Here is a 144179-nt window from a genome sequence, read left to right on the forward strand (position 1 = left end):
AGTGATTTTTAGCGCAAGAGCAGTAAAATATTGAGGTGACAGATTCATTCATACTAAAATTAAACCATGGTTTCAGTGAGGTCTGCCCATTTTAGAGGTGGGAGTCGACCTGTTCTGTAAAGTAACAAGTGATAGAACAAGAGGAAATGGCTTCAAGTTGTGCCAGGGGAAGTTTAGATTGGATATTAGGAAGAATTTCTTTACTGAAAGGGTCATCAGGCACTGGAACGTGTTATCCAGGGCAGTGGTGGAGTCCCCATCCCTGGAGGTATTTAAGGGTCGTGTAGACATAGTGCTTAGGGACATGGTTTAGTGGTGGGTTGTCAGTGTTAGGTTAATGATTGGACTAGATGATCTAACAGGTCTTTTCCAATCTAGGAGATTTTTTGATTTTATAGTTTGCCAGGATAACCAGCACATTCACAAACTGCATATGAGAGAGAGAGAGAGAGAGAGAGGGAGAGGGAGAGGTAGCAAGCAAAGGACTTACCACCCTCCCTGGATGCCAAAACATAAACCTACCAGTGACCACTTCTCCCCCTGCCTGGTTACTGCCGCATTCTCTTAAATTCCTTCCAGCGATATTTTTTCAGAGCTGAGAGACATTTCATCCAAGTTTTCCCATTGCTCATTACTCAAAGGCCACCACTTGCCTACCCTTTCCAGCCAGCATCCTCGGTACATTTTGGTCACGTACAGTCTTTCCCCTGTATCATGGGCAGGGAAGATGCAGGGAGAAGAGACCCAAGCACATGCAGAGTGGGGCTGGAGACCAGCTGAATTCGGTCGCACCTGCAGGTCCTAAACACAGATTCCTCCCTTTTCTGTGCTGGTCCTTTGCATTCCTCCCTCACTGCTACCCCTCGGAGATAATACCAGTTTCCTTGGCTTACCACAGCCTCCTTACCAGCACTTACCACCCTCCTTTTCCTGGGGTTTCCTCATCAGTGGGTCCTACGGTGCCACTGTGGTGGCCCTGGCCCCTTCTCCATGAAGTGGGGGACACCTAGCCCTTTGGCCCTGAAGCTTGCTCTGAGCCAGGGCCATCACTCCTGAGCAGCGAGGAGGAAGATGAGGAACACCAGCTCCCTGACGTAGAGTGTGTAAACACCAGCCTCATTTCTACCTTGCAGGGGTATAATAGTCCCTTTTTCCCGGGGACACGGGCTAGGCTCTGGCAGTAACTTCGCCGCTGGACCCTTAAGGTTGAATTAGGGATCCCTAGCAATTAAAAAATAAAAATCCAACCTTGGCACCACTAGCATCTTTGTTTTCCCTATATTTTTGTGTTTACTGGAGTGCCCCCGTAGGAAAGCTGCAGGTTAAGGTCACTTTCTCCCTGGTCCCAGAGGTGCCTCTGCGAACAGCATCCACTTCGACTGCTCTCAACTACCAGCTCCCAGATCAACACTGGCCCTGTTTCGAGGTCTTCCCCTCAAAACGTTTTAGTACTTCTGTCTATATTGCTCCAGGATGTCCACACACCCCTCACTGACCAGACCCCCCACCTAAGTGTTGGCTTTAATCACGGAAGGGATTGCTTTGGCTACACAGAAGCAGATCAAGATCTTCCAAGTCTGTAATGGCAGTAGCTGCTTTTTTCTGAATCTGTAAAACCCCAGATTCAGTCAAGGAAGAGATAAAAATGAAGTAAAACTTCTTCCCAAAAGCAAACTTCACTGTTTTTTAAGAACACCTGTTTATCTCCATTAACACCCCACACTTGCTTAATTCAGCCTTTCCATCTGACCCTCTCTGTCAGTCACCCAGATGAATCCTCTATTTATCACTGGAGGATCTTTCTCCTTCACATCCCAGGTTTTATATATCTAGGAATGAATGATATAAACATAATTAAAAGGGTTTTTTTATTAAAAAATCAACATATCTATACATTTGTACATTCCACATACTGCTGTATATGTTCACCAACATAACCATTAAGTCAGAAAGCATTAACAGTACAGATTTCCATCTGAACAAATTTACTGCAGGGGAACTTCCGTTTTGTCATCAATCAGACATTACAGAATGTCATTAACTTCTTTTCTTCTTTTCCCTTTAAAAGTAGCAGCACATTTAATTATCAGTGTTCACAAGGCATAAGCCCCAAAGTGTTGTACAGCAAGAGAAAAATTAATTAGTAAGTACAGACAATAGGAGGAAAGCTCACAATGAAAATGTATTAGTTGCTGTCTATTCTAAACAGCAGGACATTAATAAAAACACTTGGAGCTATGCTGAATAGAGACTGCAGCAAAATGGGAAGAGCAATAAACTGAAAAGGTACTTCTTGATAGAGTACAAAATATTATAAATGTATAAAATAAAATATTTTTTAAAGTCATTCAGGATAGGAGTCCTGCAAAGAACAGATGTTGTTATAAAGATTCAGCAGAGTCAGGATAATGCTCGTGTGTTCACATGTAATAAACATACACATACTCCATCCCTACCACCACCTTTCCACAATTGACATTATTGGGGTTTCATGTAGTTGATATAAGAAAGCGACATTTTGTTGAACAAAGACAGATGTGCTCAGGAATCCACCCAGAACTCAAGATTTACACCCATGTCAATTAAGTGCTAGAAGAGCGATGTTATCCAGGTAACAAAGGCTGGAAATTTTTTGGAGATTGGGGGGGGGGAAGGGGGGGAGCAAAGAGAGAAGTTCTCATTGTAGCCCAAACTCTCGTGCACACCTGAGCCACCACAGATTGGGCTGCCCGAAGAAGTCAGTTCTCAGGTAGCCGTGGTGTGCTCTGTGCAACAAAAAACAATTGCTTGTTTTCGCCAGACTTTTGAGATCAGGATTCTTGTAATATTATCAGTGTGATAACTTAACCCTTTAAAGCACAGACATGAAGTCTAACTGCATTCTTTCTCATAAATGTACAGCTGCAATTTTTTCTTTTTTTTTTTTTTTTTTTTTTTAACTTAGTGAGGAGAAAAATGCATATGATGATATATACACGATGGGTATTTTTTATGTGAGGAAGCGTGGAGATACTTAAAAGGGTAGTAGTAGAAAAGGGTTTAAATGAGTGTTTTTTGTATGTATCAGTGACTGTAACAGAGGATGGCTGTCGTGGTTTAGGCCTCAAACGAGGACATTGGCTAACAAAAGCAGCAGGGCTGCAATATTTCTGTAATTAGAAGCTACATGTTAAGCAAACGTGTCTCAATATCTGCAAAAGCATCTGTGTGAGAGACTCATCTCATTTATTACATCCTGAATCACAAACACAGTCACATTAAAAAAAAAAAAAAAATCTTCATTACTGTTTCGGTTTTCCCACATACAAGGTTGGAGGACAGTCATTGGAAAAAATAAGTGAGAGAGACGAATTACACAAATAATTTAGCATGAGCTAAATTAAGAAGAAATATTCTGACAGAACCTCCTCTCTCCAAGGGCAGGTCTAAGACACCACATTCCCCAACTGTAGAGAAAAAGATTGCATCAAGCTTGAACTCCCAGAACCCACTTATCTTCCAAACTAGAAGGACCGTCGAAGAAATATTCCTCTTTCCTGCCTCTCCTCCTTCACCTATCCAGTCAGCAATTAATAACCACATTACCATTCATTCCCTCCTTGCTGCTGCAGCCATTCCAGAAGAACTCGGCACAGTAGCAATGCTGTCCCGGGACTTCTGGTACACACAACAAGAATGAGCAAACTGACAGTGCCAAAATAGAAGGAGGAATGAACTCAAGTTCTCCAACGTGCAGTTCCCTCACCCAAGGGGTGCCGTAGTTGTCCTACCTATGAGAATTTGAATGCCAACCTTTCACAAATTTCCTGGTGATAAAGTACAGAATACCATGCACCATTCTGATGTAGGCTGTCATCTCCTCTGGTCCAGTATTATCCTAATTGCTCAAGCGCTTTACGCACACTGGAAGAGCATCCTCCACCTGCCACCTCCCTGATGAGTTCTTGGTCTACCTCAGCTTCGTATTTTTTTTTTGTTTTGTTTTTTTTTTTTTTTTTTTAGAATTAGAACACCCAACTTGAATATTCATCACCCTTATGGTCACCTATATGCTACTTTGCATTACTCTGATTTCTTTATTTGTTCTGTATGTACAATTACTATTACTGCTGCATTTTAGCCAAAGCACGAATCTGAAAAAATATCAAACATTAGTAAAGAATTGTTTAATCTTTTACAGCCATACCTTTTCATGCAGTAACAATTAAAAGCTTTCTTGTGTTCCGGAATGATATGATCTCTGTTCCAGTGCAACACTAGTTGAGGAGACTAAGTTCATCACTACCTAGTGCTAGAATTAGTCTTAATCATGGAGCGTGGTATTTGTTTTAGTACCTCCATGTTAGATAGGAACAAAGCACACCGAGGCTGCTTGCAGCAAAAGAAAGTATTTCTTATTAATCACATGCTACTGTATTCAAAAGGCTTATCAGATCTTTGTAAAAATTTCCTCTCTATCAGCAAGTATTTTGAGGACAGGGGACTACAAATTTGTCTATGTCATCATTGCCAGTTGTACACATAGTTTGAAACCCCTGAATACAAGACACAGAAGAATCTGGTCACACCTGTGCAACACAGAAGAATCATTCATGCCAGAATTAAGTCAGAAATGCCCACATTGTCTTTTTTGAAGGTGCCTCTCATTAAACATGGCTTACATGTCTTAGTAGAAAGCGCTACAAAATTCCTCACTTGGATTATATTTATTTTTTGAAACCCAACAAAACAGCTATACTTTTCTAATTTCCAACTCAGGAAACAGAAAAAGATCCAAAGGTCTTTTGCTGCAAAGACAAAGAAATGGATAATTCCCCCCCCCCCCCCCCCCCCGAGATGTAGTCTGGGTGCCCCTTCCTGGAGGCAGCACTATGCTTATGAGGCTGTTTCATAAGCCAGCCTTTCTGTAACGGAAGATCTCTTCCGAGATCACATCTAGAAGATACCATGCAGATATCCCATTTTTGCTGAAAGTCTCCACCCTGATTTGGAAGGCTGAAAGAGCAAGCGGTCGTACTAACTCAACTGCATGCTGGTCAGTAAGCTTGGTATTTATTAGTGCTTTACAGAATTAAAAGAAATGCTTTGACTTTGAAATACTTTTATTTAAAGTCAGCCTTTTTTAACATCTCTTGTGGAAAGCTGCTTCTTTTAAACTGATTGCTTTAAAATGGTTAAATAGCAATGTGAATACTTCTCAGGGCAGTTCAGTAAAGGGTTTCCGTTGTTATTTGAAAAACCTTAGTTTACAGAACGTTTTGTGGCATGTAACAAATCCAGTACCCCTGTAGTGCACCTTTGTAGATTTCTAGCCAATTACACCTTCTTTCCATGATTTTGACTGCACAAAGTCATCTACGAGTACTAAAACTGATTCTTACGGAGTTCCAATCTGCCTAAGTTATGTTATAGCAAACATTTAGCACATAACCTGTACACTTATGTATCAGCTACATCTTTATCCTCCAAAGAAACTCTAGAATGATATAAGATCAATTTATTCAACTGTATGTACAGTGTATCTGCATATTAATAAATAAATCAATATTAAAGTTAAGGTCTCTTCCCCCATATAAAAGTGACTACAGACTGACCAGGCAATCTGACTTCCATGTTTTTTTTTTTTCTTCCAAGCACAGTTTTGTGTCTGAGGCTATCAGTTTGCACTCAGTTTATTACAGTAACTGTAGGCGTAAAAACCTAGCTGGCCAGTGCTTACATTAAATTCTATATAGCAGAGGAGGGGGGGGAAGTACTAAAAAGTGCATCAAAAGCCAACAATTTGTAGAGCAAAAATCAAGTTCATAATGTGATCCTAGGGAAGAGAATCCAGCCCAAAAGAGGACATGCTGCAGCAAACATTATAACAAACACACATTTTTGTCTTGATAGTAAGCTGCATGATGCCAGTCTTGTCACGTGATGTTTGAAGAATTCCAACTCCAACAGATGCCATCTCCACCTCTACAAATTTATCAACACCACATTCAGTGCAAAGTGACATTTCTTAAAATAACTGTTTGCCTTGTCTCCATAACATTCATCCTTACTGTGAAGAAAAGGCTCATTTTCTTTAACTGTTTATTACTATATACAGAAGAGCCTATATTTGCACCTCTCCACTTCTGGTAGTGATTTTTCTTTTCTATATACATTCATTAGAAATCAGGAAGATAAGTGGTGATATTACATATTTACTGGAAGTCTTCCCATTAACCCAAAGACTAGCTCTTCATCTTGATTCACACCTAAAGTAGCTGTGCTTTGTTCTTTTTTCCAGTCCACTTTCAATGGGGTATAAGTCATGGGAACCTGCGGGACCGGAACATATTTCAAGTCTGATTGCTGGAGCTGGAAGAGTGATGAGTCATGTTTGAATTCAGATGTCTGTTTGCAGCACAGTGTGTGTGGACCATACCCCCATTTGGGTATCTTACAAATACAGGCTCGCAGAAAGGATTTTGGCACACCTGACAGACCTTTTTGTCCGAAAGAAGAATTGGCGTTCCTTTTTGTTTAACCTAAACAGAGGGGAAAAAATCCAAACATGAATCCAGCAAGAAAGGAAGTGAAATTACAAGGCATACAATTTTAACTCTACCAAATGGACAAACCTGGGCAATGATAGAGCTAGTAGGAAAAGACTGCTTGAACTATCTAACTTGAATTCAATTTCCACATCCATACTCATTCATTTTCATGCTTCCTCTTAAGTACTGCTTTTTTCTTTTCTTTGTTTGTTTAATAAAGAAAAGCACTCACACACTTAATGCAACTGAAAACCTGATGCAGCTTCCTAAAGAAGGTCACAGGACAACTCCACAGAAACTGAGCACTGATGCATTTTTATTCCAGACAGATTCTGCTGGATATACCGTCACTAGAACCGAACAGATTTAAGAATCTGCTGGGAGCTTTAAGCAACACAGCTCTACCTGGGAATAGAAGAAAGCTTCACAGGTGAATTTACCACTAAGAAATCTACTAATGAGCTTCAATTAATACTAAGCGCTGGGTAAATTTTTTTTGCAAATTCTAACAGGTCTCAATATTAGTGAAAAAACGCTAACTCATATTTGTTAAAGTTTCTGCAAGAGCCTCGCTAATCTATAAATCCCAGATTCACTTTTGTTCAGCCCAGAAGTTCACCAAAGTTGTTCCTATTTCAAGGCGCCACCTTCCCTTTTGTTTTACAGAGAAAGTGTAAAATTAAGTTTGAATGCAGTAGTTATGGCAAAAAAGCTAATAAATGCAGCAAGTAAAATTGCCAAGGACACGAAGGTGACTTTGTCCTAATTCCTCAAACTTCTTTTCATTATTGTATATCAAAAGACTTAATCGTAAAGCTTCAAAGTGCCTCTATTTAAAAGAACACAACACAACCTACCTTCTCATACTTGTAGATTAAGTTTTCAGCTTGTGCTAACCCAAGTGCAGCCTGAGTCATTCTTTTTGTATGAATGCTTTGCCTCACTGCTCCAGCCAGGAACGGGGAGAGGAGCTGCACTGACCAGCTGTCAGGCACCAGCTGCAAAACTAGAGCCGCATCAAATTCAGCAGCGTGGTTATTCAAGAGATCCACAGCAGCCACGACGAGTGCACAATCCGAAGCGCCTGGATTTAGATACACTGACAGCAGCATATGGAAAAGCCTCCGTCTGTACTGCAGGTCTCTGTTCTCAGAGTTCCATATACAGTATTCTTCAGCAGCATGGAAGTCCTTTAACTCATGGACAAGGATATGCAAAGCCTTCTCATGTTCTTCTAGTTTTCCATATAAAATTGCACTTTCCATATGAAGGTCTGTGCCCTGGATTTTGTCTGTTAAATGAGAAACAATGTAAAATTTGCTCAGTGGAGAAGACAACTACTTTCTCTCCTAGACTCAATGCAAACAAGCCCAAAAGAACTCTTTCTATTTTTGCAGGGGTGATGGCAGCTATAAAGAGGGCAGATGTTTGTAAGCACAAGAATGCCTAGATGTACAAAAACACATCTCTAGCAAAAGTGCACCACAAAATAAAGGAAAAAGAAAGTACTAAATAACAGGGGATAAAACCAGTGTCACTGACATCTTTTAAATTCTAGCATGTCTGTCTTGCACATTTCTGTGCACACTGCTACCATGTATGATAAACTGTAAGATGAAGCCGAGATATTTATAACCTCTGCTTCTCCCAGTATTACAGAAAATTACAGAATAAAGTCCATAAAAGACAATAAAGATCAAATAGTACTTCCCTTTTAGAAAAGGTCCAATCTGACCGTTTAAAGTGTCAGCAACAGGCAGAGGGAATGGCAAGTTCATTTATCATTTCAAGATAAAATATAAAATGATCTACTTATTGTAAAGGTGATGAAGATTCAGCATAGGCCTCTGTAAAAGGTATGGAAATACAATGTTCTTCTTCCCCAAATATTTTGATTATCAAGGAGGAACACACTAGCATGCACTGATCTCACCTTCATGTAAAATAAGAATTGTCATGTAAGAAATCCTGTGTTTCGGAGTACACGGATTTCAAGAGAATAATCCATCTTGTAACTCTTGCCCTTAAAAATTTGGTTAAAAATTAAAAGATTAGAAAGAGCAAGAGTTTCAATGACTCTGTTATACTTGTACGTTATCTGTCATACAATGTTTTGCTGACTGGAAAGGCAAGGAGACAGTAAACATCAGTTAATTTTTTTAGTTGCTATTCAGCTATTTTTATTTCCACATCCACTGGATTTTTCCAATGAATTTTAGAAAAACAGTTCACGTCTTTCAGTGCAATAACAAGTCATTTCCCTTTCACCACTGGAAGGTATGTTAAAACATAGCCTTTATAAGCACCGGCCAAGGAAAAAATTTAGCTCAATTGTTGCTTGCCTTATAAGAACAGTAAGACGTATGCTGCGCTTTTCACTCAAAAAGATGCTTGTATTTTTGCTTCGTGTGAACCCCATCTTTTGGGGTGAGAGTGTGTTATGGACAACAAACAAGTCCTTGGTACTCAGATTGCTCAAAGCTTTGCTTCAGTTCACTGAGAAACAGACTGCTTAACAAATAAACTTGGAACTCTCCCATTTGCAGAAGACTGTCACAAGTTACATGCTCATCATTAAAAAGAAGCTGACTATAAATTAAGAAGATAATCATATGAAGATACTTTTTCTAGCTAGTTATGGTATTCTGTTTTTGCTGCAGTGGCAAACCTACCATTGCACCTCACAAGCAAAGACAACACTAACAGATATGCTTTCTCAATTAACTTGTGTCTGTTAGAAATACAGATGGCAAGCCTATCAACCAAATACGCCTAGAAACCACGGATCTTTTAGTTTTCTATCCTTATGAGGACTTCTCTTTTTTTGTTGTTTCCTGCTGGAACTGACATACAGCATTTACAACAGACAACATGCCTCTTACCCAAAATAAAGTGAATTCTGTAAAGATCCGATTTCTGAAGAAGACTGCGTAGTTTAAACAGCAGTTCAGTTGTTTCTGTACAATTATCTGTGGTTATAGATTTTAGCTGAAGTATTGCCTCCAAGTACAAGACAGCTAGATGAGTATGGTACTTTTCTTTCTACAGATGAAAACAACAGTGTTAGCTCGGTTTACAAAGACAACCCCTTCTGCCCACCAACAGCAGTGATTAACATTTACATAATTACATAGAAATGTGTTTTAATTCATTTATTTAATTCAAATTAATCAGGAAGTCTCTTGTTTATGCAGATCGACAACTTATTTAGACCAGCTTCATGAGATATACTATACCTATGGTACAGGATTCTCCGTTTCATTAATACAGATATTTCCAAAACGTAGATACGAAACATCTTATTCCTAAACCCCTCTTCACCTTACATAAACAATATTTATTAACAGCTTTTCTTATGGAAAAGTTATTTCCTTTGGGAAGTTCACCTAACGAAAGTCAATGCAGTAAAGGAGATCTTGTACAAGTATGATCTCCACTGTCTTCTCCTTTTGTTTCCCTTGTAAAATTAGTCATTTTGATCTACTGCATTCTTCTTCATATCCAGGTATGTTCTTTGACTTTTTCTATTTCTGCAATAAAATTTGAGAAAGCTACCAGAGGTAGACAGGCACTCTGAAGGCACAGTGCTTTGTGTTATCCACTACCCAATATTCATCAAAACAAGCTGATGATTTGACTGTTTGAAACATTCTCACTAAAACATTTACAATAATCTAGTACCTTCTAAAAAGCAAATCAATTTATAACCCAGCCTTTACTAGGAGGTAGAGTAGATTTAACTATAAGTTATTTTTTGTTACAAATATTCTACAAGGCACTATGTTCAACTCAAAGTTTTTTTTGAAAGTATTAATGACATCAGAAACTAGAATACTTGTCTGTCATAGTGTCACACACCTTGATGTATTTGCAATAGCAACAGAAATCTAGCATGTGTATTTGAAGAATGTGAATTAGTGAACTGGTCATCAGATCTGCTGAGTTCTTTCCATGTTCATTTCTTTGCTTTACTTGCAGGTTAAAGTAACTTCTCCTGTGCTTAAAATGTCTCGTATCCAAGTACCATAATGTTTGGCTGCTTCTGTATTGTGCTTGAAAACCCAAGGATACACTTTCATTTATGACTTGTGAACACATCTTTTGGGCATTTAACATCTAGAGTGGTTTAGAATTCTACAGTGAGAGATGCATGGTTTATTTCTATCATTAATTGCTCAAATCTCTCCAGAGGGACAGAATAAAACATACCTATTTGTAAAACATCAGATTATGAATTTCAGTATATTGCTGCCACAGTGCAATAGGATTAGCAGATGCTCAACCATTTTTCTATGATCTTACCAGATGAAGATTTGAGCCATATCAGTGAAACAGAAAAATATGCAATCATCAGATGTAAAAAAACCAAACAAAACACTCTGAGGGGACATAAGCAAAGTCTTGCAATCATGAGGGTTGAAAAGTTAAAAATAACGCAGATATCTGCTCCTCATCTTCTACTTTAATCTTAAAACTCACACTTCTCTACTCTTGTGTACATCTGAAAGCCTTCAAGTTACGTATATTCTAGACTTTGGCTTTTTTCAGAGTTGTTCATCATAGTCTGCATTCTGAATCCTATGCCTATTTTTAGTATTCTTGTAGGACTCACCTGTATTTTTCTTTCCAATACCAGATGTTCTAGATATTTAACACGTGCTTTGGGATATTTGTTAAGGCAACTGACGATATCATCTGCATTAATGTTGTTTTTCTCCTGTTCTTCCAAAGGCCTTTTAGTGAAAATCTGTACACCAACCTAGAAAGAGTTAATTGCATTTAGGAACTCAGTGGCAACCATTTTATTACCTTTTTATTTTAAATACTATCAGACTAGTTACTACAGTATTCAGAAAGATAAACAACATAAAACCTTGCTCAACTCCACCAAGATTACACTACTTGGTGCTTACTGTGATCTCACTCACTCCATTACTTCAATTCATAGTCTATACATTGTCCAGGCTATAAACCGTGTGTTGGGCACAACCTTCACCAGCCACAAAAAGTATTGAATGTATCTGCATAACAGCAGAACAAGAGACTTCAGCCCTTTGCAGCAAGAAAGTGCAAGTTAGAGACCAGAATGTTTACAGCCTTAACGCTGTGTATATCATGCCATTTAAGAGAGTTCTCTAATGACCAAAACAAAAGCTTAGAAGTCTGTCATTGCATATAATAACTAAGCTTTAAATTCATACAAATTAGGCAGCAACAATTTCCAATTGCACAGACTGTCTGATACAGCATAAAGCATCGTATTTAACAACGCACCACACTAATGGATATTACAAAAATATTTTTTGAATTCTGGTCGATTCGGTTAACTCTCATAGCAATGAGGTTTTGTCTTGAATGACGGCTACTTATTCCACATCCTTATGTACCTGCCCATGGAATCCTTTTAAAAAAGAAACAGCAGCAACAGTTAACCTGTTAGATTTTTTTTAATTTTTTTAAATTTTTGTTTAACACCTGAACATTATCTTGTTTAACATGAAGAAAAACAGAAGACACACTGTATCTTTCACTGTACAGAATGACCTAAACTTTGTTTTCAGCAGAAAAAGAGGCAATTACTGCTAGCACTTGTTAACAGAGGGACTTAAAATAATTTAGAAACCTGGAAGTTTTCTTCTGTTGATCACTATCAAATGGCACTAATACATTCTGCAAAAACAGCCCAATTAGCTATCAAAATAGAACATTAACGAACACCCAAACACCACTGCAGAGAAATACTTTATATTTATCATGTTCTTGGAAAAGTACACTGATCACAAACCTCTTCATTTTTTTGTAAAACCCATTCAGAGTATTTCCACACTAGATCTTGGTCTGAGCAGAATGTGAGAAAGTCTACTATATATTCATAGAGATCTGAACGTGTAGAATCTTGAATGTCTCCATCAACTATTTTCACCCATAACTGCAACAAAAACACACAAAGATTAAAGTGCTTAAAACATGTACTAGCTCTTCCAACTCGAATTTTATGTGAGCTACTACAACGCTTAGTATTAGTCATTTGTACTTGTGGAATTAGAAATAGCTCCTAGGAACAGCAATCGCAAGGGACCTCACTGGTCACTAAATTCATGCCTCCTCTCCATCATAGGCTTTTCTTTCACCTGCTGTATTCAACTAATTCAGACTCTGTATCACGTGGGTTCCCACATTCTGAGTGACTGGCTCCAGGAGGAGGTACACAAATCACAAAGAAAGCTTTTGATAAGAGTCCTTTTCTCCAATGCATGGTGTAATTTTCATGTGTTCTGTGTGTGCAATTAAAAGCAAATGATATAAACAAGTTAGAAGAAAACCTGATTATTTTGCTGCTATTTCATTTTGAATGAAGAACTTTAAGTGCAGCATGAGATTATTTTTATGTAAATTATAACTGGAATTAAAGGTGCCAGATCTAGTAGACCAGTTTAGCAATAAACCTTGTTCCTTGAAACAAAGAAAAATATCTTGCACATGACAAAGGTACATATTGGTTTTGTTGTCCTTATTGGTTTTCTGCTCGGGAAATTACTTTTTACATAACTGACTTGAATGCATTCAACAGTGTTACTATAATTAACATACTCAAAAACCCACAGTAAAGCAAACTACTTAAAGTACTGGATATGGTCTGAGACATACATGATACTTATTGATCAAGAACATATTCATTTTTCTAGATGAAGCTTTGCAGACAAGAATAACAAAATTAATTAGCCTGCAGCCTACAGACCGCTGCTAGTCTTAGTGACATCACAAGGGGGAGTCCTCAAAGGGATTATTAACCCAGCTGAAACCCGCAGATCTTGCAGAATGTGTTCACTGCCCATCATCAGGTAAGGAAACAAACTCTCAGTTGCTGTCAGTGTCTGCCTTGAAATTACAATACTCTCTTGCTGTGTTTATATAGACCAATTAGCACAGGATATGTTCCCGAAGTCCCTCAAACACCTTTTTAAGTGATCTCTTTTTAGCACTTCTGTCTATCTTTTAAGAGTACAAACATATGTTCTTGTGTGCAGAGTTTTGCTTAAAAAATAGCATACAAGCATCTAAATACCTGTCATCTTCAGTTAAGTTCTTCAGGTTTTTCACATCTAAGCATATTAATTTATTCAAAGAAGTCTTAGCATCAATTTTTCTTATATATTCACATCACTACTGTTCAAACAAATTAGCACCTCAGATTTTTATCTCAGAGGTAAACTGGTATTTTGGAAGGGTTTGCAGGTGACACTAAAAGCTTTATTCTGACCTGAAGTGCTGCAGCATCCTGACCATTGTAGTGATACAGGAGACCAAGAGCAAAATACCTGTATAGAAAGAGAAAATAATATTAAAATCACCAGATCTTTCCTACCAATTTCATTATGGTTTGATTAGCACAGAATATACCAAATAACTGCTTACAGTGACATGTACGTGGCCATACCTACACTTGAAGAAGTGTCTGTAGCCTCTTTTTCAGAATCAAAGTAGTTCTGTCCTAGAAATGTGTCTGTCTCTTTCCTGTCTCGAAGGTAGTTTCTAGTTACTAGCTCCAACTTAAACAAAGTATGTGTCACATTAGAGATGATTTTGATCATCTCTAATGATCTATTCTTTGATTTTTATAAACACACTTAACACACAGCTCCAAATAATAAATATCCCTCCAATAGTTAATCGGGTGTTATTAAATCAAATTTTTATGATGCTTTCACTTAAAATTCTATTTTACTATCAGAAACATTTTTTTCTTTACTGCAGCATGAAATCAAGTCAGGCAAGGAAGAGCTTTGTACAATGCTGTAATAGAGGGGGTTTTTATGTACTGTAATAAAACTACAGCTAAAGTTCTGTAATGGCTGTTCTCATGGAACGATATACCGTTCACATTTGCAAGTTTGCCACGCAAACCATTCCTACCAAGAGGATTTAACAAAACACCTGAAATAAATGAAACTACCCTAAATCTAACCACAATTAAAGACTCCTCCTCACCACTGTAGTTGCTACTACTACACTGCACAGTTTAAAGATTAAAGAAATTAAATCCAAGACAGAAACACTACCTATGACTAAAGTCTGTATTTTACTCATTTACTATCTAGTGTTTCCTGCTTAATGACAGTCAATTTTCCACCTGCTGGCATTTCCAATTTTAAGTCATTTGCAGTCACCTTAAGCAACCTCTTCTTGGTGAATCAGTGGGAGCACAGAAAGTATGCAATTCAAAAGTAAGATCTCTTTCCCTGAGTAAGCAACTACAATTTTAAAGCCACTAGCTGGTTAATAGCTTCTACCTAAGGCAGTGCACGCTTTAAGGTATCTTTTCATTCTGTCCAGGTACCACTACTGAATCCATTCAACTCTCACATTGCCACAAGGAGGGGAAGAAAAAAAAAAAAAAAAAAAAAAAAAAATCACCCCCCCTCCCCCAATTTGTACCAATCCTTTATTTTTGTGTTGGACACAGAAGCTTTCAGGGAGAACTCTGTATTTGCCAGCATATGACAGAATGCATTTCCTTTACCTCAGACTGTCAATTAATACCATTTCACCAACACTTTTAAATGCTGACAAGTCAGGCCAAGTTGTCTTTTGGACCTGAAAGCACAGAAATTATGAGGATTTGAACATACTGCTCTAGAAGCCAACAGCATTTAAGACAATTTTCCCCTCTGGTCTCAAAGGTGCAATACTCAAAAAATCCACTCACTTTTTGTGTTTTTCCAGCCAGGCAGCACTATCTGTCAATAGACAAAAGTTCTCCGAAACTAGCAGATCCAGCAGGCTTTCATGATTTGCCTCTGCATATAGCTTGAGTAAAGCCGTGTCAATATCTTCCTTGTAGCCATTTGCAACCTCAGTGCTGCGGACTTCATTCAAGTAACTCATGAGGAATCGTTTGCATTTTGTCATCTTCTCCTGGTCCCCTTGGGTCAGCTGGTTTAAGTCCGCGTACTCATGCAGAGGGGGATGAGACCGTATAAATGAAGAGGAAGTAGGCAACAGGAAGGGGTAGAGAGAGATCAGCTCCCGGACATCAAGCTGGCCGCTTCTGCAATTACAGTGTCAAACTAGATGAAGCAAAAAGAAAGAAAAAGTATACATAGGCACAAAAAAATAACATACTGGGAATGTATGCTCACATATGCTTAGAGTCAGGATACTAACAGGTTGTCAGTTTCTGAAAGTTATTGCCTTCTACACTGGAGAAAATATGTTCAGCACCAATTTAAAGGTTGTTTTGGCTATTTCTATCCAAACTTGTTTATCATTTCTTTTTCGTCTTCTAGACATTGAAAACTCTGAGATTTCAGAGACTGGCCAGCCTTTTGCTTTTGACATGCCTCAGCTGTTCTGTGGCATATGCAAAAATCAGCTGAATAGCCTTAGTGCAGTTCCTAGGACTGTCCTAGATTTCATCCATACATTATGGGAGCCAGTCTTCTGATGATGGTAAAAAAAAAAAAAAAAAAATAATGGAGAGAGTGAACCCTTTCAGGCAAGCCACCAAGACTGTGCAAGTGTAATACTGTAGTAAACAGCAACTTCCTGTAGAAAACTAAAGAACACTTATTTGGATGATGAAAACGTTTTCCCCAACCCTGAAATGCACCAAATTCCTTCTTTGGCTCACTTCTTAAGGAGGTTTGTTTTCAGAACCATGGATACTGATTATGCATCCATCTAACCATTAAGTAGCAGTAGCAGTCTCTTGTACAGGCATAGGTCTTGGGTGTACATCTATGTCAGATACTATGGAGTGGCTTTTCTACTTTGTATGTGAAGGACATCTATACTTTATGCAGCAGCAAGTTGTAACACAAAACATTTTTCTTTCAGCCTAGATTGTATAAATTTCTCAAACATTTGAAGAATATATGTTGTGACAGAAGAATAAAAGGAGAAGTTTTTTCCGCACATGGCAAACAACTCCAATTTTCACAGCTAGAACCACTCCTCCTCTTAAGCCTTGCTTTAGAAGAACAGCAAGAAATCAGGACTTGCATTTTATTTCACTGTCAAAGTCATTCAGAATTATCTTTAAAGATGAGCATTCCTGAAATGCAGGAGATACTGTTGCTGAAAAAATCAAAATGAACTGACAGTTCTCTAAAAGAAACCCTATTAGTTACTACTTCATGCAAATAAAACTTTTAAAAAAATAGTTCTTATCTATCCAGTGATCAGCAACCTCAAAAAGACCTTCCCTTCACAACTTTGATTGGAAAGAATTCCAAAAAGAAACAAGTTATAACCATAGAAGTAGACAAAGCAGCACATTTCTGCAGGCAATAAATTGTGAAAGACTTTCACAATCAGGCTCATACCTTCCCTACTGTTGTAAAGTAACTGAAGCAGTAGGGCATGCCTTGAGTTGTTCACTTCTTGCCAGAGACACAATGCCAAAACCATCCAGGAAGTATGAACTAGTAGGAAGCATCACCATAGCAACACCTATTTAGAACTTTTTAAAAAAGTGAATACCATATATATATAAAAAAAAAAATCTATAGCTGAGGAACAAAATTCTGGGAAACTGCAGCAACATCAAATTTAAAGGCAGCAAGTATCCTGTTCCAGAACCTAGTGACTGCAATTAACGGGAACAGCAACACAAACGATAGAGGACCACAACAGAGAAGAATATGGAAAGCCTTCCCATTAGAAAAGGTTTGAATAGCAAGTTTTTCTGATTCATACACAGAGCTCCTATTGCCTAGAAACCACCTCTACAGTAGAAAGGCCAGCCTCCAACCAAGAGTCATGTGTTCATGTCCACTTTGCAGATTTCTGCAGTTGAAATTTCCTCTTAATCCCTCTTTTCAGACTTCATATTTGGTTTTGAAATTCTTAGATCTACATTATCATGGAACTCACAGGTAGATGAGTACTTTTTTTTTTTTTTTTTTCAAGAGGCAGAATAACCAAGAAGTAGCAAGTTCTGTCAGTGGTGTGACCTGATGGTTCAAAGAGCATTTGGGCTTTCGGTATGAACTCATTACAGTAATCTAACGGCAGCTTTGGGTAGTCCAACTACTTGTGAAAGTTTAAGACCTGAGGACCACCAGATAAAATATATATTACATGAGATGTATTACACTAGAAAATTAACCCTATTAAAAGATAGATTTTTTTTTTTTTCCCCCTCCAAGGTTCTTCGCTGATTTGTTCTGGAACAAAAGCTAACCCATAAGTTGAATAACATCAACAGTATACTCAAAATTAGTGTAGAAACAAGGAGTTGATAAATATGCAGAAGTTCAAGTATAAACATTGGTTCCCTTGCTGGCTATGCTGTCAAGTATTTGGAGATGGCCTAAGCTGAGATGGAGACTACAACTATGGAGACAGATAAAGAAGTTTAAAATGCTATATTTATTGTGCCACTTCTAATAAGTTTTAAAACAATTTCCAACTTCTACAGTAGCTTCTCCATCCTTTCATCTTAACAATCCAACTTTTCCTAGATGAGGAAGTAGTCAGATACTTCACCTCTGAACTTCACAAATTCTGGCCTTAATGGCCATCTGTTTCCAAACGAAGAATCAAGATCAGCTTCTAACTCAGGCTAGCCCAAAGCCTGGGCTGTGAATCACCAGAGGTTCTCTCAGCAGGTCTGACTCAAGCTCACGTTGTACAGTTTTGCTCTCCCCACAGCAATGGTAATCGGCAATCAAGCAGCCTCCTTAAAAGCACAGTAACATCCAGAACAAACTTCATAAGAACACCAAATACTAAACAATGATCCCATCTACATGAATGGTTAACATTCATCTCAAAGCTTATGGCTCCTGGGATCTGTTGATGCCTTTTGGCTTTAGCTCTTTCCACCACATTTGCAGGAAACAGTTTAGGAGCAGCTACAAAGGACCTCATCTCCCTTGAAAAACACATTTGAGTCATCAGCTTCTAGTATCTCACATTTAGCAAAATACAGTTAGCAACTTCCCACAAAGTAGAAAACAGGCTCTTAAAACAAGTCAAGTCGTCAATGATAAGAGGCAACTTCCCTTTGAGTAATTCTGCTTTAGGTCTTTTCAGGCTTCATATACAGAAACAACGCAAAAGGCAGAAACTACAAGTTTTCAGGAAACTTAGGTCTAAATTCATGTAGAGATATCAGAGATGTCAAAGAAGCCTACATGATTTAGCTGTGTTGCCTAGATCCCACTGGCTGTAAAAGAAGCTGATATTCTTGAATCACATTTAAGATGCAAATCTCATGCTGAGTCCTACTTCTTATGTCTCCAGATATAAGTACCAGCAATTTTTTTTAACCTCCCAGTGTAGGAGAGACTTCAGCTATAAGTTTCTCTATAGCCTTTCTCAGGTGAGACAACACTGTGGAAAGAGTTAACACTTTGATTTGTTAAAGAGTGCAACAAAGTTTAGAAAAGTTCCAGTATCTTGCCTGTCAGATTGGAAGCAACATCTAACCAGTGAAAGGACATAACCAAACACACTGGAGAGAAATGGTTTCAATGTGACAGCTACCAACATCTCAGCAGGACATCCAGAATTCAGCAAATGGCCTGCTAAACATCCCTGTTTGGTCTAACTGCATGCAAGCCTCCAATGGTAGCAATATGAAATAGCAAAGGTATAAAATATAAATCACAACTGTGCTATTGCTTACAACAGAATTTGTCAGACCAAAGAAGGCTCACTGTGACAGCTCACTCGGTTTAAGGTGAACGGATCCAGCTGAAGAAAGTTATCCTCCCTTTGTTGAACTATTTGAGTTTCAATAAAACTACCACTCCCTTCCTTTTTGCCAACCTTCTTCAGTGTTCAGAAATACCAGTGTAACCAAGAGGAACTTATCAGGAAAGTATTCCTCTTAAAAGTTTCAGTATTTAAGAAATACAAAGTTAAGCATAAGATATAACTGTATCTTGACAAGGTTATCTGAGAAGCATTATTGATGCAAGAAAACAACATCTTTAGTCCAATATAATAACTTCCCCTGCTATCATGTAACCGACAGATATTTTCTGAGGAGTGAGACAATCTCACTTCATATTTGGCCTGGAGTAGGCCCACGTCACACCGAGTTCTTGGAGGTACTGCTGCCACTCAGCTTCACTGCTAAATCCATTTCTCAGATAGGTACCAAGTTTCCCCTTGGCATTTTAAGACTGAAGTTATTTCTGACTAACATTAGCTTGAAACACTTGCAGAGCAACACATGAGGATGGGAAGGAAGCATATGCATAGACTGCCATTCTCTTTCCCATTTTTCCTCTGAGCATGAGTAAGTCTAAAATGACCAAGTGTACATTGGGACATAACCAGATATTACTCAAACTGGGTGTGCTCACCAGGGCTGAAAATCAGGGAACCTGGATTCCATAAGGAGTTTTTCAGAGTCACCAAAATACTCTGAATAGCTTATGTATAACTGGCCAGAAGAAAAGCACAGAAAACTTATCTTTGCTTTCTCCCCCCAGCAGACTTCAGCAATTCACGAATGGTTGTTCTGCTTTGGAGTTGCAATTTTAGAGGAAGGGAACAACCTGAGATGCCGACTCAGCTCCAAAATTCATGTCTGGACAGCACGTTTTCTCGAGAAGCATGTTTCCTTCTATAGAGAAGCTCCTACAATACTGTTGATTAAAGCTCTTTTGTCAGGTAGACTGCTAGTTGGATGGAGGCTGGCTGCATAACTGATCTTGGCTCCTTCTACAATGTGCTGCAGCTCCCTGCAGGATACATTTTCCCCTTTTTACTGCCTTTAAAAGACTCTTGGGCCACTACCAGCAAGGTGGGGTCTCCAGATTAGACCCCACAGGGAATTATTGCCAGGCAGGGTAGAATGGAATGATAGAAAAAGAGTTGGAAGTGTCAGCAGAGGGGAGCATCTGTTGGTCCCATCTGGGGTGCCCCACATCCCCAGTGACCAATTCGGCCTAAACCATGACACAGCCATAGTCAAGACAGCTGTGGAGCTATACAAGTCTGGCCACCTAACCGCACTTAGACAATCGAGACACTTTATAGTCAGTTCTACCTCAACAAGCTATTTTACCAAAGCTGGCCACACTGAAAAAACTGAAAAGTCCACTGGAAAGCCACACGGAAGGGCTTTGTGGGAATGTTGTAAAGGATTCCTAACTATGTACAGCTGGTGCTTCTACTTCACATAGACAACAAAGCAGTCCAGTGTTTGGAAGATTACAGAGAGGTGGAAGATTGCAAGTTGCTCACTAATGCCAAAAATTACAAGGTGGTATGGAAAGTGGTTGCGGCCAAAACAAAATGCCACTAAATGCTGTTCAGGCCTTTCCTGTCATTCCCTAATCTTCACTCAGTGTACACTGCCCATTCAAGCCCAGTGTCTCCCATTATCCTGGTGAGCAGGAGGCAAAATGGCAAAGACCCTTATCAGTTGTAACATTCCCCAAAGCTTTACTTCCCTTGACACATTTCTGTAAACCCAAGGACAACTTTTTTCCTATACTGTACACATTTAAAATATACAGCAAATTGTCTAACATTAATCCTGTTCCATGGACTCTAAACTGATTTACAGTGAATTTCAGCAGATAACAAGTAGAGTTATTTTATGTGGTCACCACAGATTATACTAACTCTGGAGAGTGCTCCATTGCAGTACAGGGCATGGCTAGCAGAAATGAAACTATCAGGTAAAATAAGGATAACTAGTAGCATTTTTTGAATGCAAGTGAAATGCCAAAGTCAATTTGTAAACAAGACTGCTGAAACAACTAATCTGGGAAGGTCAGTGCAGACTTCAAGAACAAATAATCTGCCTTCTGGAAAAGACCTAGCAGAAGTGTTAAAACAAATTCAGTATCGGCATCCTCTAAAAAATAGTAATATTTAAATTGAAACTAACATTTAAATTGTAACTTTTTGTTAAAAATGTTTTTATTTTTCTTAATAAAAAATAGAACGAGGCAATGTTCATGCTGCATATCACAGCACAGGCTCAATAATAAAGCCTTGACCTTCATGGGCACAAAGTAAAAAAGTCTTCCACACGTACAACACTCAGATTATACGATTACAGCCTTAATACTACTGTATGTTAGCATACCAAAAAATCAGTTGCATTAACTCTTCAGTTATAAAGTTGTTCCAGTGTTACTGTTTTTACTCCCAACAAAACCATTGTATCACAGTGAACTCACATCTGTACCAAAACCCATTCAAGCAACTAAGTTTTTAAAACCATGAGCACTAACTCCTTATTTAGAGAAGATAAATTAATAAATTTCTTGTCACACAATTACCTGAAGAGTTCTTTTGCTTCAAGGAACTGAAGCTGTGCAAACTGTATAAAACCTGCTTGCTGCAGGATTCGTTTGTACATTACCTATGAAAGACAAGGGGGAGAAAAAAAGATTTATTATATTTGTAAGGAGTTATTTACATAGTGGTAGTAACTACTGCAGTAACTACCTGCCAAAAACATGGAACACATGATCTTCAACCAGACTTGTCAAGTTACATGCAAAATAAAGCCTCCATTCTCTACATTTTAAATTGTATGTACCTGAATATACTGAATCTGCTCCCCAGAGCCAGTTTCTTACACAAAAGTGTGTGAACACAACACTGTTTACAAGTACTTACTAAACTTGCTTACAAACAGCAAGTTTAAGTTTCCTTATTCAAACACTGATTTATCTGACATCAGTCTGACTTCCCTCAAGTTTTTGCTCATGGTATTTGCAAACGTAAAAGCCAATGGTCACCTTTGAAGTTCCCTGTGATTCAGCAGGCACAAAAAAAGATTTAAACTCAAGGGTGGTCTCACTTGACCACACAGAGACAACCTTCTCCCCATCTCACCTCACTTCTGTTGCAACCTTGTTGGTGATTCTCAGTCTCATCCCCAGCTGATGACCATATTTCTGACCTTCTGCCATTACTTTTTTTTTTCCTAAGGTGTGTGGTGGTAGTTTTTTTTTGTTCGTTCATTTTAAAGAAAAATACTTCAAAGCAGATCAGCTTATTCAAAATGCAGTACATTATGCAATGTACATAAAAATACAATTAAAAAGAGAAGGACAAGCAAACCATATGAGAAGCTACGTGTTATGAAGTTTTAGTGTTAAGGTCATGCCTAGACAGAAAAAACTGTACAAGAAGTTCATTAGAAAAACAACACAAAACTACTTTAAGTGCTAGGTATTTATCTCATCTGAATAGTAAACTAGTTACCACGAGATTAAACATTTGTGCCCAGAATATTTCCAATAAAGAATTACTAATAGCAAGGAACCTAAACTGTGCTCTGCAAAGCATTCATTTGTGAAAACACTGGTATTTTGCAAATACACTGAGCTACATCCACATGCCCTCAGTTTTTCCCTTCAACTTTCTCATGAATATACAGCTTTCTAACGCTTAACAGCGTACATGAATACTATCACTAATGACAAGACTCCCACTTTCAATGAAAATACCCAGAGAACCTGCAATACATTAGAAACGTATTCCAGGCAGGAGGCCTGACACTCTTTAGCAATTCAAGTAGAGTAGACTAATATTCTAATTGGTGATTTTTCACCTTGATTAAAGATTGTGGATTTACCGAGAGAAAAGCTTGGCTTAAGTCCAATAGTCTGTGAATGCTTTACTAATAGATTATCTTAAAGAACTACTTGATCTTGATCATTAGCAAGCCATTAAAACTTACTGATTTGTAAGGTTGTGGGACTTTTCTTGCCTCCCCAGTGTGGGGGAGAGAAAAGGAAAGAGAAGGAAATGCTATCTGGCCTACCTTTTCACACAAACATAACGATATAAAAATAAATCAACAATACTTCATGACATCTTTATATTAATGTTACTATGCTTTACATCCAAGTGTAGTATTTCAAAATACACTTATGTAAAGCTAAAAGGGAAACTAACTGCAGTAATAAAGTAAAACTACCTCAAGTGATTAAGTCACAAAATATCCAAAATATTTTGGATTTATGACTGTGTTATTAGATCAATAAATGGTCATCTGTGAACTGATGAATATCTATCTGGTCACATTCTTAAGGATGCTGGTAAAGGATTTCATTCTGCAACTATCTGCATCTTGAGGCACCAGAAAAACTTTAAAATCTGGCCTCAGACTTTCCATGGAGGGTTGAAGTACAAACATTTCTCACCCTGCCAACTAGTATCAAAAGTAGGTTGGGGGATTTTTTCTTGTTTTGGGGTTTTTTAAGTCTGTTTTCAATCTTTGCCATGGAGGGATCACTAATATTTACATATTTAGTGAATTAGGACATTGGAATTACATTTGAATTGATCTTTGACACTGAAAATACTGCTTTAATTGTAGAGCTTAGTCTGTACAGCAATCTTTTCAACTAGAAGTCGAAAAGAGCTTGTTGCTAGTGTAAGTATAGGCCCAAGGAATCAGTTTTAAATTTGAACTGATTAAGTGGTATTCACTTCCATTTAAATGTTGACTTGTCCCTTAAAGCCACACAACAAAAAAGCTGTAGAATGTTTACAGACAGATAGTTTCCCAACTTTTTCAAGATGCAGTGATGGAATTGGGAGTATCCAGGTTGATTTTTAGCTGCAAGATAAACACTAGACATTAAGATGTTCTGTGGTAAAGATTATGGAAGCAACAGACCAGGATGTCTACGGAGAAAAAAAAAAAAAAAAAAAAAAAAAAAATCAATAGTCTCTTTCTCACAGGGTTTCAAAAATGGGCCAGACTTATATGCCAACAACATACAATTAACTTTTGTTTATGATAAAAAAACAACTTGAGTTCCTCCATGCTCATTTGACAGAATACTGCAATAGACTTCTTTTTAAAAGGTACTAAGTTATGCCCAATCACAACTCAATGCATTGCACATTCCTCCATAATTTTTGAAGAACCACCATAGGACTTGAAGTGCTTTAGGTAAATTCTATATTGTTGACTGAATTAACATTAAAAAGCTAACTACAAAAACATGAAATAAGATTTGTATTAATTTGTATCTGAAAAAGTACCAAAGAACAGAAAGGTGACTGCTAAAGCTGTGACAGCTGTAGTAAAGCCTTAATTCTCTCAACTGCCAGAAAAATCCTTTATAAAATGGTCAGAATTAGCAACTACATAGCCGAAAAGATTTTCTTGTAGAAAGTCACTTCGGCTTTTGACCAGGTTTAGGTGCAGTTAATATGTTTTTTGAAACTAAAAAGAAATGAGGGGAAAAAAAAAAAAAAAAAAAGAAAAAAGAGAGATACCTATGCAAGATGTGTGTCAATCTAACCAAGGTCTTCACTACCATCAACCATGATTTCTGCAAACTTCAGCTGTCCTGAAAAATTAATAAGTAGTATTCAGTCATTTCATGGTAGCATGGTAGAAAGGCCTTTGTATTCTTCTACCAAAAATTATATCCAGCAAAGCCATCTCCTTGCAACACTTTTGCTTAGCGTTTTTTACCTAGCAGTAATTCTTGATGCTCAAAGACAAAGGAATTTTCATCTAATATGGCAGAGATAAATTTGCAGTCTGCAGTGACCATGGGTTAAATAACAGGTTAGAGCTACTAATGCATGACCTGCTTCTTTCCAATAACTTAATATTGGCTGTACTAATAATTATGAGTACTGTACTTTACTGTTTCAATCCCACTATCATTCTGCATTACCAGCATATATATATTTATGCTGATATAATACTGCTGATATACAAGAGAGATAGCATGCACCTCTATATACATGCAATGACAATGCAGTATGGAAGTGTAGGAAAAAAAAGGTGTCATCAAGAACTGTCCTACAATGCCATGACTGAGTTCACGTCACATGTGAGAAGGCAACACCCATTGCAAACTGCAGAAATTAAAGCACTGTGGCACTATACTACATGTACTACATGTACTAGACAATTACTATCACTCTTCTGCATGGACAAATTATAGTGGCTGGATCAGGTGTTTTAATGCCAAACCTATGCATTCCTGCCCCTGCTTATATAAAATGGCAAAATAAGGCCTTAAAAGTGTCAGCTATTCAGGAATCAGTAAAGTTTGCACAATAGATATCCAAAGATATCTATTAGAAGATACCTATTATCTATCTCATATCTATTACCTGAAGATATCTCTTAAATGGGAGTTAGAACAGAGCAACTATATGATCTGTTAAAGTATGCCAAAGAAATGTTGCAAAAGACACATGTAAGGCATGTAATTTGGTTGAATTCCATCTGATTTATATTACGCAAGACTGCAGGAAACATGTGCTTGTAACAAAGCTGTCATGACAGCATTAAGTATCAGAGGCACATTAGAAAGCAAGCTGAACATACTATGTTGTCAACTGCAGATAAGCTCTGAAAAATTGGAGCCAAGCTGAGTCATTTTAATACGAGTCAGTGGGAGACTCAACCAATTTAAGCTGGTTAATAATAGTTTGCAAATACAGCCCAGAACTAGAACAGCCTATGTTGCTTTCACATAATAAGTTTTTCGTTCTTCCACTGTAGCATGAACTGTAACTGAACACCCTTAAAAGCACATTAAGTTAGAAAGAACTTAAAATATTCTTGGAAACAGTAATTTCAGGAAGGCAGACACTGTGCACATAAGATACGCGTGAACAGAAACTAACTTATCCTAAAGCCAGAAAAATCCTAAATGCAGGAAAACAGGAGGAATGAGATTGTACATCATGTGTTTTAGATCATGAATTCCAGTTCATCCTATGGCAAAACACAGAAAGATATCTCCCACACTGAATCTACTTAAACTGGAAAGAAATAATTGGAGAATTAGAGGTCATCATACATAGAAGACATCGATTAGATCATGCATCCTTGTCCCCACAGCAGGATTTTAGTTTGCTTCTTTAAACAGATTGCAAAGGAAAAGTTGGAAGTGAAGATGCAAAGAAAAACATGCTGGAAACTGAATTCTGTATTTGCCTAAATACTTTTTAGCTTCAAGTACTTCCAGATAGTTGTACCTTAGCAAAAGGATGGAAAGATTTTTCTGGTCAAGCTTTTTACTTCCAGCAGCCTCACAGACGTTTGTTCAATGGAGGAGTTCAGGATCAAAATGAAAGCTGATACAAATTTCATTTAATTTAATGACTGCTTTTCAAGGGCCTTGACCAGAATTTAAATGCCAGGCAATTAATAACTTCTTGAAATTATAAAAAAAAAAAATAAAAAAATCAAAACCAAACCAAACTCCTGACAGACTGAATCATTTTGGACCACTGCAATTCTGTAAGTTCCAGAGTCATGTTCCAAACTTTACATCTTCCTAAACAAACCAAAAGTCATAACATACTATTTTAATGGCAACAAAATGCTACAAAGTATATGAAAAAAAAAAATATCAGATTTTCTGCAGGTTACAGATCAAATTTTGCTTTTACAAAAAGGAAGAAACCAAATCAAATATTAATTCACCTACTTGGTAAGTAGAGATTTAATTTTACTCTTTTCAAGTTTCAGACTCTAAATGGCAAATAGGAACAAATACAGTAGAATATGTATTGTAATATAATCCAGAAGTGGAAGGAATGAGTACAAATCTCTAATCAACACTTTAATCAAAGAGTTACTAAGATACTTTGCCACACAAAAAAAACTTATATTTAAGTACTACTTGTATGATTTTGGAAGTAGGACATATTTGCTTTAGATTTCCATCACTTCACTTCAAAATTGTACTACTGTGGAGTTTAAGATATTGTGAGAATCTCTGGTAAAAAAAGTAAAGCCTAAAACTTCTGATTTGAAATACATACTTTTTAAAACAGCAATAACAAATAACTGAACCTGGTACGAAGGAAATATCACAGTGGATTTTCTATCACTAGTTTTTCAGTTTTGTTTTCAATTTTTTCAAGTTACACACTTGAAAAAAAAAAAAAAAACACAAACAAAAACACCACCAAAAACCTAGCAGAACAACAGCATTCAACCCTGCCAAAGCCTTTACAAGCACAAGCCAATTCAGCAGCACCTCTATTTCCTCAGGCTGAAACCGTAAAAGGTATCAGATTTCTCTTCAATGTAAATTCCTCCCCCACTCTCTGTAGTCACCTGACCATTGATATACAAGGCCCCGCTGAAAAATTTATATTTTCATGAAAATGAAAGGAAGGACAGACCTGAAATTTCTCTTTCGGAATATTCCTTCGAGCTCCTTTTGCTAGAACAAGGGCTTCTTCCACTCTGTGGCTAGCTAGAAGATCTTGAATCTGTTTTTCCAAAGGTAAGGGAACCAAGATATATACACCCTTATTAGTAGCAACAATCACCTTTCCTAGACAGGGCAAACAAACATAGTCAGTTTACATTTTCTACTGAAAAAACACAGTTCAGATACAAGCTTTAGGATTTACTGTTTAAGATACAAGAACCTAAACAGTGTTAAATTTATAAAACTTGTCTTTGATGTTACCATATTTGCTATATAGTATAGTTTACCTGTAAATTGCACCTCAGAAATACAGAGATAATGGTAAATTTATTTATTTACAGCAGATTTTGTTCCACTCCGAGTAAATGAAACTGGCTATAATTTCTCATGATAAACTAAGCTGTGAATGCCACTACTGAAACTATTGCCCAGATTCCAGAGAATAGGGACTTTTAACCGCCAGATATTTCCAAAGGCTTACATTACACTTTTTTAAGTTGTACATCAAAGGTAGCAAGTAAAATACACTTCATAGTGCTAGAGTTTGTAACTCTCCTGAAAGAAAATAGCAACACAATGTATTCCACACTTAAAAGTTCTTAATTGAAGAACAGATCAAAAGAAATTTTTGTATTTTTTTGTTTAACAATTCTTTATGAAATATCCCCTTTAAACCCCCTTAGAGGTATTTTAGAAAGGAATATAAAAGAACAATTTTTGAGATGTTAGAACTTTGTCTGTATAGTCAATGGACAAATACCTGTAGTTCACAATTACTGACTTGTAGCATTAAATTAACATTGCTCCTTTGAAAAAAATAAGTTACAAGAAAAAGCTCTAACCCCACAGATTCCTATCCAACAATTAATTGGACAATTAGAGCACATTTAATAAGTATACATTTTGTTAGAAGTGTAGAATTTTGGATGACTACAGTCTTCCTATGGTAGCCTGCAGGAATCTAATCAGGAAATCATTTGCAACAAAAGTTTCAAGAGTTAACATGCTTGCTAGATAATTTGTTTAAAAAACAAACTGAAGTGACTGTGCTCACAGTGGCGGTTGTTCCAGAATTACTGATGCGAAAAAGTGTCCTTTTTTTAATACCTTCAAAGTCCTGTAGAATGTGACCTTCTTTAAAAGGCAGCGTTTGCTTTTGCTGCTGGTCCAGCATGCTGTGCACTGTAATGAACTCATCATCGAGAGCAACCACGTAAGGAAAGCACAAAGCTGCGCCAATCACGTTCTCCGACCAGTGCACAGGGGCACGCTGTGAAATGCCGTCTACAGTTGCAAACATGCCTACAAAAAGGGAAAAACAAAGCATGAGGCTCGTACTAGTTGAAGACTGTTCATGTTTTCCCAATATGAAGCATGGGTACCAAGGTACAGAAATAAAAAAAAGAAGTCTCAGAAAAACAGATGCAGTATTAGGAGGCATCACAAGAGCACATCATGTCTTCCTGGACCTTATAGACCTGTTGGTTAGTTCAGTTCAATTTTTTTTTTTTTCTTATCTCCTTCACCACGGAAGAAGACTATACCAAAAACTGAAAAGAGAGGAATACTGAAAGATACTAGTAACAATTATTTGAGTTTAGTAAGTTTCAGATTTTTTTAAGAAGAATTGTGCCAAGTAGTTGGAATTCATTTCAAAACACTAATACTTACTGAGACCCAGCATTCAAACAACACTACCTTAGTAGGAGCTGCAGAGCTGAGCTGCCTGACCTGTCTGGCAACACAGGCACATTTGTTCCTTGTGGTGTCAAATATCTAAAGAGCATTTCAGTTGACAGACAATCATTTACTTATACTTCTTCACTTTTGCTACAGCAAAACTTTCACAGAACGAGCATCCAGCTCCTTGGGACAAGTCACTTCCTGTGAGTCATCTGTGTTTTCAATCATTTGAAAAAAATGCTGTCTTCAATGTAACCCTATTAAATCTTCAGTTAATTTGTATTTTTCCTTTGCCACTATCTTTCTTCCTGTCTATTCTGTCCTCATTCCTTTTCCTAGTTTCATAGAAGTTTGACTTGGTTTTGGACCACATGCCACTGTTCCTATTTATGCTACCTGGTACTCCCCACTTCTTCCTGAGACATTAATTGAAGAAAATCTCCAGCCAAAGTTTTCAAACCTAGTTCAGTAACCCTCTTCCAGCTCAGCCATACTGAAGCACTACGTAAACTTCTGTTTTAAACGTGAGTGCATACCCCTTTAAACCAGTATTCTCACGCTATTAGAAAGACATACCCATGAAAACTGTTCTTTGGCAGGAATGAGACACTTGACAGCTGGCAAAGTAAGTCTGAGCTTTACAGGACAGAGGAGATTAAAAGATTATGTTATTCAATTTACAAAAATCTCTGCCAAACAGAGGATAATGAGGTAATGGTAGCTGGGTAGGAGGACCATAGCAGGGCTGGGGGGGAAGGAAAACAGAAGGTTGTAAATTTTTACAGAACTACGGTATACAGACTAAGCTTCTGGGTCCTTTACAGCAGCTTTGAAATGATCAGCCCTTTCTCTTGACTAAGGGTGCAACACAAAATAAAACTTTTACATCTGACTATTAGCAAATAATACTATTTGCTTTTTCACTATAACGATCAGCTTTTCAATCACAGCACCTTAAATTATTTTTTTTTTTTTTTTGCCATAATATGTAATTCCAAATTTCCTCTATAGGTCTCAATATTCTTACAGATCAGAAGTGGAATTTCATGCCAGGCAGACTGCACTATCCATTTTTTGTGCCTTCCAGTTGTTACCCTGTGCTATAGTCCCTTTTCAAAAACTGGGAGAAAACTTGAGTTAAGTACATACTAACCATAGAGTCATAGAATGGTTTGGATTGGAAAGGACCTTGAAGATCATCGAATACCAACCCCCCTGCCATAGGCAGTATGTATACTGTACATACATACTGTAACCAGAATGTATACTATTAACCAGTAGTAAACTCAGTGCTAATTATATTTGAAATACTAATTCTTAGAATTTTCTATTTCTCTGACATTCTCAAAAGAATATTATAAAAGCTGATTTTAAAAAGTTTTTTTTTTTAATGATGGAGCTCTTTTTTAGGTAATTTTAAAAAACCCTGTATGGAAGTGAAAGGGTCTGCAGAGCAATGCACAGTACTTTTCCAAGTCAATGTCTCTCTACATCCCTTTGCCCTCAATAACTACAGCTTCTGTGGTAGAACGATGTATTTTCTGTCTTCATCCTGCTCTCACCTAAGGATAACAATAAACATGACAACAACAGTCAGAAACCATGGCTTTTTTATAGTACAGGAATGCATTTGATGAAACTGAGATGAAGCCAGTAATCGATTCCGTATTAAAAATGCATACGCTATCCAAAGGTTAGAAGAGTTACCCAAAACACAACTACACTGTTTTCCACACCAAGAGATCTAGAAATTTATAGAATCATAGAATAATTTAAGTCAGAAGGAGTTTCTGAAGGACATCCAGCCCAGCCCCCCCACTCAAAGTGGGACCAACTTACATCAGGTTACTCCGGACTTTGTGCAATACACCGTAGATTTTACTTGTTTGTTTTAAAACAAAAAGCTTCTTAGTGAAAAATAACTGTAAAAATCGAAATAAAACTTCTTTATTAGTATTACTACTTGTTTAAAAAGGAATATGAAAACTTTTAAGTTATAAAAGTTGACAGCACGAGGAACACTGTAAGTGGGTGAAAACAAGAAGGGAACATGCTTGTTACTGGCCCTGATTTATGCTATGTCATCAGTTATGAGAAAAGGCACTGTGTAACCTTCTAGGAATCATTCTGCTTAGTACTCTAGGCTCAGTTCTCCAGCTCCATTTGTAGACTACTCAAATCACGATATAACTGTTCAAACCATGCGCCACTGAGAAGAGTTTATTCTGGAAAAGCAAAAGGAATAAACTAAAAGTAGGTATTTAAAATTTGTCATTTTTTTTTACTCATTGAAGTCATGGAATAGTTGAAGCAGGAAGAGATCTCTGGAGACTTGTCTAGTCCAACTTCCCTCCTCAAAGTAGGGACAACTAGAACAGGTTGCTCAAGACCTCACCCCATCAGGTTTTGAGTATCTCTGAGAACAGAGATTCCATATCCTCTCCAAGACCTGTTTCCTGATTTGCCCCCCATCACAATGAGGAATTTGTTTTCTTACATTTATGTAGAACTTCCTGTATTTCAGTTTGTACCGACTGCCTCTCATCCTTTTGCTGGATACAATACCACTGAGCAGTTTGGCTATTGTCTTCTTTATGCTCCCCATACATGTTGATAAGATCTCTGCAAGCATTTTCTTCTTCAGACTGAACAGTCACAGCGTTCTCAGCCTCTCCACATATGAGCTGCTCCAATCACTTAGTTGTCTTTCTGGTCCTTCAGGGGATTTACTCCAGTATCTCGTGCCACTCCAGGGAGCCCAGAACTGAACCCAGAACTCCGAACGCGGTCTCACTACAACCGAGGGGAAAAATTGCTTTTCTCAACCTGCTGGCAGCATTTTCCTAATCAAATTATTTAGGTTGGAAAAGACCGTTGAGATCATTGAGCCCAACTGTTAACCTAACACTGCCAAGCCCACCACTAAATGCAGTCCAGTAGGCTGTTGGACTTCTTTGCCACAAGAGCACATTGCAGGCTCATGGTCACTTTGCCCACCAAAGCCCCTAAGTCCCTCCCTGCAAAGCTGCTATCCCACCAGTCAGCCCCCAGCTTGTACTGGTACATGGGGCTGTCCCTCCCTAGGTGCAGGACTTGACATTTCTTTCTGCTGAACTTGATGAGGTTCCTGTCAGCTCATTTCTTCAGTCTATCAATGTCCATCTGAATGGCAACCTAATCCCCTAGTGTATCAGCCTCTCCTCCCACTTTTGTATCACTTGCAAACTTGCTGAAGGTGCACTCTGCCCCACCATCCACGTTGTTAATGAAGAAGTTAGTATTGACCTCAGTATGGACACCCTAGAGTACATGACTAGTGATTGGCCTCCAGCTGGACTTTGTGTTGCTGACTACATACCTTTGAGCCAGGCTTTCAATCCACCTCACTGTTTCTGTAGCTCATTCTTCATCTGTTTGTCTACAAAGATGTTATGGGACATAGCGTCAAAAGCCTTGCTGAAGTTCACAATATCACTGCTCTCCCCTCATCCACCAAGCTAGGCATCTAATCACAGAAGACTATCAAGCTGATCAGGCAATTTCCCTTTCGTAAATCCATGTTGATTACTCCAAATCACATTCTTGTCCTTTGTATATTTGGAAATAGCTTCCTGGATTTTCTTCATCACCTTTCTGTGGATCAAGGTAAAGCCGGCCAGCCTGTAGCTCCCTGGATCCTTTCTCTTGATCATTTAAGACAGAAGTGAAGACATCTGTTTTCTTCCAGTCCTGAGGAACATTCCCTGATCATTATCACCTTTCGAAGATAGTCAAGAGCAGCCTCACAATGACATTCACCACCATCCTCAAGCGTTCATGGGTGCAACCCTATCAGGTCCCATGGATTTGTCTGTCCAATTTATTTAAATGTTCCGTAACCCAGTCCTTCTCTAGTGAGGTGAAGTTTTTGTTGCTCCAGATTTTCCCACTGGTCCTAGGGGCTGAGGATTCCTGAAGGAATGTCATACCAGTAACAAGCGACGTAAAGAAGGCACTAAGCACCTCAGCCTTTTCCATGTCTTTTGGCACCAGGTCCCCCACTCCATTCAGCAGCGGGCCTTCCATTAGCCTTCCTTTGCTGCAGATATGCTTGTAGAAGCTCTTTTTGTTGCCCTTCATGGTGCTCAGCAGAGTCAATGCCAGATGGACTTTGATGTCCTTAACCCCATTCTTACATGCTCGGCCAGTGTCTCTATATTCCTCCCAGGTCACCTGGCCCTGCTGTCACCTCATTTGCTTCCTTTTTGTACCTGAGTTTAGCCAAGAGCTGCTTGTTCATTAATGTAGGCCTCCTGCCACCTTTGCTTTTTTCTTGCTCATTGCGATGGACCACTCTTGAACTTGGAGGAGGTAGTCCTTCTCATCAGGACAATATCCGGTACGATTTTTTTAAGCAGGATCCTGAACAAACCAAAGCCTGCTGTCCAGGCTCTGATCTTTTTGCCTTGTTCCCTTCTCTCAGGATCCTGAACTTCATCTCACGGACACTGCAGCAACGCCACTCCTCTGACATTCACATCCCTAACCAGGTTCAACAGAGCACATCCCCTCATCAGCTCCTCAGTCACCTGTGTCAAGAAGTTAACACCAATGCACTCCTGAAATCTGGACTGCTTGTGCCCTGCTGTGCTGCCCCTCTAGCAGGTACTGGAGTGGTTCAAGTGCCCCCTAAGAATCAGGACCTGCAAATATATGTTTCTTCCTGTTATCTGAAGAAGGCCTCACCTATGTTTTCTCCCTGGTAAGATGGCCTGTAGCAGTCACTCACCACAATCTCACCCACGTTAGCCTGCCCTCTAACCCTAATCCATAAACTCTCATCTGCCTCCTCCTTTGTCCCAAGGCACACCACCACACCTTCCTGCTGCTCTCATGTAAGGGGTAACCCCTACCTCAGCTGTTAACACATAGCTGTGCTGATTTTGCAGAAAATGCGAGAGTGCTTTCACCATCATGTTGTTTTGTACACACTACTTTGTCTGTATATGCCTGAAGCAGGACCTCTTCAGCTCTATTTGTTGATTACGAAGTCTTTCATCCACATCATCTGGAGTTGGCCAGCTCAGCCTACAACCTAGTTTAAATCCCCGTCACCAGGTTGGTCAGCCTGTTGTGAAAAACACTTTTGCCTTACTTGGCCTGGTGTATCCCATCTCTTCCTTAAATAGGGATCCATAATCATAAAAGCCAAATCCCTTGTCACCGCAAGCTGTGCAACCAGTTGGTGACCTGCACTATCCACCCACTCCTCCTCAAGATGTTCCTCCTCACTTGCTAATTCCTCCTGATGCTACTGCATTGTACAGGCTCAGATGATTTGTTGGACAGAGCTTCCTGATTCTCATCTGCTACCAGAACATTGAACATATTCTGTACATGCCGATCTGCAGGCAGAAAAGGGGGATTCTTCCTTTTATGAGAAGTCACAAGTTTCCAGCCTTTGCCACCACAGAACAAGCAGAGACTCAGCCTGCTCTTCCCTCAGTACAGTTGGGGTTTCAAGCTCATTCCTGGGTTCTGGAGAACATTCAATTTCCTTTTTGTCATCTCTGATGTCATGCACTCTGCTGACCTCCTCCTGCATCTCCTTTACTTGGCAACACAAATCCTCAACCAAGCACACATCTCCTGTAGGCAAGGACAAAATTTCTCCCTGCCCCAGTCTCAGCAAGAGGCACCAACAGCTCCCTTCAGCTCAAGACCTGAAGAGCTGCACCATCCCTTGGAGCTCAGTCTGAGTCGAGGCGTCTGATGTTTTGGGGTAGTTGCTCCAGCTGGTGCTAAGAAGCGTGCCCTGTGCCAACATGTGGGAACTGTTCGATGAAATTTTAAAAAACTAAAGCCTCTGTACGACAGGAAATCCAATTAGAAACATGCTTCATGAAATGAAGAACTGAATTTTGGTAAGCACGGTTTCATACATAAACAGGAAAAATTGATTTTCAATTCTGAATGAACTAATTACTGGACAGAATGAAGGTGCATCAAAACCAAAGTTCCTCATCCCTTTGAAAGAATGAGCTATATACTAACTGCAAGTAGAGCCAACAAAGTACCAAATGGCTAAGTCTATGGATCAACTATGAACAATTCTAACAATCAGTTTGAAATGCAAAGAGTCCAGGTAATGAAAAAGGTTACATAACCAAAAACCACAAAGATGTTTTACTTTATGATTACCGCTTCAAGCAGTTGCTTTCTGCCATTCTAAATTCCAGTCTTAACTCAAAAGTAAATTAATCTAGATAAATGTCACTTCAAACACTATAAAGCCAAATATATTAATGCAGAATACATCCATCTCAGTAAAAGAGGCTGAATTTATCATAGATGCTCTACCCAGTGCCAAACAAACATGCTTTAACCAATAAGACGCACAAAAGCAAACCAAAATTAGAACTGAAGATTTACATCAAGCCTTTAAGTCCATTCACTTCACAGCAGAGACCTACCTCAAATGCCAAGATATTATTATTATATTATTAAAGGTGCTCAACAACTTCACAGACAAGTGTTAAAAACACTAAGAACTTTACCAAGGAAGAACAGCAAAATGGATAATACTGATCAAAACACCAGTGGGGAGGGAATAGAGAACAGACAATTAAAAAAAAAAACAACCCACAAGCTGAATTAGGCAAGGAAAAACTGTACCTTTCATAGCAACCAGTCTTTGTAAGATGTCTGAGCTAGCACAAGGTAGATTTTGCCCACATTATGGGGAAAAATGGAAGCTTATAGCATGTTTAGAGCTGCAGAAGTGCATTTGCTTAAGGTATCATATATCTGCTATTTTAACCCCAGGACAGTCTACTTACACAAGGATGATGGATTTTATGAGTAAAGGTCTTATTATATAGCTCTCTTCTAGAACACCGGGTAAAAGCAAAAGTCAGACTAAATAAAATTCTGCTTTCCGACTAAACACAATTACACTTTTGAAAGTGTATCTATTCTTCTTAAATCAAAAACCAAATGAACCAGTTGAACAGAATCTGGTTTGACATTCCTAAACAGATAAATAAAGATTAAATTAAGAATGGGATCTCCTTAGAAACATGTCAAAAGGGAATACTTTCAGACAGTCAATTCCCATATTTCAACTTTCACAGAACTACTAAAATGGTTAATGTCCACAAATACACACCCACATCTAAAGCAACTAACAGCTTGAATAAGAAGTGGGCAACCAAGATGACTTAGAAAGCCCTAAGTCTGAAAAAAACAAGTTCATTTTGGAGCATCTTTAATTTGCATAAACTGATGTTCTAATGAGTGCCTAGTTCTTTCAAGAAAAACTAGTGAGTTGATGTACATCTCACAGTCTAGTCACAAGGCAAAACTTCAATATAAACAACTGATTGTACTCTTGCTTTTCTATGGAATTTATATAAAAAAATAAACCCCATGCAGATCCCTGAATTAAGGACCTAAATATTTGTGATTTTTGTGTCACGCTATTCCTAATGTGTCAGGGAAGATACATAAACTGCATTTCCTAAATGGAGAGTCATATGGCAAACAGCATGAAAGCACTCTGCCTATGGTCTGTCAGCTCTGGGATGTTGCAGCTTTTCCAAAAAAAGCTCAAGATTACTGACCTCACAGCATATTGTTGATTTAGACAGATTACAGCAGCAGTAGTCCTTACAATCATCTGTCTATTAGACAAGAGCATTAATTCACATGATCTGACTTTGGTTTTGCAATACAAAACTATCATTTTCTGTAAAACAGAGCTGAAAAATACTATTAAAAGTTAGGCAAATGGAAGAACTGGCTAGTATCTGACATCATCTGCGGTTAGGACAGAGTTTACTTCTACAAGAGTTGGGATATAGTTTACTTCCACTAACATTTCTTACTAGCGCTGTAGTACAACATACCTACTTGTGAAATCTGTCACAAGCTATAAAATGGACTTCGTGTTAGCTCCTCTTAATAGCAAGTGAGGAAAAAATTAACTCATTTACATTGATTTAATAATTTTATAGCAACACGGAGCACCTCAAAACCCAGTCCAGCTAGTCACTACAGAGATGCTATCAGCCTCTGAAGTTTCACCTGGTATCAACCAAGTTTTTTTTTACTCTGGGCTGCACGATACTACTACTGGTAGCTGCCTATACTGAAATGAAGCTTTCTACAGATATAATTAAAATACAAACAATCAGATTTTTGTGCATTATAAAAGTAGGAGAGTTATAGTAATACTTAGAGCCAAAAATTTACCAACTAGCTTTTTATCTTAACATTCCAGTATAGGCCTGTGAAGAAAATTATCATTATTGTGCACAACACTTAATCAATTAAGCTTTACTTCCCAAATTGAGAAAAATTAAGAGGGAGAATATAAAAAAATTGCAAAAAAATTACAATCTTTAGTCTCACCTAGGCCTCCGGGACCAGCCAACAGAAACTCTTGTCTCCCTATCCTTTTCACAATTGGCCGTTTCTCATCACTGCAATAAGGAAATAGATCCTGGGAGACGCCAGTATTATAATTCAAAATTATATACTGTGTAGTAAGTGCAAGACATAAGTAATAACCATCTACGGCCACAGCACAGGGTTGCTCTGGAGTAAACACTTCCTTCACTATCTGGACTCTGTCTTCAAACACCATGAACATTTGAATGGTCCGCCGCTTGACTGAGATAATGCAGACTTCAACACAGAAAGGATCCCCACTCACAGGGTTTTCATTTACTGCAAATGTTACAGCTCCTTTGATTCTAGCACCAGTGGGGACAGGTTCCAAGTTCATCATGTTAACTAGTGTTATTGTGTTGTCGCAAAGCACAAGAAGCCTGGTGAGGGCAGAGGCTGCTTTCAACTCACTCACAGGCTTCTTCAAGCCCAGGTATTTATGCAGTTGCTTGGTAGCAGCAAAAGTTATTTTTCCAGCTGTTGATATCTTTTCATCCAACAGAAAGTGATAGATAAAGCAGTCATTGGTTCCAATATAAAGGTTCTTTCCGCAACACTCAATGCATTCGATGTTGATGTAATTTTTGTCTCCCATTAACATCTCCCGCTCAACAGCAGAAACGAGCTTGAAAGCTTTAACACTCATTGTGTCTTCTGGGTGATCTGATTAAAGACAAAAAAAAAGCACTATTTACTTCCACACACATAACCAAATATCAGAGGTAGCAATTTAACATTCACCAATACAAAAACTTCATTGTTGCATTTTTTTAATAATCTATTTCCAAACTGATTACACAAGCCAGAATGAGCACATTAATAACCACAGAAATGAGTTGAATTGTATGCTTCCACTTCAAGTCTATTCTGAAGCAGATTCACAACAGCACTCAGCTATTTTGAAGTGATGCTTTCTCCACAAGTAACCAGCATATTACTGGCTCTCTCAGACACTTTGGCACTACAAGTGGTTCCTGCTAGTACTTAGTGATTTATAAACTTTTCACGTAAAGGTTTCCATCACCTGTACATGCAAACATACAAGCTGCGGCTCTCAGATTTCTAGAGAAGCGACAAGGCATTTAGACCAACAAGTCAACATGTTGCTTTACACTCAGGTTAGGCCTATTAGTACATAGTCTCTTAGCAAAATATCATAGGCATATTCTATTTAAACACACACTTTACATTCCTTACTCTCCAGCAATCAGAAATACATAACCTCCAAGCCACTTAAATAACAATTTACACAAGGTATCATCCAGCTCGCAATAAAAGCTGTGGGTTTGGTTTGGGTTTGGTGGGGCATGGGTTTTTTTTTTGGGGGGGGACTGTTTTTGGTTGTTTGTTTGGGTTTTTTTTAATAATATCTGTTATTCAGTGCTATTTACACATTCTCTGTATCAGACTATATGCATCAGCAATTATAAGGCACATTCACACAATTTGGACATGTGGTCCATAAAGCATTCATTAAGCTCACGATGCAATATCACTGAAATTAGAAGAGTTTCTGTTCATTACTATCACAACCATTCCAAAAGACTGTCTTTAGGTGCAAAGCAGCACTTCTGTTCTTTATATTCTGCAAACTATACCTACCCTTTTAACACCAAGCACTGTCAAGGGACAGATGCAATTTACAGAGCGATTAATAGTGTTTTCAAAACCATCCGTGTCATTTTACTGTACTCCAGACTAGTGTTATTTTTATAAGAAGCCAGAATACAACTGTGTTCAACATTCCAAAGAAGGGCAGATGAGAAATTGCTGACTTTGTTTAATCACCTTTCAATTTGTCAACTACTCTGTAACAACCACTTAGCCAACACAGGTGAAGATGCAACAGTAAACATCTTGAACAGATTTGAGAAATAACCTACAATTATTTTTATTTCACATGTACAATGGAGATATAAAACATCAAAGGAAATTTCTGTGGATCAGAGAGACCAACATTAATAAAATGCTTTTGTGAACAAACCATAGTCAAAATGAATTTAGTTTCAAATTATTACATCTAAAAAAATCCTTTGCTTTTGCAAAAGAACATCGAAAACCATGGCAAAAATTTCCAAAACTGAGTGAGAAAAGGTAAGGTACACAACTCACAAGTAACACTAAGTAAAATTATATCAGACTAAGACTATAGCCAGAAGCAAACCATGCTACAAAGAGATTGTCGTGATCTTTTACACCAAGAACTTACTATTTTTTTCAGAAGTTAAACAGACTTTAGTTTGGGCTTCCATGACATTTTCAAATTGCATCCTCACCTAGGGTGTAAATTAGCGTTCTGACCTTCAACAAAAAACCCCAAACCCAGGAAGTACTAGACAAATAGCCTAAGGTAAAATGATAATGCAAGTCTCTGGCAACACAGCCATGTTATCCTCCAATGTTATCAAAATAAACACAGCGTGTTAAAGAGGGCTGCCCAAAGGTTGACTGCCAAAAAAACCCCAACCATTTTCAGGAGCCTGTGTGTAGCCCGAACTGATAAGCTATTGGTGAGCCAGCTTTTGTACCTGAACCTGTCAGCAACTTAACGTTCCTGTAGCCCAAGCTAAAAATGTTAAGGCATGCCACTGGGAGAACTACTGAATTTTTTTCTTCACCAAGATGTATTAAAAACCTCACAAAATGAAAGTAGATGAAAAGTACATAAGAAAAATCAAAATAGACACACAACATCCCTAAAGCACTTAAGGAACAACAAAAATAAAATCCCTAGACATAAATCCCTGAGCAGAAAGAACAAAAAATATAATGCAGTACTACATAAGCCTGGTAGCACAGATATTAAAACATTCATGCTAGAAAAAAGGTGTGAAAAAGCTTTTAAGAACAACCAATGTCAACACACATAATGTGCGTGTGAAATTTTTTTTTTACGTTTATTTTCTTCTCATTTCTAAGAGCTTAGGGGCCTATGTGGACTGCAAAGAAACAAGTTCTGCAGAACGTGCTGTCCCTTTAAAGTGCAAGAGGCCGCCCCAGAGTTAGGAACAGGAGTCAGTCAGTATGCCACTTCGTAGCCGTTCAGAACTCCGGCAAACAAGATAATGGGGATGTCTGCCGTCAAAAAAAAAAAAAAAAAAAATCAACAGGCAAGCAAATTATCAAACTCATAAATTCTGTTTTCCTGAGTGCACTAATAACCCTGCACGCGCTCATTTCCGGCAGAAAGTGGAAAGCAGCTCTCCCCCGCTGCTGTTCCGTGATACCTTGCTCTAGCCTTTACGTTTCGTCTGCTGCTGCCCCGCAAACCAGCCCCCCGCCCCCTCCCTCCCCGCCTGCCCGCCTGACCTCCGCGCCGCTCCCTCACGTACACATACTCCTACACACACCCTGCGCAATTAACTGCGCGGGAGCCCTAATTAACCTTTGCATACGGCCCCACAGAGCCCAGGTGCCGGCACCAGCCCCCCCACCCCTTTCGGCAGGACACGGGGACGCGCTTCACCCCGGGCGCGCCCCCCCTCCCCCAGGGCCGCGGGCCGCGCGGCGGAAGCGGCGCCGTTCCCCTCACCCCGATCCCCTCACAAGCCCGCGGCCCGACCAGGCCCGGCAGCGACCAGGCCCGCGGCTCCCCACCTCCGCCCCGGCAGGCGACGGAGCCTCTCCTCCCGCTCGCCCTCCCCCAGCCACCTGCCAGCGCCAGGCGCCGCCGCCACACCAGGATCCGTGCCCACCGCTTCGAGGCCTCACAACGCGCTGCCGGCGGCCGGGGCCGGGGCGGGCGCCGCCTCAGGCCGCGCTGTCAGCGCCCAGGCCCCGCGGCGCACGGGGGTCCGCCGGCGGGCGGGGGGGGTGGGGAGGAAGGGGACGCGCCGCTTCCGGTGTGGCACAGGCCCCGCCCCGCACAAACGTCAGCGCTTCCCGGTGGGGAGGGACGAAGGTGAGGCCAGGGCCCTTCCGGTCACGCGGGAGAGGAGGGAGGTGGGGCCGCCGTCCCAGCGGTAACGGCTGGTGGGTGGAGCCTCTCGGAACCCCACCCACGGGAGGGGGCGTGGCCTGGCGGCGTGCAATCCCGACAGCGCAAACGACGTACGTCACTGGCGATCTGGGCAGGTCCCGAGAGCGCCGCTTATTATTGTAGGTACGTCATAGTTGTTTGCGGACCAGGTGCTGCCCTGACGTAGAGAGGGTTAAGAGGCGCTTCCGGGACAGCCCGAGGAGCGGCCGCCGCCGCGGGCGGGGCGGGAGGCGGGGAAGTGGGACCGCCGAGGCCTTGCGGGTAACAAATGGCGTAAGCGGCGGTGATAGAGGGCGCCATCGGGAATAAGCGCCGGTAGACGTTGCTGGCTTACGCACTTAAACGATTTTTAACAATTTGAATTAAGTGTTCCTGGAAGTGCTGCGTCTATTTAGGGAAGTAATCATCCCCCTGTACTCGGCACTGGTGAGGCCTCACCTCGAGTACTGTGTTCAGTTTTGGGCCCCTCACTACAAGAAGGACATTGAGGTGTTGGAGTGTGTCCAGAGAAGGGCTACAAAGCTGGTGAGGGGTCTGGAGGACAAATCTTATGAGGAACGACTGAGGGATCTGGGGTTGTTTAGCCTGGAGAAGAGGAGGCTGAGGGGAGACCTTTTCACCCTCTACAACTACCTGAAAGGAGGTTTTAGAGAGATGGGAGCTGCCCTCTTCTCCCTGGCGACAAGTGATAGGACAAGAGGAAACGGGTTCAAGTTATGTCAGGGCAGGTTTAGATTGGATATTAGGAAGCATTTTTTCACTGAAAGGGTTATTAAACATTGGAATAGGCTGCCCAGAGAGGTGGTGGATTCACCATCCCTGGAGGTGTTTAAGAAAAGGGTAGATGAGGTGCTTAGGGACATGGTTTAGAAGTGGTGGTGTTTTTATCAGGGTAGGTTAATGGTTGGACTTGATGATCTTAAAGGTCCCTTCCAACCTCACTGATTCTATTGATTCTATGATTCTATTTAGCAATAGTGTCATGTAGCCACGTGTGTGTTTTTGTTACGTTACTCGTGTGACGTCACGTCTCGCCTCTGAGTTGTGTAAAAGGTTTCAGGTCCTTCAAATTGGACTGCTGCTCCGTGTTCTAACGACAACGCGGTTAATTTGCTAATGTCATCATTTGTACTTCCCTCTTCGGCGTTCAAACGCGTAAGCGCATTAGCACGTTGTTTTCCTTTGGAATGACGTAGCGACTCCTATTATTGCAGATGAAGAAGGGTTAACAGTCACCGCTTTCACCCGGGCACAATTTTAGCCCCCGTTTAGTTGGGCGGCAAAGCTCCGCCTTTACGGCAGCGCAAACGCGCCCTACTTCCTGCTGTACGCTGACGGAACCGCAACGAAACACGCCTTTGCCCCGCCCTCCTCCTCCCCGTTCGGCGGTGTCGGTTGGGATATGACGTCAACCCCTCGGCAAGGCCAAACTCCTTCCCACCCCTGCCCGTCCGAGCCGAGCTCAGCCGGCAGGACGCAGCTCCTGCCTTCCCCTAGCCAGGCTGCCTACGTCGCAGACCGCGTCCCGCGCCAGGACGTGACGCCAGAGCAGCGCTTGGCGCAGCGCGGCCGCTCTGGATAGCCCCAGCCCGTCCCTGTCCGACCGCCCGCGGGTCCTCCGCTCCGGCCGTCACCGGCCCGACGGCACCTCCATCACACACATTTTTACCGGCGGGAAAAACCGGGAAAGCTCCCCTCCCAAACCGCACGCCGCCCTGACGTCACGCTGCGCGCGTCACTTCCCGCGCGGCATTGTGGGAGGCCGGAAAAGGGACCGGGGGGGGGCGGGGAGGGGGAGGTGTCGCCGGGGGAAGAAGATGGCGGCGCAGGGCAGGGGCCGAGTGGGCGGTGGCGGCAAGGAGGAGCGAGGGCTGAGGCGCCCGGCGGCGGAGTTGCTGCTGCACCCGGAGCTGCTTTCGGAGGAGTTCCTGCTGCTCACCCTGGAGCAGGTGCGCCCGGCAGCCGCCGGGGAGATGGCCCGCCCCTGAGGCGGGGCTGGGGGGGGGGCGGCCGCGGCGCCTGCCTCGCCCGGCGGGAAGGGAAGGGGGTTGGGAGGCCTCTCGAGCCCGCGGTCTTGCTTGTGGTCGCGTCCCCCCTCCACGTTAGATCCGCCCTCTTCGTATCCCCGCTTTGCTCCGCAGGGAAAGCCCTAGCCCCCTCCCCATCGCCTACACGGGAAGTTTTCTCCCAGTTCTCTTGCGGTTTCCAAGGCTTTGTGTCGCCCTTAACGGGTGCGCAAGAAGCGTTTGGGGGGGGGAACCCAACCAAAACGCCCGTCTGTGCTGTGCAGGCTGAGTGCTTAGAGGAGGGCTGTACGGTGAGAGGTGTCTCCCTGTTTGCAGAGGGGCTGCGTTTGAACGGCTAAAGAAGAATTTACCCGCATCAGCATGTTTGCTAGACAGTGTTTGTGTTCATTAGAACTATCTGTGAAATGCAGTCTCTGTTCTCTTAAAGTTGCCATGTTCGTACCCAGTGAATTAAGGAAATACCTCCTATGTAAGCAGTCCAGCTAATGCTTAAGTATGTGTAATTGAAAAAAACCTTGAGTTCAAAAGTGAGTTATAAATGCTTTGGGACCGTATGAAGCTTCAGCTGATGTGATTTGGAATACTTGTTACTGCCTTGCCTGAAAATTTTGGGTGTGTGAAAACATAGTAATCAAAGTTGTAGGTTTTTGTATGAGCTCACTGAATTTTTTATGTTCTTGTCCATGTAGTTTATGTGGACAAAAATGTACAGGTTTTAGGCCCACATCAGAACTCATGAAGTGTTGCTGGAACCAGTAGTGGCAGAGACTTGACCTGCTTTTGGTGACCTCTAGTTTCTAAGACATAGTAGGGTTTTTTTTCTTTTTTCATAAGTTTGGCAGGAGGTACCAAGAAGTTTTGTTTTCATAACCATATACACAATTAGAAAGAAAACTGGTGTTCTGTTATAACTGACAGTTACTAGAAATCTCCCTTTGCAACTTATTCTTTGGGAACCGTGGAAGGAAGCATAGCTCTACATCTATAAGTTTAAACTGTGTTATGTTCTAGTTGCCTGTTCTTTAGAAGTGTGAAGATGAGCTCTTGGTATTGTAGTTAGATTAAAGGAAGTGTGTTTAAGAGTACATGAAAACATCAGTCAACAGTATATCTGTCTTTTTTTTTTTTTTTTTTTTGGCTACTATTTTTATTGGGAAAAATGGCAGGGTTTTGGATAGGGAGGGGTTGCAGGGTTGACTTCTGTGCACAGAGGTGATGAACTGCCCAGTACTGGTCACAGCTGGATCCGACTGTCTCTGACACTGATGAATATAACCCATCACACACCAAAATTTCAAGCAGAGGACCTCCTGTCCTCAAATGCACTTAGCAAAGAGTGGCAGCCACAAGGGCCAGGAGGCAAAAAAGGACATACAGGAAGAGTCACCTGAGGAGATATGTGAAGAGATGCTCTTGCAGGTAATGGAAAAAGAAACCACTATGCAGTGACCCAAGCAGTCCTGTATTTCCCATTGCTTCACTGAAGGGAGGGACCAAGTGTAATCCACATGGAAATAAAGGAAATTGACACTAGGAAGGCAGGAGACCAGGCTGTCATTGGCAGAGGGCAGTTCATGGCCTCTCCACAGCGGTCACCCCTGCAGCCCCCTCACTTCTGAAACTTTGGTGTTTATGCTCAATACACTACCTTAAAGTGGCTTTTGAAAGAAGAAATTATGCCACTAAGATGCCTGTGCTTTGAATTTATCATAATAACAACAACTTTTTTTCTGTTCCCCGCAGAAGAATATACTAGTCGAAAATGATGTAAAGATGGACAAAGATGGTCTCACAGATCTCTACATTCAACATGCCATTCCCCTGCCTCAGCGTGACTTACCAAAAAGTAGATGGGGGAAAATGATGGAAAAGAAAAGACAGCAGAATGAGTCAAAAAGTGAGAATAAAAGGTAATTTAGCTTTTATTGGGCTAGACTTGGAGAACCTAGGACAATGCATTTAGTTTAATCTTTGTTTGCCTGATTAATGAGACTTGTACAGCTTTTGGACATTGTTACAATTTACAGAGAATGCTGTGCCAGATCTCCTGTGTCAGAAGTGTTAAATTCTACTATTCCAATGATAGGGAAAAGAGGAAGATAATCTTTTTTTTTTTTGTCATCCAAATCTTATTAATGATATCTACTTTATAGTGCTGCTTTTCATAGAATCATAGAATGGTTTGGGTTGGAAGGGACCTTTAAAGGTCATCTAATCCAACCCCCTGCAATAAGCAGGTACATCCTCAGCTAGATCAGGTTGCTCAAATCTCTGTCCAACCTGACCTTGAATGTTTCCAGGGATGGGACATCTACCACCTCTATGGGCAACCAGTGTTTCACCACCCTCAGCGTAAAATAATTCTTCCCTATATCTATCCCGAATCTACCCAGTTTTAGTTTAAAACCATTACCCCTTGTCCTGTCGCAGCAGGCCCTGCTAAAAAGTCTGTCACCATCTTTCTTATAAGCCTCCTTTAAGTATTGAAAGGCTGCAATAACATCTCCCTGGAGCCTTCTCTTCAGCCTGTCCTCATAGGAGAGGTGTTCTATCCCTTTGATCATTTTTGTGGCCCCCCTCTGGACCTGCTCCAATAGGTCCGTGTGTGTTTTGTACTGGGGACCCCAGAGCTGGACGCAGTGCTCCAGGTGGGGGTCTCATGAGAGTGGAGTAGAGGGCCAGAATCATCTTCCTCAACCTGCTGGCCATGCTTAGTTTGATGCAGCCCAGGATATGGTTGTCTTTCTGGGCTATGAGCGCACATTGTTGGCTCACGACCAGCTTTTTATCCTCCAAGTCCTTCTCGGCAGGGCTGTGCTCTGTCCCTTCACCCCCAGCCTGTATTGATACCAGGTTATTGGTACGTTTCAAGATACTTTATAATGAAGAAATTGTAATTATTTTTTATTTCACCTTATAATTATTACATAATAATCATATTTACAGTGTTTAAGAAAAGTATCAAAAGCATGTTTAATTATGCTTACTCCCTGGACAGGGTTGGTCTACTCTAGGGTCAGGGGTGTATGCTGCAGCAGTTTTGTGTGTCCAATTCAAAACTAACATCTACTTTCTGAAAGAAACATTCTGCCTTGGTTTTAAAACCTTTCTGTTTGTATTTGATTGAAAGCAAAATCTTCCGCAAAAGTTTATTTTACTGAATCTCTTTTCCTTCTGACCTTCCCCCTGCCCAAGACTTTGATTTTGACATGTGATCTGCATGGGCAGCATTCTGATTTAGCTTCTGCAGTAAATGCTAAAGGAAAGGTGGATGGGAATTCTCATAGTTTTGCAGTATTACAGCTTGTTGATTTCATGACTCTGTTTTAGCTTTACTGAAGTTTCTAACTGGGAAAAGCTAAACCAATTCTGTTAAGTGATTTTTTTTTTTTTTTTTTTTTTTTCCTAATTTTTTAAAGTTTTAGTGGCTAGGACACTGAGTTATCTTGTTATAATGTCAGGTTTTTTTCCCATGTGCATAAAAGGTTATAGTACCTCAGTTTGTTTACTGCTTGCAAGTTGAGGATGAACACATAAGAATAGCGTTCGAATAATAAGAAACTGTTGGTGTGCTGAAATAGGTGCAAAATAATTTTTTTTTTTATCAAAGAAATAAAGACAGGCTGGATGTTTTTGAGAAAAGGAGGCAATTTGAATTTTTAGATGGGAGCTTGCCTTTGTCCACAGTTTATATGTAGAATAAGTTTAGGTGCTCTTATTTTGATGCACTAAAATTTAATAATGGTTAAACCTGTTTAGTATATGCTGGGAAAATAGTGAGTAAAAGGAGATACGTTTAATCTACCAGTCTGCTTTTCTTTACCAGTTGCTCTTAGCACTTAACATCTAGCATACCACGCTTAGTCTTTTGCTTTGTTGTTATACAGTTTTAAGATTTTCCAGCAGTTAGTGGTTTTGATTGTAGTACATCTTTCATACTTAACAAATTTGCTGGCAAAATACTGTCTAGAAAAGTTAATTTTTTACTGCTAGTATTACTAACCCCAGAGAAATGGGAGAAACAGACTTTCAGCACTTTCAATAAGTAAAAGTTGCACAGAGGAAAATTCAGTTATAGTATATTCATGGGAAGTGTCAAGGAACTTCAGTCATCTTTTTGGATGTTAAAAGATTACACTTTTTCTCATAGTTGTGTGTACCGCTTAAGCGAAACTGGCACCATGCCATTGTGCAGAGGAGGAAGTAGAACTTGGCGTTCTTGTTTCAAAAACAAAACAAAATTCCTAGGTATTGTGAGGCTGTAAGTTATGTGCAAGTCAGAGGTGGGAACTAACCATGCTGTTAGTTTGGCTTAGAAGTCAGATAAACTGATTGATTGTATGAACAACAGGAGCTTTCTAATGGAAAAGCTCTGTGGAAAGCACAGCTTTACGACATGTGCTGGAATTAATGTGAGGCTCGGAGACTTGATCAGGACAGCTCAGTGTGTGTTTGCATGCCTCTAGTAGTTACAGATAGGAGGTAAAAACACATCAAAATTTGGAAGTCAGTGTTGAATATTGTGTTTAGTTTTACTGCGAGTGATTGAGGGCATGTCCTAGAAGACTTGCTGTATATCAGCTGAGCTGCCATAACACATTATAATTCAATAATACAATCAACTACCTGAGGTCACAGATGATGGTTTCTGCATCTTGTTACTGAATATTTGAGCTTGCAGACAATCATGCCAAATAAAAACAAATGCAGGCTGTCCAACTTCAAACATTTCAGAAAATATTTGTGTTCAGGGACAGTTAATTTTGTAGATCTGTAAGATCATTTTGCCTGCTGGAATAAAGAGGATGGTATGAATCTCAATATGTATATGTAGTTTCTGAAGTGCCATCGAGACTGAAGACTCACACTCAAACTCTGTTTCTAGGAGCACTGTGGTTTTACATGCTCAGAGCTGTGGCCTTGGTAGAGCTCATCATTTCTCCTTAGTCACCTGAGAGGCGGCTTTGGCATCCTCTGAGAACTGCTAATGCACTGATAATACTGAGTTCGGTGTAAAACATGGTAATTCTGACCAGTTTCCAATTTTCACAGGGGTGTGATTGCCTGCCTGTTTTAGTAACAGTAATCAGGGGGTGGGAACTAAAAACTACACTTCTCTCTGGTTTTAGAGTGCTACCTTAAGTACCAGGCTAAGTTGGACAAGAACAGCAGCATTTTTCATTAAATTGTCCTCATAATTGGGAGTTGCTCAGATGCCATCCTGACTACGTGAGTAATCATGTGAAACAGGGGAAACTGAGATTGCTCACTCAGAGAATCTTTTGCTTCCTCTAGGAAATCTTGTATTCTGTACCACGTGTACAAAGTAAACAGCAAGATTAGAGCATGCCCTCTGTCCAGCCCAGTGCAAAGTGTGGCTAGAACATTTCTCCAAGATGTAGGAGATGTGCATTGAAATCTAGGTTTCACAGAGTGTCCTGCAGAACGGGGCACGATCCCCAAACAGTTATTTTCAGCTGTTAGCTAGCATCAGTGTCTTCCTTCAGAAGGGTGCTGGCTAACACGAGTCCTGCTCTGAAGCTTTTAAGCTGCCTGTACTTTATATAAAGTAAGTGAATGTCACACCCAAGGTTCTGTGTTCTTCTGTGATCCATGTATCTAAAAACTAGATGTGACACACTTCTTGACGATACAGCATCCAAATTTCTTTTGGAACTTTCCCAAAGTGTTTCTCTGGAAATGTTATCTGTATTGTGGTCATTTGTAGAAGTGCTACAATTCTAAAATTCAGTTTAGAATAGATAACGAACCTCCTAGAATTGTAGTTATTTCCTGACTTACCAGTCCTCACCAAGCTGAATAATATAAAATAACAAAAAAAGTCTCCACAGGAAAAGCAGACTTCTTATGTTAAGGAAGGTGACTGAAAAAAGGTATAAAATTTTTTCTTTCACATAGTTTGTAAACTGGCTTTCCAAAAAGTCTGCTGGGGAATGTGTTCCTTGTCAGGAGTATTGAATAAATTCTTGGACAAAACCAAAGTGAGCAAAAAGTATCATGTTTTATTTTTGAAGTGTGTGTCAGCTTTTTAGGCTTTTCAAGTGAAGTTATACTCCTTAATTTAATGGATGTGTTAAATACTACTATTGATTCAGTAGAATTTAACTGAAACAACATAACCTGGCTGAACATTCTGGGTCTTGGAACCTATTGTCATTTTATAGAAGCTTTCCTAGAAACTGCATCTACTGCAGATAGAAGCCAAGAGTTCTGTCTGGTTTCTTGACAAACAAGTCCCAAATGAATTAAAGTTCTCTCTTTGTCTCTATCAATTCCGGGAACCCGATGAATAGAAGAAGAGGAGGATCATGTGACATACGTTGTTGTGACCAGATAGTAATCTAGAAGCAAATCTGAATAAGAGCTGAACTTTCTCTTGCTCTGTGGGCTCTCAAATTGTGACTCCTTTAGTGATTTTTTTTTTTTTTTTTAAGAGGCTCCTGTTCTTGACAGAAATTGTGCAAGCAATGTGTGATTTCTTGATATGTGAGGTTTATCAGCAGTTACTAATCTAATGTTGTTCCAAGTAAAACAAATGGAGTCTCTGCTTGCAGCTTATTTTAAAGTCTGTTGAGATACCTAAGATCAATATTGTCAAATTCCTTAATTACAAATTAATGCATATATTTTATTGTTGAAAACACTATAGTTCAACTTTGATTCCTCTGTTTAATATGAGAAGATTAAACAGTAAGTGCGTACTGAAAACTGAAGTTTCTAAACAGGAGTATTATAGAATTTAATGGTGGCTTCATTTTTTTATTTGTTAAATCTGTACTTCCCAAGAACTTTTTCTTTGTCATTCTTGAGCAATGCTTTTTTAAAACTCTAAATTCATATAGAGTGAGCTATGATAACTTTGTGCTTTATTTTCTGAGAGTCAGGATATTTCCTGATACTGCCCTTTTGATGTTAGCTTGATAGTATTCCTTTTTCATAAATCAGCTGATACTAAGTTGGCCAGCTGTGACTACACATAGGCTTAAAGGCACAAATTATTAAAAAAAAGAAGTCATTAAATCAGCTTAGGGTTCTTGTTCAAGGACAACTTATTTCAAAAACAGGTATGCTTTTTTTGCTTGATGTTTGATTGTCTAACAGTCTTTTGGACTATCTTAATATTACAATTTTGAGTAAGAGTGGAAACAGGGAGGTTTAGAAATATTGGAATATTAGATGCTGGTTTTGTAGGTAAGGTAGCCACGCACTTTCTCAAATATTCACCTTTTGAAATACTTATTATCTATTTTATTACTCTGGAATAGTTGCAGTGGTATAAGCATACAGTCTTTGGTCATTCAACTGTAATTGTCTGCCTCGAAAGTTCTTCACACAACCTTTGCTGAGGAACACTGCTCCTCACACAACCCTCTGCCCCCCTCCCCCTGTTACATTTTGGAAACAATTTCTATTGCCTAAGTTTGGAGCAGCTGAGAGTTGAAGGTAAGTATTTTGGGATATGTTTTCACTTAAGCCAAGATTAAATTCATTTTCACTACTTGTGTCTTGGATATGCTGTTTTTGGATCGTTTAGCTTGTGTTTCTGAGAATTTTACAATTTGTATTTTCAGTGTTAGAACGGTAGAAGCTTTAAGGAAACGACCATTAATTGTATTTGATGGCAATTCAACAAGTACAAGCATAAAGGTGAAGAAGACAGAGAACGGAGCTGCTGATCGCCTAAAACCTCCTCCAGCTGGAAGCACCACCAATACTGTTAGAAGATTATCAGTTCCTTCAAATGCCTCAACATACATTTCAGCCTCCAGTTTGTCAGAGGACGCTAAGCTGGGAATGAGGAATAATGAGGCTAAGCAGAACAATATTTCAAAGACTAACAGCAGCGTATTGGCTAGTCTGAAGGTGTACCCTTTGTCTCCAGTAGCAGGAACTACTGTTGTGAAGTTAAAGAGAGCTGTTCCAAAAGAAGAATCTGATTTGCCGGTATGTGCGTTCAGTATCTTGTTTTACAGTTTTGTTTTGTTTGTGTTTTTTTTTTTTTTTTTTTTTTTTTTTTAATTGAAACTTGCAGGAGCCAAAGGTAGACCCTTATAAGAGTTTCCAGGATTATTTTATTTTGGAGTAATAGTAGAGTCTTTATTTACAAACAGGCAAAAGTGTAGCTGGTTTGGGAAAGATCAGAAAGAAAGAAATGAAGTACTACGTACTTGTTCATGGGAAACTTCTGTGTGAGAGAGGCAGCCTTGTAGAAAACATGCATGTAATTTTAAAATGAGTAAGTAGGTAATACTCAAAGTGGTGCTGGTAGCAGTCAAATAAAACACAAAATAATCTTACTGGTAGGTCTGAGAGAGAGAACAGGTATTAGAAAAATATGAACAGCCTTAAAGGGAGGACAAGTGGTCTGTTTCTGTAGTAGGGAAGAAAAAAATGGAATGATAACATTTGTAACAATCACACTTGAATGACTGAGTAGAACAAGCTTTCATTTGTCAAAGTGAAGGAAGAGTTGTTACGAGAACTAAAGTGAGATGCTGAGAGCAGTAGAATACATCCTTAGAGGAAGAACACCATCTGTTTTAAATCTCACATAGGAATTGGCAAGCTAGAGGAAGGAACTGGATGTAAAAATCTGGAGAGCTGCCTAGATTGTGGGTCTGAATGAGAAGCCATAACAACAAACCATACTAGTTGAAGGAAGAAGCCAAAGGTCGAGTGCTCATTTTGAGCCATGGTGATCTTAATCGGGTACCCAGGCTTCTATAAGATGATGAGAAAGACATGCTGAGATCTTGAACAGAAGGGTGCTGTTCTCAAGTAGAAGACTGGTGAGTGAGATGTTAAGCATAAAGGTAAATAGTTATTTTCTTTCTGCAAGTCAGATTCAGCTGCAAACAAACTTTCTGTAGAGAACAGAACTACGCTACAGATAAGGGCAGAATGAGGGTGATGAGCTGAAGTGATGAGAGAAGAGATAAGGCAGGATATATGAGTTCAAGAGGGCATATCTTTGAAAGTGTAGGTAATGGTGCTGAATGTAGCTGCTAGTGGGGGAGAAGGATAGAACACTGGTTAATTTTGGCAAAGGTGTGATTAGCCTTTAAGGGCTTGTCAGTGAGCAAGGAGCAATGGGCTATCTCTTTAAAACATGCTGTGAGGTAGAGGTAAGTCTTATATTTGTGTTGTATCCCTTCATGGTACAAATGAAGGAATTTTCACATTGCTACTGGAATATGGGAATATCTGGAATAAGTCTGAGCTTTTCAAAGGAAGAAATAGAAACATCTGTTCTCAGTTGAACTGCAGGGGGAGCTTTAGATATGCAGTGTGCAGTTACATAGATTAAAATTTTCCCAGGACACCAGACCTAACTTCTCTTTTCTCAGTATTGCCTCACAAAATGCTTTCTATTCAAATTGTGTATTTTTTTTTTTTTTTAAATCCTTTCATGAAAGAATGCAGGTAATATCCTTGCTGCATGGATTGGTAGGTTGTATCAGACTTCTGTTAAACATGAACACCTATACATGTGGCTGTTCTGAAAGATAGCTTTAGCAGCTTTTACAAGAATCATGGCTGAGACCCTGAGTCAAATTAGTGCTGGAGAAGTGTGTTTCCTATTAACAGTATCGCTCATTTATTTTAGTATTTAGAACTCTTCTTAGTATTGGTCAGATCTCAAACTACAAAACTACAGAGCTTTTGAAACTTGTTTAGCATACACCTCACAGCTTCTTTAATTTAAATGTTCTGTAGATGCAATTATGAACACTTTTAAGTGACACTGTATAACTGACACTCAAAAGCTATGAATTCCCACACTTGACTTTCTATCTTAGCCACAGTTTACGTTATTTAAGTTAATACCAGTAAGTTCAGTCATGCCTTGGTTAATGTTGGTCCGACATGTTTGAAGTTAGGCAAATGTGTTGTATGGATGTTACTTTACTGTCTGAAATTAAAGATTGTGGTACTGAATAACGAGTAATGCAGCCAGGAGGAATCGGTACACTTGGCGGATCGCTGTAGAATGTAAAGCCTGATGTATTTTTAGTATAATGACAGTGGTAACAATTTCAAGCAAGCAAATGTTCCTTTACTTTCAAGAAAAACTGTAGTTCTTGTGCTGAATGGCACAGAACTGTGCTTCTGATCTTTTAGTCTAATTCCCTTCAACCTTTCAGTGGTTGCAATCCACAGGATTGCTGTAAATAAACTAACATTTAAACTCTTAAGGAGAAGAGATCTCTAGGTTGTGTTCCTCAAACCCATGTGATGCAGAATGTTCTCAAAAACTCATATACCTGTCTTTACTCTGCTTGTGTAAACTGTTAAAGCTCTAATTTTTCAAATTGTTGTTCTTATTTTAGATGGTGAAAGGTAATTACTTCAATCTCCCATTGTTTTACTTTGGTCTTGCTTGATTTTTTTCTGGTTTCTTGGGGCAGGGCTTGAAGGATGAGTTCATCTGATGCTTTGGCAGTTGTTTGACTTTTCTATACAGGTCATTACAAAGGAATATATACATTTCCGTCTCTTTTTCTAATCTTTTTACTATTTGACAAAAGTAAATTGGTTTCCTAGTTATATGTTGTTTTTTTTTTTCTTACACAATCCCATTTCAACAAGTATTTTAGGAAAGCAATCTGAAACAACTTTAAAAGTATGTTTTGAATCTCCAATATGTACCTGTTTCTAAGCTCCATAATTGAAAGGTATTTTTGCATAACTAATTGTAGGATTAAGAAAAAGCAGAAGACATGTATGATTCACAGGTAGTTAAATTCATTTGCTTTATTTTTATGTTCTCTAGAGAAGTTCTGTGATATTTAACTTTCTCCACAAGGTGGCAATAGAAAGCTGTTGTAGTAGCATATAGGTGAGTATAGCAGCAGTCAGTACTAGATTGGAACATGGCAGATTAATTACTAACTTCTACTTGCACAGTGTATCTAAGAATACTTATATATTTTTCTTGTATTCCAGAATGACCTAAAGCCTACGGAAGCAAAGAAGAAAATCCAGCATGTTACGTGGCCATGAAGTAGCTAATGGTGCTTGAAATGTAAATGTTACTTCCATATTTTCAAACAGATAAGTCATATTTACACAGTTTAAGTACAATTCTTTTTAAACCTTACAGGGTTTCAGATTGCTGTGAAGTTTTAACAAGTTTAAAAGTTCCCTGTTGTAAAGCTGGAATCATTATCACCAGTCACCTTAAGAGTGTCTACTCTTGTATACCAAGTAGTTCATTACTTCTTTGAAAAGTGGTAATGTTACAATATACTAAACCCCTCACTTTTAGTTTTCAAGATTATTGTAGTTCATCTCCTGCATGTCCCTATGATTCACACGTATAAGTATATATGTTTTTTTGTTTTGGTAAGATTCAGTTTTTGTTCCACTTCTGGTTAAATAGTTAAAATAGCTATTGAGATTCAGAGTGATCCCAAGAGCCTTCTTGGCTTCAAAAAGATAATTCGCTTAGATGAGAAAACTGACCATTCTGCTAATAAGATAGTCTGAGACAATTTTTTTTTTTCCTTTTTATTGCACAAAACAGGAGTGTAGAATTTACAGGGCAAGTTAGGTTGGTAATAAGAGATGAACTATTTAACAGCATTACTTCAAATTGAAGTTTCTCTTATTGACGTATGAAGTAAGAAATGCACGGATGAAAGTATGTTATTAGACTTTGATATGAATCTTTGAGAGGAAGTAGTGAGTGGATTAGTGCCATGTTTTCTTAAATACATAGGCATATTTTATACATGCATAAGTGTAAAAATGTGCTGATGTAGCAAATTTGCTTGTTTTCCTGATTACAATCATGCTTATAAAAATATGATGAAAACCTATGGAATGCAGGCCAGTGCTTTCTCAATTTACTAACAGTTGAAGAGGAACAGGAATAGGAAGACAGAGAAGTACCTTGAGGGCATTAGTGTATGTAGTCGCGTTCTTAAAAAAAACAAACAACCAACCACCCAACCTGTTTTCCCTTCCTTTGATAATTTAACATGGATGTTGGTTTTCTGTGAAACTTGTTGTTTCGTCTGGATTATTGGTAGTGACTTATGAGGCAGAAATCTAGTTACGTTGCTGGAAACATTGTCATTAAATCTCAGTGGCTCACGGTGAAGCCAGTTTAGATCCATTTTACATGTGGATGATAAATAATAATGCTCCCAGACTTAGTAAAACCCCAAATCAACTTCTGAATCCACTTAGTTAACTCACTAAAAGAAGCTGTCTGTAGTGATCTGAAAGCTTGTTTACATTTTTAATATTGGTTAATATTGAAACCAAAAAACTGTAGCTTAATTCATTACTGACAGAAGTTCTCCATTCACTGTTATGACATAAAAGGCACTTCTTGAATGCTGTAAAATGGTAAGAATGTGTATGTTTTGAAATAATGGTGTGCTGTTTCCCTTTTACTAAACACTTGTGCAGTTTTTGTACTTGAGTACAGCAAACTTTAACGTAATGTACATTTTGTATGTAAAGAGTTGTCTTTTAAGTAGCCTTATCCTATTTAAATAAATTCAATTAAAAGCAAACAAAGTAGTGCTGGCTTGTTTTTGTGGTATATTAAGCTTGTTCATTTTGTACAGTTACATTTCAGTGGACTTGAAGTGCTTAGAGCTTAAGAAAAAGCTTACAGGGTAAAAGGCTCAGTAGATAGATACTTTGGAATTTTAGCAGCAGTTAGTATCATGTGAAGTGCTTGTCCTTCCACTTCAAGTGTAACAGTCTGGTAGGAATTCTGTTTTGTGGGTGGCTTCTTGGCAGCGGTTTAGAGTCTAGGCTGTATTTCGTTGTAGTTTCAGTTGCTAGGAGCATGTGCGTGTTGGTATGTGTTAAGGAGTGATACGCAGAACTGTACTGGAATAATAGCGTGGTGCTGCTATTGCACGGTAACAGTCTTGTTTTCAGGTCAGTATGCTTTCCAGCCCCATGTTTCACCTACCTTTCCCGAAAGCTGGGACCATTTTGCCATCTGTTGTAGTGCTAGAGGGGCAAGGTGCAAGCCATCCCGCTATTACTACCTTCCACTACCCTCTTAGCTAATAGTAATCCTTCTCTCAGCAAAGTACTAGAGCAGAGCTGCAGTGTGCTGGGGGATTGCCAGACCCCCAGAAGAGAGTAAGTGAGGTGCTCGCCCTCCTTTGGGAGGCATGGATATAAGGGTGATTTTTATGGCTATCCTTTACTATGGCCTTCATCATAGAATGAAGTCACCAAAGGATGGAATTTAGGCATTCAGTGAGATCAGATTAGTATGTAGTGTACTTCAAAAATGTCAGCTAGCTAGGTTCTTCAAATGGTGTACAGTAAACCAAATCTGATGCATCTGTTGAGCTTGTTGAATGAATGAGCAAGGAAGGATCTGTGAGCTTAACACTTGGTACAAAAAAAGACAAATTCAAGAGTGGTGGCAGGAACTAGAAGCAAACTTTCCCTACCCAGTTACACACAGAGTAAGTATATTCCTAATTCTTCTCTCCACATCTGAAGGTTCCTGTTGGAAGTGTGACTTATTACTTTCCTCCTTTTGCTGGATACAAATGAATTCTATCTGGAAGGTGTACCAGGACCGTACATCGCATAACATGGCTATATTTTTGCTTTAGGAAGTTATCTTCCTTTGGATTGTTTGCTCTTGATTTTATTGTCCTGCCAGCATGTGGTTGCTGAGAGTTGCCTTTGCAGCAAACGTAGCAGAAATGATGCCAGAGCAAAAGGTATTATGTATTGCAATACAGCACAAAATTAAAGCGTGCCCTAGTATGGAAGATAAACTTCTGACTTTTGCAAAGATTAAATGTCTTTTGTCTTGACTGACTTGCTTGCTGAGAACAATGATATTTTGGTTTTGAGTTTAGAGCCTATGAATACATTTTTATCTGCTGCAGTCGATTCAGTATTTTCATACAGTTGTTCATTTTTGGTGATAATTTTCCTGCTCATTTCAGTTAGTAGAAGACTGTTGTATCAGCAGGGCCTGTATGAGGCAATAGACAATTCTAAACTCCATGGTTTCATAATGACTGGGTGCAAGAGGGGTTGTGTTTGTATGGCTCTTACATTGTGTTTCTTCAGACTGGGAAAGCATTTTATTTGTAAATATCTAATATATAAATACAATCAAAGCACAATTACAATTTTGTTTTAAATGAGTTTATTTTGAAAAGTACAATGTGCAGTGTAATGTCGACTAACTGTAATACTGACACTGTCAATCAGAACATGTACTTCACACGATGATCAGCTAGTCATGCAATAAAATATGTACCTGTTATGAAGCACTCCCACTTCAACTGTTTTATCATTATCTCTTTATGGCATCACACAAATCCTTGTACATTGAAACACCCTCTACGTTCGCAGTCTTTCTACACACTTGACAGCACACACTAGTCACATAGCTCAAGAACACTGAGGCGAGACCAAAGCCTTATTGGAATTGAACGGTGTTTGCCATTGATTTCAGTGTGCCGAGGGTCTCACCCTGAATATCCATCTATGAATGTATTTTGCGTGGCCATTGTCATCCTTGAACTATATCACTTGCTTGTAACTGGAATATTTAGTGGAAGGGAAAAAAAAAACCCAACACAAAAAGAGTATGTTATGTCAATAACACCAAATGGTTTTACATCTCAGGTTTTGCATTAGTTTTGGTTAGTTGTAGAAATCTTAAACACCAACACTGCTGCTAGAGATTTTGAAGTTGTTTTCCCTCCAGATTTGGAGAGTTTGAAGAAGAAGGTTAAGTGATGTTAATAGTACAACGAAACACAGAGTGGCAAAGCTAGTTCTGAACATCTGTGTGTTTCAGACTATATATTGCAAGCACAGCTTTCCTCCCTTCTCCCCACCTCTTATTTTGAGCTTTAAATATCCTTCCCACATTCAGGGCAAAGGATGTCATCCCTTTCTGTGAGGAAGCCGCGACCCACTAATGAGAGAGAGCACTTCTTACAGTTAAAGCAATCATTATGCCACTGCCGTTCTTCAAAGGAGATGTACTTGGTTCCTCCGAGTCCTGTTTGAAAACCAAAAGCATTCTGTTACAAGAAAAGAATAGCACTTCAGCCATCAAGTGATGCTATTTCAGACTCCCCTTGTGGATTGCTATGGATATTCGACATACAGTAGCGGAAAAAATGCCATTGTGAAAAATCTATTTGTTGCTGTGCTAATTTTGCCACCCTTATTCTGTAGCAAGTAACATTTTCATCCTCACATAGTTCTGTTGCTTTCAGCTAAGTTAGGGAACTACATTGTTAGTACTGCTGATAATGGTGGAAAAGAACTTTCAAGGGATGGCACTACAATGTACAGCAGAAGAAAAGGAAAGCAACAGCCCCTGAACAGAAGTCTGATATTTTCTTACAAGATGTTTTATGGCATCTGAGTAAGTTAATTTTGTTTTGTAAAAATGCATTTAGATTGTTAAAAAAAGAAGTCTGACAGGTTGTGTTGTGTCATGACTTGGTTCATAGCTTTGAAGGAAGAGTGCCTCAAGAAAAGAAGCAGATTAGCAAACCATGAAAAACATTCAAGAGTGATGCTATGGAGGTTATCATAAGGGATACTGAAGTTGTACAGGAAAAAAGAGAAAAGAGACAAATGTCTCTTAGTAGTAATTATCTCTTGCTTAACCTCAGAAATGACAAGCAATTTGAATATGATGCATTGTAATGACAAGCTGGAAGTTGGTGAAAAGACATATCTCTTACCTGATGAGGTGTTTTTGTTTTGTTTTGCCTTTAGTAGCAATATTTGAAAAATACAGTGTATGTTAGAAAGGACTGCAATATTCAAAAGACAAATGCCTCTTTCACACAAACAGAAAACAGTAGCGGTGGTGTTATGCACTGACTTTTCTAGGATCTATGCAGTCAGGCATATGTTACTGAGGGACAGGTGTGAGGGCAGAGCAGTAACCAGAGAAAATGGTCCAGATAGAATTCAGGTTTGCAGTCTTGGGCTGTATGGATCATGCTGTTAAATGCTGTTTACTTCATAGAGGAGGTTATATTTTTATGCTAAGTGTTAAAAAGTAAAGCTCTAAGCAGTTGCTCCTATAAGTACTTTTGTACTGGAAAGCAGTAACTTGTCATTTCTCCGTTGCCGTCCTGAAAAGTCAGGGAAGAAATGCGCTGTGCTAAAGCATGAGGTATAAGCCAGCTAGACACTTTCTGCTGCTGGAGGGACTGTTGTTGCTGAGGTCAGTGATCCCTTTGATGAACACAAGTGGAATGATGTACAGAACATGCATATTCCACTACATGCATAGCTCTGTTACTGTCTCTACCATGTTCCACTGCAATCAGGTGAAAAGGAGGAAACTTCAATTTAAGGACCTCTTAAATTTCTTTCTGTTAGGCACTTGAAAGGCATTATAAGTATTTAAATTCACGCATTTTGAATTGTATAGTGTATTGAGTCTCTCAAATTGCTCAGAATGAATTATTGAACCATTTTTAATATTATAAGCGGTTCATTCAAAAAACCTCCAAATTTAAAGAGGCTTACCACTGATTGGGTTTGTGCATCCAGCACACTTCTTGGCGTAGAGGTTGCAGAAGCAGCTCAGGCAATATGCAAACTCATCCCTGGAGGTAAAGCGTTGTCCAGACAACTGCTTCTTGCATCCGGTACAAACGAAGCACTCCTTATGCCACGGCTGCTCCCGGTAGGTAACACCTCCTGTAGTGATAGCCTATTTTATGGAAAGTAAGACAGAAAGTGTTTTCTTGAGGTTGGCAGGTTTGCATCTTGATTCAGAAGAAAGGAAGGGTCATGAGGTTTTTGTGGGTGGGAGGAGGGAAAGAAGGCTTAACAGCAGCAGACCCATCATTTTGGCTGGAGTTGACCTTGGGAGAAGCGTGCAAGTGATTTATTATAATTTCCTGATTTATACAAAGAAGCCCCATACTAAAAGTTCTTTGTTCTCCATATATTGTATAATCTCACTGTCAGTTGTCCTCTTTGTTTTTAAAGCTAGTCTTTGTATGTCGCTTTTCATATGCGTGTGCTAGGATTTGTCTCATCTTGGTTCCTGTACCTGTCCCATTCTTCATGGCGAAGGAACTACCTTATGTGTTTCAACTTCCCTGTTACTTTCCTTGGCAAAGACTCTTATTTCGAATTTTAGCTGAAGTCTTTGCTTTCAGCTTCTCTGGACTTTGGGGTTTTTCCTCTTATAACAACTTGTTACCTACAAAACCAGCTCCCTTGATGTTGCACTAACTGAACTTTTTTGCTCCTTTGAGTGTTCCTAAGAAGGCTGTAAAATCAATAACTTTAATTTTTCTTCCTTTCTTCAGTAAAGGGAGATTCCCTGGGAATTAGGCTTGTATGTGATTGTGCTACCTAATATGTGTATTCCTCTGTTTCTTTGCCTCTTTCCCAAGTATTTTTGAGGCTGTTCTCAAATGTGGTTAAAACTGGAGACTAGGCAGAGTTTTTAAGATATGAAACTCCTAGAAGTTTCAGAAAATTGATGGATGGGTAGGAGGTAGTAAAGGTAATTAGGTATACTTTAGGTCAAAGGCTGAAAGAAAAAATTAGCCTTTACCTGTTTTGTTTTGCCTGTGCAGCAGCAAAGATGCAATCAGCTAGTATGTCTGACCAGAATGCAGCTTTGCTTGGCTGGAAGGGCAAACAAGCAGGTAGCACATGGGGAAGAAAGTCTGGGAGGTGTGGGCACAGGTGGTGGCTGGAAGTACGCCGAGAGTAAAGGGAGACAAAGAGAAAACAGTGGCAGTGGCAAAGGGATATAGCTGTCATTTTGATTGTCTTTGCCTGTGCAGATATCCATAGGAAACTGGGATTTGTTAGTTCTGTAAGTGATGAGATGATTCTTTTTAGGAAAGAATTCTAAAATTCTTATCAGTGTCTGCATATAGAATTTAGGAAATTCACAAATAAAAGGTCCTTAGCCTAGAAAGTAGTACTTCTGAGCATATTGAGCTTACTAGTGTTTATTTCAGGAACAGCATTTGCTCTGTGTAAAGCTTATCTCTCTGTTTTGAACTTCCTTAGAATATTTAAAAATGGTCAGTGTTAGCTCATCTTCCTTCCAATTGAAATATTTAAGTATATGATATATGAAGGGTTATATTGGAATGAGGTTATTCCACTGCAGAGTTTTTATTTTGTTTTTGTTTTGTTTTTAAAAATGTGTTCTCTGTGTGCTTTCAGTCCAAAGGGATCTTTAACCCTGAGTAAGAGAATTCTCATTGTACTAAATGCTGCGCCTGGTGCAGAATGGAAACTGAAATTACATCATCTCTTAAAATCGGTTGATTCTGAATCTTTTACCACATGTAGAAAAACAAGATATTCTACCTCCTTGGACATAAAATGGGATAGGCTTGAATCCCGTAGGTTTTAGGTAAGTAAAATTAGAGCATTACCTTCTTGCACTGGACGCACTGCATGGCAAACTGCTTTTCGTAGCAGGGTACGCAAAAGTTCTGATTGTCCTTAGGGATGAAACTCTTTGTCCCAATAGGCTGTTGGCAGCGGTAGCAGATGAAGCAGGTCTCGTGCCAGCTGTTGCCCTTGTATTCCATCTTCCGAGTACCTGTAATGAGACCAGAGCGTCATTTGAACTTCTTCTGTCTGGTACTGATGCAATTTGTCAGTCTTGTTCGCCCAGCAGCTGGCTGTCAGTCAATAAGCAGTGCAGCTGTGAGACAGAGGCTATTTCACGTTCCCATCAGGTTTGCATGGTGTGGGGTACCATTTTAATTTTTTGGAATGTAAGTCATTCTTCTCCTCCTATAAAGAATAGAAACATTTACTGCTAATAATGAAGGCTTAGGACCTTAATAATACCACTTGTTTTTCTGTGGTATTATTAGAGTTAATAATGCATTCTAATACACAGGAAGATTCTGGGGAATTGGGGAGACACCAGTATAAGCTGCTGCTAGTGCTGAGTGAAGGTAAGACTGTTCCTCATTAAAGTTGGACTTCATTCATGCTAAGTCCCTTTTTTTTCTTTTTCAAACAGCTGCAAGCTACCTAGTTACTTCCTGGTAAGCTTCTTGCCTCCCTTTCCCAATACAGTATAGTTAGTCTGTGAAAAAGAATGATTTTGTATCTGCTCTGTGGCCTTGTTCCTGTCCTCATTGAGGTCTGCTAAAAATTTGCAATGGTTTCCAGCTCTGGAACACTGATCCTAAATGTTTTACTGTCTCTTGACCCTTTCAGTGAGAGAGAAGCTTTCTCTCTGTCCACAGTTGTGTTTAAACCATGGCTGATATGTGAAAGTAAGAAAAATCTTTAGACAATGCTTTACTGAAAATCAGAAAAGTGGTATGGTGGTTAGGAGCTAAATGTACTTGTCTAGAATGAAGTTTTTAGGGTATGGATACTGTGCTTTGCAGATTCAGTCCACCGTGTGACAAGGGGGCTCTGAGCCCTTCCAGAAAATTGGACATGCCCTCTTATATGGAGAAATTTCTTTGTACACTGTATAATTTCCTATGTACCAGTTTCAGTCAGAATATTTGATACTGGCCAGAAGGGAAAACAAACAAATAATGGTCCTACAGTTCTGGATTACTTTTGCAGCCTGTAGCAACAAACACGATGTCAAGTGCTTGGCAGACTGACAAGCTGATCACATGTTGACTAATGATGAAGAACCATACTAAGTCTTTCGATGACAACTGTCCCCACCCCCACTACTGCAGGGCGAAGTTTTACCCTTTCCCCCTTTCTCAAGTATTAATTTCTCTTTGTTTACTAGTTGCATATTTTTCTTATTTTTGGTCTCATTAACTTCTGTGCAGAGGCATACTTCAGGAGGTTTGGTTTTTTAAAGAATTGACTTGCGGCAGTGTAAGGTGAGCTGTTAATTATCCTTTTGCCTGATTCTTGCATGCTTAAATATTTCTGATCCATTTTATTAATGGATACCTTTTAAGAATTATACCCTCTCTGTGCTAGTAACTTTCTGTGTCATACTGAGGAGCAACTAAATCAGTCCTTGAAGGAGTGATGTTCTGGAAAAAGAGGACATGGATACATTTATTTTTTTTTAATAGTCTAGAATTTTATTTCCACATTTTTAGCTGTTCTCTCTTTGGGATTGTTTTGTCACTGAAACTCAAGGCAGGGGGAGCCCTGTTTGTTCGCTGCTGCACTGAAGTCAGTGGCAGTTTAGTTTGCAGGAGGACTGAAAGATCAAGCTTGTAATTACTTTAGTATTTAATGGGCTTGTCATGATAATGCTTTATTAAATCTAAATTGTACATTTAGTGGAGCAAAGCAAAGGGCAAGTGTAGCATTAAGAGTCTCCATAAAGGGTACCCAACCACTTGCTGGTTCTTTCAAAATGAATTATGCTTCAGCTGGTGATCATAGTGCTCTGGTGTAGCTCCTGTATTAACATGGTGTACTGTGTAAGTAGCAAATACATGCAGGGTGTACTGCTCTCCAAATATGGTGACATCTCGGCTGTCTTAGGTAAGCAGGTGAAGACTGGTTGGTGGTTATAAAGCTTCATAAAAATGGATTATAAGAGAAGGAGGAATTCTCTGAGTTGCTGAATCCAGCCTCCATTACTATTTATCAATCCACAGCTGCCATAATAGGCAAAAAGAGATCCATTCGGTAAATAATCTCACTGATCTTTGGGGTGAATTTGATGAACAATCTTGAAAATACATACGTATATGTAGTTCCAGCTTTAAAACGAGCAATGGCTATTCCCAAACATGTCAGTTATTAGAGCTGTATCGGGAAAAACAGGTGCACATGGAATAATAGGAGATACCTAAACTCAATCATGAATGGATAGGGTCGTCTGCTTTTAAATATCATAGTTTCTATTTATACCTCCTATTTTATCATCAAGCCCTCATTTTTACACCTTACGTCTACAACATTGTGGATTTCAGCTTTTGTCTAAGATGACCAATGTCAGAACCGGACAAGGAAAAGTTTTACTGGAAAAATTAACTAGTAATCGTTATGGAGCATGTATGTGGATTCTTAAAATTGCCTTTTAATATTCTATTTCTGGGCCAGTATTCCCTCCACTGTAAGCCTTCAAATCATCACAGAATGCTACAGTATTAATATGAGCAGATGAGGTTTTAGCAATCTATTACTATAACCTCATGTTTCATGTTGAAAAAGAAAATAGCTCTTTCCTGTTTCTTCATATCTTTGTGCTCAAAAAAGATCTTAGAGGCACTTTGACCAATTTTTCATTTTTATGGGAGAAGCTAAATTTAGAGTAATTACATAAAAAGGTAAATTGCAAATTAAGTAAGCTGTTAAATTTGCAAGCTGCCTCTGATCTTCCAGCAGAGGAAGCCAATCAAGATGGTACAAAGTTGGGATTGGACAGAAAGATTAAATTTGAGTTGTCCAACCATCAAAAGCCTTTTAATGAATACTGCTGTAGAAAATTCTAAATCCCGTTAATAAAAATGCTAAATTAAATAAACTCTAATTTTCAAGAGTAATCCACTTCATGTGAATAACAGTTCTATCCTGATCCATTACGAAAATTCTGTGTTCTGGTCATGAAAATGACTTGTAATGCACCATCAACTGTGTTTTACAAAGTTCACCATGACTTAGCAGAGATACTCAAGGAAAAACATTTGTCACAAATGTTGCTGAGTTGGGGCTTGATATTTAGCCTAATCTTTTCTTAGTCCGAAAAGTGAGCATCCTAACCTGGCATAATAGTCTTCTTGCACTCATTACATTTGGAAGAGTATTCGTTGGAGTAGCACTCAGTACAAAGTAGATGTTCCTCTTTTGCAGCAAAAGGTTTGTCCACCAATGAATTCTTGCACTGGAAGCAGTGGAAGCAGGTTTCATGCCAGTGGCGGTCCTTGTAAGACAGATCCTGTAGAAATCCAAAACCCCAGAGTAAGCAGAATGAATAGTTTGCACAACTGGAAGCTCAAGAGAATGCAAACACATCTAAATCTGAACCACAGGCAGAAGCTGAGGCTAATTCGCACAGCTCAGGAAAAGAAAATGTTCTGATGAAGGTGGACTTATTTTGCTATGATAACCAAGAACAGCTAATGACAACTATCGACCTTTTTTCGGTTCAGGGTAACCTTCATTTTTTGTATGTGGCAGGGGAACAACTAGTTCCATTTAGGTATTTCCTTTGAGAATAAAGCCCCGTTTTTGAGTCAGATTAAAACTTGTTAACCTTGTAGGTATAATAGACTTCCCCTATTTGTCTTGGCTATTGCTGATTTCATAGCTGTTCAGCCTGGACAGAAATCCTTTTCCCAATTACTTTCTGGTATTTATTCAGTTCAACAGATTTACACCAAGGGTGGAATTGGTCAGATCTCTGCTCTTTTTTTTTTTTTTTTTTTTTTTTTTTTGCCACTGCAACTAGTTTTTACCAACTCTTTTGTTTTGGTTTACCTATATTTCAAATGTGGATCAGACTGAAAGATGAGAAATCACATCATACCTGCGGACAGTGATCCAGAACATACTAACCAAGGGATTAGCAGGAGCACCTATGTATGTAAAATACCCTCTACAGTGGTACTTTTGTTATTTAAAAAAAGTGGTTCTTCTAAAAATCGTGACCTAAAGGGATGGATTGTGCCTTTTAAATTTTAAATTAAGGTGGCCTAATCGTGTAATACTTGTACAGTGTCTGTGGACTTCAAACAAAACAGAGCTTAGATCATTACAAGAGAGGGTGTCTACCCCAAAATGCACAGGCTTCGGTTTGAGGTGGAAGTGTGAGGGGCTAGTATTGTAATGAAAGGGGAGCGTAAAAATTCAGCAGAAATAACTTCTCAGGTTCTAGCTCAAGATCCACTATGTATTAATTACAAGCACTGAATTAATCTGGTTAACTGAAGGGAAAAAATGAGCTGTAGAATGTCAGATTTTTTAATTGTTGAAATGGAAACATCGCAAAGTGTTCAAACATAGTCTGGTCTAAGCTTCTCTATGTCAGTACAGTCACAGGTAACTCCAAACACGACATCTTAGCCCAAAGCAAACAAAAGATACTTTGTGTTTAGGTTAACTTAAAATAACCACGTTATGTCTGCAGGAGCCTTGTTCTCATAAATGGCTTAGAGGAAACACTGAAATAGTTTTGCTTAGTTCAGCTGATGAGTGGTAGCATGTTAAACTGTAGCAACTTCAATCAGAATTTGACCATGCAATGAAGACTTTTTGTTTGGACATCTGCACTACTTACCTAAATTTCTTAAATCACTGTGCGTAACAATTGGTACCCAACGTGTCTTCCATCTGGGAGGCTGCACTCTGTGGTAGAATATCTAAGCATCCTACTTTACAGCATTCTGACAGTTGTTTATTCAGCTTGTCTATTCATTTCAGCTAACTCCTTTTGAAACAACCCAAATTTCTGACTGCAAAATTGTAATCTTTTTGAATAGCAAAATTAAAAAAAAAAACTTCTTTGGAAGTTATTTACATGTTTTTCCTCTTTAAATGAAGGTGAATAGCCTAAATCTGATCTCAGAGGGGAATAATATTTTCAACAGAAAAATACAACATACAGCCAACAGATTTTTCCAAAGTTTGAAATTTGCCTGCTAGAAAATAGAATATCAGATCTATTTTTCTTTCTCTTGCCTCTTTCCCACTTGATGCCTTTCTCCTCTTTTTGCAATAATTCTGCAAACTATTTTTTATCTCCAAAATTCAGATGCTGATATCTGCTTTTGTTCTGCCTTGTTTTATCAATGAAATGATACCCTGGAAGAAGGTGCGTACCTTTTAGAAGACGAGTAATGAAGACCAGGATTAGGTGTCAATGATGAAAGGTTTAATCCTTGAATCGGTTATGATGGCAGCTTGTATAGACACTAGCTGGGTAGGTGAAAGCAGCAGATATCTCATCATGGCAAAGAGATGAAGCGCAACGACAACCCAAAGTACCCAAAATACAGACTGACCTGAATAATCTGTAGCTACCTTGGATGATTATAACAGATATTGTCAGTGAATGTAGAGGGAGTCTGAGATGTCTGGCTTTGACATGCCTGCAGCAGAGCATTATACCGATGAAGTGGTTATTGCTTTGTCTCTCTGAATCTGTCACATCTGAAGCAAGGAAGTCCAAGGTACTGATGAAACAGTTCCTGCATCATGATTGTTCTTAGGTCAGTGTAATAAAGGCACCAGAAATCAGGTTTGGCGTGTTGCGTATCTGCCTTTGGTTTGTACATAAGCTGTGGCTGTATTGATCTGGAGCAAATTCTGCGCTGGAGAAGTTGCATGTGCAAAACTGACTTGAGGTTTGTCTGTTAGCTGAAAGAGCATTAGGTTTACTCTAGGCATGTGAGCTGTGGGTTGCGCTAGCTGATTGCCATCCAAATAAATTTGTTCCAGCAGAAGGTACAAGTGCTATACAACAAATTCCTGTTTATTGCATGGATTTCCAGGAAGAGCTAATAAAGAAAATTACTATTGTGGACTCCAACCTGGAGTCTATCCATAAAATACTGATGAGCATGGCTTCTCAGCTGCTTTATGCAGCCTGAGGGAAATGAGTCCCTAGTGCTACGTATTTTGACTGTAGTTTTAAACACAGCTTCCTATGTTGCCTAATAGAAATCTGGAGAATTAGTCTCTTCGCGATCGATCTGTGCATTTGTATGAAAACTGGCAGCCAAGTGCTCTTGTTAGATAAAACACACATAAGCACAGATAAGAGACTTGTTAGATAAAGCACAGACAAGAGTCTGAAGAATTACCATGGATTGGCATCTGAGAAGTGGAACAGTGTCAACATACATAGAGATGCATGCACACAGGCGCTCATGGACACGGTCTGTCCTGTATGCGTGTTTTGCAGCTGAGGTGCAGAGAGCTCCAGGCCAGTTCCAGATGTGAGCAACAGCAGCAGAGCTGTCATAAATTTTGCAGCAGAATTTGCAGGGAGAAATATTTAACACTTCATACGGTTGCGTTTCTTCTGAACATGGAAAATAATCCTTCCCTTATCAGGTTTCATTTGAAGATAAAAAAAAATAACCAGATTAGCAGTCCCTGAAAGTACTTAAATGTGAACGAGTGGTTTTCTAAGCCTAATCTAAGAATCAACCTCAGCTGAAAATTTCTGCTCAGCATTCTTTGGGACAACCAAATGAACAGTGGATCCTGGGATGTTTCTCAAACAGACGTCAGAGCGTGGGCCAAGTGGAGGTCTCTATGCACACACTCACATAACTGACTGTAAGAATATGGTGCAAGCAAAACTTAAGGCAGATCCTATTTGTATCCAAAGTTTTTTAGGGTCATACCCTGTAGAATGGATTTGAAACTTGTGGTTCTGAAAAGCCATTATGTGCTTTTCAAGCAATTTTATTTTCACTAATTTTTGTTATGTCATCCCCAAAGAAAGATTTGTCGAGATAACTGTTTTCAACATTGGCAAAATCACATTTGATACTTCCTGCGTAGTTCTGTGTAGTTTTGATCCAGCATGGTTTATTGGGCCTCTAGGATGGGGCTGCTGGTGACTTCTTTTGTTTTTTAAACTAGAAAAGACCCAAGATCAGAGTTACCGGGTAACTGGGTTAAGCACAGACTACTCATATCCTGCAACTGTATTGTCTTCTACTCTGGCTAAGTCTAACTGAACTTAAGCCATTTTGTATTACCTTTTCTCCTGAACTGACTTTCAACAGGGACCCAGCAGGAAGAAGGAGATTAGAGAAATTACCACCAGAAGAGTAACTGAATATGCCTGCCGCAATGCTCTTTTCAGAAGGTTGAGCAGAGGAAATGGGCTACGACGACGAAATGCTGTACAGATTTTAGCCACGCACACCCTATAGCAAAACATTAAAATAAGTTAGACTGCTACTTCCCTATCAAAAGTGTGTTTAGAAAAGGTAAAAACAAGCGAGAGTGTGCCGAAGCCAGCACCTTAGTGATACGGGAAGAGATGAAGGTGTCTGTTTCTTTTACCGTTCCACTTCACAACAGCGAGTCTGGTGTTCAGTAATGCTCTGAAAAAAGTGCTGCAACTCAGGACAAGGTTTAAACATGAAAAATTTGAAAAATAAATATTTTCTTCCTCTCCTGATCCACATTACTAGAGGCTTTTTTTTTTGTTTTGTTTAGTTTGAGTGTAAGACCGACCTTTTTAATTCATTTTTGGCCTGTTGTGCTGACACAGCTTTATCTCACAATGCACTTTTAATTTGATTCCCACATTTTGCAGAGAGAGTTTTCACCCCCTCCTGCCTGCCAAGGCCAACTTGTGGACTGCATTAAGCACTGGATTAGTGTAGGTATTTCCTGTGTTTGTGATGGTTTCTGTGCCATAGGGCCTGCAAGGAAACTATGAAAAAAAGCCAAAATCAACCCAAAGTCACACTTGAGCAGTTAAGCAAATGAAACATAATGGATGGATTTCCAGAAAGAAGTGTGAAACTGTTGATGCGGGGAGCGTTCACCAGGGATATGGGCAATGAAATGCCAATTCTCTTGAGAAAGAGTAAATTTTGATTGGAACCTGTTGGCATATGGATAATGTGTAATAGCTATGAGAAATGGCATAGTGTTTTTCTACTGCCTGCCAGTGTCTCCTACCACTCAGTATATGAAGCTTTTAATCTGTCTGTGAAAGTTGCATAAACAGCAGCGAGAACTGTTTACAGTTAACAAAATGGCCTAAGTCCAAAGGTGTCATTCAGACGCATGTTGTCATTCAGAGTGGGTTGGGTTTTTTTTGGTGGAAAAAAAACATTTTAAAAAAAAGAACAAGTTAGTTACTACTTAGTTACTTTCACAGTTACCCATAAATTACCATAGAAATATAGAAAGACAGCGAAGCGAATTCTCCCCTGATTTGAATTCAGAGCAAGCTTGTCTTTAGGCTAGCTGTCTCGTGGGCTCTCTGTGCCGTAGCTAAAACACAAGGTGAAAATCTGGCATCGGTTTGGTCCTCTCAGAGCCTGGCGCTGTCAAAGTTGGAGTATTACCAGTGTCTGAGCAGGCTTGAGTTCAACTCGGGTGAGGTGATGCTGTGCACCACTGCTGACACACCACAGTAGCGTCAGAGATGTCAGAGAGGGCAAACTGGCTCTCCTCTTGTCAACACCCGTTTTAATTTGGTGTAACCCTTTCAGCTACAGGACGGTTGCTTTTAATTGGGAGGGCTGGTAGGGGGGAAGTTAAGAGCATCTCACCTGCAGCTGGGTTCTCAGTTCAGCTCTTCTCAGGACAGAGAAACAGCAGTGGCCAAGAAGGCTCTTGAGAAGGAGGATCTGAGGTGAGAGCCACATGGAGCTTTTTGGGTTGCAAAGTTGATGTGAGAGTGGGTGCCCCTGCTAGATGCAGAGGTCTGGATGTGACCCTTTCTGATCACACTTTCACTCCATTAGGTTTTAGTTGCAAATTTTACAGCTGTATAAATGCTGTGTCAGAACATATAAGTAAATATGGAGTCTGTTTTGTACATCTAGTAAACGTACTGTTTTTATTCCCAAACATAGTATACTTTATCTTCCTTGCTCAGGGGAAAATGCAAATGCAAAGTATAAAAAGGTATATTTAAAAATACATACATGAATGTCTGCGGATGTATATATGTGTATATTTCTTATGTGTTTATATACCCGTATATATATACACAGTTTAACGAGGAGCAGAAGCATGATTTTTTGTGGCTTTGTTTCATAGCTGAATCATGCTCAGTCATACCGTACACAAGCTTCGAATGAAACTTGTGTTGTGGCTGAGGCACTTATAGGGGCACTCTCAAATGTATTCTCAATTGTTTTCAAATGTATGTCTATTACTATCATTGAAAAACCACTCTAGTTTTCCTCTTAGTGGGAACATCAATAGGATCTCTTTTTCTACCCAAACACGTGTTTGGTGTTTGGTTTTTTGTTTTTTGGGTTTTTTTTTCAGAAAACTTGTAAGAATTTAAGTTTGCAACTTTTATCCATCTGTCAGAATTTGGTTAAAATTGGTCAACAGGTTCAAAAGCTGCAGCATAAAGCAGGGACAGGCACCAACTGCAGTCACAGAAACAAAAAGAAAAGGACACATTTGTTTCTGGAACACTTTATAGCTCTTGAAGAAATCTTTATTTGCTATCTTATAGTTGTGTTTTCCACACATAGTTCTGGTTCTTTACATATATAACTATACCTATATTGCAGAGTATCAGGGGGCGCTTTTTTCTATCAGCTATTAGAGTGTGTCTTGCTTAAAAGTACAGAAGAGCAGTACATCGGATAACACCCACACTCCCTAAATCCGTAAATCTGGGTTGAAAAGTTCAGCCTGATTAATTCCTGAATACTTTGTCCGAGATTTGTTGAAGCTGGTCCAAGTTTTTAAATTCTTGAATGTCAACACATGGAAATATCTTCTCAGGGGATTAGAAAGAGACCTTAAAACAAAAGCACATTCTGGAATGGGGCAGAAATATTTTGCTTTTTCAGGTCGGGCCAGCTGCATCTCCTCTCTAATCTGAATATTTATAAGCTGTAGGAAAGCTGGCAGTTTTATACCCTCATACAGATTATTGCCAGTTCCCTGTCATGATGGTGAAACATTCTCACCTTTTTAAGGCTTCTCAAAGGGGCTTTTCTACTGATTTGCCAATAGGTGGGGTAGACCAATTTGGGAGATAGGAGACACTTATTTTTCCCGAACTGAGTAAGCATATATTTTTATATCTCTGAACTAGTGATAGAGCGGTAGTATCAGTCAGGGGGACTAATTGGTGCTTCTAGAGGTATAGATCAGCAATGCAGGGAATCAGATGTCAGACCTCATCATACCAGTCAAGCATCCCATGGCCGTGCAATGCAAATTGCTGTTCTAGTGCAAACTAGAAGTCAGTGAAACTTTTGGCCGACTTTGACCAGGTCAGTTTTGTGCAAGGAGGATGTATATTGGGTGAAGTCTGTCTGTAGCAGCCCAACAGACATTTCACTGGATGGCTCAAATATCATCTGTCTTCATTCAGTCAGAGTAAACCTGGCATGAACTCCTCTTGTTTTGGTTAATTTAAAAGAAATGCAGGTGGTCACACTTTATTTATATCAGGTAGGCGTTTCCATGTGGTGCAACAGTGCATAGCTCAAGCAAGCAAGGCCTCTGCTCTTTCCTTTGCAACCTTTAGTTAGACTCCATTATCGTCATTCTGTCTTTAAAAGGCTAATTATTCTGTGTTCTAACTGACTTATTACTTGGGCCAGTATTAGCCAGATTTTTGTGGTCCGTGAGATGGCAGCTTTTCTTGAGCATGTCTTGTCTCTTGATGACAACTGAGTTGTGGTCACTGCAAAGCCAACAGTGGCTTACTTCCCTCTGACCCAAAGGTAGGCAAAGCCAGCATCTGCCACCTTTCCAGATCCCAGCTGGCCCCAAGGACAGATGGGTTCTCCTAATGAGTTAGAGATTCTTCCTAGTGTCACATCATCAAATCATCTGCTGCCTTAGGGGAAGAGAGGGGTGTTCTTCCATTTCTATTAACACACTTGGTAAAGAAGGGTTTGCCAAATGAAGTGGTGAAGAACACATACAGGGGTCTAGAAAGCATGCTTTTCCACCAAAGGAAAGCCCTAGGTAGCCATTAAGCTGGACTAATGAATCCTTCCAGGTGATAGTACCATGTCTCAGAGCAGCATGTCTTTCAAGATTTCTGTAACAAGACACAAATCTGGCATACCTTGCAGTCAGCACCAATAGGTTTTTTGCATTCCTCACAGGTGTTGGAATAAAGGTTTTCATAGCATTTCACGCAGTAGGGGCTGTCCTCCCTCAGGATGTACTTCTTACCAAACAGGGACTCTTTGCAGTGGTGGCAGTCAAAGCGTTCAGTCATGTTGGTGTCTGGAGTCCAGCTGTCCTGCCACAAAGACAGAAATAGGCGCATATCAGATTGAGCTACGCTTGACCCAGTCCCCCAAGAAAGGTTTATCCATTCCGGTTTATCACTTTGTACCTCAATTTTAATTCAACTTTCAGTCAGATAAATGAATACAATAGAAAGAAACTGGACTATAAATTTTGCAGTGCTGGGTAATGTCAGTAACCCATCTACTTTAGCCCTTCACTGACCCATCTTTGACCAGAGCTAGTGTTAGATACAAGAGAGAGGAGTAAATAGTGAGTTTGAAGAATTTATATGGAATTTGTGAATGGGATTTGACCAATAGGTCCAAAGCAAGAAGCTGTCTCAGCAGGGGATGGAGGGAGCCAAGTACATTAAAAGGATGAGCTGGCTAATCTTTGGAAGGAGCAACATCTCCTCCATAAGACAAGACAAAGGTTTGCATTGCTGGTAGACTTTAGTCACGCACGGGCTATTGGGCACCAATATGTGCTTCTGCTCCTTCCTTCTCTACATCCTCAACGAGCCAGTGTCTGGCAATCATTGCTCTTCAGTAAGACACCAACTTTCCACCTTTCATTATTGCCTGTGACAATTTATTTTGGGCTTCATGGGAGTCATCAGCTTCTTTCTTAACCTGAGGCTTGCAGTGTGTTGCACCTGAAATCTGTTTGGAGGTTACAACTGGAGCAGGGCATAGCTGCCTGCTTAGGAAGGGGAATTTCCCAGGCGGAAAGCTCATTCCACCTGGACTGCAAGATCTTCACTGCCTGCCAGGCCCGATCTCCTCTTTAAGCCACATTTGACCAATAAAGCCTTAAATGTTTTGGATACTAATGGCTTAAGTGGCTACCTCTGTCTTTCACACACAAGTGACATTTACAGCAGCTGCATCCTTTTGCCAACTTCAGCTCTCAGTTTTAAACAAAAAGTTGTACATGCTTAGTGTCCTTGGCACAGGCTGCTGGATTCTGGAGTTTGTCCTCTCCTTCTGGCGGTGGGATTCACCCTTAGGGCATTCTGAAATCCTGAGTTCCCCTCCAGGATTTCAGTTATTATTATCTTTTATTCCCCGTAGCTGGGGTTTGATTAAGGTTTTATGGCAGTCAGAATGAGCAAAGGTTGTTTTGATGGCAAGAAACCTTTTTGCTTTTTTTTTTGGTAACTAGCACAGACTAAGGCGTGAGTGCTTTTATACGCGTGTGAAGTAGGTAAGTGATGGCTCAGCTGCTGGAAGTCTTTTGAACTCCAAGTAACTACTAAAGAAGAAAGAGAGACAAACTACTGAACTCCAAAATGTGCTTGGACGAAAAATCCTGACTGCTGGTCGTCTGTGCTACAGACAGCCCAGAAGGAGTAGCAGTCCAGCTGTTTTTGACCCTACAGATGCTCTAGGAGCTAATTAACTTTCTTATCCCAAAGGGGAGCTAGGAGTATGTTAGGTGCTTCTCGTCCTCAAGGAGTAGAGAGGATCATACGGACTGATAATAGCAAATAGAAGGAAAGTAAGAAGACTTACGCTGGAGAGAGAAGCACAATGACTACCCAAAGTTTCCCTCTAGCCTGTCTCTAACAATGAAAGTGTAAGGGAGGAGAGCAGGGCCGGTACAGAGTGACTTTTCCTTAGTAACTACTTCCAGCAAGTTAAGTCTCCTCTTGAAGCAGAGATGCAGTCTTTACCACCACATTTAAAAGGTGATGGTGGATTTATTTTTCCCTCCATTTTGAGCCTGTTCACACCCCCAGCCTACATAATACATTTGTTCTTCCGATGAAAGAACTAGAGAGGACTCAATTTCCTTCAAGGAGTAATTTCAGCAAAATGAATGGAGTCAGACCAGTATAAACTGGTGCATGTATGTATGGCTGAGGCTGAGACGAGTCATAGCTTTGTCCAAATAGTCTGTGTTCAGGGCAGGAATGTGAACTTTTTACCAGACTTCATTGGATATTTTTTCCAAATGATAGGATTCGGTTGAGCAGTTAATTTACATTATTACTAAGTTAAAGTGTGAGCAGGAACTATATATGAACTTGCATTTTCCACCTTTTTTTCCGACTTCGTTGTTTCTAGCCCTGAATTAGATGTGCAATACTGAAGAGTGAAAAAATTCTCTGCCATCAAGATGTGTAAAAGCAAAAACCATAAAAGTGTGATTCCTTTACAGATTTATACCATTTCTGTCCTTTATCCAAAGCTGTTAAATGTAAAATATAGAAATGGTTTGTGACTGGAAGAAGGACTCAGAGGTAGATGTTCTAGTCTCTTGGTCACAGAATGTTTCTTCTTGAGTGCTGTATTATTTTCTGGATGCTTTTCACAGAAGCAGAGGCAAGCATTATTTAATAGAATAGTCACTGCTGCCATTTTAGAGAATACCTGAGCATTTTCCTCCCTATCCTGATAGGGATCTAGTTGTGTTGTCCCCTGAGCAGGGAGAGGCAGATCTGATTTCTATGTCGCAAACAGATTTAGGGGTGAACTCTGCTCTACAAAGACACTGAAGGGGCAGCTCTGGATGGTGTTCGAAGGACAACTCCAGAGATCTGAGAAATTAAAAGACAAGAAAGGAAAGTTTCCAAGATCTGTATTTTGGTTGTAGTTGTGTGAATCTTTTATTGGATCTGGCACGAATTTCACATCCAATATCTCTTAAAGTTAGGAATTCAGGTTCATGTGGTTTTCTTCAGAAAGCTGGAATTCAGGGTGAAGCATCCTAAATTCCAGGCTGTTTGGATCTGGGCCTTAGATTGGATCTCACAATCTACTATGTGATATTTTGAGGATATTTGACAGCTTTTTTCTTCTCCACAGAGAATAAATTAAATGTAAAGTAATTACAGGACCTATCTACTGAAGAATTAGCAGGAATGTCAAACAAATGATTTCCCTGTTGTCTTACAAACAAGAAATCTGAAATCATACTGAGCCTGTCACTTGGTGCACATGGTCTTCTACATTGCTGGCCTGTCGGTTCCTGTCATATACAAAAATCTTGCTTAGCTTAGTGCAGATTTTATGTACTGCTTTGGGCTTTAAGAAAAAAAATAAGAGACTTTCACAGTTGTGGACGGACACAAATTGGAATTCAACCTCCTTGCCATTGATCTATTTCTTCCTCTTGTGTCTGATACTTGTTAACTGTAAAGCTTTGTGGGCCAGCAGCTCATCTTTATTATACCTCTTTGCAGTACAACCAGGTCTTTAGATTTTATTGCAGTAGTCATTTTATACCTTTTTCAGGTTTCTCTCAATATTATCATGAAGGAGAAATTGATTTTTCTGCCATACAGTCCCCCCCTACAACATTAGACATAACAAGTACATTTCCAAAAGGAAAGGAGCTTTCTGTTGCATGCCCAGAAAAGAAGCTACAGCTTATGCCAAATGTTAGCACTACTTACATTGTGTCTTCCAGGAAGTAAGAATCGGCATGAAAATTACCAAAAAGTTAGCAGGCTGACTTAAAAACTGTGCTTCTTTCCATTTCTTCCCCTGTTTGCTTGAACGGTCTCATTTTACTGTCGGTAATTGTTGAAGTTATCATACTTCCTCATAAAAATTAGGGCTTATAATGTCATTAAGAAATCATCTGATGTTCCCCCATCCCATGACACCGACTACTGGAAAAGGGGACTAGCTGCCCCAGACCGTGCCTGCTTCTTGAACTATGTCTGCAAGCCTCATAAGAGATGTTCTGTACGTCTTTTATTTCAACCCCTCTTAGGGGGTGTTGAACACTGAGAGGTACAGACGCACATGCACAAGAGAGAGACAGAAGCCAAGGGAAATCATCTATGAAGCGTAGGAGTTGTTTAGTTTATTCAGCGTAGTGAAGCTCTGATCTCTTGCTGTAACAGTCTCTGGAGATGCAGAATGGAGCCCCTGCAGATGCCAAAGGGGGATTTGCTATTGACCTCAGTGAGGTGAATAGGGCTGGGGCTCTACCTGTGCCCCCGGAGCAGGACGTTCTGTTAGCCACCTGAGCAGGAAATAAAAGGTCTTTGGAGACAGCCGTCTTCCTTGAAGATGTAGGCACATTTTTCCCACCTGACTATTTTTTCAGGAGAACTGTGCACATGGGAAATTTTCTATCTGTTTATTTTCCTTCTCCTGAGAAAGGAAGATTTGTGTCTGGCAACGCCAGTGACATAAGCCATGCAGGTCTAGAGCATTTGGAAACAATTTATGTTAATGTTCCAAGGGCTAAAACGCAAAGATTTATGATATCCTTTGCAACTATGAACTAGCAGTTCAAACTATGCTGGTCTTTCTGGCAAGAGATGATTATTTTCCTGTAACTTAGCAATTATTGCCACATTTGTTATCTATCATCTTGTTGCAGCAACTGCAAGCCGCTCTTCTAAGGGGTAATCATTTTTCCAGAACGGGCCATAATGCCATGCAAGGGGAGAGGGGGAGAAAGCTAAATTTATTTCTTTTTAATTTACTTTAAGAAAAGAAGAAACAACAATTTGCCAGTAGCACTGACAAGAAGGAAAAAGAAGTAACATACAGTCAGAGTCCACCTCAACTTCAGAAGTTAGCTGGAGTAGATGCATACCATAAACACCCAAAGCATACACATAGTTTAGATTTACTAAAACACATTAAGAGGCAGTAGCCCTCTTTCTTTGTCTGGGCAGGTATAGCTTATGCTTTTCTTCATGGGATAAGAGCCTGCAGATACCATGACAGAGCAGAGGGAGAGAGCAAAGGGAACCTGAGTACTTGGAGGTCTAGCTGGCCATAGGGCAGGTGTTGTTTGGCTCCCTGGCCCTCCAGCAGCTGGCTTCTGGCCATTGGATGGATGCAGAACAGCCAGGTCTCCCTCATGGGCCACATTTGTGTCCTTATGCTGGAGGTGGCCAATGCAAAAGCTAACCGGGTGCTCAGACCAAGTGACACACAGCTCATCCTGCAGGAAGCCCAGCCAGCCTCTCTTCCCTTGCATAGGTCCTGCCAGTGGCTACTGGGTTACATCTGCATGAAGGTACGCTTCTCAATGAAAGAGAAGAAAAGGAAAATGCTTTTGAAAGGATATTGAGACACTGAAGCTTATTACTATGACTGTTGTTCATACCGCCATCTTTGTGTAGGTCCGTAAAAAGGGGAGTCACGATTGCTGTAGGGAACAAGTTGTTGGGTATGCCTGTATCCCATGGTCTGGGGTTTATGCTGAGCTTGTCAATAAGACAAGGATGCTTAGACATATGTGGCTGCACTCAAATTTTTAAGTTGAGAAGAAAGTCAAAGCCTTTTTCTCTTGCTGCTGCTATGGAAGAATAATCAAGTGTAGTAAGCCCATCAAAAGATTTTGGAACCCTGTCTTCAAGAAATCAAGGCCTTATAATATGTCATTGCTCTCTTGGAACAACCCTGTTAAGAAGCCCAGACTGCTTTACCAGTGTCCACATTAAGGTTAAGATATTAGAAGTACCTAATTACAGAGGTGTTCGCTGCTGCTTCTGAAGGTTTAAACTCAGAATAGATATTCGTAGATCTCCTAGAAGCTCCCCAACAAAAGCCAGGGAATCCTGGTTTGATATTTGAACATAATAGTAATAATAAACAATAAAATCAAACCCAAGTAAAGAAACCTCTTCCTAAATATCCCACTCAGGTCTTTCTATATATATGCTAAATATTAAAAGCTATTTTTAAAAATGTTTGTTTTTTAATGGACTTTATTTAAAGTTACCTTAAAACTTTTTTTCAGAATCACAGTTAGGTTCTTCCAGCAGCTCAGCTTCCTTGTGCATGGCTGACTCATTTTGCCTATGGTATAACATTCCAGTATCTCTTTTTAAGTACTTTAGAGCAATTTTCTGAGCAGATGGACTGCATTAACATGTGCAGATAACCAAAGCATACCTGGTTCCTGTCTGGATTGCACAGTCAGCCTATCATGGATTGGAACGTGGACAGTCTGCTATTTAAGATTGTTATTATTAATATAATGTTAAGGAAAACAGAAAATGTTTGTCATGTGGTAAGGCTCCTCGTGCGCCTGGCTAAAGTAATCCCGGTTATAGTAGCGGAAAAGGAACACTCCAGTTGTGGTTTCTGTGTGGTTTGTTGTGTTTGGCAGTCAATAAGGATCTGCTCCAGTTTAGAGCCACTCCAGCAGTGGCAGAGCAAGCACCAGTGGTAATAACTACAGAGGCCACAGAAGAACTGAGCACTGACACTTTGAAAGTGTACCCCACACAATTTATGCTGTGATTATCTGAGGTTGATATTGAAATGACTGGAGGATGTATGGTCTTACCAACATTCCTGCATACATTTCAATTACAAAAGGAGCCTATTGAAATAACACGGAGCATGACTTTTAAATCTACCATAGCAAGGAAGAGCACAGTTCAAGCGGAAAGGCTTGCTCTTATTTTCCATTTTAAAGCCTTTTGAAACTGCTGTTTTCCTTTTTTCTCTTGCAGAATGAGCAAAGGCTTACTCAAAGAGAAAGATCAAATACTTGATATTACTTAAGCATAGAAATTTGTATTTCTAATAAGAGCATTTAAGCAGATAACAGAAAATGATAGAGGAGAAAATAGTATAAATTTAATAAAACTGATCGTTATCTCTGGCCCTACCCCAGAGAAATAAGGTATAAAGCTACATAACTGCAGATGCTAAACTCCAATGGAGGTTTGTTTTTCCAGAAAAGAAATGCTTTCTCTTATTGACAGGAACACTGCTAATCCCAGAGAAATTAGATCCTAAGATAAAAATATCTAGAAAATGTCACGTGCTACCATGCAGTGACATTTCTGAATTCTCCTGTATTTTTGAAATCCTGCATAATACAATCAGGGTACAACACCAGAACAATGTCCCAAATATTCTGTTTCCTTCTTTCTAGAAAGAATAGAAGCAAAACTGGGGGGACCTTATGGAGGAAAAAGACTTTATTTGTCCTGGCCTCTGGCAGAACAGCTCTGGGTCTCTCTGTCTGGTTCTGTTTACAGAGGCAAGACCACAAAGCCCCTTTCTGTCTAAGATAATTGGCATGCGTGGTGATTTGGAGGATCAGTTAACGTATGTCTTTCAGCTACTGTATAGAGCTACTGTAGCAGCGAATGCCTCAGGGCTGTGAGGCCTACATACTTCTCTGCTCAGCTGCTGTGCTGTTGGCTTTCCAAAATGTGGCAGAGGAGGCTGTGGTTACCTTAGAGGTACCCATTCAGCTGGGCACATCTTAGCAAAATAGATCGATTACACCTGGGTGAAACCAGTTCTGTCCAATTTGTGTGCTGGGGTTTGGGGCTGGACACTGCACACAGAGAGCAAAGACATCAGCTCTTAACGTTGAGTCAAAGTACCTGTGGTGCGTGAGAGATGCAGGAGCAAGCACAGAAAGACACAGGGAGCCTTGGGACAGGGACATAGGCAATCTTTTTGTGGGCGAGATCCTTTCTGACTGAAGAAGGAAGATGTTGGGTCCACCATGGAGAGATGCACGGCTTAGTACGGAAAGAGAGAATTTATCAGAGGTGGGATCCTGGTCTCTGAAGACACTCTTTTTGGTCTAAATCTCAAAAGTCCTTCGTAGCAATGACAAAATAGAGCTAGGTAAATGCTTACAGTTTTTTTACGGTTTTATGCAACTCGCTACTTTTATTATGGAAGATGAAGTAAAGAGTGGTGGGTTTTAAGCCCTTGTGCCTGTGCTTGCCAAGGGTCTAGAACTATCTCCCACCACCAAAAGTGCAACCTTAGGCCTTCCTCTGCTGTGGTGGATATATTTGCAAATTTAAAGTTAAAAATTTGCTGTGAAAGGGAGAGATGAATATTCTTACGTCTGTGTTTTGATCACCTACGTTCCTCTTACAGCATATTACTGTATGTACAATAGCCATTTAGTGTCCTAGTTAATATTATCCAATATAATATAGAAGGGTATGTGAAAAGGAACAAAATTAGGACTGTAACTTTTTCACCTGGCATGAGTATTTTGATGTTCAGCCTTAAAAGAAGCCTCTAGTGGTTTTTAATCAGACTGTCTCTATATATAGCTAATTAGTATTGTTGAAATGTTAATGTTTCCGTGGCTGTCAGTGTATCCAAGATTTATTTCCATGAAACCTGTCATTACCCTGCCATTTTACACTGTCACTTGGGGTGAATCTGCATCACAAATAACTGTGCATATGTAAATGAAACATTAAAACTACACAATTAGAATTAATTAGTCAAAAAATGCAAATTATGAGTTCCCCAATTTCTGAAGCAGTACTCAAGTGAGGGAAGGTGACTGACTACGACACTACACCATCCAGAGTTTCTTTGAAGATGCTCAGGATCAATTTATCCATCAGAGAAACATGAATGAACCTCAGACCTGCATGTAACTGGTCTGTGGGGACCTTGAAAGAGTGGCAGCATGCTGGCCAGCAGCAACAGGTACTACTTCGGTTTTCAGCCTGACTTTCATGGAGAAGAAACCATTTCTTCTGGCTGTGTCGTTAAAATTTACCTGACCCACCCTTAATTCTGAATGTCCTGAGCCCTGTGAGGCGAGGCAAGGGGGTGACCACAACAGCAGGTACAACCTGGCTCTCAGGCTCAGGGCTCAATGCCCCGGAGAACTGAGCCAGGAGTCACTCATGAATATAGGTCTTCACAGCCCTTGTCATCCCTTTCTTTTGGGTTGAAAAGTTGAATGTGCAGTGCAATGCAGCAGAAACTGTCACCAGCCCTTACGATTGCAGGAGTTGTACTTTGTCATGAACTTTTGGTTCCTGATGTTTAAAACATGATGGGATCCTGGAGGAATGTGTTGTGTGTGATTGAAGAGTTGTCTTATTTTTTTCTAATGCAAAGTGTACCAGCTGGGAGTGCTGATGTCTGTATGGACAGGAAAGATGTGATTTCAGGGAAAGGGCTTCCCTAGACTTCCTCAAGAAACTGTGTAATCGTAGGTAGGAAATGGGACCTTATCTGTACCCGAGTACTTTAGTTGGGAATCACCATTACATGCTCTTCATGGCAGGAGCTTGCATACACAAACAATATCTGACACAGTATAGCTGCTGCTATGTGATAACAGTGATCTCACAAAAATTAGCAATATTTTGCTTTGAATCCCAACCACCTGGAAGTGACTACTTGGTGCTTGCATGTGTGGTGCTTGCCAATTCCCATGGGAGCACATTTGGCAGAATGGTGAGAACCAAAAATAAGTATATTCTACCCCAGCACTTCTGCCATCTTGGGATCTTCTAAGCTTTCTCAAAAGACCTCAAAACCTGGTCCAACCCCCAGCCTGTTAGTCAGGTGGAGATGTCAGGTGGGAACCCCAGGCAACTTTCACAAATAGGATTTCTCAGCAGTAGTGATTTGTGGCTTTTCAGCTGCTCTGCTCACCTCTACCGCGTGTTGGCTCAGAAGCCAAAGATCATTATGCTATGGCTAGGGTAAAAGATAGTTTTAGATTTTGGATACAGTAGTGACACTATGGCAGTGTTTGGAACTGAGTTTTCAATAAACATAGTACCTCATACCCTTTCTTTTAATTTTCTCCAAATGTAGAAGAATATAAACAGGCTCTATTGACAGGGCAGTCGTTAGGGTGCATCCTTTCCCAGTTATACGCAAAGGGGCAGAAAAACAAACAGAAATTTTTATAAAATTAAAAAAACCCCAAACAACACAAACCTATTTTTCTGCCTTTCAAATCCCAATGCCATCTGGCAAGTTTACCATCTGGCTGATAAAAGGCACAGAAGATTTTACCCAGAAAGCAGGGAGTCCCATAAATGTATGAACTGATGAAAACAGGGGCCATAACAGAAACCAAATGGCAGCCTTAGTTATAGCATTCCTTCACATTCAGATGCATGTATCTAGTAACACACCCCCTTCTGTTGCTCCCTTCTAGGACAATTCCTATTAAAGACAGCGTACAAATATGTATAGCCAACAATAAATATTATAGCTCCTGACCGTGGCAATCTCAGTGTCAATCAGCTATTGGCAATCTTCGTTAACATACCTGACAGGAGTCAGGGGAGTAACAATAGCAGACTGACTGCTGCTGGTATAGAGATTTTATAACGTTTGCTTTCTTGTGACTATGTGTGCGTCTCCCTACACAGCAAAGCTGAAATATGCAGGTATCTGGTGAACTAAATAAAAGCCGTATCCCTTTAGGGAGGTAGAAAGTTTAGAACAGCCATTAATGCAGACAATGAAAGTTAGTATTTCCTTTATTATGTACACAGAGAAACCCATGTTAGATGGCATACATTAAGGACTTGGATTAGTGTGGCTGCACACACACATACACGCAGAGAGAAGCAGAGAAAGAAGGAATTCAGAGCTATTAATTGGGATTTGTGTTCTAATTTATTCCCTCCACGTGAAAAGAAGAAATACGGTGCTGATGGCTCCCTGTTCTTCCCGTACACAATCTGTCCCCAGTGTTTGCCTGCGAAGAGGAACGGCTACCTTTGTTTCGTGTGCATCTGCTCTTGCTATAGTGCAAAAATGCTCCTTTGTTGAGCTCGGCAGCAGGAGTGTGCACAGAGGTGTAAGGAATCTACTACCTCAGCTTCTACCTTTTATCACCTCCCCAACGGACTACACACGCAGCACAATACAGTCATTAAAAATAGTTACACACGAAATGACCCAGCGCCTCATCAGCTCGCTGAGGTGTCACTTTACGGACAGACATACAGCACTAATTGCTCTGATAAGAAATTTGTCTTTTTCTCCTCGTCACACCCCTCCCCGTGTGCTCAACCTTTCTCCTCGCGCCCTTACCCAACAACCCACTGGGGCATTAAACAACCCCTCACCTCCTCTCTGCACCCTTTGTTTCAAGCGACACCTTCAAAGATATATTCCGCTGGGTAGTGGGGAGGGAGGGGAAAAAAAGGGATATTTACTTACAGAGCAGTAGCAGGCAGTTAATGTCACCTCCCGGACCAGGGACAGGGGGTCACATCCATTAACGAATGTGTAAAGAGCACACTGGCCTGCTGGCAGAGGGGAGCTGCACAGCTCGCCGGGGCTTTCTACTGCCTGCGAAGAGCGGCTCTTCCCCTCTCAGCTCGGCAGTCGGTGTTGTGTGGAAAGAGGCTGCTGCCTTCCCCAGCCTAGTGAAACCCCTCTCTATCATTTTACCATATAAGGAGACAAAAGCATCGGAGACACTCATTCTTTTAGGCGCTCTGCAGCTGGCATTCGACACTTTCTCTGTTCCAAGGGTGTTGATACTTCCCCCTCCTAAACATCTTGTCTTTCTTGGCCCCCTTCCTAAAATAAGGCTCCCCCCACCCCTCCACCCCCCTCCAGCCTTTGTTTCCCTAAACCCCCGATGCTTATTAATAACGTAGCTTTGCTAAATCCGAAGGATAGCGCTTTGCAGAAGGAAAGGTTTTACAGCAGCTCGAACCCAACCGTCTGTAAGGTGCTTCACCTGGCTGAGAGAATAACGTATTCAGTTAAAAATGGTATGAGGCTTTATTCACTTTGGCTGTTTTGCCTGCTGAGACTTAGTGCCTTGCCCAGAGAAGAGTGAAACAAGCTGTCTCTCTGCTCCTTCGTGGAGAGGTGCACGTTTTTCTGAGGAGCAAGTATGCAGGCGGTTCTTTACAAGTGTTCAGAGCCCATTCTTGTTTCTCTCCACCCTTCTTTCTTTCCAGGTTCCCCCATAGCGAGGAGGAAAAAGAAGAAAAGCAGGGGAAATTAATGAAGCCAAAAAAAACCCCTTGTGTAAGAGAAAGCTGAAGGAACAGATTGTCTTAGCACATGCTCAGGACCCAGCAGAGAGCCCTGCCAGTGGGCACATGTTAAAGAGAGGGGGAACCATTAATCCTCCTCTAACCAGGAACTAATTTTTCTGCTGCAAAATCCAATTTCATTTGTCAACCATTCTAGCAGAAACACATTCTGCTAATCAAAACAGCGAGGGTCCTGGGGAACCTCCCAGAGGGAAAAATTTGGATCAGAAGCACGTGGGAGATGTCTGCTCACTGCCATTTGAGGGGTAGGGTGGGGAGGCAATTCGGGGTAATACTTCAGTAGTGGCTGGTGCTTGCCAAAGGGAGGTGCTTTAATTTGAATGCTTTCAACTTTAAGAGAAACCAGTGGGATAAAAATGTAAAGTCCATTAGCCTGAGGCAGTGTTGCTGTTATTTTGCATCCAGATGATGCAAGGTAGTCCGATGTCGTCCTTTTGCGTTGGACACTGGGCAGCGGTGCAAGTGTGCATATGGGTTGGCTAAGAGTTTCTGCTGCAGAACAAAAGTATGCCAGAACCCTGACCTGTACGTACTGTCCTCCTGGGCACTAAATTGGTAGTCAGATTTGGAATGGGGATGAAATGTGTTAGTCTCAGCACTACTCAAAGTCTACAAGAGCACAGACAGAATAAAATGGTGGGAAAGGGCCATTCCTAGTTCTTCTATAAGAAGCAAAACCTCCTTTACAGATGCGAGTTATTTTGATGACCGGCAATGCCTGTGGGTTGATCTGACTGATGCTGCAGCCTTTGCAGTTGGGTTTTCAGAACACAGGTGTTTGTGCCCTGGAGGACCAACCGTGTACGTATGGCATTAAGGAGTTTGATTCCATGGCAGTTAAAGCTTATTTAAATCAAAGCTGCTGCACTCCCAGCCACATGTCCCTGGCTCCTCGCTTGAGTTTGCACTGGCACTGGCAGATGAGTTAAACCAGACAGTGAGTAATTTTCAGTGAGCCCTCGAGCTACCATGAAGCTTCACCTATGTCTTGTGAGAGCTGCTGGTTGGGTTTCCAGCCCCATCACAGGCTTGCTGGTCGCCCTTGGACAAGACATTGCATCCTTCTGTTCTTTAGTTTCACTGTCTGTAAATATGGAGCTTGGGAATAATAATAATAATGATGTTTCATTCTTTTAGATTAAACTGTTGCACAGTGACAACAATAATCATTAATTTCCATCTTAGTTACAGTTCTTACCTCAGCTCTGATTTAGAAGTGCATGTAAAGAAGAAAAATGGGCCCTGAAGGGGATTAGATTTGGGTTGAGTCAGTTTATTTCCAAACCTTTCTAAAACAAATTAAATATTCCAAACATTATTTGATTTTTTTTCAATTTCTATGGTATTTTCATTTCCCTATGTGTCCATTGACAGCCACTGCAGCAACTCTGCCAGAGATTTTTTGATGTGACCTGCTGGAATACAAGTGTTTTCCACAATTACAAATTGAAATATATACTGGCTCTAGCTGAAATGGTTTAATTTAACTGTTGCAGGTCATGGGTTGACTTTAGGAAGATAAGATCATTTTTGTCTGATTTAATCTAACGTCTCTGACTCCTTGAAGGCAGAAGAGCCTCTGCCAATTTAAAACCCAACAATCTGTGGGCTCACTATGGGACTTGACGCTTAGCAGCCACATCAGTACTGCATGGAGCTGCGAAAGGGATAAGGGAGTGTTACCAGCAGCTACTCCCCTCATCCCATGACGTGGTGTATGCACTCCATCAAATGCTACTAGGCATGGCAGGGTGATCCTCTGACCTCTTATCCTCCTTCAGATGGTCCACCCCTGCTCGCTTTAGCTTTTTATCTGACAAGTAAATACTCATAAGTAATTGGCAAAAACTGATGCCAACTACTGACTCTCTTTCCCACCAGCATGAAATCCACCAAGCGGAAGAAAACCAATTTTCCTTCATGTTAAGTAAAGGATGGGAGATGGGGAGGAAAAAGCAGGGGCTTTTTTCACTGGCAAATTTAATGTTAAAGTGACCCACTGTTTTTTTGGTTTGTGTTTTGTTTTGTTTGTTTTTTACTTCATTGGTTCTCTGATGAGCCCAGCACAAATCAGCCATCTTCAAGGCTTCAGAGAAGACAATGCAATGAAAACAGGGCACAATGTTTGTAACTGAGTGTCTAAATTGAAGGTTGAAAATACAAGTACCATTGAGTGCCATCCTGTGATTTAGAAACATACACTATAATTTATATATTCCTCATATATGTAGCATTTGTGTAGCATATATTGTTTGTTCTTCAGTGGCCTGTGTGCTTTAACAATTTTAATTCTATGTGGAGGAGACCGTACCTCACATATGGGAAACAAGATGGAAAAGTATTCTTTTCATAGCAGAACTTCTCAATGATTTTACTAATCCTTCAGAAATCTCACTTCAGCTACTGGGTTGATGCTGGAATAGCTACCATCTCAGCACTTATCTGATTTTCTGGCTGAAAAAAATGAACAAAGAAAAATAGTGGAAAGAGACAGCTGGAAGTGGAATATTTCTATTTACCCCAGTTTGAGTTATAGAGAAATTTAATGTCTCTGAGAGAGCAGGGGAGGTGGAAAGCTACACTTTTAGGTTTGAAAATGGCTAAGCTACTGACTGATTCTTTCCACCACTGTTTTATCCTGGAAACTGTTAAGTTACTTCATCAGAATTCAACAAATCTCTTTCTGATGCTGGAACCTGTGTAACACCACCTTCCATTGAATACGAGAGGGTGCATTTAGGAGAACTGCTCTTTCTGGCACTACTGCTTAGGAAGTAGTATAGACTCATGCGCACGTTGCGTTTTAGTTCATTAAAATTAAAATAACAACCAGGCAATATTAAATCTTCCTGAAATTTCATTCTCATAAGATGTTCTCAGATATGTAGTTTTCCTGAAGCATATGAGGAATATGCAAAGGGTAAATAGATTGGTTTTAGTGTGTATTTTCTCTCCCCATTCAGTCTCCCAGTCACAGGGCTTTTTGCAGTGTTCTGATCTTCCTTTCTTCCCCATGGTGACTCGATCCTCAAACAGAAATACCAGATTTTCACAGATTCTGATGAAGGAACTACAGATACCTTTGGACAATCCATTAAAACCACCTCAGCCAAGGCAGATAGGGTACTTAACGTGACGTGAAAGTCTGTCTGCTTTGGGTTGATGTAAGACTTCTTTTATTTTTGGGAGAGTGTTTAGCTTAAGCAATGTGAAATTTTAGTGTTTGAGAAACTCCAGTCTAATCTGGAAAAAAATGTTTCCTTGTTTGCTTTCTTAATATGTTTGAATAGTTTTCACATGCAGTCTTAAACAATTTTCTTCAGTGAATTTAGAGAAAGGTGCCATGGCTCAGTAGCACTGAAGAACCTCTGGTTTTGCATAGGAAAAGTTATCTTCAGAAGGAGAATATGTTGCTATGTGATAGGGTAGGTGATACTGACTCAAATTCAGGGGTGTTTCAAGCACAATCTGGGATGGAGCTGAAAGCAGTTTAGACTTTTACAGTCAGTTTGGACAAAGATTTAGTTCAGTTTTTAAAGTTAGTAAGGACCTCCTTTTCTATCCAGTTAGCCCCAGTTTCATTCAGAGAAATCTATCATCTCCTGAAAAAGATGTCTCAAAGTGAATGTGTCAGTTGTCAACTGGTCAACACGTGGTCTGCCACTGTCTATGAAGTTGCTCCTATGGCTCTTTCTCCATGGACAATTGAGATGTAGAGATGGTTTGCAATGGATGACCCAGGCAGAAAGACAGCTATGTCCCTGCTGCTGCTGCTCTCTTCTATCTCAGCTGAGCAGACAAACAGGTCTTGACACTGATGAGCAGTGGAGCATGAATTTAAGGGATCACGGGGGAGAAGCATAGTGGTGCTTGAGAAAGGAGCAGACAGCACATGAGAGGAAGCTTCAAGGAGCAAGCCAGGGTTTTGAGGAACTGGTATCTGCTAAGGAAAATTCCTCTTGATGACGGCTGAGTTTTCAACAGCTTGGAAAGCTGCGGAACCATTTTATAGGACTGCCAGGTCTTTCACTGGACAAGCATCATCATCAGAAGAGCCATCCCAGTTCTTCAAGGATTAAAAGAAGCTACAAAAGCCATTGCAGGATAAAAGCAGCTTATCAAACAATTCCCCAAGCAGCAGGTGTCTGCCGTGTGGGCCAGCCACCCTGGAGAGCCCTTACCAAGTGAAGAAGAAATCATGAAGAGTTGTAACTGAGTAGAAAGCAACAATTCTTGTTGAATATAGTCTTCTCCTTCCCTACTTTTCCTACCAGTCTTTCTCCTTCTTTTCCCTCACTAGGGAATAGATGGTGCCTCTACTATTAAGGAAACCAGAGTGAAATGTTTTGATTTTTGCCATCCTCACACCTCTTTGGACTTTCCTTGGCTCCATAGTTTGTTCATCTGCAAACAGAGATAGGGAGCCTGGTGGCACATCTTTGGAAGTGCTTTGGGATCCAGAGACAATCTCTGACAAGAGGTGAGTGGTCTTTAGAAATGCTGACTTTAAGTGATGATAGTGCAGAGACCTGTGTGGAGGAGCTGTTGCTTCTTTCCTTTCCTCTGGCTTCAGCTTGATTGCTGTGTGGGGCATTGTGTATGACAGATGCGAAGAGGCTTTTGGGTTCCCTACTCCTGCGGGTGGAACCTGGGATGTCAAATTACTACAGAGTTTGCAGTAATTGCTGGTCTTCTGAACTGGCAAATACTACCCCTTAATTTAGGATTTATTCATTTTAGTATAATCATGATTTATGGTTCCCTGTTTCAGACACATGAAACAAGCACACTGTGATTGTTCCAAAAAACTAATCGCTCTGTGTTTCTGATAGCACAAGAGACATGTAATTCTGTACAAAATAGCTCACATACCTAGTATTCCCCACAGTGTTCCCAGCACGCTCTAGTGTTTTTAGGCAAAGTCCCCTTTCCAGAACCCTCTGCCTGCCACTGTCCCACTGTTCATGGCTTCTTCTCCAAAATGTTACTTTTGTGTGGATAATTTCCTTCTGCTCCCCTTAACACTTTGTCTGCCTGCATCCCTGACATCTTTTGTGACCATCTAGAAATGGCCAACAGCAACATTTGTAACTGCCATTTCCCCTTATCAGCCAGCCAGAGGCCCAGGGAGCTTCTGAGCAACGGGAGGTTTGTAAAACTGAGCAGTTGGCAGACACCTCAGGAAGTTATCTAACTCATTTCCAAAGCAGGAGTGACAACGTCTAAGTCATTCCTGGCAGATCTTTGCCTAATTTGCCCTTAAGAATTAACTTTAGGACTCCACAATGCCCAAAGTCAAATAAGCATAAGTTTTGTCAGTCCCACACAGACGCAGACAGGCAGAAAGAAAGAAAAATGGATTGAGAGCAGCCCTTAGGAGAAGGACTTGGGGGTGTTGGTGGATGAGAAGCTCAACATAAGCCAGCAACGTGCACTTGCAGCCCAGAAAGCCAGCTGCATCCTGGACTGCATCAAAAGAAGCATGGCCAGCAAGTCGAGGGAGGTGATTCTGCCCCTCTACCCTGCTCTGGTGAGACCCCACCAGCTCTGGAGCCCCCAACATAAGAAGGACATGGACCTCTCGGAGCGGGTCCACAGGAGGGCCATGAAGATGGTCAGAGGGCTGGAGCACCTCTCCTATGGAAACAGGCTAAGAGAGTTGGGGTTGTTCAGCCTGGAGAAGAGAAGGCTCCAGGGGGACCTTATAATGGACTTCTGGTACCTAAAGGGGGCCTACAGGAAAGATGGGGAGGGACTCTTTATCAGGGAGTGTAGTGATAGGATGAGGGGTAATGGTTTTAAACTGAAAGAAGGTAGATTTAGATTAGATATTAGGAAGAAATTCTTTACTGTGAGGGTGGTGAGAAACTAGAACAGGTTGCCCAGAGAAGCTGTGGAGGCCCCATCCCTGGAGGTGTTCAAAGCCAGGTTGGATGGGGCTTTGAGCAACCTGGTCTAGTAGGAGGTGTCCTCGCCCATGGCAGGGGGGTTGGAACTAGGTGATCTTTAAGGTCGCTCCCAACCCAAACCATCCAATGTTTCTATGATCTCTCTCCTAGAATGGAGAGTCCCAGCCTACATAGTCACTCTGTATGAAAGCTACTCTCCATGTTTTATCATCCTTCCCCAAACTTTTTCCAACATGACAATTTACTTTTTCAGATGAAGTGGCCAGAACTTTAACATTCAATTTGGTTTTTGGCTGTTTTTGACCACTGAGCAGTTGTTTGGGTTTTTTTTTGTAAACCTATAGAACCCCCAAATTTCACACCCAGGTGGTCAGCTCAGAACCATTATTTTATAGCCAAAGTTACATTTTCTCCCATGTGAACTGCTTTATGCTTATCTACATTCAGTTTAAGATGCTGTTCCAGCGCCCACTCATCCTGTTGCCTAAGTTCCTTCTGTTTCTCGGTCTTAGTAGAATTTCTGCTAATAATCTCCTATTAATTTCCCTTTACTATAAGAACTGCCTGTTTATGTTTCAACCGATTTTATGCAATACATGCGAAGATCTTCCCTCTTATGCTGTGGCTGCTTATGTGTTTGTAAGGGTGTTTGGTGAGGGCCCTTGTTGAATACATGGAAAAGTACAAATAAGTAGATACCGCTAACCAAAGATCTCCTATATCTGCATGCTTCTTATCATCTTACAGGAGCACAATGGATTTGTAAAGCATGATTTCTCTTTACAAAGCAGTACTGAATTTCTCCCAATGTATCATATTTAGCCATCTTCTCTACCTGGCTTAGTAATTTCTACTAAATTTATCAAACTTAGCAGGCTTTAATTCCACCGGTTTCTGTTGGAACCATTTAAAAAGTCTGGCACCGTACTGGCTACTTTCAGGTGCTCAGTTCTAAGCCTGTTTTAAATAAGAGAGCATGCACTGTTATTATTTCAGCTAATTCATCCTTGAGTCCCTTTAGATCTCTTGGGTGAACACCATCTGGTTCTAACATTTTCTTCCTATTCATTTTGTTTATTTGTTCCATACCTCTTCCACAGACACTTCAGCTTGAAATAGATCCTCTGATGATCCCCATAAGGAAGTGTTCTGCTGTGGGAAGCTCTCCAAGTTCCTCACAGTGAACACAGGAGCAAAAAAATTTCATTTAGCTTTTTCTGTTACAGCCATCTCTTCCCTAAGGACTATTTTTGTACCCTGGTTATCTATTGGCCGTATCATTCCCCAAACTGTTCAACTTGCCTAGTTTTCAAAAGAAGCATACAGTTGCAAATCAATTCCCAGATTACTTCAGACTCCTAATATTTTGATGCAAGTAGAAACAGTCGCCCTCTCCGATCTGAATATGACAGGGGACATCCTGTTTTGCAGAAAGATCCTTCTGTATGGCAACAGTTATTTTTCTGCTCAACTACTGTTTGTATATACTACAGATAAACTGAGAGGGTCTGACACGTAGGCTCAGACATATATTATGATAGAAAATACAAGCTTAGGTTGTGCACTTTGAAGTAGAGTCCTTTCTGTTGATCCTCTTAGGCCTGTGCTTACTTTGAACTCTGTAAGTGCTCAGGCCCTTTAAATAATGGGATTAAAGAATCATTTAGTTGCTGATGTGAATTTCATGTCTAACACTTCACATAGAGCTGAAAAAATATACCATCCATTGTCAGCCTGACAGACATATGGATTGTGTTTGTCCCTGCCAAGCTTATATTCACATGGCTGTCTAGTGGAGTTGCTGTCTTAATATGAGTTAAATTCAAATGTTGTGAGTAAAACAAAATAAAGACTTGTAACAATGGCTTGCCTTGAAGATAATGTGTCTCATGCTGGAAGATAAGTAATTTTTTTGAATCATTAGAGAGTCAGAAATCACATTATGAAGCAGCGCTAGTCCTTTCGTTTATCCCTAATGGCTAACCATAAAGTCTAGTGAGTCCCTGCTGGGTTGCTATAATACAAATGCCTTACGCAACTGAGCGCTGCCCACCTGGGGCTGTTTAGCCTGGAGGAGAGAAGACTGGGACGGGATCTTATCTACGCTTATAAATATCGAAAGGGCGGGTGTCAAGAGGACGGGCCAGTCTCTTTTCAGTGGTGGCCAGCGACAGGACAAGAGGCAATGGGCACAAGCTGGAACACAGGAAATTCCATCTTAACATAAAGAAAAAATTCTTTACTTTGAGGGTCACAAAGCACTGGAACAGGCTGCTCGGGGAGGTTGTGGAGTCTCCTTCCCCAGAGATACTCACAACACGCATGAATGCTTTCCTGTCCAACCTGCTCTAGGCGAAGCTGCTTTGGCAGAAGGGTTGAACTAGGTGATCTCCGGAGATTCCTTCCAACCCCTGCCATTCTGTGACTCTGTGACCTGGCTGGATGCTCCCTGAAGAGCCAGTCCACAGTGATGATGACTCTTGCTTATATCCAGAAGGATTTCCAGGAATCCAGACCCCTCATTTGCAAGAGAGAGTACTTAACACTGGGACGTCCAGACACAAATGCGGGGAAGGGGCTGGCTTGTCTGGCAGCAGACACAGCACTGACAGCAGCAGAAGCTTCACTTGCAGGAGAGGGCAGAGGAAGACATGGTAGGAAGGCAGGCTGCTCTGTTTGGGTGCCCACAGCTCTTCTACAGCCGTATCCACGCTGCTTCTCCTGCAGGCTTTCCATGTGAGCATGCCTCGGACCCAGAGCTGTTTGCTATTTCCCTTAGTAAGCTGTGTATCCACCCTACATTTGCATTTGTAAGCAAGGGGGGGAAAGGCAGGGAGGAGGAATGGCTGTAGGTACTTCGGCAGGAATCCCGGCTGAGAGTCTGCTCACAAACCCTCTCCCAGCAGCCAGCACAACTGCCTGCCGAACTGAGCCCTAACCCGTTCCAGGCATGATGAGCTGGATGTGCCCGTGCCCTTCACGTGCTAGGTGTCTGCTAGCTCAGCCGCTGTCATTCAACAAATGAGGAAACCATTACCAAAAGCAGTCAACCGGGAGACTGGTCCAAACAAGCCATCCATGATCCCACTATAGTGGGTGAAGAAAGAGAGGCACTTGCCAGAGGTGATTCGTTAGACACCTATTGAGGATGAAATGAATTTCCCTATAGATGCGCTTTTCTTTCCACATTGAATCTAGAGGGAATCCAGCTGTCTAGTTCAGCTGGACACCTGACCTTGGATAGCTAAAGTGGGGCAGGTATATCCAGGCAGGATTCACACACCTGAATTCAGCTGCTGTATTCTCCCCTGCTTAATTGAGCGGAGCTGGACACATGTTGGTTCCACATGTTGGTTGCAGGATGTTTAAGGCAGATGGAAGGAAGAGTGGGAAGAGTCTCTCTCCAAGACTTATTTCTGGGAGCCCTGGGTCAGGGTCTCATAGCCTGCCAATCCTCGCTGCACTTCAGCACTTGAGTCTGCCCTCAGATCTGGCCCTTACTTCTCCTTTCTGAATTAGGGAAAAGCGCTACTTTTCTCCCCTAAAAGGATGTTGAGAGAAGAAATACTCAACGATATGAAATTCAGGCCATATGAGTACATAACACACAGCACGTTTAACCTGTGCTCGTGTGAATTCCTGAGCTGGGGCTTAAACCCAGAAGCTGAAGACTACAACAAATAGAGTTTATTCTGAGAGCTTCCTCTGTTTTATTGTTCTGTATCAGAAATGCCATGCTATATGGTGTTAGCACATCTTTCTTGCATTGTAAGCAGTGTCCTAACCCCTCGAGCCTATTGCTGCCTTCTGCACCCAACACCGGAGGCTGTTGGGGCGTGTTGCAGTCAATGGACTTCATGCATAGGAAATTAGGATTCTCAGCATTTAAGAAATGGGATACATAACAGAATAATGGGCTTCTGTGTGGTGGCATCTGTGAACTCCAGGTATTCCTGTTTTCATATGGTAATCTCTGGGCATGCGGGGCTTTGCTCCCTTAGCTGCAGACTACCAAAACCGAGCGCTAGTCAGTGTTACCTACTTCCCTCCAACAGAAAGCATGCAAATTTCTAGTGAGACTTTGATGGATATCTGTTAAGCTTGACAGGGAATAAGCTGATCTGAAAGCCCACTGGCTTTGTATATGAAGAGTGTGAAACAATTTCTGTCCTCATGTCTGTGCCCATTTTACTGCCAAGACAATGGGGTTTGAAAGTGTACTTATTTTCCTTTATTTAAGGAGAGTTTTCCTCTTTTCATTGTGATATGGAAGTTTCACAGAGGCAGCAGGACAAAAAAAATGCTATAAAAGAGAACCTGTACAACTGGCTTCCCACAAAATGTTATTGAAAATATAAAGTGAAATTGGGGGAAAATATCTTTTCTTCCAGCTCTTTCAGTTTCATTACTTCTTGGTGGCATGTGTAACAGTAGCCAGTAAACCAACCTGCAGTAGAAACATTTGGGGTTTTATGAAGCTGATGGATCCCTTTAAAATGTGTATGGTAGTGCTCCTTCCATGTTTGTGTCAGAGTGAGCTGAGCAAAACCAGGCAGAATTGCTCCAACTGCTTTCAGAAAAACTAGGACTCAGTGTAATATGACCTACGTTGCTCAAAGCTAATCAGTGTTAGATGATGAACATTGTTGAAACAGCCTGAGATTTATCAGCATGAAACTGTACTCACTGTGATATAAAGCCAAAGATAAAATATTGCAGCCAGTAATAATTCATTTCACTGAAAAACAACTGTATCGGAGTGCCTGTGCTCTGGTTAGACAATACACAGCTGCAAAAAAGGAAAACTGGTAAGGAAAAATGTGAAAATGCACTTTGGTGGTGCAAATCTACAGAAGTTTGGCACTATTAAAATTCAAAGGAAAAGGAGGAGGTCTGAGCTTTGCTAAAATCAGTGGATGTTTCTGAAAAAAAACTCCCATTGATTTCAGAGAGGCCAAGAATTCACCCTCAAGTCAGTCTTCACATTCCCTTCCTTCTCTAGGTTTCTTCCTTTTAAAGTGGCCTTTTACATTTTCTGTATTAAAGAAGTGTTTGAATGAGTCTGCCCCCTCCCAGCCTCTTGCCAGCTGCAATCAAAGGTCTGCCTTGTTCTGATGGCTTGCTGTTTGGAAGGGAAAAAGTAAAGTTATTCATCCATTAATCATATTTTCAAATGCTAGGTAAGAACAAAGTATTATTGTTGGAAAGACTGCCTTTAGAGTGGGCTCACTTTGGGAACAGGCTTTTTTTTTTTTTTATTTCACTTTTAAATTCAAACCCAGTGAAAAACCACTGCATGAGTATGTATGTTCCTGCATTTTTTCAAGCTAAAGATCTTTGGCCAATATAGTTGTTTTTTTTTAAAAAAACCCCAACCACCTAATGTTTTGCTGCACATGGTTGTAATGCTGCTACTGCTTCTTGTTTTTAAGAGGGAAGGAATACTGTCAATACAGCAGTGGCGATACTTTAATTGCCCAACCAGAACGATTTTGTTATTTTTATTGTTTTATCTTGAGGCTTGGATGATAGACAAAGAATTTGAGGACATGAGAAAATTTCTAGTATGAGAGAAGTGAGACTACTCTATAAAAAAATAATAGTTTTGTACATGATCTCTTTATTGCACAATTTACTGTGGAGGCACATCAGTTTAGATTAATAGCGAGATCTTGGAAAAAACAGACCAAGTGGAGCAGTGGGTCCGGCTAAGGCAGCTGCCAGCTCCCACCGATGGCCCGGTAAGAGTCAATGTTGCGCTTTCTGGTGGGACGGGCTACCTTTGGGCTCCAGCCAACTTACAAAACTCATCTCACCAATGCTGGGGAGCACAGTATCGGAGCTCTGTGCAGATCTGAACAGAGCAGACCACAGTCTAGTGGTGAGACCATTACTGCTGGAGAACAGAGGGATGTGCAGAGGCAGCGGTTAAGCCTTCCAAGGCATCCGTGCGGGGATAGTAAGCCTTGAGATAAGATATGCATGTGTGCAGATGATTTGGTATTTTACATTCCTGTTTTCTTCCGCTTAAGTTATGTGCTGTTCTTCACATAAAAAGTGGAGCAAGCTTGTTCCTAAGCGTGCTGTCTCGACGCTGTCTATGCTGACAGTCATGAGCCCCCGCCAGCTTAAGCCTGGAGAGCTCAGCTGGATGAGACATGTTAACTGAGGACATCCACCACAGGAGTGGATCCCCATCCCAGGTGAGGTTGAACATATGGGGGCAGCCTCAAAGGCTGCGTCTGTGCTCATAAATGGAACAGGACCACCGGATGCTCCCAGGCACTGAGACTCAGTCAACCACTCTCATCAGTTGTATAGATGCTGGCTAGGGCTCTCCCACATGGGCATGGCTTGGGAGCAAACCCTGTTCCTAGGACACACTTTGGATGTGGCCGCTTGGTTTCAGAGGCCAGGAGTGTGTAATGGCCCAGGCACGGCCCCAGGGTGGCATCTCCCATGGGCATATTGCACGTACTGCTATGACTGAGCTGGAGGGACAGCCCTGGGACCAGACCCAACTTCTTCACGTCCACCAGCCCGATCAGCACCTGATGTAAACATTCACCTCTCAGCTAAAGTCAGTGAACCTCCAACAGCTTTGGACCAACTGAGGACCTAGCCTTTTGTCTTTGAAATCCTCACTTAGGGACTGAGCCCAGTCCCAAACATTTTGAAGTGGGATGACCATTCCTACAAGCCTTGGGTTTGGGTCAGGTCTAAGGAGTTTAAGGAGTCCTACTCCCTAGGATCCTGCCAAAACCCATGGAGAAATGATTGCTCAGCATTTTGGAAAAAAAAGCCTTCTTTCATTTTATTTTCCTAAATAATGGAATAGTAAACAAATTCTGGTGCAAAATTGATAGCTTTACTTCTCAGGCTAAAAGCAAATTAATATTCCTTACCTTTGTGTCATACTTTGTGATCCTTGGATTAAAAAGGATTTCGTTATGAGAATGTTTATATTAAAAATGCATGTGTAAATGCATCCAAACAAATGTACCCATATGCACAAACAATCTTATTTTTCCAAAGAGGTCTTCTTTTATTGGCTTCATTTGAAAATTAATGCTCTCATGAGATGAGGTTAAAAGTAATTTAATGTAACAATAGCCTGATAATTGGGATTTGGCAGTTATTGCTAATGCTATTTTACAGGCTGGTTCTGACGAATTTCTGCTTTGACACCCAGTTATGTTTCAGTGCTTCGCTTTCTTTTCCCTTTCCCCACAGCTGCTGTAATCCATAACAAGTAATTGTTTAAACATTAAATCAGCAAGCATCGCCTGTAATTTGCCTTTCTTTCTTTCATGGCCATTAGGAAATGGTCTGAAAGAGAGGAAAAAAAATAAAATGTTCCTTCTGTCCTCTCTTTTTTTTTCACTATCTATTCATTTTCCAAATATTCATCATAAAGAAGAAATGCTGATAGAGGGGGAAAAGAAAAACCCTAATCAAAAGCTTTCTGCCTGAAGTCATTCAGTTTGCTATTCAAACCAGGAAAGTGTCTATAGTTAGACATGGTTGTGTTCCTTGAGAACATGAAAACATGACAGCGTATTATTAGTGCAGAAACTAAAGAGCAGCTGTTAGTTAGCACCTGGTTCCCAACAGCAGACTGGAAATACAAAGAGAGACGCTCTGTATGTGCCCTGGCAGCAACGAAGGGAACAAACATGTTAAAATCCACTCTTCCCCTGAGAAACAAGCGCTCCCCTCAGGATGTCTCCACAGACCCCTGAGAAATTGCCAGCCCCCTTTGCAAAGGGCAGATGAAAAGTAGAAAAAGGCCCAAAGGACAGTGAAAACCAAAATAAGTCACTGTCTTACCTTGCTGCAGCTCGGTGCTGCCTCTGCTTGCGAGTCTGCGAACGAGAGAGGACAGGGGCAGACTCGCTGCTTTATTGGATTGCCCAAACTATGTGTTTAGTAATTAGCCAGCTAGGCATTCGTGCCTCAGACGAGCTATAAATATAATATCTCCAAAGTACCAGCCATCGGCAGGAGATAAGGTCCATAGCACCTCTGCTACCAGCCTTTTAAGGCATCGTAGCTAGAGTGGCACGATGGAAAGGGGTGCCGTGCTCCTGAGCAGCCCCGGCCCTTCGCTCAGCTCTGTTTGGGGGTGCCTGATGTTAAAACACACTCACCTGCTGTAGGGAGGTCCCGCGAGGGACCCCAGGGAGTCGGTGTCATTTCAGGGTGTGACATTTTGGCCGAGCTAGAAGCAATTCTAATTTCCCAATCAGATTCTCCGTCAGGGCTCCGGGATAGACAGCAGCACCCTACGAAACGCCGCCTGCTGCGTGCATGTAGCAAACTCCAACTCCCCTTCGTCTGTCTGTCTGTCTCTCTGTCCGTCTTAGGTGGGCAGCCTTGTTGCAGGGGAGCTGGGCGCTTCGTGTCCTGCCCTCTTTTACCCCTGCACTGCCTCGTGTGAGGGCAGGTAGTACCAGTGCTACCATTTCACAGCAAAAGAGATGGAGACTTCAGAGACTAGCCTGAGGTCACAAAATAAATCCACGTGGGCAGCGGGGCGGTAGGTCAGGAGCAAGCTCTCTGCTCGGGGCTCCCTTCCCGCTGCCTCGCAGGTTTGACGCCGGGTGAACAGGACACTCGTCCCTGGAAGGGGCAAGAGATTAGAGGTGGAAAAAGGCTCTCCCAGCAGGTCCCATGGGCAGCGTCTTGCTGGCTCCAGAGGAAAACCCGTCTGAGCAAGGTTCAGCACAGAAGTGGGGTTACAACCTGCCGACCTCCTTGCCAATTCTGGGTCCAGCTCTGCATTTCAATGCACTTCTGCAGAGAAAGCTGTAGCAGAAACACGGACCTTGATGTGAAGCTGAACTATTTTAAGGTGTTTTTCTTTCTTTTAAGGAGAAGAAAAGGAAAACCTCTCTTTAAGACAGGGAAGTGAAGAAATAGCATCGGGCAGCCTTCACGTGCAGGCAAATTACTCTCCTTTACACAGCAGCATACTTCTCTCAAGAAGTACTGTGCTGTTGAACTGAGGTTGCCTATTGTTCCTCCTCCTGGATGAAGCAGGAGTATTTGCTGAGGGATTCGATGTCTTTGCTGGATTTATTACTTCCACAGTCCTGCAGAACCCCCATTCCCTTCATCTCCCTCTTTTCTCTCTTCTCTTCGGAGCGCTGGTCGAGCAATAGTCTTTTGGAGATAGTGTCACCTCCCAGCTTGTCTCTGAGTAGTTTGTTTGGATAGCAAGCATGGGTCAAGCCATGGAGACTGAATACTAACACAAACCATGTGCCAGGCTTTCTGACACGACAAACTGATTTATGGTTTGACACGGAGCCCAGTCAGGTTTTATGGTTTTAACTCCAATCCAATGAGAAGTTGGCATCTGAAGGGTTCATCCTAACATAAAAAAGCTCATAACAGCATGTCCTTGGTCCCTGCCAAGCAACATGATTTGACAGCCTGAGTCAAGTCTCTTAGAACAAATGACTTTCACACATCTCCTCTAGTCCGTGCAGAAATGCCCAGCTTCCAAACGCCGTGGACAAGGAGCATGGTCTAGAAACTTAGGTCAGGGAGATAAGAGAAACATCCCACAGATTCCCGATGAAAATATTGTTCATCCTAGAGTTAGTGGCCTTTTGCCACATGTTCCTTTAGCTACCGTGTAAACAGCCCTTTCTCATTTCCCAGAACAATAAACAGTTATGAAAAGCTGTATAAGCAGCAAAAATGTGGTAGTTAGGACATATATTTGGACAGCTCTGGAAAGCTTCAACCTATTCATGTTAGCCAATTTTTTTGTTTGCATGATTCAAAGGTCCAGGTGACATTGTAGAAACAACCTGGATAAAAGATGCTTGTCCCCAGCCCCAGTCCAGGCGGTACTGAGCACTAATGACATGTTTAATCCCCAGGTGTCAGCCTGATTACCGAGCACATTTGGATCTGGTGTAAACATCGAGAACTGGGAACCAGCTTGGGATAAACGTGGCCTCCCGACACACTTCATCTAACTACTTGAGAAGGTGGATTTCAGATCAGTGAACACAAACATTACTGCTTTTCTCTCTGAAAAAAAGCAAATGTCCTGTATGGCTGGTTGCCCCACACTGTCCCTTTAATTAATCTGTCCCACTTTCATTTTGGGTATTGCTTTACTCTTTGATGAGGCTCACTGGGGAAAGGATGGCTCCTTGAAAAAGGGTGTCATCAGAAGGCTAAAGCATCAGTGACAAGTCAGGCTTATGGGCCTGATCCTGTCCTCCCTGCAGCAGGTAAGAGCTCAGCTGCTCCCCTGAGACAGGCAAGGAAATGCCTCCACGCTCAGGGCATCAGCACTTCTGAGATACAGAATGATGGAGGAGAGGGATGGAGGAGGGGAAATGATGTTTTCTGGGAGCAGAGACATCTCTGGGCTTCTCAGCTTTATAGTGGCATTGGAATTTAGCCCTTTAAAAAGAGGGTCAGGGGCTGAAGCTCTGTGGCCCAAAGCAGCGGTGGATGGTTTGCCATCTCCATGGGTCTGTGGCACCAGACCCAGCCCTGCTGCTCCCACGACTAAGACATGGGGAGGAAGCAAAGCAAGAATTTCAGCCAGTTCTCTACTCCAAAGCGATGGGAGGTGTGTGTGCTAGAAGACCTGCTTTAGAATCACTGAATAATTTAGCTTGGAAAAGACCTTCAAGAACATCAAGTCCAACTGTGCTTTTGAAATGCAAAGGAAATACTGAAAGCTTTAAAGCACAGCCCGCTGTGGAAACCATACCAAGGTCCTGTTACCCATTTGTTACACTGAGGGTAGAAATTTTACCACTGATCCATCACAACCAGGATTTGCCCTGCCATCTTCCGCAAGACACAGAAGATGCCAGAGTGTGGGCATCCAAGAAGGATTGTCGTGGTTTAGGCCAAATCCACCACTGGGGACCCGAGGGACCCCAGACGGGACCGACAGATGCTCCCCTCTACCCCTCTACAAAGAGTCCTCAAACCAGGACAAGGATGTAAATCTTCAGGATAGCTTTAACAAACAAAATCTCACCAGCTTGCACTGGTACTGCCTTATCTAAAGGAAGACCTCTACTGACAGATATTCCTGGGAATCTGACCTTGCTGTCCTGCCATTTGTGTTCATGGTAGGAAGTACAGGGATTAAAACCGTGTTATGATGTTGTTGAGCTTTTACTTTAATCTAATTTGGAGGATTTAAAAGTAGGTTCCACACATATGATATTGACTGCCAGAGACTTAGCAGCAGAGCCAGAGGGGAAAAGGGAGCCTGTGGAGATTTTGCTGGTAGTCAATATTTTGCAAACACTTTACACTCAGACCCTCACGGTGAGGAAGATGGGATTAGTGTTTGCCGCTATGAACTGGGGATTCAGCTGTTCTAGCAAGCCATCAGCCTGCCTGCTTCTTCTCACCCTTCGCAGCCACAGGTCACACCAGTACCTGCCAAACAAGACATTTCCACATAAAACCCCAAACCCAGCTACCCCACACCTGGAGGAAGAGTGTGCATCAACGCTGACCCCCATGGAAATCCACAGCCTTTTGCCAGGAGGCACGTGGGGCATTAGGACCATTGCACATCCTTGGGACTTCCCACACCTGTGAAAATGCTTGTGGCAGGCATATTTGGGCTCCAGCTGCAGCGGTCTCAGGGACGCCAGTGACCTTCAGGCCCCTGGGGATGGAGGTGCACCTGGAGGACCCCAACCCCAGCTCCCAGCAGCTGTCCTCACTATCACCACTGTGCCCAGGCTCTGGAGTACAAATGAGGTGGATGTGCCTTCATATGAAGCAGAAAAGCGTGTGTGATTTCCAAGGGCCTCGTCTCTGACCATCTTCCCCTCCTGCCTTGTGTTTTGAGCCAAGGCTCCAAGAAGATGTCATCACTGCAAAGCTACGCGCAGGCTTGAGGGCAGGCTGAAACGCTCGGGGCCCTGTGACCTCTGTGTTTTCCATGGGCACTGTCATCAGCAGTTCACCTCACCTACTTTTTGCCATCGAAAGCTGGCATCTAGTGTAAGCCGGTTATCTGCGTGCTTTCTTTAGTGAGTGGAGGTGCCTATCTCCCGCTGCTGACTACGGGGGAGAAGAGATGACTCACACCAGACAGCTAACTTCTGGTGAAGTTTTGTGAAATGTGCCTCACTCAGCTGAGATGCCCTTGCTGTGTGTAGTGTGCCACAAAAATGCCTGTCATGGGCTAGGTGAAGGTTAGCCTAGCCCATTTTCTTGCCTCCAGAAATGACCAGTAGTTCATGCTTGGGATTAAACATTCCCCAGAATAATTTCCTGAATTCCCACAGGTTTTGGTTTGGGGAATATCTGAGACAGAAGCAAACTATATTTAATGACCTTGATGGATTTTTTTTTTTTTTTCTTTCCTTTCCATTAATTTCTCCAGCTGGTTCTGAACCCATATGCACAGGGTGTTTGGTCCCACCCATGCCCAGTCTCTGCAGCTTGCACAAACAATACCACATTCGGGAAAAAGTTGCAGATGAGTCTTAGTTTGAAAATTCAGACACCCAACTCTCCAACACCTCTCAAACTAAACTTTGCATGGAAAACTTAGGGAGCTTTCCCCTTTCTCCCCCTCTTCATCCCCTGCCCTGCTCACACTGAGGGAGACCTTCTATCTGAGGGTTCACTTTGCAAATCTAGTGACACAGCACTGACAAATGCCCTGAATAAAGAGAGGACTGGATGCTGCCTCTTTAGCCAGAGGGAGCTCTGGATGTATTTTCAGAGTGCAAACGAGGTTGGAAAAGTGGGAATCATTTCTTCTTCGCTCCTCCATTTATCTGTCCAGCAAATGTTACAGCTCACAAAAGGCCACTGCTCTTAGCAGCTGTTTCATGGCCCCACCTCTGCCCTTTCCCATTTTGGCTGAAATACTTGTTCACTCTGCTGTAGCTGCTGTTTTTGGACCATGCTATGACTTCTTCAGTACAAAACTAAATCTACCCTCATAATCCGCCAAACTAAGTCCTGATAAAGCTAAGCTGGCTTCGCTTAAGAACAAGCTGAAATATAACTATTTGTGGGTTCAATAACAAAGGGATCCAAGTGATGGCCTGAGTTCAAAGCAGATGGGAGAAGCAATCCCACTAACACCGAATTTTGATGCCCCATTTATGCACTTACCTGCCTGTTTGAATTAATGTCCTTACCACAGCGTGCCTAACTCTGCTAGTGAGTATGAGTGCATGTGCAAAAGAAACTTTCAGGACTCCTTTTAGAAGAAAGGTATTTTTTCATGAGATAACTGTTATCTGAGAGAAGTACAGTGCTGTGAATCCAGCAGCGAGAGTCAGCAATTGCCACTAGCAAAAATAAGCAAGCAAGAGCCCAGTCTGCTTTTCCCACCCCCGAGTACAAGGCTGCTTGGATGGATAAGGAATTTCAGCATAAGCAGTTTTATTTTGGCACACATAAAAGACTAAAGCAGACTTTTGTAATAGAAGCTGTAGATTGCCTTAAGCATAGGTGTAATCACCAGCCCTCCCATAACAAGTAATAATAATCCCAGCTCTGGCATTTATTCATTGTGTGACCTTGGACATGACACTCACATTCACGTTATCAAACTTGGCAAGTGTATGCAAGTCCCACTGAAGGACAGAGGAGCTGCAAGTGCCAAACACTTTAAAAAAAATCAAACTGAGCTCCGTGGGGCTCAGGTTTCCCACTTACAGGGGAAACTATGAGAGAGATCATTGCTGAGAACGAGATCTGAAAAATAGACTGAGATCACACACTCCTCCCCCCCAAACCTTAGAGGACTAAGAATTTCCCAGACCTCCGCAGCCTTTAGAAGGATCCTTCTGGCAGGAGAACATTTCCCAGCAAAAAGCCCCAAGACTGGCTGTGATAGCCTTTTCCTTACATCTTCTGCCTCAGGGTTCATGCTGGGTGGGGGGCACCTAGTCTCAAACAGAGGTTCTCTGGCACCCCAAAATCATCCTGTCTGCACGCACTACATCACAATCAATAGGACATATTTAGTAGGACTTCAGTTGTAAAAGTAGTATGACATTATACTACATTCAAAGGCACTTCCCAAAACAGTGCAGAAATAGAAGCTAGGATAATGCAGCTGGCAGTGGTGATAAATCTAGAATCTGCCACAAAACGTTCAAGCCTTGTAACATCTCTGCACACCGTGGAACAGGGCAGTGGCCCCCCTGTTTGGCGTTGCCTTGGTGTAAGCCTGGTGGCTCAGGTTAGCCTGCTGAAGGTCATCGTGTGCGATTTGAAACAAGCCCAGCAATATTAAAAAGTTATGTTTATAAAGAGCAGCTGTTGGCATTACGGTGTATATCCCTGCCCTGGAGACATAATCAACTGCGTAACTGGTAACTCATTTTTGTTAGAGGTTTGTTGCGTTGTTGATAGAAGTGCAGCCCAGGGCTACCAGGTACCTTTGAGGCCATTTAGCACAATGCAAAAAATTTCACTAGGGAGCCTAGATTAGCCTGGACATGAGCGCCAAAATTAATGTTGAACCTGACACCTACTATTTCCCCTTACCCAGATCCTGTGCGTAACTATGATGATCCTCAAAAGCTTGTTTCCTCTCTTCGTCGAGTCACTGATTTGCCTCTATTCTCATCCATAACATAAAAAGTCTTCAGCTGGTTGTATTAATACCTTATTTGTTTCAGTGAAAGCCTTTTGTGAGAGCTCACAGTGATTTTGCTGGTGGCTGAAAAAAACTATGAGCATTAAAAATGTCACCCTAATTTTATGGCCAAGTTCAACAGAGAACATGACATTTACCAGGAAGACAGATCTTTATGGTACCTCAGTTAAACAACAGAGCTACTTCTGTCATCATCAGAGCTACTCAGATTTTTCAAAAGCAATCCAAAGAGGAATAGTCAGTTCTATGGCCATGCATTAATTTAAAAGTCTTGACAGACATGTTTAGCCGTTAAGTTGTCGGAGCATAGAAAGCAAAACCAAAGAATGCTGAACAAGGAAGCGACAGGTCTTTGCTGTGTGTCTCATCAGCTGAGACTAGCTAAATTGTTAGTTACACACTGATTGAAATACACAAAAAGCTTTCTGATTTTCAGATTGTTGGGAAAAAGATACAGCACCTTTTTTGTGCTTTAAAAAGATACACTTACATACAACATAACTGAAGGATAGTGAGATTAGAGTCCTTATCATGCAAAATCTGTATTCTGTATTACAGATATCCTGACTATTAATTTGCTGACCTTTTTCTAAATTGCCACCTGAACGCCTCATTAAACCATCATCCAATGGTGGTTTAGACCACCTAAGCATTGCCACAATTTTCTTTGCATTTTTTTTAACATGTTCCATCATCTCTTCTCCTCTTGGCTGTTAGGGTTGGCACACCACATCTCTTCCCTGTTTCCTTTCTGCCCCGGGCACCTGCAGTGTCAGCAGTCTGGTCTGCCAGCCTCTTCTCTCCGCTCAAGCCATGAAACCTACCAGCTAATCCTCTCAATCTCCGCCTGCTTAGCATCCTTGCCACTGCTTCTTTCCCCTCGAGGATTAGCAGGTGTTTCCTCAAAACACCTGCAGTTTTTCCCCTTCACCTCATTCCCTGCGTCTCCTTGTTTAACTTTAGCTCCCTACTGCATGTGAGTCCTCTTCGTTTGCCGTTGACAAATGTTCTCTCACTATTCCGCATTCATCAAGCCCTGCACAAGCGTGCACGTCTGGCACCGTTTTGGCAGGGTATGCCAAACCAAGACGAGAGCTGAAGCCATCTGTTGCAGCTGTTGTTTTATGGCTCCTTGGCGATGCTGGAGCATGCTCCTGCCTCGCAAGCAGGAGTCCTGCGGAAAGCAGTTCAAATCAATAAATCACCCAGACACGCAAGGTATGCCCAGAACCAGCGATAAGGGCAGCTGCCGAGCATAGCCCAAGCATCTCTTGGAAAGCACTTCTGTAAACAAATCTGCCATTTAATTTTTGGGCACGAGCGTTAAATATTCTGGAAAGCGCGCTGCCAAGACAGAGAGGAGAGGTTCACACCTCTCTTTGATCTGTGATTGCACTAAACTTGGCTCCTGCTCAACAGACAGCAGTGCTTTTTCCTATCTTTTGGATGAATGTGATCCTTTGCAAGATCATATTGAGAAGAAGGCATTTCTCTTGAGTCCCTGCATGAGCTGCGGGCATCACCCGTGGTTTGCAATCGAGCTTGGGCCTGAAGAGGTTCGATAGCTGCCAAACCTAAAGGAGTATAAAAAAAAAGGCTTCCCGGCATTGAGGAGTCTAGAACAAAGGGAGATGAAAGAGAAGTTGTTATCTCTACCTTGCACACTGAAGTGCTTTTAGGGCATTCAACTTTGTGCATCATCACCACAAATCCTAACATGACAACAGACCCCAGACCTGTGGGCTCTCTGGCTCTGATCCTCCTTTGATCCTGATCTATCCTTGTATATGGGAAGAGCTCCAGAGACAACTTTGCCTTCTGGAGATCAAATCTTTAGAAAAACAAATACTAAATTCTATAGCAACACAATAGTTTCATTAACAGAATCTATTAGGTTGGGGGAGGTTATATCTTAAAAAAAGAGAAAAAACTGAGTGCTGCGGAAGAGGTGTGAATCTCCATTTACTCTACAGCTGGGTACCACAACAGCACAGAGGGTTCCTGCTCCTCTGCAAAGCTGCAGGATGTTTCCAGGATGGCTTGTGCAGAGCCATGGAAGAGCATTAGTAGGAGCTTAACTGGGCACTTAACCAGCTCAGCTGCTCTTTTCATTCCCCCGGTTTATGGCATAGAGACCTGACCTGAAAAGATTAATGACCGAAAGCTAAGCTCTGCAAAGGTCCCCCCTAAAAGCCCTTTCCATGGGGCTTCCCACTGCCACAGCCCCGGCAGGAGGAAACCCCAATTCCCCAACCTCTAGGAGGAGCCTAGGAGGATCTACTCTGTGCTCGTAGCCATCTGCCACCAAATATGATGTAAAGTCACTTCCCTGTCTATAAAAGAGGGCTACACCACCTCCATTACACATGCTGCAGGGCACCATGGCTTGAGGGAGGAGGAGGAAGGTGTGGTAGGAGAGGTCCAGGGGATCCCAGAAACACAGCTCCCGAAGTCCCCTTTCTGGCACAGTTGCGTTAAAGGACTGAATAGAGGAACCTTTCAAATGTGTAAACTGTTGCTGCTGTGACAGAAAATGATTTGCATTGTCTCTCAAAGCGACCGTGAGTAACACAGCATTTCTGCTCATTTTCAAATATGGTATCGTGCTAGCAGCTCAAGTTGTTCTGCTTTTTCTTGGTAACTCAGTAGATCTGAATGCCGGAATCTTATCAAGGACGACCCTCCTGCATAACACCGATCAGCCAGCAGTGCTTGTGCAAAGGAAAAGTAACATGTAGCTCAAAATCATTCTTCACAGGGGTGAGATCAGATTAGAATCATAGAATCATAGAATCATAGAATGGCTTAGGTTGGAAAGGACCTTGAAGAACATCGAGTTCCAACCCCCCTGCCATAGGCAGAGACACCTCCCACTAGACCAGGTTGCTCACAGGCCCACGTCCAGCCTGGCCTTGAACACCTCCAGGGATGGGGCCTCAACAACCTCTCTGGGCAACCTGTGCCAGTGCCTTACCACCCTCACAGTGAAAAACTTCTTCCTAATGTTTAATCTGAACCTGCTCTCTTCCAGTTTAAAGCCATTCCCCCTCATCCTATCGCTACATGCCTTAGTAAAAAGTCTTCCCGAGCTCTCCTGTAGGCCCCCTTTAGGGGGGCCTTTAGATTAGTGCCAAACCACCCAAGATCATTCCTCCCAATGTTAATGTGACAGCAGCAGGTATGTTTACAGTCCTTACAAAAGAAGTAAAACCTTTTGCCATCAGTCGGCAATTTTAAAACTTTGCAAGTGAGGATGGACACTAGTGTCACATATGAGATCTAAACACAGGGACTGCTTCATGCAAAGCGTTGGCTAACATGGATCCTGGATTTGGAAGAACAGATGGAAAATAAAACTGTTAATAGAATATGGAATATGATAAATGACTTTGGGGTTTAATGTTTTCCAAAAATCTCTTATCCAGTACATCCATGCCTTCACAGGAAGAAAATGCCCTCACAAGGTATTGCAGGGGCGTTGTACATACCAAACGTTCATGTCATTGTCAACCTGAAACAACTTGGTTACCAGTAATTCTTGTGTTGATGCAGCCAAGATCTAATTAACTACCTGCATTATCACTGTTTATATGTTTATATCTACTATGATTGTTAGCTTATGCATATATATGAGCTGGTGTTTTGAGTGTATAAAGAATTAATGCAAGGAGGCCTGAATCCTGCTCTGCCTTTGAGGAGAAGCTTTCCTTCACAGTCAGTGTGCATTAAGGTAAGCATGAGGAGGGTGATAATTTTTCCCTGTCAAGGCAGAAGTGACTTCTCAGGTCAGGTCTCATGAATAGGAGAGGTGTGAGGGCTACCTGACACATCCCAGGGGAGAAGAGGGATGTGCAAGGACATACATATCCCTGAATCAACATCCCTTCAAAAAAAATACATGCTCTGGACCAGGTCTTGCTTAAAGACAAGCTTCCAGCTGAAAGGTATATAAGCATGCTGAGAGCGTTTTAGCTGGATAAAACAGAGAACAGAGTTAGAATAATCTGTCTGCAGCTGTAAGTTTTCTTTTATTTCTGCACAGCTGCCTCTAAATAAGGAGTTCGTACTGCTGATCTTTGGATTCCTGAATAAATTCGTTCCTTACTTTATCTTCGAGACTGTCTGGTGGTAGGAGTGATTTAAGGATAACTGGCAAACCACCATCATTCCATTCCCAAAGAAGCGACGATTCAGTAAAGGGGGGGTGTTGGACCGTTCTCCTAGAAAAGATACAAAGCCAGAGGTAGCCAGATGTTTCTCCCTGCATTGCATGGGACATTTTGAAAGTTCATAATGAGGCTTGGAAAGGAAGCCATCTTGGGACATACTCTGTCTCTGGGAAGCTAGGAGAGTGAGTCAACACAAGAGTCTCCAGCAAGCTTCTGGTGGTAGGGGGGCTGAAGCTGGTGAGCTTTGGGCTGCAGGTGAGGCTGCCGCAGCTCCATGTTCTTGGGTCCAGCCTGTAGCGAGGCTGCGCATGTATTCCCGATAGGCAAACATACATGCACGCGCGCACACATACACATACGACATATATATTGCCAGTCACACAGATCAGCACAAAGAGGAAGGCTGAGGCACTTGGATCTTTTTAGTCTAGAGAAAAGACTGGGGGGATCTTATCAATACTTAAAGGGAGGGTGCCAGGAAGATGGGAACAGTCTTTTTTCAGTGGTGCCCAGTGATAGGACAAGAGGTAATGGGCACAAACTTGAACATAGGAAGTTCCATCTTAACATAAGTAGGAACTTCTTTACTTTGAGGGTGGCAGAGCACTGGAATAGGCTGCCTGGAGAGGTCGTGGAGTCTCCCACTCTGGAGACATTCAAAACCCACCTGGATGCCATCCTGTGCAACCTGCTGTAGGTGTCACTGCTCTGGCAGGGGGGTTGGACTAGGTGATCTCCAGAGGTCCCTTCCAACCCTGACCATTCTGTGATTGTGTGATTCTGTGAATCAGTGCCTTTATCAGCACAGCCAGCACTCACACAAACGTGGCAGCACAGATGGCCCAATCCTGTTCGCCCTCTCTGGGGGATCAGGATTGAAGTCCACTACTGGGGTATACACACAATGTATGGGGTCACTCCAGGAGCTGGTCATAGACACTCTGTCTTCTAGTTGGCACCTAGCTCCCAGTCTCCTCCAGCTGCTGGCACTTGGACCTATGAGCCCCAGAGGTTCATGGTCCCCCTCTGGGTGTTGGTATTCTCTAATCCTACTAGTCTGGTCTGAAGCTTGGTAGCACTCACACAAAATGACTCAGGACAGAGAGTGCACCCTCGCTGAAGCCAGTTAGAAATAGGATTTAGTGAGAATATGGGATAGATGGTGGTGATGAAGCGCAGGACTCAGTCAGGCAAGTGTACACTCACCTAGGCCCTTTTATCTCCTTTTGCCCTCTATTATTCTATCCCCTCATGTTTCTTATCCCCCCAATTCACCTTGATACCTCCATTTTTCCACCTCTGTTCCTTCCCATAAGCATCCCTTACTGAGACTCGCATGTTCCCACAGTCCCCTGAAAACCTCCTGTAAGAAATTTTGTATAATCCTCAAATTCTCCTTCCAGCGCATATTGTGCTAAGTTCTGCGTTGTGCTAGGCAGTATCTCCCTTTCCTGCACATGTCTGTCTGACTCATTTGGTTGTCCCGTCGGGGTGGGGTTTCACACCAGTAGCGGTCTAATCCTTCTCCTTTGTTGGTTGTAAGGAGTTTCTGATTCAGTGGGCCCTATTTTCACTGCTCAGGTCACTAGGCTGCCTCCGTCTGTCATTGATCCTTGCTGGTCTTACTGCTTGCTGTGGTTGTCCTTTAGTCACATAACAACACACAGAAACCTAACACCGCTCTTTGAGTGGCTAGTAAAAGTAGAGGCCAAGCAGAACTTCCCATAGGGAGCCATGCTGTCTTGGCAAGCCTGGCTGCCCAGAGGATGTCTAAACCCCTCAAAAATACTGCTTTAGCACAGAGGAATAGCTGGATCTGCAACTCTCCTTGCATGCGTAAAACCAAGTTTCCACAAGTGATCTTGATAGCTTCCATGTTGGAGCGTCCAGCTTGAAATGCATGAAAGGAGCATGATTGCTAGAGGATTCAGATGCTAATGAAATTCAGTCCTCTGAAAGCTTCATCTTCACACAGAACAGAGTCCATCCCCTCCCCTGAAAAACACACATGCCACGTTTATCCTTATCATCTCTGCCTCAGATACCCCTGGAACTGAAATAACCCCAGTTGCCATAATTTAATTAAACAATCAGTTTGAAATGTCTGAGTGTTGTATTGAGACTGTGTGGAAAATATGAGCACAGATAATTGTGTTAGCTAGGAATAATGAAACAGCTTGCAGTGTAAGACTGGAAAGGCCGATGTTCAGTGTGATCCAAGCTGACAAATCTTGAGATTATAGCATTAGGCTGGTCCTGTTGTGGACTGCTGAAGAACTGAGACTGTAAATGTTTATTTTAAAATGGGCATCCAAGGGTGTGTTCTAGATCATTTATTACGCCTTAGTGTGATTGTGTGTATTCCCTTAATATCCGCTATTGATATTAGCTCAGCCAGCGAGTGATACCGCTTGAGCAAAGCCATTTGTAAGAGGGAGAGTGCAAGAGCTGGACTTACTGTTGGCAACATCTAGATCATGGAGATGCTTAGAGACTAACCACAGCTAAGGAGGCTTTGGCCCCTTTTATTTATACTGGGCTTTTTTCTTTACTTGGCACATCACTCAGACTGAAGAGCTCTCCCGTGAGAAAGAGGGGAGCCGTTAGGGAGCATCACGGCAGCTGCACAAAACTCTCCACCTCTGTAAAAGCCACTGGGTTTATCAATGCCCTGTATTCCAGGTTGGGGGCTATGTTGCTTCGTTTCCTCTGGGCTTTGCATGCTGATTTAGCAGCAGAGAAACCTGTGACAGGGCTGTAGCGATATCCTTCTGCTCTGTCCTCCTGGCCACTTCAGCCCCACTGAGGGGTCTCCCCATCCTCAGCCTCCCCTGGCAACTCCTGCCCAGGCAAGTGGGCGATGCAGCAGCTCTGATGGTTGGAGGGACACAGCTGGAGGTGGCCATTAGTGGGGAGAAAGCAGCGTTGTTATTCTTGCTTATCCCTTATCGACATACTTTGAATAAAAGACCATAATGCTTGGTGATTTTATTGACATACATTAAAAAGAGCCTCTCCCAAGAGATTGGGAAGTTATGGCAGCTAATTAGTAGAAAAGCCATTAAAAAGCATTTTATCTTAAAAGTAGCAAGGTGTGAAAACTGTTTTTGTTTGCAAGGCTTATCATTTGTGCGTTGTCAGTGCCGAGGCCAGATCGTAAAACAGGGCCACTCAAGGTAATCATTAAAAAGTAAGAATCTTGATTTCCCGACTGTTCTGAAGCCGTTATTTTTAGGGTGTGTGTTCCAGTTAAATGTATCTATGCGCTTCTAAACCAAAAGGATGTGAAAGGAAACAAATGTCAGATTTCTGTTTCACATGAGCAGCCTGGCTGATAGGGCTTTCACACCGGGAGCCTGCTTTCTGGGCTCTCTCAAAAAGCGAAAGCTTACTTCAGCCAGAACACAAACCAGAGCATTAAGACTGACTTTGGACCAGGCCCAGGTTAAACAAGAGCATGGCTTACGTTAACCCAAATCAAACCTCTGTCTTTCCTTGCTCACCAGCCCCTGGGATAGTACAAGGACTGTGATGGGCTTGTAAACTCTGCTGTCAAATCCATGGGCTGAGGGGTCACCTCGTTACCTGGTGCTGCTGCACCAGCTGCTGGTCACCTTCTGCCCCACACAGTAGCATCTGCCAAGCACAGCTCTGGGGAGAGGACATGCAAATGCGGCTCTGCAACCTTGTCCAGCCCCAGTGTCCCCCCTTTCCCCGGCCCTCCGGGAGTCCCGGCTGCCAGCTGGGTCGTGGACCACGTTTGTCTGCAGGAGCTCCTGCTGTTACATTTCAGCTGCCTGCTGGGCTCTGCGGCCAAAGGCCCTGTGGGCTGCTCTCCTTAGAAACCACAACAAGAAGAAGAACATAACATTAAAAATAATCCAGGCATTAGATGATGAGTTGCTGTGGGGGAGAAAAACCCAACCAACCAACAACAACAAAACCCAACAAAAGCCAAACCCTCCCAATATCCTACTTCTCTCTGCCTGAACTATTTTCCTGGATCTTTCCAGGGGAAAAAGTCTGTTTATCTTTTCCCCCTTCCAGGCTGCTGGGTAGCTTTAAGGCATGATCCAAACCCCACTGAAGTCAATGGGAAGTTTTCAAGGTCTCTAAATCAGGCCCTGAATGCAGAGTGGTAAAACCTGTGAGCATCCTGCCTTGCAGTCAGGGTGAAAACACACAGGTCTTGCAAGCGTTGCACGTTAGTGCTCTTTAAGCGGTCCTCCCCCTTTCCCTGTTTCTCCAGCTCACAAACAGTCTCTCTGGTGATACGGTAGTTGAACTTCTTCTTAGGAATGATGAGCCTGGCTCCCTACCAGGAATGAAGCTGCCATTAGCAATGGAGTTGCATGCTACAGGAGTGGTCATCCTCCTCTTCCTTGACTGCGTAATTTGATACAGAGCCCTGTGGCAGTGACTCTGTTACTGTATGACACTTTGCCTGGTAACACCATAGGTCTCTGGATAATGCACTGTCTGCTTCGGGTCAGGCTGAAGAACTCTATGTGATTTCTGTGAATAGTCACCAAACCATCCGTTTGGCCCAGGCCATTTGTGGTTTAAATGATCGGCCTTTAAATTATATTCTCTGATATGAAAACAACCTCAGATAACAAAATTTCAGAGTCAGCCTAATAGACGAGACACTGGTTGATGCTACAGACAGATTAACTTCCAGACCTGAGTGCCTACTGATGTGAGCTCTTGTACCAAGGCTATTAAAGAGGCTGGATGAGAATTTTGCCATAAAAATAGTCCCACATGCAGACAGACAGAGCGGTAGAGGCTGAGATGATGAGAACCACTTCAAACCCTCAGATTCATTCAAACTACTGTGAGTTAGACCAACTCTGCTTCCCAACGCTCACTTTGCAAATCTGAGGTGAAGGCTAAAGATTTACCAGTAATTTTATAAGCTCTGTTTGGTACAGTTTGTGTACCCAGCTCAGGACAACATTAACCAAAACCTCTCACCAGGGTCTTTCACAAATGCTTGGAATCTTGTAGCAGAATCCACACACTCCCCTCCGCACTTAACACCATTTTCTAATGGAAATGAACATCACATAGCTGTAAGGAAAACGCAACATCAAGCCTACTACTTGTTATAGTAGCTTGATTTTTCCAGAAGTGATGCCTCAGGCAAGTTTCAAACTTTAAATTTCTGATATTGTTCGCATTTCCCAAAAGCTATTTTTTCCTGAACTTTTTTTTTTTTTTATAAGCTGTTACATCTTCCTGAGAAATTTGGTGTCTCTCTGGCTTCCTCCAGCTTCCCTCCTCTTGACCATGGGACTCATTGAATACCACAGAAAATCAGGGCTGAATCCTCTACCCCTGGGCATAATCAGCTGCAGACATACCATTTCTGACAGACATCCTAACAAAATGTTAGCTTGTTCTTAAATACGTACAGCGCCTGTGCAATATTCAGCAGCCTTCCTGAAGTGCTTCAGCCTTTTTTACTCATGCTTGACTCAAGCCTTTAGCTCAACCAGTCAATAAAAAATCCTGAGTCCTGCTGTGGTCAGTGGAGCCCTTGGAGTGTCCTGACCAGAGGTGGCTCAGGTAGTGGTACAGGTGTCCTGGCTGGGTTAGGTTAGGCAACGTGAATATGTTGCTATCTGCATTTCTGCAGTCTACCAGACTGATTTGGAATAAAACTCTTTTAAGGATCTTCTCCCAACCCCCACGGTATGGTAAAGGCCAAAGAGGTGAAGCACATCTGTCCGGCTGTGCCGTACGTGCTCAGAGAGGGTGACCAGTGGTAGCAGCACAGATGAAGACATACAAAGATAAGTAAGACGAGATTTTTTTCCCCCATGAAGGCTGATTGTCAAAATTCCTCTTCTTGGTACCAGTTATTATGAAAGCTGCCCATACACACATACCACAGCACACAAGAAAATGAGAGTCTGATCTAGGGCTAGTCCTCACTCACCTTACATCTTTCCTTCCCTGCTATTAGAGTCTGGGCTGTTGTGACCTCTGCATCGTATGGCAGAAGAATCATTGTCCTTTTCTCACTACAGCATGTATGCTGGCCATTTCAAAGTGATTGTGATTTCTTTGTGGGTGGGTTAACTACACCTGCATCATTGTGACAGAGGTGAAAAAAAAATTCCTAGGCAATAATTTTGCAGCCTACTCTCTGGGGTACCATGATTTCCCTACAAGCTGGCAGAATGATATAGGACCACACAGAGCTAAGCATTTCATAATGTCAAATAATTTTGAGTGCCTAAACAGTCTTCAGACCAAAACCATTTTGTCAGCCTGTAGGTGTACTCAGACAAGTGAACTATCTGTGGGAACGGTGTTGATCCCTTGGGAAATGGTCTGTTTCCCCATAGTGTCTTGGCACAAAAAGCCTCTGCCCTAAGCAGTGTCCCTGGCTTTGTTCGGGATCACTTTTGTGTACTCAGGGAAAGGCTCTTGGTTTGGATTGTCTGAAGGGCTTTATTTTTTTCAATTATGATTTCACTACTTAGACTGTACATGTTTTCATAGCCTACACAGACTTTGCAGTGGCTTTTAAAAATATGCAGAGCTGGGTTTTTTTTTTTCTTTAATATGCAATCACTTTTAGGGATCACCCAGCACAGTAAACAAGCAGGTAAGGCTGTGGGGCAGTGAGACTGCACCCTATCCTGCATTGATTAGTTATTGTTATTATTATTGTTGTTGTTGTTGTTATTGCTATTATTATCAATACTTTTAACAATGGCAATAAATACAGCAGCTGTTTCAGGTTAGTTTCTATCAGCATCTCCCTTCTTAGTGAAGCAGGGTCCTTGCTGAAACTGCTTCCTGCTGCAAAAGATTATTCTGAACCACTTCTTCCATCACGCTCACAACAGACACTTTCCAGATACTCTAGCTCACCAGACACTCCTTGGAAATGTCAGATATGTCTTTTGTGAAGAGCTCCTGTTTTTAACAAGATATTAATATTTCAAGCAAATACTTGGCAAGCCTTCAGATTTTGCCAGTGGGTCCTCGCATCTTTGGAAAAAAAGGAGATTTATGGGCAGTGCTGGTGGGTGGAGGGGTGGACATTAGGCGTGTAAAAAGCATACCTTGTGGTTTTAGTGACGCATGAATGATAATCACAGATGGTAGTGGGGTGCATTCCAGTCCCTGTGACAAAGATAAAAGGCAAGGCCAAGATTTGTGATACTAATTATTTATGGGAGCCTGATGTTCAACTATGCAATGCTGCCGTGGGTAGGTTGCCTTTCAGAAAAGTACCGTAACATTAGCTGCCCCCCAAATCATCCACTCAGCTATTTTTGCGTAGATGAATAGTGACATGGCAGAAGTACTGCAGGTGTGACTGGAGTGCAGGGCACCTGGGGGTAGCACCCTGTGTGCCCCAGGTAAGTCATGTTTTACTGCCAAGTCTCCACTTGGGAGCAGGAATCACAGAATCATAGAATTTTCTAGGTTGGAAGGGACCTTTAAGATCATCTAGTCCAACCATCAACCTAACTAACACCGCCAACACAAATTAAACCATGTCCCTAAGCACCACGTCTACCCGTCTTTTAAATACCTCCAGGGACGGTGACACAATCACTTCCTTGGGCAGCCTGTTCAAATGCTTGACAACCCTTTCTGTGAAGAAATTTTTCCTAATATCCAATCTAAACCTCCCCTGGCGCAACTTGAGGCCATTTCCTCTTGTCCTATCACTTGCTACTTGGGAGAAGAGACCAACCCCCACCTTGCTCCAACCTCCTTTCAGGTAGTTGTAGAGAGCGATAAGGTCTCCCCTCAGCCTCCTTTTCTCCAGACTGAACAACCCCAGTTCCCTCAGTCGCTCCTCATAAGGGTGCACGTGGCTGCCCAAGGAAGAGGGTCTTGGCCATTGTGCTACACCCAGGGCAAAACTCCAGATGGGTACAACTCCTCTCCTTCCTGCCCTTTCTTTTGGCCTTTCCTCCCTCTCCCTTCACTCCAGATTACAGTCTGGCCACTTTTAATGTGTCATCTGCCAGGCACCTTTTAGCTTACTATTATGAGATGGCTGAGACAACCATTGCCTTGCCCTGATCTTGGCTGCTCATTCTTACCCACAAACTACCTCCTCCGCTAGGCTGAAATAAAGTGGCTTTTTCCCAAATTTTGTCTGTGTTTTGGATTGGTTGCTAGATCTGGCATGACAGCAGCACCAGAACTGTGGGAATGGGGAGAGATGGTGACTTTATAAGCTGGGTCCTGCAGCAGGGCTGCCACATGTGGGAAGGATTGCCTTGCACAGCAATGTGATGGGCTAAGGGGAGCCCTTCGCCCACCCCTCTCTGCTGACCGAGTGTAAAAGCAGTGTCATCCCTCAGTGTGTCAAATACAGAGGGAGTCTCTGGCTTCAGCTTGAGGTCATTTCTGAGTTGGCAGACACAAAGGTGGACTTTTCATGGCGCGAAGTTTAGTTGTACAACGCAGTCGTCGTAAACTCAAATGCACACATATACAGAAGGGAGGGTACCGGCTGAGGGCACGTAGATGCTACAGCTTGAATATCTACATCTGAGTGAGCCAAATCAGGCACCATGTGTAGCCTGTGGAGTCCAAAGCACCATTCAGCTTACCTGAAAGTATGAGGACATCCACACTTGTTTAAACATCCTCACTTGTTTAAACATCCTCACTTGTTTAAACAGTAAGCACTGCTAAAGCAAAACAAGACAAACCCCCAGCTATTAGCTGTACAGACTAGTTCAGAAAAAGAGTTGCTCCAAGTCAACCTCCAGTCAGAAATCAGCCCCTGGTGTTCTCCCGAATTAGCAAAGATTGTCTTCAGAGCCGAATTCAGAGGGGGTGAAGGGCAGGAGAGCCCTCCTGTGATCCACAAATACCTTTTTTCGATTTTTCCCTTTTGCCACTCAGTGCTTTTCACACAGCTGTAGCAGCTGCAGCAGCACAACACCGAAGAAACTACTACACCACCTCCTAAAACGAAGATAATCCGTGCACACGCTGGGCTGGGCTGACACAGGCTTACAGAAGAAGGTTTTAAAGTGGAGCTGCTTGAAGCCTGCTAGCGGATGGCAGGTTATTTGCATGTCAGAAACCACTCTTGGTGGAGACAAGCAACCAGAAACACCAACTGTTTACAAGCCTGCTTTCATGCTCAAAGAAACCTGATGCTCAGCCATGTGGAGGAATCGTTTCTTTCCTCTCCATAGCAGAAAGTTCACTGAAATGGAAAGCAGCTCTTACAGCTGAGTGCTCCAACTGGAATTATTAAGTATTTTTTAATAGCTGGCAAAATGATGCATTCGCTTCATCTGTTATCATGTAAATACTTCGTACTAAATGCACTAAACCATCTTTTGCAAGATTAGATTGGATTAGACACATACTATAAAAATTACTCTTAATGAAAATATTTAGGTCTGAAAGAGGATTTAAATATTATTTTCTATCACATTAAGACCTTTGTATAAAGAAGAATCTAGTCCTTTATGTTTAAGTGGTTTAAAGCATCCAGCTTAAACTGCATTACTCAGGAACTTCAGTGTTGCCATCAATAGCCCACTCTTAATTTGAAGTACAGAGGAAGAATAGTAATCAAACCCCAAATTTACAGGCTTTTTCTAATTCAAACCTATCTTACTTTCCTATATTAAAACATACCGTTTACAAGCTAAGTTAACAGACTTAAAATAAGACACTAACAGCAGAGGTTATAAAGCATATAATTTACCTGAGCTGCCTCAAGGAGTCACACGCTTGCCTGGGCTGAGCTTTTGAGGCTGTGTTAATCAGGATTTAACAGGAAAACACTGCCACAAGCTTACCTGATTGACAGGCATGGCTCCCTGCAAGGACGCCCTCCTTCTCCGTCTGCGTCACTGCTGTCCCTGCAGACGGCGGTGGCCTCCTTCTCCACATAGGACTCACCGACCCCCAGCCAGCTGCCCTGTGGCTCCCCCAGTGGTTTCTCCTTCTGCAGGGGTGGCCAAGCTTGATCTCTGGGGCAGAAAACCCTGCCTTTGGGGAGGACAGTTCTTGAAGCCAGGTCTGGACGGAAGCCAGGTGCATCACCTGCCCTGGTGAGGCAGCTCTGGGTGCCATCCTCGTCTTCAGTTTGCCCCCCTCGAGCTGGAACTGGGGTTTGTGTTAGGCAGCCACGTGCAATGGGGCTTTGGTAAACAGCAATGTAGCTCTCAGATGAGCAGACTGCATTGGAGACAAGTATTGCCCCATGGAGGCCATTGCTCTCAGGGGTCTTCCTTTTCCACCCTCTCCAAGATTAAACCTGTGCCTTCCCCCCTGATGCAGTGGACAAGAGGTGCTAGGGGTCAGCCTGGAGGAGTGAGGGAGGTGAGAAGAAACACCTACAGTCTGCAGGACAAGGGGCCCACTATATTCTCGGTACCTGGATCCATGGTCACCCCACTGCCCCTCTGGGATCAGCTCCCAACCCCGGCTTTCGAGCCTATGACCCCACAGCTCCAGGAAGACACCTAAGCCTGTGCTCAGCTCCAAGAACTGTACACGCTTGTGCCGTGACTCAGGGAGGATGGACATTTGCACACATTTAAATCTTTTCCTGACCCAGGGGTCTTAAGCACATGCTCAGAGTTTAGGGATCATTTCCAGGGAAACCGGTTTTGTAATCTGGAAGCTGCTTCCCAGAACAACTCGGACATTGGCTCTCCCTGAGTTACCAATACTCAGCCTGACGAGGACTCTCAGGTACAAGTTTGGGGAGGTATGAAAGATGTGGTCGGGGAGGGGGGTATGACCACTGAGATGCTCACGCTTAGCAGGAGCTCTTTTTCTTCCAGAGCAGAGGGAGGTGTCTCTCCACAGCAAGGTGGGTCTCCTGGCAGGGGCCCTTCAGTCCAGCTCAGGAGGTCACTATCCTGCCGCCTCAGTCACAGCTGTGTCTCCCACTCACCCATGGGCACGCGTCGCATTTAAAGGTGATTTAACAACCCTCAGGCCTCTGCTGGAGGTTTTAGCCTTTTACTGGGGAATCATAGCACACTTCGGTACATTTTATTTTGAAAGAAAGTAACCCACTTCCACCTGTGTGCTTAGGTGATTTTAAAATGTGCTTTTACGTTGTCTGAATGGATGGTTAATACCGTGCGAGATTTCATATTCTGGGGAAAAAAAAAAAGCCTGCATTTTTCACCAGCCGTGAGCCCTGCAATGACTAGCTCCCCGGAGCTGTGAGGCCATTTTATAGGCAGACAGCAAGGCGGCCAGCCTGGCTCTTGCAGGGGGAGCTGCCTGCGCCCCTCTCCTCTGTAACCCCGTTGAGGCATGGCAGCGTGCAGGCAGGGAACAAGCGTCACGGCTGGGGCCATCCCTGCCAGGGCTGGGTGAAGAGAGCCCAGCGTTCACACGGACGATCACGCTGCCCGGCCTGCTGGGGAGAGAGAGAAGGGGCAGCGGGATTTTCACCCACACACTTGCAAAAAGGCCAGTGCTCCCCACTTGTTTGGTTGCTACTGAAACGCGGGTTGGCTTGGGGAATTTCAGCTGTGAGGCAGCCCGTATTTGGAGAATTGTGTGGACTTTCAGCCCTCTGTGTTTTATTTTTGCGTTTTTCTTCATTTTGCAGTAGTTCATTGAGAATACTGGCGCACCTAAGAGAGGTTTGGAGCTGGTTTGTCAGTCCCTTTTGATACAGAGACATGGTGTCCATATCATCAGTGGTATGTCCATATCATCAGTGATATGTCCATATCAACAGTGATCCAAAAAAATCCCAAAGCCTTTGCTTAGGGACATACCTCTTCTTGATCTATTAATTTGCTGTGCACTGTATAGCTCTGCTCCTGCCTGCAAAGGCCTTTCCTTTCCCAGAGCTTAAGTCTAGGCGTTAGGGTCAGCCACCTACTGCTGATGGCTGAGTCCCTGCCCTTATGAACCTCTCTCCTGTATGAGAGCTAACCCTCTGCTTGCGGTTCTTCCCTGCTGGAGAGGCTCATTTTCGTTCCACCACCTTAGGTCTTCTATTAAGGGGTGGCACAGAAGAGCAGAAAACCTAAGCTGCGTGAGCTGAGCATGGGTCACGATGTTCACAAAGGTGATGGGGAAGTGCTGAGCACGTCTAGTAGCCTATAAATAAACAACTTTGGGGCCCAGGCTTTCAGACACATGTATGTGTCACAGGAATGCCTGTTACAGCTCTTCAGCACTTTAAAACTGAAGTTATAGCTACAGGCATGTGACGAGAAGCAAGAGTGTGAGGAGACTTGAGATGTATAGCAGGTCACATATGGCATTTGTAAATTATGATAGAGCAACTTCACCCCCACAGACAAACGAAAGACCTTTCAGGAGCTACCTGCGTCCCTGGTCTAACCTGTCAGGCTACATCTGTCTTATTTGGGGCCCACAGGTACTGCCTATTAAGGTGGCAGCTGTAACCTAGTCTGTCTACAGTAATCTGCCACACTCTATCTGCCTCAGTTGCCCTGCCTTCTGCATCCAGAAACACAGCCTTGAGCACTCCCGGTGACCATGTGCCCGAGGGATCAAGCACTTTCCGTGACTATCAAATAAAGAAAAAAGGATGTGTTAAACTGTCATTAAAAAATGCAGTGAAGCTGTGATTGTGGCATTTGTCAGCTCAGTCTGTCTCACGTGGAGATAAGCTGTGTAGGTACAAGGTAGCCTGAAGGTTAGATGGACTGCCAATGCTTAGTTTCTCCAGGGATGTGCTCTAGATGAAGCTGTACTCTACATCACAGTCTCCCCGGACTCTGTTTAAGAAGCTGGCTAGATTAAGCAAGTATAGGTATGCAGGCTCAGGTAAGCATCACACCTTCCCCTTGTGTGAAGATGTACTGCTAGGGCTTGCTGCCTCAACGGCTTGTATATCTTATTTGTGCAAGCCTAAAAACCCCTATTTGGCATATTTCAACTTCCCCCAAAGGAAAATATTGAGGATGTTTTCCTGAGGTAATTCATTTGCCTTTCTCCAGTCTCCTAAATCCATTCACAGGTTCATTTCCCTTCACAAAGCAACATTCACAGATGGCAAATCTAGCTGATCTCTTCAGTCTGGCGCATTTTTCCACAGATAACTCTCCCCATGTCCATGCCACTGTCAGCAAAAGCCACTCCGTCTGTCCCACTGCCCGAGCCCGCAAAACTTTCACCCCCACTACCACAAAACAGAGCACAGCTGGCTCAGCTGGGCTGATACAGCTCCGTCTGAGTTTGTACTGAGAGAACTGAGCCACCTAAAAATACTCTTTAAAAAAAAAAACAAACAACAAACCAACCAGTTCCTCTGCTTGGTTCAGCATCTGCTCCCCACAAGCAGTGCAAGTAACGCGGGAACATGACATTGAAAACTACTGGTGAAGGTGGGGAGCTTGGCAGAGGATCTTCCAGCTGGGGTGGCCACAGAAAGAAAACCTGTAGTATCACAGAAAGCTGCCCTCACCGTGGGAAGCTGCCATGGTCAGAAGGTTTCAGGCTAAGTCTCTGTATTTGCAACCATCCGCTCCCAAGAAATCAGAAGGAAAAATGGTACAACACGTCAACGGAGGTGGCCAGAGAATTTTGACCATGACTCATATCTGTGAGCTTTTCTCCAAAAAGAGTTTCTTTTGTCTAGTCTACCTCCAACATCACACAGAGCCCACAGCTTACACCTCAGATCAGCATTATCTGGTGCGGGAAGGTGGCCAAATGACTAAAATAAGCAGGAGAGCTCAACAGAAGCCTCCCGCTACGTGTGGGTTATAACATGATCCTCATTTCACCTTTTTTTTCTCTTGATAAGAGGGCATGCAATCTGCCTGAGAGATTCAAGTAACAAGAAGAGTTCAGTCTCATGGTTAAGGGGAGCAAAGTATTGGGAATAATCTGCGCATGGGGAGCAATACTATTTTGAGCACAGTTTGGGAGAGTGCTCGTTCAGTTAACAGATAAGGCAGTCGGTGGACAAGCTTCCAGATGAAGCTCTGATTTGTTCTTCAGAAGAGAATCAGGAGGTGTATTCGGAAGGAAAAAACCTAGAAAATAAAGCAGGAGTCTTTCCTCTAAAGTCTTTTCCCTCATAATTTTAACTAAGGCACATAACAGGAGACATTTTTTAAACAAACGCAAACCACAGGATTACTACAGAGGGATGGTTATCCCCAGCTTAAAATGTGGAGCAGGCTGGCATTTAACTGTGAGGTGAGATTTTGAGTGCTCCTTTTTGCTTTGTTTTTGCACAGCACAGCACCCAGCGCAGCACCCAGCCATTGACCTGGCCAGCTCCTGAGTGCTGCAGTAATTAAAAATCTTTGTTTAAAAAAAATTGTGACTATTGCTTTTTTTTATTCCACTTAGCATAGATTACTACAGCATAGTCTCATGTACCATGGAAAAGCTCCTGAAATATTTTTTTATGCTGAAAAATAATTATGAGATTTATTATGGAACATGAATCCTTGCTTAAAAATTTCCCTGTTAGCCAATTGAGGGATGCTAACAATCTTTATTTACACCTTGAATATGTCATGCTTTCATACATCAGCGAATGTAGGGGGCTACCATTAAACTGAAATGGCTTTGTGGAGAGCAGGTTCTGCCGTTGAGGATGTCTGGCATCAGGGGATCACTATCCAATTTCACGTCCTGACCAGTTCAGTCCAGGGAAGCGCACCACTTTGGGCCCCAGTTACCATCATGGTGTGTGAACAGCTGGCTATTACTTATTCTCATGGCTAAGACTTGAAGTCCTCCAAAGGGTCAAGAAGTCAAGACCTCTGGTTGCTAAACGTGAAACAAATAAAAGCCAAGTCCAGAATGGTGAATCTCCTCCTGAAGTGCCTGCAACCCTGTGCAAAAGAGCCGGAGAGTAAAATGCTCCCTTTTCACCTAGTTCATCCGGCAGACAGGCTCTGCTGTGCTATTCCCCCGTATCTTACAGTGGCTCCCTCAGCATGGCAGCGTTGGCCCCTGAAATGCCTTCCTGGCTCCTGCTGCTGACCTCGGGGCTGCTCGTGCAGACCCAACCTTCGCCATCCCTCCCCAGGAGCTGAGTTTCTGAGAACACTCTCTGCTGCCTATCAGCTCCTCTTCAGAGGTGATGAGTTGCTGCTGATAGTCCTCTTCAAGTGAGCCAAACAAACCAGGAGGAGCTGTGTAAAGCTTTGACGTTGATTAAGGCATGCCATGGTTATCCACCGTCACGTGTCTGTCATTAGCTATTAATTAATCTAAGTAAAAGATAAACATTGGCTTTAGGAGCCATCCCCAGGCATTAAGAGTTTGCTCTTAATGTATATCCATACCCTAGCATCTGCAGACAGCAAGTTAAGTAGCTCTTAATTTCTCTGGCTATATGTGTCAAACAGTATTTGCTCTTAATTTTAGAGAATGTCGTCTTGCTTCTGACATGGCTGAAATTTTATGCCACGCCCAATATTTAGTAACCAGCCTACTGTCAGTCTACACCAATGATGGCAACTAAAGCTGTCTGGGAGTCACCTGGGAGTATATAAAGGATTTCCAGGAAAACCCTTGGTAGGATGATACAGTGCATTATTTGAGTCAGTGCTGGCCGATCTTCTTGGCTCTGAAGCCAAATGCATATTTTGGCTGGCGTGGGGCTTCCCCATGGGGCTGCTCCTCATCCCTCCTGCAGTGCCTGTGATGACTCCCAGCGGTCCCTACGCTGCAGAAACCCTTTAGGAACAGGCTGGACACATGCACGTGCCCACATGAGCCCCTTCCAGCCCAGCTGCCTGTTACTCTGATCCTCCCCCATTGTCTCCAGTCCCCAAGCGCAGAGGTGCCCATGGCAGCGGAGGCTGAGTCAGGACACCATGTGGGTGGCAGTGCTAGCACTACATGGACTTGCTTACCAGCCTGGGTCTCACCCAGAGCTCTGTTAATGTGCCAGCGCCTCTGCCCATCCATCCCAGGAGTTAGAGGTTGGCTGAGTCATTGTTGCAGGTGAGCTGTCACCACATGATCCACCTACTTGTGTCCAGCCATGGAGATGTATCCCTAGTCAGTCCCTAGCAGAGGGCCTGGCTTTCTGCTGCTGTGTCAGCGGGGTCCCTTCTGGTACCACTGACCATTACTCTAATGTCTAAAAGTCAAGCATCTCTTTTCAGGCCACACTGTTCCTCTTCCCTGAGACATCAACATCAAAGGCAGGCAGGGAGGAGAGGGATCTTGGCCCCAAAAGCAGGAACATCTCCTGTCATCTGCCATTCAGGCAGTGGTCAGCAAGCGTTAGTTGAGTTTAGTGTTTATTTTTGATATATACATTCTTGGAAAATTCCAAATCTGCAAAATTTGCAGAAAGCGTTCTATGGGCAGGAAATCACCGCTGATTCAAAATGAGGTTGTGTATTCAAATAAGAGCTGCATTTCTCAGGAGCCAGCAGAGGATAATGCCATTGCCTTAAACCTGGGTAAAATTGAAAGAGGATGCAGTAAGGTCTCCCTTTAACTGCATATCATCACAAAACACATCCTAGTGATGCCTGAAAGGAAAACATCTTTCCGTACCTGGAAGCCTGAAAAGGAAAATATTAAACAATAGTTTTATTCTTTAGACACACTGCTCTTCTCCATTCCTTTGCAAACCTCATGCCTTATCTAAGCATGTGCAAACGGTCAGTTGTTTACTACGTTTAGCCAAAATAATATTTAAGCAAATAAAATGCTTTTAACATTGAACCTAATAGACATCTTCATTTTTGTTACCGTGGTAGATTCAAATACCAGATTTTGTAAGATACTAGGTTTTGAAACTTCCATGCTCTGAAGATCCTTGAGTCCAGAATATGAAACAAGTGGAGCTATAGCTTTCATCTCAAAGGGGTTTAGCATAAATAATGTTCAGAGTGGAGTTTTCTCAGGCTGTGCCTTCTCACCTCAAAGACAGAGAGGTGTTTTCTATCTTCATCCACCATGAAAGAAATTCAAGCTGCAACCTAAACTAGAATTATGTCTTTGTGGATCTCCCATCAGTCTCACCAGATGAAACAGTGCTCGCTCAAGTCTAGCAGAGGCGCAGCAGTAGCCACGAACCATTTTGCAGCGCAGGTTCTGTGTTAGAAGTGACAAACTGAACTTTCAGCTTTGGGGGTTCATCACTGTTAAGGCTCGCACATCTCTGTTGCCACTTTGCTAACAGGGCCCTGGAAAGCAATGCAGATGGAAGGATTTTGAAAATCACAGTTAGCTTTTGCTGTTTTGCTTGATAAATACATAGAGGTTTTGATTTAATGTATTTGTGCTTGTCTCAATGTATGGTATCTAACCACCATTTGTCTTCCTAGCTTTGCCTAGACACTCCCTCTTAAACAATTCCTTTTTAGAGTGTCTTGCTTTGTGCCAGGCACTTTGTTTGCCATCCGCCTGAGCAGATGGAAATATGCGCGCCTCTAACAAACATGACCTTGTTAGGCTGCTCATTCTTCACATCTGAGCAAGAGAGAGATGCAATACGTTACACCCACTACCTTCCAGAGGGCGAAGAGACTGAAACAGCATGCGTCTGCCATGCTGCAAGGTGTCTCCTGGTGACTCTGCCTTGATGTGATCAGCATTGCCGCTACTGCTTTTCAGCATCTCAGCGTTGTTATAAAGCGTATGCTCGCCCGCTCACACGTACGCCAACACTTGCTCTCTCTTCACCTCCTGGAAATCACACCTGGGGGCTAAACGTGGTGCGCCAGGAAGCAGCCGCGGCACAGTGCGTGGTATCAGTAGCTGTCCTTTTGGCGGTCGTTGAAAAGGGAACTTGAGAGATAAGCACAAAAATAGAAAGGTAATGTGTGAATGGAAAAAGAGGATAAATGGAGGTTGGTTTGTAAAGAGTTCTGATCTGTAACTTGATTTTAAAAGAAAGTTCTAAAGAATGACTTCAATCTACTTTGCCCACACCACGGTTTGCTGCAGCATGAGGGGGATTTGTCTCACTTTATTCAAGATGGTTGTAAGTCTAAAGTCTGTGGGCATGACCGAAGAAGTGAAACATGAACCTCCAGAGGGAAATTCATCTGACCTCCCTTAGATGCTTAATTGTCCTCTGGAGCAGCCTATTCATTCCTAGAAAAAGAGACTATATTAGTCTCAGCCCTCAAGGGCTCCAGGCAGTTGCCCACACAGAGCTGTCTAATGCCACTGGATATACCTTGGGGTCTCTGAGACACCTGTATGGGGTGGGAGAGAGAAGAGAGGAGCTGGAGGTGTCCCGTGTTGTTATGGCTGCCTGGAGTACCCCAGGGCACCCCACAGTGCACGAGCCACCTCTCTGTGGGCAGCTGAATGAACTCCCTAACTTACAGGTCCTTGTATCGGGGCTGGTGAATCTTCCCACAAATACCCTAAATAACCACACTCAGCTCATTACCTTAATAAGAATAAAAAGTGTTCCTGTTATAACTCCATCAACTCCAGGCGGCCAAGCCCAACCCCTGCTCCTCTGCCAAAATGCACTATAGGGCCCAATGTGAGGGCCAAGGACTGTTCCCAGCGTGAATCACAGCTGAGGGCAACATTTCAGCGCCTTACAAAGTCCCTTCCCATCTTAAGCATCTCTTTAGTGGAAGAGTGTTGCAAAGCAGCGGGAAGGGCTGCAGAGACATGAGGCTGGGGAGTGTCGGCAGCAAGCAGTGGGAGGAAGGGGCTGCAACTCCCTCCCATCCATCCTAAGTCTTCTCTCTCCTCCTCCAGACCTCTGTATAACTTCCAAATGCCCTTCGTCTACTGCTGGCATTTCTTTCCGAGTTCTGCAGTTGCTGTATATAAGGGAAGGAAGAATATGCAATTAGAATACACTAAGATACCATTAGGGATAAATAGGAATTTTTTTCTCTATATTCACATAGGATGCAGCTGGCACTACAATCACTTGAAAGGAAATAAATCTAGGCCCTTTCAGCACATTTAAGACTGCTGAAGCCTGACAATGGGCAGCAGAATAACTTGGCTTTAATCCTCCGCCCTTGGTCATGGGTGGCAGGATCCCACCGATGCAGCGGGATAAGGATTGAGCTACCAAAAACTTCATGTCTGTTTTCCAGACCGGGCAGTGTGGGTGACTGATAGCAGCTCTTAAGAAGTATTAGCTCACTGAGCAGTTGTTAGCAATAGACAAGCAAGACTCAAAAGACAGACCGCCTAAAAATCAGAAACAAGTTAACACTTGGGACAACTTAAAAGCAGCCACCGATACCCTATATCTCTCCTTTGTTCAGGGTGGCGAGGAGGCTGCCAGCTAAAAGCGTGTTCTCTCCTTTTAGGGTGTAAGTCCCTGCTGCTGGCAAATTGTTTTCATGTTTGGTAAACCGGCCAACTTGTGACCTATTAGTTGCTGACAAGTGAAGAGGGTACTCTTCTATCCTTGGGACAATAATCAAAAAATAATAGGCCAGATTCTCAAATCTGATCTGGCACTTCTGTGGTGTTCAGGAGGTGAGAAGGAGCTGGCAAGCATCCAGCTGCAAATGGCCAGCCATAAATTCCTCTCCCGGTCACCCCACCTCACATGGAGAGCAAAAATTGAGAAGAAGCAGGTGGAGATCTGCCCCACATAGGGCTAAGCTTAACCCAGGTCACCGCGTCAGTTTAAGTGAGGTGTCTTAACCCCCAGCCTGGGTACGGACTATAACCAAGCCAGCCTCATCCTGGTAGCCCTCATTTTCTGGATCAACCTAGGGCAGGCTGTAGATCAATCAACTTGCTCTGGTTACAGCTTTCTGCCATGCAGCATTTCTTGGGGCAATTTGTGGAGGTATAGTGCTGTGCCTGAGCAGGGGAGCAGAGAGGATATCAGCACCTTCTGAGTTACATTTCAGCAGGAGTGGAAAAGAAAGGGAAAAGCTGTTTGGAGGTCCTTGACTCTTTTCCCATTGCTCTTCACCCACAAGAAGGTCATAAACTGCTGCTTTTCCTTCCTTCCCAACTTGGAAATGCCCCTCTGCTCCCGAAAAAGGCATGAGATTTTGGGCCTTGTCCTTAGCTGCGCTGCCCATAGGGGAGGGACGAAAGGCAGCCCCAGAGCAGGAGATGTCTCCAGGCTTCACTTGCACTCCAGGGAGGAAAGAAACATCTTTCCTGGCAAGTAAAATGTTGGCAGAATTAATCATCGCCAATGCCAAGTGTTATGAAAAAGACAAACAATGAAGTAGATTTCAACAAACTAGAGATTAAAAACTGTGTCTCTGGCTTGTGTTAATGGCATCCTGATACTTGAGTTTATGGTGTAAGGAAAGGTTGGATACATGTGGGAAGAGAAGGATTAGATTTTACCTTTACAGGCTTTCTTTATCTATCACAAGGCCTGAAGGTGTTGTTTTAAAAAATGAAATCTGAGATTCTTACTCAGTCTCATGTCTTCAGGATCTGGAGCTTGAATTGAAAGATCAAATACTATTTAACCATTCAACGAAATGATAAATGGACATCGCCATCAGAGTGCAACCTGTGCTGGCCTTTTTCTCTTAAAGACGTCAGAGTTTCTGATGAAAACATCATCTAATAATCCTCTACCACAACTAAGAACCAGGAGCAGCATGCAGTCTTGCAGCAGTAAATGTCTCAGTTTTAGATTTTGTCGCTGTGTAGACTCTTGCTTCCTTTGGGAATTACAGACCATCCCTACAGGGCTGATATACTTTACTTATTGATTAGGTTAGTCCAAAATTTTCCTTCAAAATTATTTTTGGTAAAAACCAATGTAATATTATCTTTTTTTTCCAATTGAACATTTGCTTTATGAAATGAATTTAGGTGTTTAAGAAAAGGGTAGATGAGATGCCTAGGGACATGTTTTAGAAGTGGTGGTGTTTTTATCAGGGTAGGTTAACAGTTGGACTTGATGATCTTAAAGGTCCCTTCCAACCTCACTAATTCTATGATTCTATGATTCTGTGATTCTATGAATGTTTAATTTCTTGAGAAAACAATTTAAGTTAATTGAAACCTTGGCCCTAGGACCTTATGAAAGTTGTGGTTCAATGGTTCTCCTCCCTCAGCTTGACTTTTGCCCTGCCTCACCGCTTCCCTGGGCAACACGACTCCTCAGCAGAGGAGTTGCACGGTCTGCTACAGGTGCCGCTTGCCCAGCGAGCCTGCTGTGAGTGGAAAGGACTGGGATGCGAGAGAGCTAATAAACAGCTCTCAACAGTCACTGCAGAGGTATTTCTAAAACACATTTGTTCTTGGTGTTTTGGGTTTCTTTTAAATGAAAAATGATAACCTGGAGGTTTCTGTTCTTTTTTCAGAAAATCAAATTTTCTCACGAAGCGAGGGGGAAGCATCCATTTTCTACTCAGTTGGTACAAACTATTTTTGCACTTGTGCCATTTGGCACCGGATGCAGTTATTATTTATCTGTATTGCCATAGTGCCTAGGAGCTCTGACAGAGACCAGAAACTCATGCAAACCAGAACAACGTTTCTTCCATGAAGCTGAGGTAACAGATTTTTAGCTGACAAATAGCAAATCCTTACATTTGTTTGACAAAACCCTTAGTACCTTTCAGACCATGATGAGAATTTAAAATACAGACAAATTAAAATAGGTATGTGTTGAGGTTTCTTGTCTATAAAATAATTAATCTGAAAAAATGCCAGTATGTGTGCAACACATAGACCAGATACAACTAGCAACAGAGACTTTTTAGCAATTAAAAACAAAAGCAAGGTCCTACTACTCTATACAAATACAAAACGGAAAAGTAGTTTTTTATGACTTTGTGTTAGATTCAGCATTATCAAATAATGCATAAGCCCAAACTTAAACCTCTCCTTTGTTTGGGGCATTCAGTGTGGATTCTCTGATGTCTAATGAGGAGACCACCTCAACCCCACATGCTTCTAGGTTTTTGTTTCTCTAGCGAGCTACATGTTTTCTTGACTCTTAGCAAAAAAAAATAATTCATATTTGAGAGCACTACCCCTCTAACAATGTATATGGAAATTACGAAGGGGCTTCAATTGTTATTGGGTGATGCACGCACACAGTATGAATGGACAGAGAGACATCTGCAGCAATGTACCTAACAAGCTGCTCTCCCTTAAAAGTTTTTCAGAGTTTTGCAGAGTCCATCAGCCTGAAAACCTTACCTGTCAGGGTCCTCTCTATCAACCTAAATAGGAAAAGTGTTTGGAAGGTAAGTTCCAAATTTTGCCTTCGTGTTGGCATTTTAAAACTTTCCCCAGAACCAGCTGTAGTGTTTTAAAGAAAGTGCCATGTAGGAGGGGAGAAATAGTGCTGAGCAAGAGCAGGAACAGCACAGGAAGGCTGCCTGCCAGGTTTTGCTTCGTCATCCTGAAATTCAGTTCTGAGGGAGTCATGAGTCACTTTCATGGATATAAAAGTAGAAAATTTGTACAAACCCAAAGAGAGCTATGGGCTTTTATTTCCAGTTCTCTGCTGGCTGCTCAGCTCGAGCTTTTCTTGCTGCTTCTCCATCTCATCCTTGGATTTTCTCAGCCCTCATCTGCTCAGTAATTTTCTGTTTTATCTCCACAGCCTTGCTAGTTTTGTCACTCAGATGCTGCAGGCAAAACAAGTGCCTGGGGGAGAAAAGGCAGGGTGGGTAGATCAGATCATACCTCTGTTGAGTTTGTACCTGTGCCATGGCTGACCTGCTAAGTTGGCTGGGGGTGTCTTCCTGCTGGGTGTCCCAACCAGTCCCAGCCACCCCAGAGGAGAGGCTATGATCTCTCTGACAGTGTTGGGGAGAGAAGTGAGGAGAAAAAGGAGGGGAGTTGTCAGGCAGAAGAGAAAATGAGGTGGGAGATTCGCCTGTCTCTGGGATTAATGTCCATCACTGGCAAACGTCAAGGCAAGTCCAGACAGGAATCCTATCTCTCATTCAAGTGTTCAGAGAGAGAGAGAGAGAGAGAGAGAGGGGAAAGAGAAAGATAATTAATTTGATATGGTTGTTTCTGGTCCTTGAGTAAGGAAGAGTCAATAGTTCCCGGAGGAGATGCAGATGGGTTAGGGAGCAGCATGGGCAGTGTTGATCAAAAACTCCTCAGCCATCAACGGAACCCAAATCTCTTCCCTGACCAGGCTGTGGCCAGGGCAAAAGGCACACCTACCCCGAAATTTGATTCTTTTCTACCAGTGTAGAAGACACAGGTTCCCAACCCGTTTGACTTCAGAAAAAGAAGGGCTTGACCCTTACTCGTTGCCCTTTCAGATAATAGTGTAAAGGCCTTCTCTTGTTCTGATAGCTACTAAAAATAAATAAATTAAAAGGTCACACGGACTGCGATTTATGGTAAAACTTTGATCATTGTGCAGAGCTTTGCTGTGTCATAAGAGAGAATAAGGAAACTGCTCTACGTCTTTTCTCTTTAAATTCATAAGAGGGGTTATGTAGTTTTTTTTCTTCATCTGCAGAAGTGACTTAAATTAGTACATTGGGAAAAAAACATTCAATATAAAGATGGTTCTACTGAACTACTGGATCATACAATTTGTTTTCTCTTGTTTTTACTGGGTTTTCTTTCAGGTTACAAGGCATGGTAACTGAGCCTTTTTATTTCTTACAGTTCTACTGATTTTTCTTTTCCTCATTCTTGTTTCTTCCACAAAGTTTGCACAGCAGTCAGTCATCTTCACCATCTCAGCTAACTGTAGGACAATGCCTTAAGAATTTTGATGAGGGATAAAAAGTATAAGCCTTCTGCTTAGCTATTTCTGATGCTCATTTTTATATTTTCACTAACGAATCAGAGGGAATACACACAAAGGTCAACATAGAGTCCAGAAGTAAAGTGACCAGCGAACAACACATTTAAGGTTTTCAAATGGTCCATAAGACTGAAGTTTGGTCAGAAATTTCATTTAAGAAATGACAGCTGATTGCAGATTAAGCTAAGTGGAGATCATAAAAATTTCTGCCGTACCATGGCTGCTCATTAGCCATTGGGAAATACAAAGAGTTTGATCCAGCCACAACACTAACTCAGGTTATCCACCTGGGAAAGGTACCCAGGGAATAAAGCTTCTGTACTACTGGTGTAGATAGCCCAAACTACAGCTGCTTTGCAGAAGAGTGTTACAAAACTATTCATAATCAGGGTCTGTCCATGTTCGTTGTTATTTAGAAAACAGCTTCCTTTTTGGGGGAGGAAAATATAATGAGGTATGACCAAAAGTGCAATCATCTCAGTAACCTGCCTTCAAAACTATCTGAAAAAATATGTGTGGAGATGAGTATAACAACGGGAATCCTCCCCCACAGTATACTCCCAGTATCCAAAAATTGCTATCACACTGATCTTAAGAAGGAAAGGTATGGTATGTCTAAGCAATAAATTAAAAAAAGCAAGAGGCTACAGTTAGCTAAGTATAGACGTGCTGCGCTGTAGGAGTAGCAGCAAGAAAGACAATTTAGCAGGAAATGCTGCTTTGATCTACAGCTCTGTGTACTTCTGTCTAGAAATCATGAGAAGAAAAAAAAAAAAAAATCTGTTTGAGGAAGCCTGCTTAGACTTAGGCATTTATAACATTTCCATAGGCACATCTGCCCTACCCCCCCCTCATCCTATAGCTCATTTCAACGACCAGAAGGCCATACCCGAGCGCCTGCTGGATGGTGAACAGTGAGCATCATCCCCCCGTGCCTGCAGAGAGGCCACTTTCAAGTCAGCAAGTACCTCTCCAGGAAAAACATCTTTATTTTTATTAGTGTAACCACTGTCCTGTGGCCTCATTTTTGAAGCTTGTTGCTGAGTCTTTCAACAGCTGTAAACATCCAGAGATCTCTCATCTCAAGCAAGAGAGCTTTCTGAGCAGTTTTCCTAGCCTGCGCTTCTGCGGCTCATAACTCTGACATGAACCATCTTTTCACGGGATAGAAAGTCACTTCATGAAATTGGCAGGCCAAGATTTTGTGGATCATTAGGCAGCCCAGCACAGGAGGATTGTTTTGAGGAACATAGGGCAAAGGAAGGGCACAGTGATGGACATTTTTACTCTGGCATATCCTAAACCCTGAATGTTTGAATAATTTTTACTCATGCACAGATTCCTTGGTGAGAGGACAAAACAAAATCTGATAATGTTTCTTTTAAGCAAGTCTCAACAAAAGCATAGCTCTTGCTTGCCAAATAATGAGGCTGCTGCTTTTCCTTCTTTTTTGAAGACATTGTATGCATTTTTGTAGTCTTGGGTTATTGCCCTGGGGAATAGCCTATAATTTGAGTGACTGAACATACTGTCTTTGTTTTGACTTTGAACAGGGTTGGTTCTAAATAAATTATGAATAACAAGAAAAATGCAGCAAACAAATACGGAAGCATCCATGTGACCAATCTAGATAAGACTAGCCTTTTGTATCCAAGCAAATCATGCGGTGGGAAGTGGATCTGCTCACTTTGCAAATGACAATTAAAAATCCTGGTGATGACCACAAAGTTCACGTGCTTATTACACCGATGGTTTGTGTGATTCCTTACACTTTTGATGGTGGTCTTTCTTAGGCAGCAGAGAAAACCCTGCCTGCAGTAGGAAGGTCATACAAGTTCAGACAAGGAAGACGGGTGAGGCCTTCATCATGGGTTAAGCATTGGAGCCACCTACACAGAAAAGCAGGGCACCCATGAAGTGTAATAGGGCATTTGGGCCACCACAGGCATATTCCCCTACTGGAGGGGTAAGATGAAGATGGACACCCAGGGCTAAGGACAAACTTCTGGAAGAGAATCAGCGACAGGGACCCTGGTAGTTGCGTGGGCACAGGGTGTCCCATACCATGAGACAGACTCACTTTTGCCTGTTGGCACATCCGGATAATTTGTGGCTTGCCATCATTTCAGGGCTGTCAGTCAGGCTGTCTTGGTCTGACTTCCCCCACCTCCCTCCCAGCCATCAGTCAGCTGGAGAGGGGCTACACAGGGAGGTGTTCCTCTTGGGAGCTGTAGACCATGCTTCCCGCCTCTATGGCGGGTGTACCCACAAAATATGGTATGCAGGCTGTGCACGTCCTCTGGGAAAGGACAGAGACAAAGAGATGACTCCATATGTGTCATGGCCACCTTAGAATCATAGAATCATAGAATCATAGAATCATAGAACGGTTTAAGGTTGGAAAGGACCTTGAAGATGATTGAGTTCCAACCCCCCTGCCATAGGCAGGGACACCTCCCACTAGACCAGGTTGCCCAAGACCACGTCCAGCCTGGCCTTGAACACCTCCAGGGATGGCGCCTCAACAACCTCTCTGGGCAACCTGTGCCAGTGCCTTACCACCCTCACAGTGAAAAACTTCTTCCTAATGTTTAATCTAAACCTGCCCTCTTCTAGGTTAAAGCCATTCCCCCTTGTCCTATCACTACATGCCCTAGTAAAAAGTCCTTCCCCAGCTCTCCTGTAGGCCCTCTTTATATACTGGAGGACCGCAATAAGATCTTCCCAGAGCCTTCTCTTCTCCAGGCTGAACAGCCCCAACTCTCTCAGCCTTTCCTCATAGGAGAGGTGCTCCAGCCCTCGGATCATCCTTGTCGCACTCCTCTGGATGTGCTCCAACAGGTCCATCTCCTTCTTATGTTGGGGACTCCAGAGCTGGATGCTTGAGGGACCTTGAGGGAGAGTTTCCCGGCTTCCCTCCTCTGGTTTCGTACCCAGCCTGGCAGTTGCACACCAAGCAGCTCCAGCAGTCTCCAGGCTGCAGATGCTTCTGGAACTGATGTCTGGTATGAACAAACATTTAGGGGATTAAGAAAACAACTCTGGTATAAAACCAAATATTTCTTTATTAACTAAGGTCAAGGCCTGCAAACTTCAAGTTAATAAAACCTTTATCCCCGTTTTCTGCTTTAGAACTGGTCCAATTAGGTTTCAGTGTTTTTCTGGTTTAAACTGAATCCTATGTTGTTAATCTGAACAGGTGAGCGATGTCCTGATGTATGGGAATGAAGGGATGGGCTAGAAATATAAACACACTGAGGGGAATACCAAAAAAAAAAGGGGGGGGGGAATATAAGGTGAAATGATCATTTAAATGACAAAAAAAATAAGCAATAGTTTGCTTCACAAAAAGTAGGCAAGGAAAATACTTGAAATACAATTTTTATCTTTTCTGTATCTATTTGAAAGCTATGAAAGTGTTTGTAGCTGGCTGAAGATCCTGTGGGAAACATCTACAATTTAGCAGTGTTATCTTCTCAATCTGTTCCTATGACTTCTGTGTACTGCTGTTGTGACAACAGATCAGTTACAGCTATTTCAGTTTCCAATTGAATTTGGATTAATGGGTCATTTTAAGGTCTTCTCTAAATCAACTGAATGCTCCACATAAATTATATGCAAGTCAGGGTATTTTGGAAGTAAAGAAAATGTTTTCTAAAGCCCATACATTGCTATAGATTTATTTTAGCCTCGTGCCTTTGTCCTTTTTCCAATGGACAATGGAGAAAAATGTAGTGCAGGATATTGTACAAACTCCCTGTTTAGCTGCATGCTGTTAATATTTCATTCTGGTTCTTTACAGTGTGTAAACTTGAAGCTCAGCAAAGTAAATGGGGTATCTGGAATTCACAAACATAGCTGCAAATCCTATTAGCAGTGAAACACAGTGGGTCTGAAATGCTCCCCAGTGTGCATGAAATCTGCTGTGCAAACACAAAATAGTCACTTTGGGTTGAATGACATTTGCAACTTAGAGGTAGAAACACTTTGAGAAATTATTCTATTTAAGCAAGTCTACCTTTTCCAGAAAGAGCCTACTAAATTGCTTGAAACTTAACATTTGATTGAGGATAGAGAAAAACAGCCAAGAGCAGTCCAAAACAGCCAAGATGTCTTGGTCAAGTGCAAGAGTTGGGTTGTGACAACAGACGGGGCTGTTACGTGGCAACTGGAGAGAAGCAGGAGTGTGTTTAGCTTCCATCAGCACTAAACTAAACAGGTAAGAGTGCAAGGCTGGATGGGGGTCTGTATCTGTTTCGCACTGGAAAGTGCTATCCAGGATATCTAAACACATTCCCGGCACATGGTCTTCCAGCCAACACCTATCTCCCACAGCTGCGCCTAGGTCCAATTCAGTCATATAAGCAACCTTATTCTAGCCGCTAGAACACAGCCACCATGCGGGAAGAAACAAAGTCCATTTTTAAAGTTAACTATGAGTCCCAGAGGCTCAGCAGTAGACACTGCAGTTACATTTAAGGCACTTGACTACATGGCTGTGACCTGCACTGTCTTTGTAGGAGTATATCCTCTATTCCATCCTAATGTGTAGAGGTAACTTCTTAATAATGCACAGAATTTAAAATCTGACCACCTCTCTCATCTGCTTCACAACAAAGGCCATAGTGTTCTATCTTTCTGGAAAATAAAAAAAAAAAAAAAAAAGGAAAGGAAAAGAAAAGAAAAGAAAAGAAAAGTAGTTTCCCCAGAAAGATTTGCCCTTACTCAGAGACACCTAATGATGGCAAATGCATAATTTTCCTTTGTAACTTGTTCCAGCAACTAACAGGCTCACAGCTGAAAAAGTCTGTCACTGTTCCTGGTTTGAATGCACTTAGATTTAACTTCCAGATATTAAGATTCTTTTTCCCCCCCCTCATACAGGAAATTACACACAGAAACTCAATCTCCCTTCAGTCTGTTTTTGAAGAATTAACAGATTCTTCCTGTCTCCATGTACACAGCAGTTTTTCCAGCCTTCAATTCATTTTGGCGGCTCTTCGCTGCAGTCTCTGTAGCCTTTCAAGTCCCTTTGAAAATGGGGACACCAGAATTACATGCTAGTATCTCTGTTGACAACAGAGCTAAATTTACCACACTGCTCCTCTGACTATATACCCAGGATCTCGGCTGCTGGCACTGCCCTGGATGACTGTCCTGGTCCCTGTACACCATCACCTCTCAAGCTGCTGTAGGGAGCTGATATTTCTGAGGACGCAGCTCCCTACCCTACGGTCATGGCCCGGCTCTTTTCCAGCTGTGGTCCTTTGAGATGTGATCCCCATTTGGCAGTGGTATCAAAGCACGTTTTGGCTGCGACACTGCACCTGATGCAGGGTACAGCCAGAAGTGCTCATGGATGCCCTAGGCTGCAGGTAGATGTTGAAACCCAACTGTCCCAAGCGATCAAGGTCATTCTGGATCACCATCCTTTCCTCACCACTGTGCCTTTCTTCATCATCTATACCTGTCACTACCAATAATTTCCTGCATGCTTCTCAATTTGAAGTCATGAGCAGAGTTCAACTCTAATACAGATCCCTGCGGAACATGACTAGAAATGACCATTTATGATTACCCATGGACAATTTTTGATATATGTCATACCAACAGTTTAGGGCATTTAATGTGCTGTATTGATAGCATTAGTCCATGTGTCATGCAGGATTTCTTTAAGGAGAATCTAAGAATACTTCTGCTGTAGGCTCCTTTATCACGCAAACTTGTAATCTCATCAAAAAAGGAAATCAGATTTTCTTTATAAACAGATCAATTTTCCATAAGGCCATGCGGATCAGCATGAATTAAATTCTCTGCTTTTGCTCCTTCTTTCATTTTCAAGGCCTTTTATTGTTTTCTATTTACTAATGTCTGGTATCGGGCTCAATAGCCAGAGCTAGTCTGCTGCTGACACAGTATCAGCCTGTTCCTGCACTTCTGGGATTTGCATGGTGCTCCAAGACCTCTACAAAATTAGTATCAGAATAGGCCATCTTGGTTTTTTTGCTAACACTAAGAGAAATTCCCACTGAATTATCATCTTAAATAGTTTGCCATCTCCTTCTAGCAATCGGCTGATATCACAGCAAGTATTTTGCTCCTGGTAGAATTAAAATTCCTTTAATGGTCTGTGACCCTGGTGGAAGACAGGCTGTACTGCTCCTGAGCAAAGAGGCAGCTAGCACAGCACGAGCAGTGGGCAAAAGCAAATGCTGAGGAGAGTTGATAAGGACAGGTAAATAGTCCCAGGTGCTCTTCCAGCAGCCAGCCAGTGTACTCATATTTTCTCTTCTTTTGCTACATGCTATATTTTCTCATTTGTATTAATTGTGTTTACATTCCCTACTTTCCCTTTTGTATATTTATACAGATAAGTGTATACACTCTCACACACATATGCTCCCACTTTCACTATTAACAAGCATTTACTTTATCCAAAGGTCTCTCGATTGCAGAAGAGGCACTTTTCAGCCAGGGCTGAGGAAACCTTTGGAGATGCCACTTCTTGTACCTGCTGATGCATCTTCCCCATACTGACTTAGCTAAGGCAATGCAAACCCCGGTTTAACACAACTGATTAGTCATCTCCCATTGCTGGCTTGTTCAGGGGACACATCCACACAATGCTCCTATTTTCCTCCCCATTGAATGGGTGCGAGTCCTTAGAACAACTTTTCAGCAGCACTGAGGAATATATCGATAAGATAGATCTATTAATGTCCTGACTGTGCAAAGGTCTCTACAAAAGGAAAAAGATGACTAGTAGATGATAGGAATGCTTCTTACTTCATACATTGCAATAATCTAATTATAGAATCATAAAATCATAGAATGGTTTAGGTTGGAAAGGACCTTGAAGATCATCGAGTTCCAACCCCCCTGCCATAGGCAGAGACACCTCCCACTAGACCAGGTTGCCCAAGGCCACGTCCAGCCTGGCCTTGAACACCTCCAGGGATGGGGCCTCAACAACCTCTCAGGGCAACCTTTGCCAGTGCCTTACCACCCTCAAAGTGAAAAACTTCTTCCTAATGTTTAATCTAAACCTGCCCTCTTCTAGTTTAAAGCCATTCCCCCTCATCCTATCGCTACATGCCCCAGTAAAATGTTCTTCCCCAGCTCTCCTGTAGGCCCCCTTTAGGTACTGGAAGGCCGCAATGAGATCTCCCCGGACCCTTCTCTTCTCCAGGCTGAACAGCCCCAACTCTTTCAGCCTCTCCTCATAGGAGAGGTGCTCCAGCCCTCGGATCATCCTCCTGGCCCTCCTCTGGACACTCTCCAACAGGTCCATCTCCTTCTTATGTTGGGGACTCCAGAGCTGGATGCAGTACTCCAGGTGGGGTCTCAGGAGAGTGGAGTAGAGGGGCAGAATCACCTCCTTTGATCTGCTGGCCACACTTCTGATGAAGCCCAGGATACAGTTGGCCTTCTGGGCTGCAGTCGCACATTGCTGGCTCATATTGACCTTCTCGTCAATCAGCATCCCCAGGTCCTTCTCCTCAGGGCTGCTCTCCAGCCATTCCCCGCCGAGCTTGTATTTGTGCTTTGGATTGCCCCGACCCAGATGTAGGACCTTGCACTTGGCCTTGTTGAACTTCATGAGGTTGGCTTGGGCCCACCTCTCTAGCCTGTTCAGGTTCCTCTGGATGGCATTCCTTCCCTCCAGCATGTCTACCTTTTGCAAACAGCTTGGTATCATCAGCAAACTTGCTGAGGGTGCACTCAACCGCACTGTCCATGTCGCTGACAAAGATGTTGAACAGTACAGGTCCCAGTACTGACCCCTGAGGAACTCCACTCATCACTGGTCTCCTCTTGGACATTGAGCCGTTGACTGCAACTCTTTGAGTGAGACAGTCCAGCCAGTTCTTTATCCACCAAGTGGTCCATTTGTTGAATCCATGTCTCTTCAATTTAGAGACCAGGATATCGTGTGGGACAGTGTCAAACGCTTTGCACAAGTCCAGGTAGATGAAATCGGTTGCTCTTCCCTTGTCCACTGCTGCTGTAACCCCTTCGTAGTAGGCCACCAAATTTGTCAGACATGACTTGCCCTTGGTGAAGCCATGCTGGCTGCCACCAATCACCTCCTTGTTTTCTATGTGCCTCAGCAGAGTTTCCAGGAGGATCTGCTCCATGATCTTGCCAGGCACAGAAGTGAGACTGACTGGCCTGTAGTTCCCTGGGTCTTCCTTATTTCCTTTTTTGAAAATAGGGGTTATGTTTCCCCTTTTCTAGTCAGCAGGAACCTCACCAGAGTGCCACAACTTCTCAAATACGATGGCTAGTGGCTTAGCAACTTCATCTGCCAGTTCCTTCAGGACCCGTGGATGTATCGCATCAGGTCTCATGGACTTGTGCACCTTCAGGTTCCTCAGGTGGTCTTGCACTTGATCTTCACCTACAGTGGGCGGTTCTTCATTTTCCCAATCCTCGCCTTTGCATTCTGCGTCAGGGGCAGTGTGGCTGCAGTCCTTGCCAGTGAAGACTGAGGCAAAAAAGTCATTGAATACCTCAGCTCTGGCTCTGTCCCAGGTAACCAGTTCTTGCGTTTCCTTCTGGAGAGGGCCCACTTCTTCCCTAGTCTTTCTTTTCTCGCTGACATACTTGAAGGATTTTTTTATTTGTCTTAATGTCCCTGGCCAGATTTATTTCTATATGGGCTTTAGCTTGTCTAACCTGATCCCTGGCTGCTCGAACAATTCCTCTGTGTTCCTCCCAGGCTACCTGCCCCTGTTTCCACTCCCTATAGGCCTCCTTTTCGCTTTTGATCATGTCTGGGAGCTCCTTGTCCATCCATTAAAAGCATAACATTGTAGTGCAAACAGGCATACCATAGAGAGCAAGGGGGAGTGTCTAAGATGGCCTTACCATTTGATGAACGCACCGTACAAGAGCATGTGTCATTCATTTAATTTAATGTATGATTAACAGCTCCTTAACATGATTAGCACTTCTCTAATTGTGATTGACGTGAGAAATAGTTCAGCAGCCTCTCCACAAGCGCAGATTCATTGATTGCTAAAATGGAAAAGCAAATAAATTTGATAGTCAGCGACCCAGCGTTTTGGAAAGTTCCAGAGGCTCTTCCAGCAATGTCCCAGTAAATCTCTAATTACATCTGACATGAATGGCTTTAACCATATCCATGCATTTTTCAGATCTGGCATTCAGCTCTGAGATGTTCTCCAACAGGTGGCCTTTAGCTGGACGGTTACCAAGTGACACTGGTGACAGCGATATTCTGCCCCTGCACATAAAATACAAGGGATGTGACAGAGTCAGGAGACGCCACAAAGTACAAGGGAAAAGCATTCAGATAAACTGTGGCCAGTTCTCTTTTTTTTTCCTGTTTTCCTTTTTTTAAAGATGAGCTTTTCTGACCTTTGCTCTTCTCTTAAAAATCCTGGGTTTGCTCGCCCGTTCGCTCTCCTCAGCCTTTACCCAAGGGCATTTGGAAGGCAAACAGTGTTCATTTCTGCCCTCCCCAAAAGACTTGAGGCTCTACAAGAAAAATGTTTGATAGAGAGTGTCTTTTCTCTTTTAAAAAATAAACCTTTTGGTACTCTTCAAAATTGGTAACTTTCTCTTTGGTATTGGACTGCTTGGTGGAGACAGGGTAGTTCCGTGACTTCATATCGTTGTATAAAACCTTGATTTTTTGGTTTCTTTGAGATAAATCAAGACTTTATGGGAGAAGCAGCATAATTCCTTCACCTCTGCTGGGTTGCTTACATCCCTTGGGAGAGTTTTACAGAAATTGCCTTGGTTCCTCTGGCAGTGTTGTAACCAGAAAAGACGACAGTGTTTTCCCCAGGGAATAGGCAGCGGCCACCTCTCCTTGGAAGCACAGCGCTGGTGATGAATTAACTCGGGGAATTTGGTGATGTCCTCCTTCCTACCTGTAGCAGAAAGCCTCTCTGTGTATGAAACCCACACCCCGGGTCTCCAGAAGTGGCTGCTCTCCATTTCGGTACCCAGAGTGAGCCTGGGATGGGGCTAGCAAATGGTCTGGGTTCAGGTAAGGTGTCCTTTCCTCTCGGGGAGGTTAAATTCAAATTCAGATTCAAACCATAGCCAGGATTGCCAGTGCTGAGCGAGCATGCCCTGGGGAAGCAGGACTGAGGGGACAGCAAGTCACCCACGCCAGGATTTCGGTCCCACGTCATGCAACACGCCGGAGCCGCAGAACCCCCAGCCCACCTTGAGGTTGGGGAGATTTCATCCCCATTAAAAGGTTTTGAAATTAAATCCTCATACTCAGACAGCAGAGAGGGCTGGAAACTGGTACCTGGTGTCTGTACTTCCAACATTGTACTGGGGGAAAGGGAGGAAAGAAGGTCGGGGAGAGGATGAAAAAGCCAGGTGTGAACGTTGCCTCTTTTTAGGTTTGAAAGTCTGGGCTTTTTTAGGCTTACAAACCAA

The 144179-nt window shown here is 42.0% G+C and overlaps 3 protein-coding genes across 5 annotated transcripts; 1 reads left to right on the top strand and 2 right to left on the bottom strand.

Annotated features, from left to right (window-relative positions):
* Positions 1–4853: 4853 nt before the first annotated feature.
* On the bottom strand, positions 4854–41522 carry TGFBRAP1 (transforming growth factor beta receptor associated protein 1). The gene is made up of 12 exons (XM_082498789.1): positions 41432–41522; positions 37742–38443; positions 28775–28969; positions 27636–27790; positions 21785–21867; positions 15238–15579; positions 13792–13849; positions 12316–12459; positions 11143–11289; positions 9413–9572; positions 7388–7821; positions 4854–6521 (listed from the first exon to the last, which is right to left on the bottom strand). Exons 2-12 carry the CDS (start codon positions 38424–38426, stop codon positions 6333–6335), a joined length of 2592 nt encoding a protein of 863 aa, XP_082354915.1. The 5' UTR covers positions 38427–38443; positions 41432–41522; the 3' UTR covers positions 4854–6332.
* A 313-nt stretch (positions 41523–41835) lies between these two features.
* Positions 41836–56322, top strand: LOC309686252 (ashwin; the record flags this gene model as incomplete). 3 transcript variants are annotated; one of them, XM_082498832.1, is made up of 4 exons in its annotated part: positions 41836–41882; positions 45530–45696; positions 51379–51751; positions 54755–56322. In XM_082498832.1, the coding sequence occupies 3 exons, from the start codon at positions 45560–45562 to the stop codon at positions 54809–54811; spliced, it is 567 nt and encodes a 188-aa protein (XP_082354958.1). In that variant the 3' UTR covers positions 54812–56322. The 3 variants fall into 3 exon arrangements, with proteins under 3 accessions (XP_082354958.1, XP_082354956.1, XP_082354957.1); XM_082498830.1 differs by lacking the exon at positions 41836–41882 and adding an exon at positions 43577–43708; XM_082498831.1 differs by lacking the exon at positions 41836–41882 and adding an exon at positions 45167–45205.
* Positions 56323–57980: 1658 nt separating this feature from the next.
* Positions 57981–73652, bottom strand: FHL2 (four and a half LIM domains 2). Its single transcript, XM_082484210.1, has 5 exons — positions 73479–73652; positions 65492–65666; positions 62206–62375; positions 60320–60506; positions 57981–58823 (listed from the first exon to the last, which is right to left on the bottom strand). Exons 1-5 carry the CDS (start codon positions 73632–73634, stop codon positions 58672–58674), a joined length of 840 nt encoding a protein of 279 aa, XP_082340336.1. The 5' UTR covers positions 73635–73652; the 3' UTR covers positions 57981–58671.
* Positions 73653–144179: the final 70527 nt, after the last annotated feature.

Source organism: Vanellus vanellus (assembly GCF_965231255.1).
Source record: "Vanellus vanellus genome assembly, chromosome: 1".
In the NCBI taxonomy this organism is placed as follows: domain Eukaryota; kingdom Metazoa; phylum Chordata; class Aves; order Charadriiformes; family Charadriidae; genus Vanellus; species Vanellus vanellus.

What these genes read in the sequence shown, in the direction of transcription:
- TGFBRAP1 (XM_082498789.1), bottom strand. Translation starts at nt 38,426, where the DNA reads ATGAGTGTTAAAGCTTTCAAGCTCGTTTCTGCTGTTGAGCGGGAGATG. An exon ending in CATTCTACAGGACTTTGAAG is followed by an intron (nt 27,791 to 28,774) that starts GTATTAAAAAAA and finishes TGCCCTGTCTAG; the next exon opens with GAAAGGTGATTGTTGCTACT. An exon ending in TATTGGAAAGAAAAATACAG is followed by an intron (nt 9,573 to 11,142) that starts GTGAGTCCTACA and finishes TTTCATCTGTAG; the next exon opens with AAAGAAAAGTACCATACTCA.
- FHL2 (XM_082484210.1), bottom strand. Translation starts at nt 73,634, where the DNA reads ATGACTGAACGCTTTGACTGCCACCACTGCAAAGAGTCCCTGTTTGGT. An exon ending in CAAGAAGACTATTATGCCAG is followed by an intron (nt 62,376 to 65,491) that starts GTTAGGATGCTC and finishes GTCTCATTACAG; the next exon opens with GTACTCGGAAGATGGAATAC. An exon ending in ATGCACAAACCCAATCAGTG is followed by an intron (nt 58,824 to 60,319) that starts GTAAGCCTCTTT and finishes GTTTTCAAACAG; the next exon opens with GACTCGGAGGAACCAAGTAC.